Here is a 144,179-nt window from a genome sequence, read left to right on the forward strand (position 1 = left end):
AATTCATCAGGTGAGAACAAGACCTGTATTCATTCTTCTTGGCCCTTTTCTACCAGATGCAGGGCAGGACTTGGGTTCCTTAACTCAGAAAATCAGAGTGCAGGCAGTGGTGTCTCATTCAGGAGCAGCATCATTCCCACCCAGCAACATATGCACTCGGTGCTCTAATTCATACCCCCAGGACTGTCTGGCTGTGTTAATGCAATAAGTAGGTATTTCAGTTTCAGTTTCCGTGTTTCTATTATAGCAGGATTTGGGGGAGGGTTTGAATTGTAACCTAGGGAAATTGTATATAAAATTTGCTCTTGAGCCTCTGGGCTGCTTTCTCTTACAGAGGGAGCATACCTCAGCTAAACAGAATGCCCCCTCTTCCAGGTCTGAGCTAATTACACATCGGTATTATTCAGTATTTACAGGCTGCTACCTCTCTATGCAGTACCAACAGTCATACAAGAACCAAAAAATGTAACAGTTGTGAATGGACCCTGCCTCGGTGCATGCAGCCATGCACCACCACAACCACAGCAGTGTTACTGGGGACAGGTCCTGCCTCGTGCTATCTCGTGCCATTCTGCTTCTGCCTCCACCTTGTACCTTCTCACCCTATGGCTGAAGCAAATTCACTTGTAATCGCTCCAAGCCCTAGGAACAGGCTGCTGTCACCAGCTTCCCATGGCCTTTCAGCTCCTTTGTCCTCGAGGTTTAATTGTCAAAGCTGAGCTCTCCTTGGCATGTAGAAGAAGTGGCACAGCCTAGGTTACCACTTTCCCAGGAGAGTGGGGCAGGGGAGAGGACAGCAAAGCACAACTCTGTGCCCAGCTGCACTCTTGCACCAGGCAACAGAGAAGACCACCAGGAAAGAGAATGGCACCAGGCATGCCAGTCAGGCTGTGGCCTGGAGGAAGAGCAGGGGAAAGGCTCTTCTCATCCCATTTCTGTTTTGAGATGTGTTACACTCATTTGGCAAAATCTTGTTTCTCCTCAAACACCTGGGGCTACTCTGGGGTTGAAGAAGGAAGGGCCAAATGTTTTGATGATGCTCATAGGGCCTGGAGTAAACCAAAGTGAATCAAGAAATGCTACACCCAGGCACTGAGTGCACACGCACCCTATTACTTGGAGGCTGTGAGCCAAATGCCATTAACCTCCAAGGCAGATCATTATTAGACCCAACCTGTATCATTGTTTCATTAACACAGTTCTGGAAAGCCTCTAATAAAGTCAGGGAAACTGTTGCCTCAAAATTAGCAGAGATTACAAGATTTTCCATGCGGCCACTGAAGAGAAGAAAAGGAAATTTATTACAATAATTTTAAGGGCATTAGAGATAACTGTGATAATTTTGCTTCTGATCTAGAGCCCACCAAAGGCAGTAAACAGGCTCCTATCCTTTTCTTCTAAAACAGTGATTTTATTATTATAAATATGATTCTCCCCCACTCATTTCTTAAATTAAATTAGAGGTTGCCCAGCCCAGAAGAAACCTGTAATGCATATGCCAAAATATTTGCATGGCTGACAAGCTGTGTCTTTGAATCTTCATGAAAGGCATATAATTTTATTTAGTGCAATTTATTTGTCATTAAAGAAATAAGCTTTGATCCAAACATCTTTGCAACAGAGATCCAAAGAAACTAAGACTCCAGGTCTATTTTAAAGCAATGCACATTTAACATTCATTCCTTTCCTTATCTGATTAGGAAATTTATTCCCTAGTAGATTATAAAAATAAAACAACAACAAAAGGTTATACTTCTGTAAGTGTATTAATGCCTTATGCCTGGGCTAGTTTGCTGTTGGACTATTTATTGTTTTAAGAAGGGTAATTTTCATCCAGCTTACACAAAAAGTCTTCAGAACGAAGATTACTGATCATTCCACCCCTCCAGCAAGTTTTAGATAGCATCTGACCAAGTAGGTTTCCAGTGTTTCAATGGGTCTCCCAATGTCAGCTGACAGAAACCCCCAGAAATTTAACTGAGGAAAGAAAAACAATGAGAGTTTTTAAAAGCTTTAATTGAAAAACATTCATGAATTATTTTAATGACAGTGGGAGCCTGTCTGCATTTAAGCATCTCTGCAACATGTGCAGGGCCAATGTGGTCATGGTACTTCTGTCCACAGGAGAGGAACAAGCTACTGGCTGGAGGTTTTCTTTGTATGTTCCTTTTTATCCTTGTTTTTTGGTGTAATTCAGATATGAACAAAGTAAATGCTCCAGAATGTGATCAGTTCTTAAAAAAATAAAATAAAAGAGGACCCCTCTCTCAAAAAAAAAACCCAAACAAAAAAACCCAAAACCCAAACAAAACCAAACCCCCCCCCCCAAAAAAAAAAAAGAACAAAATAAATTGAAAAAATTAAGGGGTTTTTTTTTTTCCCTCTGCCAAATGCCTCCAGAAAGCTTTCTGTGGAAGTTAGAATATTCATCTCCTAGAACCTATTGAGAAACTGCAGTGTGCCAAGCCAAGAGGGGAATGGGTAAAAATAAATGTAAGCAAACTCTACAGTGATTATGAAATAATCCAGATCATCCAGTTTCCTTCTGTATCTGTGAAATATTTCTCTGAAAGGAGAAAAGTTACTTAGAAGTCATGATTGCCTAAAGACAAAGAGAACCTTTAAAGATTTGGCTTTCAAACTGATTCTTATCCACATGAAATTTAGTTATCGAAGCATTTAAAAATCATTGACATACACAGTAGATAGGCCACATCACTCTCTGCAACCTGGGTTAATCTGACACTGGCAAATACCAGATGATGAGGGGAAAAAAGCAAGACTAGTGCAAGCATGTGACAGCACCTCATCAGATTACTTTGCCAGGATCAGCACAATTCACCCATTAATCCCACACTCCTGAACCGATGTGAAGTTCTTGTACCTCTAGCCTCTGCACAACTGCTTAGATGACATCACAAACCACGTTCCCTTGCTTTAAATCCTAAACCCACTAAAATTTTTCACATTCCCTGGATCTCTGATTATAAGCAGCAGCAAGAAAATCCCTTTTCATCTTCTCCTTCCTTGTGGCACCAAAAGACTCTTGTCCATCCTTTCTTAGTAGCTTCTTTCCCAAGAAAGGAAGTCCCAAACCTATTTGCTGTACAGAAGGTGTTTGGTGCCTTTGACAATTACTGTTTCTGCAATCCGAATGTTCTCTAGCTCTAATCTACCTTTCCTGATGTGGATCAGATGCCCTTAGACGTTTTCTGTGCTGCTGGCTTTTGACTACTAATCCCATTTTGTGAAGCCTTAATGCAGTGGAAAACAGTGGAACCAAAGACCCTTCCAAAGATCAGTAGTGAGGCAAGCTGGGTTTTATACTCATCACTTCCTCAGGGTCTGGCAAACAAATAAATGCATTCTTAAAAACAAATTAATACCACAGTCCCAAATTCCCTCTGCATCTTAAAAAAAAAAATAAAAAAAATAAAAATCCAGGAATTCAAGGTTTCATTCCAAGTCATATAATTTTTTAGTGAGGCTGAGTCAGATTTTTTAACCAATTAATTTCTTTTTAAAAAAGATAAGACAATCCAACAACAGGCCCAATGATATAAACAGATTAGTTAAATCATATTTCTAATGGTACCATGCTAGTTTGAATTATTATTATTATGAAGATCCTTTTATTCCAACCAAACCAGCATAGAAATTGTCGTGCTGTAAAGACAAAGCTACTTTAGAGTGCCTGCACAGTAGAAAGCTCAGTCGCAGTGAAACTGTCCCTAGAATACACTTGTTAGTTTAACCCTACATCAAAAAAGGCCTAAAATATAATGTCAGGCTCCTGAGTGCAGATGATCCAGTCTGGAAAGTCCGTTTTTCCATTTTTTTTTAAGGAATAACCAGCACATACCTTTGAGCATCCCAGGAGGTAAACTTGGGTTTCTGTCCTCAAATGGAAGGACAGAATTATCTGCTTCTGCAGACATTTTCCACTCCATTCTCTAGGTTCACTGAGCTCTTCAATCATGTATGTAAGGAAGTGGAAACATCAGAGTATGAAATATATTCCCCCTTGTCCCACAGTGACCACTGGCTGGATCTTGCAGGAAGATCCACAGCCTTGTTACTGCTGTCAGGCCCAGCACTGGTTCAGGAAAAACTGGGCTTGTGGAGAAGTAGAGTCCAGGCTGGCAAATAAACACAGCTCCACTAGCAAAACATAGAGTCCCAGCTCCACAGGACCTGAATTATAACACAGGGATGGTTTCAAGTCCTTCAGGTCTCCCCCTCAAGCTAAGGAAACACTGAATAAACTAGGAAGCTTTCCTTATAACTGGAGAGTACAGGTTCAAGCCTTTGGCATGTTTTTTAGGGAATGGCTATAGCTGTGATGACATTTTAAAAAGCTGTGGAAGCCCAGACACAGAGGCAGAGATGAAGCATTCATGGCATGCATTCTAATAACTTTTGTTTACACAGCTTAGGAAAAAAAACTCAACTAAAACTAACTCCTTTTTGTGTGGGAATCTGCTCTGGTTTAACTCAAAGGTCATTTTTAAGTCTGTGTGCATTTACAGTGCTAGACAAATACTTGTCAAATATGCAGGCTACTGGTGTCATTTGAAAGATAAAGGTTATGGAGGAAGGAGAGGAAGGGAAAAAAACCAGCCAATGCAGAACATTGAACTGAATGAACCGTAAGGAAAAGCATCCATCTTCCAGCGAGAGACACATTCCTGCTAGCAGAGACTGCCACCTTTTGGGGAACAGCTTCAGAGGCCGAACAAAGAGGATGCTCCACCTTTCCCATAAATTTCCAAGCTTGGTTCTGCATTTGCATGTATATCAGAGTCAAATGGCTTTAATTTCTCAGCTTCCAGTAAAACTAAAAAATTAAAAAACCAAAGGAACATTTACAAGAGGATGTTTAAGCTCTGCTAGGTTTTCCTTTGTTTCTAAAAAAGTAATGTGTATTTTGTTCAGTCTGTTCATCTCTGGTGCTAGTATTTTCAAATCTCAAAATTACTAATCATTCATACAGTTTGAGCTAGCAGATCTCCATCAAATTTCACAGAAGGGGAAATACCTCAGATCCCAAAATCCCAGCTCGCTTTCCTGAGAAAATGAGGTACATTCAGATTCATGCCTCATTTAGGGAGGGCAAAGGAGGAACTTAGCTAGGATTCTTTTTGGCTGGAAGCAGCCAGTCCCCCTGGATGTGGCTCTCCAATAGCCACTGCAAGCACCCCAGGCTGACCCCAGACATGCAAATACAGGAATCATTACAGTAGGTAAGCAAGAAGCAAAATAGATCAGAGATTGGATTAAACCATCATTGACTCTGCTACTCTTTTGGTGATTGACTTGTTCATGCACAGGAACAGAGCCCACAGGGCTCTACTAAGTACTTTCCACTCTTCACATGTGTTTTTACGAGTGTTTTTGGAACATGTGTGAATCCTCATTGTTAAAGACACTGCCTTAGGATTTTTGGATATGTTTTCTCTGCAGTCTGACACAAAGAGACCACTGAGTTGGAAAAAAAGAAGAAAACTGTTAAGAAAAATAATCTTACTACATTTTTGAAATAGCAGCAGCTTGTTCAGTAATTTCTGATGCCCTTCTTACTTCTCCTGACAAAGAGGCTTTGGGGTTTATTTTCCCTTTTAAAATAAATATCTGCCCAATTCCAATCCCAATTTGACAGAGAACTCAGGGATATTAGGCTCTTGTAAGAGTCCTGACAATATGCAGGAAAAAGAAAGAGGCTGAGTACATCAGAGGGACAGACTGCAACCAGACTTAAGCCACACCATTAGACAGGGGCTGTACAGGAAACAAGGTGTCACATTTTACCTCACAGCACGATCTGTAGCTGTGCTCCACTCAAATCCTTCTCCTGACCTGCCCTTTTCATGTATTATAAAAAACAGTCTTTGCACTGACACTGCCTCTCCCTCACTTGCTGTCTCGAATAGGGAACCCTGCAGTCTCAAATCACAGCAGAAATCTTCTGTAGCGCCCCAGATGCCAAGACGTACATTTCACAAGAGTCTGTCCTCCAACTAAACTACCTTCCAACCCTGTAAAAGGCTCTTTTCTATCTCCATTCTCCATTAAGGAGAATGAAAGAGCATTGACTTTCAGAAGGCCAAAAGCACCTGTCTGTTGTCCTTGTACTACCAAAGGGAATTGTCATCTGCTGTGTCTCCCAGAGCAATCTTTCCCAGCTGCTATCCCTACTAGGCTGCTACCCTCCTGTCCTCTCCATCCTCCTCCTTGTCCCCAAACTGAAGAGGGCACTGAAGGAAAAAGAACTTTGGTGCAACTGTACCAGCCCCAGTACATCAGTGGAGTGGGAGCTAAAAGACACCCTGGTCTTCCTGTGTTGATGACTTTCCTCTCCAGCAAGAAAAGGGAGACAAGAGGAAAAGTTTAAATACTTGTCTCACATGAAATATGCTGAGAGCTCACTGGTTAAAAGCCACAAGCCCCAGATCTGGAAACATCAGAAGAACACAAGATATCTCTATATAAATCATTACAAGCTGTCCTAGTCTTCAAAAGGCAGTGAGATGTGTTAATTTCTACCAAAAACTGACTAACTACTTATTTCCATTTTCTATGCTGAAATACCATGCTGGCTACAAGCAACTGAAGCCCACATAAATTCAAAGCTCAAGCTAAATTTTCCAGCAGCTATTCTAGATTGTACTCAATCAGAACAGTGTTTGTTCCAATTTTGATATTAGCCAGGCTTCAGGAGAACAACTGAACTTAAAAGATTTGTTCCACCATAGCCAAAAGTTAAAAGTTCACCTTAGGGAACTATGTTCTTAAAGCTTCTGCTATTAGAGCAGCTACTTATTCAGCACCTCTGAATTAAGGTTTGAGGCCAAAATAATTTTCCACCCCCTACAGGCTCTGGAAGGAACATGCTCCCACCACCATGGGAGAATGTTCTCAGATATCCACTTGTGGGGGTAAAAGAAAAAAAAATAAATCAAGTATTTTCTGGTCTTAATAGACAGAGGAATTGCTAGTTGCACAGGAAAAAGACAGCAGATAACTTATTTCATCCTTGGAAAGTCAGTCTTCACAAAGACACATTCAGAATATTCTTTTTTAAGTTGGATATCTTTGAAGGCTGCTGCGATCTTGGTGAGCCAACAAATATTAATCAATTAATTTCCTTTTTCTACTTGAAAAAGAGAAAAAATTTTCTCCATTGGAATTGCTGTAGCAAAACCAACAGCACATACCAATCCAGTGAGCTGAAGAACACTGCTGGGAATATGCGACACCTAAAGGCTTGAGTGAACCTTTGTTCAGCAAAGACACTAGATATGAGGTAATCCTAGGTGTCCAGATTTTATTATGAAGTGCCCAACCAATAATGTGACCATTGAGAAACCAAAAACCTAATTTGGCCCCTTGAAGTCTTCAACCTGAAAGCAGGTAGTCTCACTCTGAGCAGATGCCCCTGAAAACAAGCGAAGTAAAACCAATTAGAGCTGTTGTGGCTTCCTTGAGCTACCTTCAGCCCTGTCTGGATTGCTTCCCTCCTACAAGTCTGACTACAAGCCTGTTGGATTACTCTCAATGTCAATGCTGATTTGGTCAGGAACATGGATCAGAATATCAAAAATTCCTCCTCTGGCCTTAGGATATCCCATGAAATTAGGTAAAAATCAGGCTTCAGGGGAGTATTGTAGTAAAGTAAAATGGATTTGCTCCTAGGCCAGCAGAAACATTAAAATTTGTCTTCTCCCTAAAACAAATAATAAGCAGCTCACCAAAATTTGTCAATTCGGGCTTTAACAGCAGGACAGCAGAGTGTTCTCAGCCACATCAAGTTTTTGTCATGCTAAATCACCTGAGAAAATTATTTTCTTAAAACCTTGACAGATGAATAAAATATATCTTTTTTGGTTTAGGTACCAGAATAAGGCTGGATAAACAGGTCTAGACCAATTTGTCAACCTAGCTTAACTTAAACAAATATTTCAGCATTATTTGAGCAAAAGAAAACTTTTAGTCCTTATATCTTCTTATTACCCTGGTTATATTACTAAAAAGATGTTACTTGAAATATTTAAGTAGAATGCAATTCAAAATCATCATATATGATCAGCTAGAACACTTGTTATATATGCAGTGCTTAGGACACTGCATAGTAACACAGAGCAAGTTTTCCTATGGAATTGACATCCTATGACATTGAAAGTTCAACAAAAAAAAGTTCAGCAAGTTCTCCCAAAATTCAGCAAGGTTTGGTCATCTACATCTCTTTGGCTCCTTGGAACTCTGCTCTTGCTAGATTCAAAACAAATGCTTCAAAAGGTTGATTTATTTCTAATCTTCCATCAATCTCCCTTGTTTCTAAAGGAAAAAAAATTAAAGAAAATACCCCAACACCTAGAAGACAGTTGTCTACCCCAGGGTGAACACAGCAGCAAGTATCTTGAATTATTTTGAAACTTTCTGGTGATTTCTCCAGAAGGAGAACCAAGCCCCCACTCCAGGGAAAAAAAATAAATAATAAATAAATAAATAAAGCAACTTATGGCCTCCAAGAGAGGGCAGTCTCAGTCTAGGGATGATTCACAGAAAGTGTTACAGTTAAACCTGTTTTCTGCCACATTCATTGTATGTATCTAAGAAGCATAATGTTTAAATACCACCATCCATCAAAAAATCTTAGGTATAAATCAAAATCCAAAACCTACAAGTTGACCTGCTGCAAGTTTCAAAGGAAGGGAGATATTTCCATTTTACAGATATAAGTCCAATAAACATGGCTTTTAAATACTGCTCATCTTTAAACACACCATCAATTTTATAGAAGCCAACTCACTTTGCTTACAAGTTCACCAGCAGCAAGGTCATGGTGAGGTACAATCACACAGATTCTGCAAGATCAAATATCAGCATAGCAAAAATGATTGTTTGAAAATTTGCAATTTATGTAACACATCTCCTCAAAGACAAAGATTCTCCAAGGCTTTTTTGTTTGGCTGGTTTTAAGTCACTAGGGGATAGCTAGGCTATGCCAGTCCATTTTTCCTTCTGAGCAGAGGCTTGACTACCTGAACAACTGGGGAGAGAAGACTACACCAGAGTAGAGCCTTTTCTGCTTTTCATCAAAGCCATGGTGTCAGCCCCCAAATACAGCCCAGTATCTTCTTTCTTGCCAGTGAACAGACTGGCTTCTAGAAAGATGCAAACCTTTCCACTAATTTCCACCACTTCACACACCTCCAAAGCTTTAGACCCATCCTTTTAATACTAATACTTCAGCCAAAGCACCAACTGATGGTGGTCTCCAGGCTCTGTGGAGACACCACATTTTGGGTGATTACATTCAGAAGACAAAAAATATTATTTCCTGGCTGGAAATAACCCAAGCTGTATAAGCCATTTACCTCAACTTAGAACAATGTTGAAGGCAGAGCCAACTGCTGGCACACAGGAAGCAGCACCCAGAGCTCTGGGTATCAGAGGCAGTGGTGCTTGTGTTGGAGCCATGCAGAGCAGCAGTGCACTGGAGAGAGACACAGGCTGTCCCTCAGGAGCACTGGCAAAGTGCTTACTGAACTAGGGATGGAGGAACAGCTCTGAGCATGGCACTACTTCAAATTATTTAAGTAACAAGACCCTGATTCATGTCCATGAACCTCCTGCTAGGACCTTTAGTCTGGTTGCACACCATCATATAACACCTGTGAGATTCATCTGCTCTTGCCCTGCAGGTGGTGAAGCCCACAGTCAGGTTCACCAGTCAGAGAAACTGGAGTCCAGTGAATTTTGTTCCTTCAAGCAGAATCGCCCTCAGCATCTCAGAGCTGTACCTCATACTTTTTCTCTACTTCTGTCCCTAAAGCATTCACATCTTTGTTCATGTTGGTGACCAATTTCATTAATTTCACTAAGATGGTGAAGAAAGTCACACGCCATGTTTTTTCTCCACTGAGAAAGAACCCATGACCCATGGGAACTCCCATCAGGAGTTTCAGACAGCAGTGATAGTTTCAGGGAAAGAATGCAAAAAAAATGAATGTAGGGGAGAAATATCTTAATGAAAATTGAATTTCTTTAGTGTAATTTCAAGGTTGCATAAGAAAACACACAAGGACCTACTTTCTTGCTTCCCTCACTGAGGGAACTAAAAATCCTCCAAACAAATACTCCTTTGCTGCAACAAACTCCACCTTTGCTGCAAGAGAACACCACCATGGAAAACACCAAACAACTTTTATCTAAGGTGGTGCTCAGTGTGCAGACCCAAAATGTTTTGTGTCTGAAATGACACAAAATTTTGCAGCTATAATATACCATTGGTCTCTACAGAGATAATTCTCTTGAGTGCTTTTACTAGCCAGAGCTAAGCCAGCTATCACTGAGTTTAACAGAATGATTTTCACTGGATTCAGTGAAAGCTGGCCTCAGTGCTACATGGTAAGGTCCTTGGACAAAGAGGAAGGATTTTAAAATTCTCTGTGCAGTAATAAAGTAACAACATATCTTAGGATCGCATGGCTTTTAAGAAGCCAAAGCCCCACTTCAAAACCACACATCCAAAGTTGGGTATTTCAAGTCACTTGAAAGGATTTGAGTCCATGAGGTGCTAAGCAATTTGAGTTCCCAAGCTTCAAACAAGTAGGGAATCCCAGAAATGCAGCTAATTACCCTAACCACAGCACTATTATTTTTAAGAGAAAAGCCAAGAACACAGGTGTTTACGCAGACAGGTGCATTTCTACTTTTTTAGAAAGGTAGTATCTTGCTTTTAAACATGCAGCACATGTCAAAGCCAGCCCTTATACAACCAAGCACAGACCTTTTCTTTATCCAAGAAAAGGATAATTCAAAAACCTTACAGTAAATTTAGGTTAAATGGATCTTGGGAAAGAAAATGGAAGATGACAGAGAGCACTGGGATTTAAGGTGTGAGGCTCTTTGAAGGAGCCTGAGTCCAGACCTGGTGATCAGTGTCCAGACCAGATCAGTGGCATCTCAGGTTAAAACACATACCTAGTCAGGCTTCAGTTCCCACTCAGTACCACTGATAGGAAGCAACTTGCATACGCAAATCCACACTTTTCACACCTTATTATTGTACTTTGGAGACTCATCCTAAGACCTGTAATGCAACTGTGAATCTATGTCATTCTGGAAGACCTACAAAGAAGTTTATAAAGCTGAAGGCAGCAGGCAGGATGCAAAATATTTTTTCCAGTAGCAGCCTATGTTAATCTAAAAAGTGGTCTCAGAAGAGCTGAGAGCCTCTTCTCCCCGCTCCCCCAAAACCCAGAGCACATACATTACACCTAGAAGCTGGCTATTTACAACTGTTAACAAGTACTGGCCTTTAGGCCAGTCCCAAATGGACTTGGAGCAAAAGCATCCAACTGAGACCAACAGCAACTCTATATTCAACTAGCAGAACTATGCCAAACTCTGCCACAGCCAAATTACTCCATAAAACCAGTGGGGCAGGAGTCCTACCACCTGACCGTTCTGACACCCTCTTTCCTCACCTGTTCCTGCCATGCTCAGGGTGACAAGGAGCACACCTGAGCATCCAGGCCCTGCTGAGCACCTGGGACACGGCTGCAGCTTGGCAGAAACATTTTTTCTCTTCCTATCTCACCTCATACCTCATAACGGCAACTTGCAAATAATTTTTGGCAAATTAGTACAGGTCTTCTATTTGAGCAACACTTCTGAGATCGCATTGATGAAAATAAGCAAAAATAACATTACACTCTTCCGAACATGAAAACGCACCGACAACATCCTCCTTCCTGTTACAGAAGAGTTGGAATCACTCACCCTTGTATGGTACTGAAGGTCTCCAAAGTTTCTTTGTGCCCCGCTGCCAGGGCCAGCCGGCGCTGTCCCCCCGACGGTCACTCCCGATGCTCCCAGCCCGCCCCTGGGCGGCACAGCCTGCCCTGCCCTGCCCTGCCCTCCCCGCCCCGCTCCGCTCCGCCGGGGCAGGGCGGGGCTCCTCGGCGCCTGTCCTGGGGCAGTCCCGGAGCCCCCGGTGCTCGCTGGCAAAGCCGGGGAGCTGCTGGATCGGTTGTGTCGCTGTGCTGTCCCGCCTTCCAAGAACGCCAGCAGTTCTGTGGCTGCGCTTTGCGGGCACGGCGGGAGCCAAAGCTCCGGCTGGAGCACCGGCCGGCCGAGCGCGGCCGCGCTGGGACTGAACACCGTGGGCGATCTTCTGGAACGATCTTCCTTTCAGATGCACTGCCCTTGTCCTCGTCCCCTTTCTCTAGCCTTCCACAGCAGAAATACAAAAAGGCAGGAAGGTTTTGATCAGGTTTGTAAAGCCTGTATAGAGGTAGGAGCTCATCCTGGGCTCCAAACGTCCATCCGAGAGCTGAAGTCACCAATTCACTAAGAGTCGTCTGTGAAAACTTGGCAAAAAACCCTACAGCCTTCTAAAGCCCCCTCCAGCTTTGAATTTAGAGAAATTTCTGGCTGGAGGGCCCCAGAACGAAGTTGCTAAATTCGAAACAAGTTAACTAGTGAGTCAGCGCCTTCCTCCTGCTTCCAGATTTGCCCTTTGATTTGCAGCAGCCTATGGGAGAATGCCAAATAAAATATGTGAAATGTAGCCTTGACTGAATTAACAACCTTTTTTTGTTTTGCCAAGGTCAGTAATACCCAAATTGGGTGCTAATAAATCAGAAATTAGTTGCCAAAAATGTGGGCATTATTATTATCAATCATGAATCTGGGGCTCTTCATGTGGCTTACAATATTTTAGCTTAAGGTACAGCCTTGAAGGTTAGAAAGCTTTTTTTTTTTACCTGCTGTGGTTCTCTTGAAATCAAACCAGCTTTAAAACACTGCCCACTTTTAGGCTTAAAAAAGCTGAAACCACCATTTCCTGTGGTTTTACATGAAACCATACACTTGGTGATGAGTGTGCCTACTGTTGTAAAATAAGGGCACAGGGCATGGCCAGGCAACTCAAAAGGGGTGTTTGTCAGCCCAGAGAAGGGCAAGAACTGATCACAGCTCAGAAGGGCCTGAAGCCTTTAGGGAGGATCTTGGATCTTTCTGTCCTTTGCTGTATTGCTACTTCTCATTATTTTATCAACAATTATTTTCAACAGCTTTTTGTGCTGCAGGTCCCAGAAGCTAAGCAGCTACACAGAAATTGCCACTTAAAAGAAAATAAAAGATCTCATCATTATGGGAATAACTTTGGAAGTATAGCATGGGTACCCACAGTATCTCAGAAAGAACCTGTTAGGGAAAGGCTAACCTATTTTGCTCCCTGATTTTATGATTTGGGGATATATTTAAGACTATTTAGTGTTACCTCCTGTGTGCAATAACTAAAATACAAGAGATTAATTCTTCCCATCCCCAAAAGTTAGAATTGAATGAGTGTTAAAAATAATGCTTTTGTGTAAACTCGATATTCTGAAACTTTCAGTGGTCTTACATCTGTGACTGTGAACTTGAATTAATATTAGATGCAAATGGATATCATCTCTCCTGCTGATGAAAATCCAGGGATTACCAACAATGAAAAGAAGTATTCAAAGTTGCTCATGGTATTATAAATCATATTTCTATACAGGTTATGTACAGGAAATGTTGTCAGATTCAGCAGAAAAACAAAGGACCGTCTTTGCCACCCAGTTGTCTGGGTGACATTCTTATGATTTCAGTGAGAGAAGAACACAGATTTGAAAGCAGCTTATTTACAGGTCTTACTCTTAAGTAAATTTAAAAAAAATAAAGTCAAATCACTGCCTCCCACAGAAAGACTAAAGCAGTGAGGGGCCCTAAAGTGATTTTCCTGTTTAAAACACAATGCACAGAGAATGCAGACTGAGACAAGATTTATTTAAATAAAAGACAGCAAGGGATGTACATGAGGATAGATGGATGAATTATGCTCTGATCCTAACAACACTGAAAGGTTGATAAGATTGTACCTACTTTACCCTGACATACCATATGATATGATATCTTTACCTTTTCTCAACTGGAAATATCCTCTATTGAATGACTAAAGTTGTATGAAAAGGGTCCAGTCATGTTCTCACTAGACAAAATACCTTTTATTTGGGCTGTATTTGATACCATTTGGGCTGTATTTGATACCTTTCCTTATCAGTTTGGAAATCTCACAATAGTTCAGCTATAAAGAATGTATGCGGTCCCCAGTATTTGCCATTACTGATGACAGATACCACGTGTAACTGCAGAGTGGAACAGCACAAATACTTCTGTCTCAGGGGCACAGATAGCCCTGAGGCAATGCAAGGTGCCTGCCCAGTGCAAGGGAGTGAACACATAGCAGAAAATTAAATTCTCCTTTCAAGCTAATAGACTCAGCTCTGAAATCTCTCCTGGATAATTTTTTTAAAAGTGAACCCAAGGTAAACTTAGATTAGTGTTAATCTTAAGTAGGTAAAATAGAACACATTCAAAAATAATTTCTTATTGTGCATAACTATTTGGATAGATGAATGTCCTTGCATGACGCCAAATATGTTGGTGATATGATGTCACTCAGACACAGTTTTCTTGAGGAAATCAGTTCATTTTCCATAATTAGACTACTGTATGTATAATAGCTGAAATCCTCTATGTATGATTAGTGTAGTGAGGAAAAAATAATTAAAAAGCAGAAAAAGAAGGGCAAAGAGAGTATAATAAGCTGCCTTTTTTAATAACATTTTTTTCTTATTTTTGTAATAATGCTAAAGCATCTTCAAGGATGCTCTGGAACAGAATGGGGATATCTATGTGCTGACAAAGATGTAAGTTAAGGAAATGAGTGATTGAGGATAATGTATACAACATACAAGGCATACTGGAGCCTATAGGAAAGTGGCTAGGAGCTTAACTCCTATTTATGGTTATCATGTTCCTTGCCTAGGTATGAATTAAAAAATTTATACTGAATATGGGTATGTAGGTAAATCTTCTAAAAATCTCACCTGTAGTCTTTTGAAGAGAGAATTTGTCAGCAATCCCTTATACAGTACTGCCTCTGGAGTTGGCTTAGGGGCCACCAGGAAGTAAGAATAAGTATTACACTTCTTTAAAATTTAACATAATCACTATCCTTTTGTAGCTCAAACAAGGAAATCTTTCATGGAAATCTACTTTAGATGGTGGGGCTCTTCCTGCCTCCAGTATAGTCAGATCATAAATTGTAGGGTATTGTCTAGTCATTAGCTAGAAGCCAGTTCTATCCTTTTAACTGACTAAACTAGGCTGATATTTCAGCATGTGAGCTGAAAGTCAAACCTCTTGTTTCCAGGTTTATAGTACTTGCTGCAATTTATAGAAGTGGGTAGAAGACATAGGTTTCATATCTTAGAAAAGATTTGGATAAATAAGTCAAATTGTTATTGTGTTTGAGGAAGAGGAGCAGAAGATGAAGAAAATAAAGCAAGTTATTATCATGGCTAACTAATGTCCAAGGACAGGGTAGGCAGCAGGCAACAGACTCTTCTTCACAGGTTTTCTATACAGAAAATGTGAAGCAAGCTGTCCCAGTTCAAGGGCCAGGACACAACCACCACAGAGATTCTGCCCTTGGCTGACTTCATGACTGGTGTGTTGCCACAACAAACTGATGCTTATTGTTGGCAAGGTTGCGTTCTGCCACATATCTATTTTGACCCCTGGAGCAGTATCCAGGCTCCTCGAGGGGGGCAGAGCTTACCACTTCTGTCGCACACCATCCTACTCAGTCACTGTTTTCTCCCATATAAATATATCTATATGTGGCCGTGAACCTTTCTGCCAGAATTTGTGTGGTCCCAGAATGTCCTTGTGCATGAGCAAATGAGCTTTTTTCTGGAAGGCAGGTTTATTGGATCAGATAAAGCAACATGAAAATGGCTATCCCATTTCACTGTTCCTGAATAGTTTCTCGTAAAGGTGTTGCATTGAATCTCACAGATATAATTAGCCCAGGAATCTCTGCACTGTTCTCTATTTTCTACTGTAGATATGCCAGCATTTCAATTTCCCAGCTGTAAACTGGAATTCCTTGCAGGGACTGGTCACAAATTCACAGTGATTTTGTGATACAGTAAAAGATGTCCCAGTAGTAAGGTGACATGAGGCCTTTATAACAATCTTACAAAAGACTTTCTTCTTTGTTCTTCAGGCATAGGAAGAAAAAGTTCTTTTACTGTTATTAGTCTATATAACCTTTCAGAAAAGGATCTATCAATTACAGTTTATAACATATAAACAAACACAGGACCTCAGTTGCTTTTTGCCCTGTTCCATCTATCATATACACCAGAGCAAAGTGAGTATATTTACTCAGTAGGTGATGTGCGGAGAGCTGAATGACAGATAGAGTGAAGAAAGACTAATAAAGTTACTGAGACCATTTCCTGTTGAATCATTTATCAAATGTTTTGTCAGTTTACAAGTTTTTCAAATCCCAAAGTACACTGAAGACAGAATGATACAGGGTTCTCCAGAATTCCATCATTAGTTCCAGCTGAGTATATTAGTTTTTAATTGCTTTTAGTGCCAATGATCCAATTACCTAGTTACACTATTATTCTAGTTCTTAAATAATGAGTAAAAGAGCAAGAAGAGATAGAGGGTACATTTGCATATTTACCTTATGCTTTCCATATGTGTATTTTCTAAGAAGACACTGAAATGGAGCTGTGGCAGTCTCTTTGCTTTTATTTGTTAGCTTCCCTGAATTCCTTATGGAGAATACAGATATCATAATGCCTTAAATGCTTTCTAATTATGTATTTGTTCAGTAAGTCTCAAGACATCCTCATTAATTTCTTTCCTCATAAATCTTTAAGAGCTGAAGAAAGGATTTTCCTCTATGTCCAGGGATCAAACCTTGCAGTTCAGTTAGGAAATCAATTTGGTTTTGCTGAATGACTTGATTTGAAAATAGGAGGCATAGGATACTGTTTGGCTGACATTACAGTTATCCTTCTACAGTAAATTGGTACAATTTTGGTACAAAATTGGTACAAAGGTCACAAAGTGATCTTACAAGATCACTCATTCTCCACATACTCAAGACCTTTCAGTTTTAAAAATGTTCTTGTCCTTGATACACTGTTTTAAAATATGTCTCCGTATTCAAACCAAAAGAGAAGCTAATGTCATTTCTTCTTTCACCCAAAGAGGAGGCTGCTACTTCCACTTTCAAATTATGGTCTCTTTTGCTTTGTTTCACTTTCCTTTTCTCTCTCCAAACTTCTTGTCACTTTGCCAGCAGAGTTGAAACTAACATGTAGCAGGACAGCATATTGTTGCCATCACTTGTGCTGCAGTTTTTGCCAATTTTAATTTAATTTCCTTTTTAATATAAATTTTCCATAGTTGCTAGGGCACAGTAGGATACATAACAGCCGTGGCAACTGCATATGTTTAGAGAGTTAGAGATGTTCATGCCTGAGTAGCGTCTCTTCACTATGTATTTCAATATCTGAAGATAATTTCTCTGTAAAGCCTGATGCATCTCTTATGAGCATCTGTGCTGAAGGCCAAATTTAGAGTAGGATGTCAGTAATAAGGGATTGTGAGTAGGTGAAAAGAATTCCAAAGGAACCAAAGTTGAATTTTTGGTAGTCAGGCACTGAAAAATACCTACAAAATATTTAATAAACGGGCAAGTCAGCAAATGCTGTTGTATATAGACACGAGCTGTTTCAGACCGCTCAGATTAGGCAACCTTCCCACATACTGTATCAGAGTGCTGTAACTTGGAAAAATGGGATAGGGCTGGCAAAATATTTCCTTATACTACAGCTTTTAGGCTGTTAAAGTATCCAGGTAGTCTTCCTTAGATATCTTTTACGAAATAAAGGACTGCAGGACACACACTCTTGCTATAGATTTTTATGCAGTTGGATTTATTTGTGGTTAAAAAATTAATAACATTAATTAATGGTATGATAAGAGGAGTTACCTCCTCTTTACATATGGGGAATTGAGTGACTGGCTAAAACAAATGACATATTGTCATAGGGTGACTTGACCTTTAAGATAGCTTTGGGAGCTAGGGAAGCTGAAGCTGCTGGAGGCGGATGGGAGTCTTTCCTCCTGACCAATTATTGGTCATTTCTGAGAATTGGCGGCAGTTTTAACCATTGAGAAGTGAGATCAACTTGTGAACACCACCTTAAGATGTAAAGCCAGGGCTCTCCTGATCTTTTTGGTTTCCGGCTTCTGAAGAGGTAACAGGCTCTGTCTCGGCCTCCTCCCCCCCTCCAGGCCGGACAAGGTCACAGAGGGCAGGGGGGGGCAGGGGGGGAGAAACGGCCTGGCTTGGTTTGCAGTTTCAGCTGCTGGACTGAAACCTGACACCATGAACATCTGCAGCTTTCCAAGACTTTAACTTTTTTACTACCTGGATGAGATGTACAGATTACTCCTTTTTCCCAGAGAGACAGAGAGAGAGAGAATCAACATGAAGAAGACATCATAAAATCATCAAAGGCAGTGAAGAAAAGAGTTAAGTTTTAGATGGGGAAGAGAGAATAAGGAGATGCTTTATAAGCTGAAATATTTTTCTGTTAAAGCTATGGAGATGGACAATAGTGTTCTGAAAAAAACTCCTTTAATTCATGACAGAGTATATTGGGAGGAATGGAGTGTTCAAAGTGTGGATTTTGAGCAAAAGGTGGAGTAATTGTGATACAGTGAGGTGCTGGAACAGAGGGGGAAGAAGTAATAGTTGAAGATTTGGGGCCATTGTAGAGGCAAAGAGAAAACTTCTGTTTCCAGGGAAGCTCACAGAGACAGATGAAAAGAACTTTTGCCTTTGAATAACTCATCCTTAAAAAATAACATCCCTAGACTCATTGACCCATACACACCTCAGGGTGATGTGAAATGGGAGGAGTGAACTGATGACAGATTTCCAGGCAGCTGGCATCAGGAAAATAGAAAGCTATAACAGAAATAGTTTTCTTGTGAGAAACTCCATAGATCAGCAGAAGAAGACTTCTGTTTCTCTACAAAGGCTGATGAAAAGACTCTAGCAAGAATTGGGACTGTTTTAAACACCAAAGTTCCAAAGTTTTTTGTCTCTATGTTGTCATGTGATCAAGGCAATGGTTGGATAGTGGGGGATAAAGGAGTTTTCTGAAGGTTTATTCTGGTTTTTTTATTCTTGTAGTTTTGTTAATAAACTTCCTTTATTCCTTTTAAGTTTTAAGCCTGTTTTGTTCTTGTTCTAATCCATATCTCACAGCAAGAAATAAGTAAGTTTTCTAGTAATTTTTTTAGTTACTGCTTTAAAACCATGACACATATCCAAGCCTAATCTTTAGTCTTACACCCTACATGAGCAACCATCCTTCCAACTACAGCAGCAGATAAAATAAAATTCCTCTTAGAAAGGGAAAAAGGATCAAAATTCTCATATGTGCACTGCTTTTAAAAAGCAGACAAAAAGTTCCTGATGCACAGAGATACCAGAAAGAGCTCTGTGCATAGGAAAATGCTGAGTAGATACAGTAATTGACACATGCACAATCATTCCCATGTTGGCATCACACTGCATGCACTGGACAGTCAATCTTTGTATACAGGCAACATCAATAGGACTTCCAGGATGCCAAACACTTAGAAATCCCAGACAATGGACAAGCTCTTCTTCTTTTGGATAGGCAAAAGTTAAATGCAAGAAAACAGTACATGTTTCAGTAAAACTGAAATACATATAACCCCCATCAAATATAAAGGCCAGAAAACTGTGATAACCAATACTGTCATACCCTTTAAAGGCTAAGGTGCCTCCTCTATTTAGTTTTTGATCAATCCCCATGAAATTTTTTAAAACTGTCCTAGCCAACTGTGCTTCGCTGTTCCTTTTAGTGAGTTTTGATGACCACTCAGAATATACATTTGAATTTCCTGAAACACAAATGTATCTATGAATACCCTGGCTGTACATACTAGATAACAAAGACAATACTACTTTAAGTGTATTGAGAGAAGGTAATCTAATTTTACCATGAAACACATTCTTTTGTTTTTTCTAGAGCTTATCTAGTGAACTCAGGATCTGTTCCTTTGCCCTGGGATACTTCACTTTCATGAGCTGATTTATCACGGTTTCTTTTCTTTGTGCACCAAGAAAAGAGCTCCTTAATTTTTTACAAATAGTGAGAAACTATTTACTTGTAATATCCAATTACCACATACAAACCTACTTACATATCTACATATATGAGTATTTTAAGGTGTTGGTATGTCATGAAGGACAGAATGGGAAATACATACAGTCCTGTGACCCATTAGGGCACATTAATTTTCTGAGTGATGGTTTGGTTGAATGATATTGATGTTTTAGTAATTTGTAAAGATATTAAAACCCTCCAGGGGTAAGATTATCATCTAGTCCAGTTTGGCAAACTTCATTTTCTTCCATGACATTTTGCTGTTTTTCATCATCTGAGAATTTCACCTAGAATATTTCACAACAATTCTGAGGCACTATAGATAAAGCAGTGTTCTTTTACCAAAAAAATAATGGCATACCCAAATACAAGTAACGTCTTATATTAGTGGTTTATGGAAGGACAGAATTGTTCCATTACAGCTATATTTTGGAGCTTCCTTAATTTCCCACTTTACTCTGTACTCATTAAAATTCTAACTACACTTCAGAAAAGCTAATTTCTTGGAGCCTGAGACTAACCTTACTCATCTTGGTGAAAAGGTGGGCTTCTCCCACTGCAGGTATTGAAACAATGCTGTCAAGCTGTCTAAGCCTGAAAGAGACTTGAAAGATGAGAGTAGAAGGCTGTGCATGTTGTGTCTGACTCCTCTGAGTAAGCAAAGAAAGCCAACATGTGTCAGCAGCCAGCTCAAAAGCCTCACCACCTTGTTTTTCCAGGTAATATTAGAAATTACCACTGAAAAAAACAAAATTATTTGCAAAACCTAGCTACATTTGCTGCATTTCACTGCAGTCAGTGTATCAATCACTGAAGCATTAATGAAATTTTTGCTTCCAAGTGTATTGCTCCATGTTCTAAGCCCCAAGTTTTGTTTAGGTTCTGGATCACTGATAGAGTCTGAGCCAAGAAAAGGCTGATCCTGAAGGATGAACACATCATTTCTCCTGTTGGCTGTGGGCCAACACTATAGAAATTATTTCTCCCATTGATTATGCCTACATGAGCTTCACATCTGCCTGCAGCTCTGTTGGATATAGGATCCCTATGGAGAATGGAAATTGACAGAATGTAATTTCTTCTGTGTAAATGTTGGTTGGGTGTTACATGTTTGAGGTACTTTCTACTTTTCTCTCTAGAAACAAAGTTTACTGCATTTGTAATAGGCATAGAAGCTGGATAATCTAATTTTTTTGAATATTCAGGATATGTGTGTTCAAATGAAGCATTTCACTAAGATTTGAGTATTTAGAAAACTTAGCATATACTGTGTAGCTACTTGAAAAGCCATCTCCAGCGTTCTGAGAACAGAGTGGTGCCACACACATGCTGTTAACAATTGGACCCTTGCTCAAGCCTGAGATACCATCACAGAGCTGACACCAGGATTTATTTGGATACCTGTTCTTATTATCCTCCTACTCTGGGAACTGGCTCATGATGACAGCTGTGCTTAGAAGTACCCCCACACAAATACTACTCACATTAAATGTCAGCCTAGTTACTCAGCCTGCTCCAGCTCATACTATGTGGTCAGAGCTGTCTCAGAATGACATTAACATTTGAGATGTGTTTCTCAGTTATCAGCAATCCTTCTCCAAAAAAGAGTTATTACTTTAAAGAGAAAAAAAAAATCACTCCTCAAGCTATCAAAACTAGAGCATCCCTTTATATTCGGATATGAAATACTGTGAACATTCTCAATTTCTTCTCTTTTTTCTAATATATATTTATATACACATTTAACATTTATATAAGCTTTTGGGGTGGTGCTTTCCTCTTTATGACTAATTTTACTGAACACTAATATATCTGTCTTGATGCACATATGTCCCTTCTCCCAGAATATTACCATATAAAGCAAGGTCAGATGATTCAGTTAAAAGTCAAATTGTTCCTGGCACAGCTCTACTTCTGTAAACAGAGCACATTACTTATTTATCTAGCTGATTTTTAATTTTTTTTTTAAACAAAGCAGAATTCCAATAAGAGCAATGGAAGCACAAAGTACTTCTCAGTCCACTGGGTGGAAGTTGATAATACAGGACACACATATAAATAGCAATTTGGGAGATGATGCTTGGCATTCTAGAGAAGCAAGGCAAAAAAAGAAGGCATGAAAATCCATGTAGGACAAAGATACACAAGAAGAAGCAAATCCAATACTTGGACTGAATAAAGAAAACAAGCTAACAAATAGCTTTAAATGTCACTTGCTCCCAAAAAACAAAGCAAATTAATATCACCTAGACTGAACTCCCTCATGGAGAAGCCCCAGAAACAAAGAACAATGGATGACTCAGAGAGGAGCAAAAGAGCAATGAAATATTACTGAGCATAGACACTCTTGATGTGAAAGGCAGTCTGTGTCTTCAGTCTGCATTTGTGTGTATTGCATGGAGAGGAAGCCAGCACTGCACTATCCCAGGGCACGCATCCCCTTGGCAGACTGTAAGCCTGCTAACATCATGTCTCACAGCTCCCTTTACAGTCTCCCAGTAAGTTAGACAAATCTTAGAGAACATCTGCCTTTTGGGGATTTTCATTTACTGAAAATTTTAATAAGCAACACAAGATTATCCACCCAGCCTTTCCAGATAGCTCTAGAACTTTCTACTTAATCCTGAGTATAATTCCTAACAGCACAACTCATGTTTATCATTGAGGCCATCAACCTCCTGTTTCCTTACATACTTTCTGTCAGCTAAAATCTCTAGAGAAACTTCCTTTTTCAAGAAGCAGATCACAGAGCTTCCCCTTCAATACTTCTCTGAGTCAACTAACAGATGTTCTTCCAATGTTAATTGGGACATCTCTAGCTGGTAAGCACCTGGCCCCATTCCTCAGCTTTTCTGCTGCAGCCATCTCTTTAAATGGCAATTGTAGGATAGTGCAGAGGGAAAGATTTTAACATAAACTACACAGCATAAGTCAAGGAATGGTGCTGGCCACCCAACACAGTCAAGCCTCCTTTACACCCAGTTTAAAAGATTATACTTAATAGCAATGAGAACTTATGTAATGAAGAAGAGTGCTTTATGACCCCAAAGTGACCTGCTGCAGTTGTCATTCCTGATGCCAGATAAACTATGTGGCAACATAATAACAGCAAAGAAAATGCATCAGTCTGTAAGGCTTGGCAAACCATTTTGGAGTGAGTCCAGGAGTGACAAATGGGTTTGCACTGCCAGATGTAGCAGCATGAACTGACTAGGCTGTATGAACAAAGACAAAACAAATTTCAGGGAAGTGTCCATCACCAATACAGTTTCAAATAGTTGTGGTGTTGGGAGAAGGAGCACACGTGCTGGATACTGTCATGATTTGTGTCTCCAGTTAAATAGCCACAAGGCAGCTTTGGAGTAGATATGGATATGTAACTGGACAGAGACAACCTATAGGATACTTTCCTCCATTACTGAGCTTGCTGCAAAAACACTCTACATTGAAAAGTACTGGTGCTCTGTGTGTGTGTGAATTTTATGCCTAATTATAGCCTATATTGACTAGATGGCCACATAACGTATCAGTATCCAGAAACAAACAATAACATCACTAACTTACTCTTGCACACAATTTATCCCACCTTGCCCCACCACCAGTGCTAAAGGAGCAGTATCTCATCTAAATCACGGAAAGGAAACCAAAAAATAAACAGTTGTGGTGAGAGAGCAGAGAACACCTGCTGCAGCCCTGCATGGCCACAAACTCTTGTTGCAACTTGTGTTTGCAGAGAAGGGGAACATGAGTCAGCAATATGTGTTAATGGGGGAGGAGGGTCAATGGTGTACTAGGCTGCACAAGTGAAAGTGTAGACAGCAGCTCAGTTGAAGTGCCTATTCTCTCTATTTAGAACTTTTGGGATGACATCCAGAGTACTGTACCCAGTTTGAGCTCCCCAGTGCACAAAAATGTCACCTGAAGGATGTCCAGTGGAGCTATCCTAAGTTGACTTGAGAACAGCAATACATGAATTAGAGAACAGTGTTTCTTCAGCCTACAGAAGAAACATTTGTGCAGGTATCTACCTGCTATATTAACTACCAAATGGGTGGTGGTAGAAAAAAGCCAAGCCAGATCCTTCTCAGAGATATACTGGGAAAGGCTGAGAGGCAAGGAGCACAAGTCACAGCTAGGGAAATTCTGGACAATTCTATAAAAATTTCACAATGAGAATGGTCCAGGATTGTGCTGGTGCCCAGAGAGGCCAAACAGCCCTTGTGATCATGGGCTCAGTGCTGCTTTTGGGAGGAAAAAGGGATTTCCACCTCCTTATGTGGGGAAGCATTGAGCTGATCTGAACATTAGCCATCACTGTATAAAGGGAGTTACCTTCAGCCTACCAACTAATAACAGCTTGTTGCTGTGTGTGCTAGTGGCTCCATGCTGACTGGCTGTTCCATTTTGCAGTGCTTGTGGAGGATCTCAGGCTATGCTGGGAGCTGCACTTCTGGCTCAGGATGTGGGAGGTTGTGGGTTGCTAGTGTGTGATGAGAGGGAGAGAAGTATGAAGTTTGACTTGGTGGTACAAGTCACATATTGCACTTTATAGTTTAAAGTTATTATATTATGTGTTTTGTCCACGTGTTTTTGACCATAAAAGCTGCCTTCCATTTTGACAATCCTAACATCTAATAACAGAGTGATTAGATTGCTCACTTGGAGAAATGTGGACATCTAAATTCATATCTCCACTCCAGATCAGATGAAGGATTCAAGTAAATCCAAATTCTACATTTCAGTTTTCTGAAGAATGTCACAGCTTGAAACCCACAGATCCAGCAAACATGAATCCTATGAAGAGAGCAAAAAACTGTCAATGAAGAAACAAAGTATTTTCCTGCACTTAGCATTTTCAGATAGTTATCTTGAAGGTCAGGATACTGATCAGTAACTTTTTAATTCGATTGAGCTATGGTTGAATGCTATAGTTCCTATGTTTCTTCATGATGAGTCACATTGCTGGTTGGTTATATTCACATTTCTATTCTATGCACATTGTGATGGTGCTCTTTGAAACAGCTTTGACATTAATTTTGTTATTCTTTTCAATGTTTAATTTCTTTTGGAGATCCATGAAGTTAGTCAACAATGAGTGCATCTGTCAAAGCCCAAGCTTTTATAGTTTTCCCTGTGGAAAACAAGAGGCGTCGAGTAGTTTGAGCACCCTCGTCAGTTCTTTCTATCATTTCTGTGTACTTAACAGCATAGAGTCATGCTTTTCTAGGATTTCTTTTTACCCAATGCCTATTACAAAAGAAAATTGTCTGACTGTCAAATATTTTCCTGTCTCAGTTCCTTTGAAGAACAGTTCTCATAATTATTCCTTTTTGTTCAGTTCATAAAGTCTGTTTCACTTCTTCACTTCTTCATATTGTACAAAAGAAGCACAGATCATCTTTTCTTCTTTTGATGTTCTTAGTCATCTTCATTAAAACTGTTCATAAGAAATGGAGAATCTAGGATGGGGTAGAATAACAAGATATTTCAAAAGTACATTTGTGCGTAGCTGTTCGGTTCACAGAGAGGAGAGAAATGGCATGAAGAAATAAATATGTTAGAAACACATTGTGCAACTCACTTAAAAAACATAGATAGATGGTGAATGTCTATCTAATGGTGACAACACTTCACGGTTTGCTGCAGCCTTGTTATTATAGTCTGACTAAGATTCAAGCCTCTTCCCATTTTTCCATCTCCTCATCAGGGATGATAGCATCATCTTCCTACTCACTAAGCATAAACAAGACACCATCCTTCCTCATCCCATCTCCCAGATTCCCTTATATCTTGGCTCTGTTTAAATCTTACTAGTCCTTTCTACACAGCTTTGCAAAGACCACCATGTTTTGCCTGAGAGACTGCCGTAGTGTCCATGGGCCTATAACCTTATTGCTTGACTATGGTCACCTTCACTTTTCCAGCTCTGTGTCCTCCTTTTTGCCACTTTGTCTATGCAAAACATTTTTGGTGCTTCCATACTTTTTACTTTGCCTTTTGCCTTCATAACCAGCTCCACCTTGCTTTCTTTTTGCCATCTTACTGCTTTAAACATAAGCCTTCTTAAGGCTTTAAAGAGTACTACAAGGTAACATCATAGATCTTCTTTGATACAAAAATGACAGTGCTAGTCTATGTTATTTTTCTAACAAACTCATCTGTAAATAACTTTACTGATCTGTTATGATTAATATGTGACATAATATGAAAATGCCTTTCAGAACACAAGAAAGCTTCACCAGCATATTCTTTAATGTAAATGTAATATATTGTAAAATGTAATGTAATGTAAAATGTAATGTAAAATTCTTTCATTCTTAATTTCCTTCTTAAGTCTTTTCTTCACAGATCTTTCAGTTAATCATAAATATTTTGGAGGGTGAACTAAGACCACTCTATAGCACACAGAATCACATAGATAAAACTGCATCTCCCACTACAGAAAACAGGATACAGGACAGAAAATAGGAAAGGTGGGTTAAAAATGACAGCTTTAAACCAGGTCTCAGGTAAACTGCATCCTGACCTGGCTTTACTCCAAGTTGCATATATATGAATAAACTCAACATTATCCAATTTTCCAAGCCAAAGAAACAAAGGACTCTGCAACCCTACAGGGATGATCCTGGTGCAGTGGGTAGGCAGTGAGGGCAGCACAGCTGCCCCATGCACCAGGCACTGAGCTTGGACACACACTGAGCTGACCTCAGACTGGCTTCCTGGAGTCCTCTGCAGGGAGAATGAGAGGCTTGAGAGACTGAGGCAACCATGCGAGCCCAGCATTAGTTTCTCTGATTTTGTATCTAACTGCTCAAAGGTAATAGAAATGCTGGCTAGTTTCATGTTTACTCTCTCTTTTTATGTAGACTTTGAACTGTGGCAGACTTTAACACCTGTAGCAGGAGAGTTTACCTCTTTTGTTTGATCTTTTCTTATGAATTTTTTTTGTCCAGGTTTCCTGCACCTGCTGAATAAAGAGATCTTCAGACAACATCCACCAGTTTACTTCAACTGACATCTTTTTGAAGGGGCACAGAATTATGCAAGCTTACACATGATGATGACAGTACCTAAAGTCCTTTCTTTAAAACTTTATATGCAGCTCTAACTAGAAACCTCCATTCTTGAAAACAGCAGGAAAAACTTTAAAGGTTTAGCTATGATGATACAGGGCCCAGAAGACAGAAGGGGATGCAAAGCAAAAGAGTCCATGTGATATAACAGGACTTAGAGGTGAGGTAAGCTTCAAAAAATGAGGTGAGACAGTAAACAGTCTGGTTTTCTATAGTTTTGGGTTTATTTTGCTTGTAAGCACAAGTGACCTTTGCTTTGAGAAAAGAAAGGCAAGGATGCCACAGTCATCCTGACGGATGTTTGCACCATCCCTTAGAACTCAATCCCACATTGCTGGTCTGGCATTTGACACAGATGACAGAGAAAGACATTTAAAGCAAGGGAAGGGACATGAGCCTTTTAAATTGATAAACAAGTTTGTGAAAATGACAGTCAATAAACTTGATTAACATTGTTAACATGATTATGTTATATTAAGTTAACATTAGCTTGATTAGCAGTTGACATTGACAAGCTTTAGAGGTGCTAAAATATTTTTAAAAGGCAATAAATGTCTATCTCATTCTCAGTTTCCTTTACTGGGTCCCCTCTGCCTTTTTTCATCTTGACATCAGCGACCTGGCTCTTCAGTCTCTGCTTGTCAGAAGAAAGCCAGGCTGAGGGGTAAGAGACTCCCTTTTTTCCTCTAGCCCAGCACAACTGGAAGAAGTTTCCTGTAACTCATCACTTCAGCTCTGAGATCTGACTAAAGGAAGCAAATCCATTTTTCCCTTCCTTGCCCCAAACAGTCACTCTTCACAGATGCCTGCTGTCTCATCAGTGTCGTCCAACAAGCAGCTTCTACTGTAATTCCCTTTTCAGCTAATTTGCTTTGTGGTACATTGAATATATTGTCACACCCTCTGCAAGGAGGAAAGGCCTACAGCCCATTCCCTCCTACACTCCCTCTGGAGCAATTTCATACAGCCACTTATCTTTCCAGAATTCCTTGCTCTAACTGCCTGCCTGAAGTGTACAGCCCCAAATCTCTTTGGTTAGAGGGGTATATAAGCAAGGCATGGCAAAGGTTGGAACTCACATTACAGAGGTCATATATTTTTCTGAGGCAAAGGAATACTCAGCTCAAAAATACTCTGAAGAAACTGAAGAGGAAATTAGAGGACCAAATCCCAGGCAAGAGAAAACAAGCAGTTTTGATGGTTAATAGACACAAGGACAGCTCATAGGAAAATAATAATGAGACATGGAGCATGATTTAACAGAAACAGGCCAGATGGCAGTACAGCTGTGGGGAAACTCAGCTAGCTCTGAAATGAGTCTTCAGTTATTCAGACTGCTGACTGCAGACCCGACCACTGACTGCAAAACAAGCTCTGGTTGTCTCAAGCAAAGTTCGTTAACAATTGTTAAAAATTACCCAATTGAAAGCAAAGTGGAGCAGGTGATAGTAAGAAATCTGCTATGGCACATCTGATGAAGAGCCATTCAGGAATGTCCATGGCCTCTCTTTCTTTCTATGACACAGATTTAGAGATACTTTAGAGAGTAGAAATATAACTTTCCCCATAAATAACTCAACAACTAATAACTTTACTTGGTACTGGATTATCCAGTTGACATCAGTTCCAGGAGATCTCCTGAAGTCATGCAATACCTGCGTGGATGATTCAGTGTGAAAACAGGAAAACAAATCCATAAATAGTTTGAAAAATATAGTAGTGTGGAATTTCTGTGATATCTGTGAATGCTTGTAGTCTATCAGTGACAAAAGCCACAAAGGCCAATTCTCATGTGAATCAGAATAATTCTTCAGAAACACCAGTGCTCTCAAATCACTAACTTTCATGCTAGAATTTAGCAGCTACGAGCTACCCAATATACAGCATGGGGGTGTTCTTACAGTAGCAAGAGTTAAATGGACCAGTGTTGCAATTTTAGAACAGTGTGTTGAATGTACATCCCAGAAGTCTCTTCTTGGAAAGTGGACTACAGAACCAAATGCCAGTCTCTAAAGGAGTGAAAAATTACACGTAGCAATGATGCAAGTTGCATACAAGTTCCTAGAAACTGTGAAAACTCTACAATTACCTGAAAGCAGGTTGTAGTGAAGTTGGGTCAGTCTCCTAAGTAATAAGTGATGGGACAAGAGAAAATTGCTTTGAGATGCCCCAGGGGAGGTTTAGACTGGATATTAGGAAAAGATTCTTCACCAAAAGGGTTGTCAAGAATTTGAACAGGCTGCCTAAAGAAAAGGTTGAGTCCCCATCAATGGAGGTGTTTAAAAGACATGTAGAAGAGACACTTGGGGACATGGTTTAGTGGTGAACTTGGCAGTGCTGGGTTAATGGTTGGAATGAATAATCTTAGAGATCTTTTCCAACCTAAATGATCCTATGATTCTATTATTTAAGTCATCCTCTGAGATTTAAAGAAAAAATCTGCAGCTGATATAAAAAATATACAGAATATTGCTGTTTCTGCCTCTGGTGCTGGAGAAGAACTTCTTGCACAAGAAAGGCAGAGTTCAGTGCCAGAATATTCAGAGACATTTAATATTCATCAACAAACACCAGCTGAATGGTTTCCCTAAATGTCATTAGTCTGCAATTCATTGACATTCTCCCATGCAGTTCAAATGGTTTTCAGTGGATCATGACAAGTGTCATTGACAAGTGCTTCCCCTTGAAATATTCATGGATGAATGTCATTCAGATGGGAGGTCAACTGTTCACCACTGTATGAGCAGTGATGAGGAATGCAGAAAGAATGCACTGGTTTTCCCCACCTGATTAAATCTTCCCACATGTATCATCTATTTTTGCTCTTTTTGCCTTGCAGCCTATTGAAACATCACAGGACATTTATATGTCCCAAAAGCAGATTGCTTTGTTATTTGCACTGCTTCATCATCACATTCCTTATCTACATAGAAAAGGAACTGTTGTTCTTTTTCATTGAGAAGCATCAGCTGTTTGTTATTGTATTGACTCTGTTGTATATCATTAAAAAGTATATGGAATTATTTACTTGCTATTTGTTCTTCCTCTCCAATATCATCCTTCACCAAAATTTTTGATTGTAATCCACAATGTTCAGATGTAAGGATGAACAACACTTTACGAGAAGGATTAACCATGTGATATAAGCTGTATGTGTTTTTTTCTGGTATTTTACTTCGGAAGAGCTCATTCCATCCTTCAGATGGCCTATAAGCCTTGTAAAATATGTCACCATTAATAAACTGTTCTTTTACAAAAACAAACAAACAAACAAAACACCAAAAAAACTGAGTATGGTATAAGAATGAATGAAGTGAATATCTACCACAACATTTTGTCAGCCTGTTGGGAGCATACAAACTGTGTTCTCTGATGCTATATGCAATACCATCTTAAATACCCCAAGCAAGAGCGATCTGACTTTACCATGAGAGGTTATTCTAGAGTATAAGCGCTACTCCCAGGAGCATCTGATATAGTGCATTTCTCTCTCCATAATTCCATGTTTTCTTTTCCAGGTATTACTCTTAAAAGAAGCCACCAACAAGGAAAAAGGGAACCATTACTTTTTAAAAGTAATGGCATGACCTTGCTTTATTGAAACAGCACTGACTAGTTAAATCAGTTACATTAGACAGATTTCTGTCAGACTGTTAAACAAGGGGGAAAAAATAACAAAATATTTAGGGAGAAAAGGATAGATTGGAAAGAAAATACTAGGAAAGATTTAAAAGAAGATTGAATTTCCCAGGTAAAGCCTTAACATACTGCTGGGATCACCAGAGCGTGGCATAGTTATTTGGAGAGCTGAACCAGTTCACCAAGACACTCTCCATTATTTTTATACTGATTGGAACCAACTGAAGGGTGTAAAAGGGATTACAAAGCATGGCTGCATACAATATCTGAGAATAAAACTGAGGAAGTCAGTTTTAGTACCCTCTTTGTAATTCAGCCTGAATTAGACAAAATCCCCGCTGTGAGCCTAGAAACCATTTAGAAAGAGAATATTCCTGTCTCTCTCTAGTCATAAATCATAGTGCTCATTTTCAAAAGTTCTCAATAAGCCTCAGCTTGGCATGGCTATAAACTATTTAGATTATTCAAGCTTAGACTTTGCCTGAAAATGAGCATGCAAAAAGAAGAAACATATATCAAAACCTCATTCCCTACTTCTAAACTCAATTTGGTAAATAGAACCAGCCATAAATCCTGCAAATGTTCTTGACTGGTTCTTTTTCATTACACTTTATTACCCATGCAAGTCTGGGTTATCAACTGACACACACAAATACTAATAAAAGGGAAGAACTTTTACAGCCACTAGAATGTGAATTAGGAATGTTATGTTTGATTTAGAGTTTGATGCAGAAGAAACAGGTTTTAAATCTGCATTACTGGTTCAATGCTGTTGCTTTGCAGCTAGGTTGGCATTTTTCACTTCAGGAAGAAAAAAGTTACTGCCATACTGCAGTTTCAGTCCCCTGATTTTCTATTGCAAGGGGGCACTTAGACACCCATTGTTCAATAGTATCACCCTCTTTCACCAAAAATCATCTCTCTTCCTCCCCTTGTGGGAGTCTTCGCGGCTAACAAGATCTCTACAATCTTTGTCTCTAACACCTCCATGAATTTCTGTTCTTTCCAACTGTTCATTGTTTACAAAATCCCATCTCCTGAGGATAAAGATAAATATTTCATAATCTACAGTTCTCTTAGAAAGCCAGAAGAAAAGGGAATACTAGGCATGGTTTCCTGGACAGACAGACTCTCATCTCCACACACACATCATCTTTTGATAAAATAAACAAAATCAAGCACAAACAGATTATTTACTTTATTGAGAGAATAACCTCAGTTTCAATATAAGGCCCTAAAGATGATTATTGATTGTGTTGAAAATCTGGGTCCTTCAGGATCTGAAATCCTGAAGAATTTCTGAACAGATGTAAGAAGTAACTCTAACTGATCCACAGGACCATGAAGGGCAGTGTGGAATTTTACTTTTAGTTAAAGAGTGAAGGGATACACTGCCAGTTTTAGCTATGGCGTGCAGTCTTATCTCCATCTTAGTCCCTTTTACGAATGTATTGTCACACAGGCTTCTCATGAAATAATTCCACTAATGAGGGTTTGTTTTATAATGTCACTGAAAAAATTGTGTTCTTACACAAAAACTGTCATCAGAGCTATCCCACTGAAAGCTTCATACCTGCACACGCTTCTCAGTGTACACAATAACCACACTATTATCTACTATTTAAAAGAGATACCTTCCAAATTACAGATGAAACACAATTTGTGGTGGAATAAAGGATAGGCATCTTGCGCCAAACAGCAAGCAGTAGCAAGAATTTTTAGCTATTTTCAAGACCAGAAAATTTTGAGGACACAATAAAGGACACTGACAAAAGCTTAAACATTTTGCTAACAGAAAGCCAAAGCTGTCTCTGGGCAAACACCTGCCTGTTACCAAACACCTTATCTATTAGAATAATTTCTTGTGTGGTGAGATGCATGAAGAATACTTCCTTTCCCTTTGCAGGGTGAAACCTTGAGAGGGCTGACCAGCCTTTAACCAACAGATTTCTCTAAGCATCTTGGCAGCTTCAGAGGAGAAGGTCAACTGTTTGGAAATAAAAGTTAGAACATGTGATATGATTGCCTCTGCAGAAAACCAGAAACTAACCAATTTAGTCTCTCCAAGCAGGTCTTCCTGGAGTGCATTTTTAACATACCCTAAAGTATTGATAAACTGTGACAGTTTTATACCTCTTTCCCAAACACAAAATATTGTCCAGCCATTCAGACTGAGCTCTGAGATAACTATTTGCAAAATATCCACCCACTCAACTCTAAATTTAGATTCCACAATACACAACAGGAACAGGACCATGGTTAGGCACAGGCCTTCCTATTTTCTCCAGATATAGGGGCAGAAAGGATCCGGTCTGGTCTCTGGCATGATTCAAAGTGACTTTCTGTCTTCTTACAATTAGAGCCTGCTTCACTGAGCCAGAAGCCTTTGTAGAATTATCTCTTGCCCTACTTCCTTACTCTAAGGGATGTCACCTTTGTGGGTGAATAAGGTTGATTATCTTCCCTCAACAGAGAACTATTTTTAAATTCTTTTTTTTTACGGAACCCTGTTAATTATCCATGCAGACTGACTGGCAGCTGAAGCAGACCCGAAAGTCAATTCCTACACACATTATTAAGGATTCCTTTCAGGACAGGAAACCAGCTTGTTACTCTTCCTTTGTTAATTCACTTTCCTGGGTGATGAAATGAGCTAAACAGCACGTGCTGGTATGTGTAGTGGAAGTATGCATAGGAACAGGAAAAGTGGATGAAAGCTGCTACACTAAAGAAGAAATTAAAAGAAGCAGCAGCACCATGAGGACAGGGAAGAATTCAGCAGAAGATTTAGGGTGACAGGCATGATGATGCTATAAGAAAAGAGGAAACAACATGCAGTTCAGCATACATAAGTTATGCATAACCATAAAATGAAAATTGAGACAGCCATTATTAGAAGGCCTATGAGGCGAAGCATTTCCTATGGGATCTAAGAGTAACAACGCAGGAAAAGTAAGTGGCAACCATTTTTAAATACTTTTCATTGTTTCAAGTCAAATGAAATTTTTTTTTATTTTCCAGATGCCACTTTTTGTTTGAGAGCTTACTTGGTATATGGGGTGACAGATTATCTGTGTATAAAGTCTATGTAACAGCGACTTACTAAATGTGTCTGATACAAAACCCATTTTGGAACCTGCTTTATATATGGAGACACAATCGAAATGTGTTTATTCTGCACAGAATGACTCCTTGAGCTCAGTGAAATACGGAGCCTTCTGGGTGAACAAACAGCTGCTCTGATTCTGTGGGTTTCTGTTTCCTTTTGGGAACAGTAAGGTAGGCTTTCGAGCCACGACTCCGCTTTCCCGGCGAAACGTGAAGATCAGTTTTCCCGCTCCCGGGGGTGCGGGAGGGAGGGAGACAGGTGTCGTCGGACGGAGCTGGGGGGCAGGACGGGTGGGGCACCTCACACGTGCACGGAGAGCCGCCGCCGAGGGCGGAAGGTGCCGGCGGCCGGAGCCAAAGAGAGGACAGTCGGCGCCACAAAGAGCCCGATTTAATCGCCCCGAGGCGCCGCCGGCCCGGCTCCGCCGACGTGACCGGCTCGGCGCGGTGGCGGCCCCGCTACGTGCGGCCCCGATCGCCGCTCCCCGGGGCCGCCGCGCCGCCCCCCCGCCTACGTGAGCGCCGGCAGAACCCGCGGGGGGACAGCCAGAGCCGGCCCACCCAGCCCCTCAGCGCGGCCCCGAGCACACAGCCCGGCCCCTCAGCGCGGCCCCGAGCACACAGCCCGGCCCCGCCGGCAGAACCACGGCACGGGAGGCGCGGCCTGTACGCCAGGAGGTGCGCGTCGCGCAGGGAGCAATGCTGGCCCGCGGAAGCTGAGGTCGTAGAACTGGGATGAGTTCCAAGTCTGTACATCTCAGGGATGAGGAATCACAGTTTATGCTAGAGACTGAGGATTCATGAATTTGGAAGTGACTGAGAAGGAGGGATTCGGACTATGAGCTGCCCTGTTTGAAGCCATGAGAAAAAGCATACTGTGTACAGCTCTGGATTCCTCAGAATAAGAGAGACATGGAGCTCCCAGAGAGGGTTCAGTGGAGGGCCACAAAGATGAGGAGTCATCATCTCTCCTATGAGGACAGACTGGAAGCTGGGCCTGTTTAGTCTAGAGACAAGAAGACTAAGAAGGGATCTTTTAAGTGCATATAAATATATCAAAGGCAGGTGCCAAAAGGATGGTGCCAGACTTTTTGGTGGTGCCCAGCAACATAATGAGGAGCAGAGGCCATAAAACAGAACACCAGAAGTTCCATCTCAACACAAAGAAGAATTTATTTACATTGAGGGTGTCAGAGCACTGGAACAGGCTGTCCAGGAAGATTGTGGAGTCAAAATCCACCTGGACACATTCCTGTGCAACCTGCTCTAGGTGACTTTAGCTAGCTGGAGCTCTATCAGTTCACAACAAGTTTTATATATATGTATATTTGCAGTAGGAGGAAAATTGGACTTGAGCAGGGTGTCATTTCCAGTCTTCTGATAGATGGGCGGGGGAGTGTCTAGATACCTCAATGATAGATCAGGCAAATAAGTAAATACACAAACTGTAATGGCATTCCTAATGTACTTATGCAGGAGCCTCCAACAGCTGTGCAAATGTGAATGCCACACACATATCTATCACTCAGCAAAAAGCTGAGCAGGAGTTATTGGCTTCATGATGAACTGGGAGCACTGATGTATGGAACTGGGAGTACTGAGTGTCTGGTATGAGTCTATTCCACAGGTTTTCTTGTCAGTAACCACAAAGCTTCATTGGGCTGAACTAGCAATGCGCAGAAGATCTGAAGTGCAAATACCCACGTAAAAAGTTTTCCTAGAGAAACAGGAAAGGGATCTATACCTGCCTGCTGTAAGAACCATGCACTGCTTAAGATGTGATGAAGGCCCTGTCAGTTTCTCGGGAGTGGCCCATGTTGTACTGTAATACTGTATTCTTTATATTCCAGGGATAATAGAAAATAATCAGAAGCTTCTCTGTCAATTAAAGCAGCCTTGAAGTGGCTCTGTATTTTGCTTGGGCACATCACAACAATGGAACAGTGTTCCCCCTGAGTGAAAGAACCATGTGACTGAAAAAAAAAAAAAGAAAAAGTAAGAGACAGAACTGAAAGAAATCACAGTAACCCTAAATTCTCTTTTTCCACAGTAAATGCAAGTCTTCATTTACATTCAACCAGCAACAAAAATTGCTTTGCATCAGTCATCCTTCACTGGCTCATAATTCCCAGATACTTGTCCATGCTCTCAGCACAAGCCTGTAACTATAGGCAATCTAATGAAAAAGTAGACACTTTCCTTTGGTAAACTTGGCCCATGAAGAAAGCACAAAACAAAACCAGCCAACTGGCAAAACTCAGCGACAGGCTTTTAAGAATTCATCCAAGAATGAAAGTTGGTCTACCTGTGTAGGCACTGACCTCATAACAAAGGCCAGCTCTCAAAATACACATCTGCAGTAGGGAAAAGGTAAAGTCTCTACCTGGTCTCACGCAGTCCTTCATATCCCACACTCCAACCCAGCGGTCTCAGGCAAAGTCAAAACACAAATCTTTTAATCTAGAAACCATAATTCTCCCATCATACTTGAATTCTGGGCTGAAAAAAAATTTGTGAAGAGCAAATAATGCATCAGTCTAAAATAGGTTCTCTGCTGTTTTCACTTTTCCCCCACAGGTGTGGTATTCCCGTTCCTTGAGTGACCAGCTTCTTCCCTGAAACATTTGGGGAGCCCAGCAAAGTCCCAGCACTTTGACTCTTTAGCACTTCTAATACCCACAGCACTTCACTTAATGGGAAACTGAACCTGACCTTACTCCATGATGCTGCGTAAACCTTGGGAGTCTGCCCCAATTCTTTCATTGGTTTGCTGCAGTTGGTACAAGTGAATTCCTTTTTGTCAGTTTTCTCCACTGGAAAAATAATGATTCATTTTAGTTTCATGATGTTTGTGTGTCTTCTGAGTCATGAAAGGCTGACAGTCAACCAGAGAGAAGACATTTCCCATGGAATGGCATCTGTTTACATAAGTTTTATTGCAGGTAAGTTATCGGACAGCTGCAGTTCATAATTTTTAATCCTATCTATTTATGTTTCTGCAAACAAATATCCACATTTCCTTTGCCTGGGAAATTAAATGAAATAATTTATTTTTTTTTTAATTGCTTTAAGCAACCCATTTCCTACAGAGACATCTTTTTTTCCTTTCTGTGGGGCATTCATCATGACACAGCACATATAGCAGAAAAAAATTCTGGGCTGGACTTTGTAGCATTGCTGTTGAGCCACACCATTGTTAGCAGCCACCAAGTGAAATGGTTGTGGAAACCTTTTCCTGGACCTGTATAAGTGATGCCAAATGCAAAGCACTGGAGCACTGTATTTTGTATTCTTTCTCACGTGATCTAGGTGTCGCATTTTGGCACTAACATATAATTTCCCCACATTTCTAGGCAGTAGTCATATTTGTATTTAGGCCTGCATCAAACAATTCTACAAACTCATGTGAGGCCAAAGCTTATCCTAAATAACTAAGAATGACAGGTAGGAAAAGCTATTTATTTCAAATTTATGAATGCTGGATAAAGCTATAAAATTGCTGTACCGTGGAAAGGTTAATATTGTAGTGAATCAGCAATCTTCTACCACAGCTGGTGTCATATAGCTCCCTGAAAAGGGAAGAATGTCTGAGTCACTGCCATTAATAGTCTTCCATTTTAAAAGGACTAAGAACTGTCTTAGAAGAAATGTATGACTGCCCTTGCACCCAGTGGTCTGTAAGAGTTGGAGATGTGTCATGGAAAAATCCCAGAAAAAAAAAAAAAAGAAAGAACAAAGAGCAGGAAATGGCTTTTGAAAAAAAGGATGTTAAGAGTTCAAGGAACTCAAACGAGCACACTTTGACCAAGGGAAGTCTTTTGACCATTGTACTACAAGAAGGAAAATGTACCAAGTTCCGAGAGAAGGAGATGGGGTTTGGAGTACACACAGACAGAAAGTGTCAGCCTCCCTCTTGGGAGGGAAGAAGCAGGAGAGAAAGATGTGAAGCTGAGCAGATTTTTTCACAAAAGCAGATTTGTCACAAAAGAAGTACATGTGTGAAAAACATGAGACATGGGAATATGGTGCTTATGGAGAGATGCAGGAACTCAGAACATCTGCAGTGTCTCCCTCATTGCTGGAACTGTGTTTTTTTACTCAAGAAATCTGAAAAGATGTGGATCTTTGGTTTGCTGTTGTATCAATTTCAAGAGCTTGCTTTCTTGTGTCTTCCAATTTCCTGCATATTCAATCTCATTGTATTAGGATAACTGTACTAATTTACCTGGTCCTGGCCAATAGTCCCAATTCCAAAGTACCCTCCAGGCAGAGTAGCATTAGGGCCAAGCTGCAACCATCACAATTTGTCTCTTCATAACCACCTTCTGAGGCTGCATCTCCCTAGAGAAAACAGAATAAGTTCTGGGCTATGACAGGAACCTAGAAAACAATGAAAGAAAGGTAAAATGGTAATAGGGAAAGGACCCTCTTCATGTTAACCTTAGAGTCTATGATTTTCAGTTGTGAGTTTGCACTGAAGCAGAACAGAGCACAATTTATGAATCTGTTTCTTCAGTATTGACATGGGGCTGAAATGACCACAGCTACACCCTTTAGCAGTAGAAAGTTCTGTTATCTCTTCCCCTTGTGAGGAAAAACTGAGCAAGCAGAGGAGGGAAATGGCCCTGCTTTGGCTCCCCTCTGCAACCCTCAAGCCCCAGTGAAGATTTGCCAAGCATCATGTCAGGTTTCTGGTGCTGATACACCAAGGACTGGCAGGCAGTTCAGTACCCTGTTCTCTAAGCAGTGGCAATGGGAAGGAAGAAGAGGCACTACTGGTTAGTTAATCACATTTTATGGACTGGTAGGGTTGTACCCTTTTTAGTGGTCAGAGTGATAAAAGCATCTCAAAGTTTTAGGTGAAAGATGTTATCAGAGAGTTATAGGTGGGGAACAACAAAGCAACAAAACAGTCGTGCAGCTGCCCTTGTTTTTTCATTATCTCCACATTGGCATTAGATGCAAAGAGAAACCATGAGAACTGAGCCATCAAATAAAAATGCTCGTTGATGTAAATTAAAGTACATTTATTCACAGGTGAAAATTGTGCTTTTTAACTGTCCAGAGAGTGATGTTACTGATGCCTAAGCACTTCTTGTATAAGAACAATAATGTCCCAATGTTTTTGCTTAAAGAATGAATGTTTGCCAATAAAAACAGACACAAAAACTGAAGGCAAAAGTTTTAAATGATCACACAATGTTTTCAGATATGAGGGCCATGTTAAACCGTGACTTAAAATCAGCAACAGCTATTTCTTAAGGACCCTGTCACTTGGTGACATTACTCATTAACTCAGTCTTTCGCTGTTGACTCATTCAGACTCTATCTAATCAGGAAGAAATTTACATACTTCTGTTTTCAGCTGTGAAATGTAAACATTTCTATGAAAGCAGAAATTGTGGTTAACATGCTAAATGCTTGAAAATATGTTAGAAATCTCATGACTTACCTGAAAGTAGCTGACAGGAAGCAGAAGAAAATGGGAGCTCCACCAAGGTATTAAACATCTATCTCCATACCAAACGTATACTTCTGTATACAAGTAATTCAGGCATGAGGTCTCAGAAGAAAAAGCTAAGTGATGCCCCTTCACAGCTCAGCAGAAAGCCTAATAGTAAGTAGTAATCTAGTAATAAGGACCTCACCTGAGAGATGAGGAAACAGCCTTATTTAGAGAAGGGACAAGTTGTGTCACCTTCCATCTCTTAGGTGAGTGTCCTAATCCATAGGCAATAGATGATTCTAGAATTGGAGCTTCTCCTTCTGTAGTAACTTCTGTTGTGAATCAGATGGTAAATATGGCATTGAGAAAGGCAGAAGGTATCTGGCCTTAGAACTAGCTGACAAGAGTGATCTTCTAGGAAGTGTGAGACTCATGACACTCTGGCCTTCTGGACTCAGGATGTAATCTTGCACAAAACTCTCTTTTAAGCCAAGTGAGTACTTTGGCTACCATGCCTAGACTTACCAGATCCACCTGAAACATATTTGTCCTATCCCATTAATATTGCAATATTGCAACAGGGGATTTGGTTCATCTGCATCAGCATCCTAATGGTCTGTTTTCCCTCTGACCTAGTTACTAGATTTAAAACTTTGATTGTCTAGGTCAAGCTCAGATGCATGCAAAACTGGAAAATCTAAGCATGCTATTAAAAAAAAAAAAAAAAAAAAAAGAAAAGAAAGAAGAAACCCTTGCTTTCTGGAAAGTTCATGGTTTCATTTGCTAAAAAATGAAGAAATACCTTCAAGACTTAACAAGTTTTAATAGCCTTTTAATGGAAAATGATTTCTTTACAGGTAGTGGACAACTGTTACAACTGTAACAGAAATGCTAAGAGCAGTATGAATGCAAATTGCAAATTGAGTGTGGAAATTCTGAAAGGGACTCAGCCACTGTCTTCCTAGGGCAAGTCAGAAGTCAGGAGCACTCCAGCACTCCTGACTTGTCCATCATTGCAGTGAATTAAGCCAACTAGTCCTACGACTCTGATCCAGGCATGTCTACATGCACCACTTTTTCAGTCATCTTGGGTACATTAATTTGCCTTAGGAAAACATTCTGGCCTACTTTGGCCAGAAAAAGTTGTTCATCCATTTTCTGTGCTGTCCCTCAGAGTTCCAAAACCAAAAGTTTAGGTGCTTGCCTGTAGTGAATCTAAAAGAAGACAACTCTAAGAATCCCATGGATGACTGAGGACTATCTTAATGCAAGTATTACATAAATGAATAAAGTCTTCAGTCCTAATTCTTTGTCATACACAACAACCAGTAGATGGAGCTTATTTACCAGTACTGGAAGAACCAGAGTCACAATTACAGCATTTTTTTTGGATGGCAAATAGCAGCAAGTCACACTGATGATAGATGTATTGTACTGTACCTTACAGTGCACATATTAATGCACAGCAGTGGCCTTGGTTGTGTCATTTTGCCAGTCCTTGAGTTTAGGAGATAACCCTTTGTGTCATGGATCTCAAGGTCCCCAATACAACTGAAAAAAGAATTACTAGATTAATGTACCTTAAAATGTCTTTATTTACACACTCAACAAAAAAATGTGTAAGAAATCATTCCTTCTTTTTCCACCTTAAAACTTGCTGACTACATAGCAGAACCTTAAGACTTAGGAATTAGGCAGCACAAATTATTACTATTATTATTTACAAGATTATTACTACTATTACTTAGGGTTTACAGATATAAATCTTTTCCATCTGGAATAGTCTCACAATATAGTTTTTATGACGGTGGCTCACCCTTTCCGGAGTGCTGTTTCCCTTGAATTGCTAGACGGTGCTCTGGAGTGAGAACAAATCCAAGCCCTGTGGCCAGGGGGAGTAAGGAAGCCTCCATCCAGGGAACATGTGTGCTGATTCCGCAGGGCAGGGTACCACCTTCCCCGGAGGAATACTCTTACAGTCTACTTCAAAAGTTTGGGGGCTAACCTGTGCCTTAGATACTCCTGCCTTGCATCCCTGCTCTTAAACCAGACCAAAATGACTCAGCACCTCCTGTTGCTCTAGAATAGCATCCCCAAACCTTGTGTGGTGTATTTTTCTGCAGTTGCCTCACAGCAGCAGCCAATGGCAAAGACTGAAGAAAACTCAGACTGAAAGAAGCCTAAGAAAACTAACAGGCAGGCCCCTTCACTCTTAGAGTACATGGCCTCCTTATAGGAACCTTTATCAGGTCATTTACATGCAGCATCCACATAGGTTTATTTCTAAAACAGAAGCTGACTCATAGCTCATTTGTCTCAAAATACAAAGTATTTTACATACTGTAAGATAACAGTATGGTTTTTGGATCACCACTCTTTTTTTAACAAAATGTTAAATCACATTAACTAGACTTTGTGTATGTGTATGTGTGAAATGTGTATATGGACTAAGACATCTGAGCACTTAGGAGCAAAATTTTTAAAAGGTATTTTTTAAATGAAGTGGTTTTTTTCCCTCTTATCATAATTTTCTGGCTTTCAGGAAACCTTTTCTTTCTAAATTTTCTAATTCCAGTTCAAAAAGGAACTTATATAAGAAAATATGGTAAAAAAAGAAAGTGCAAAACAATTAACACATTTCAACCATCTCTAACAATCTCATCTAAGAACACTTCAGATTTTACTTGGGCATTTCCTGCCTTGAAATCTGTTTTGGCATTATCACACAGAGGTGAGTAATCTGCTGAGAGTACTTCCTGCTCCCATAGCCTCTGGGCTATGAAGAACTGGTTTAGGACTGCCACATTGGCTTTTCTCCCATTTCCAGCATCCAGGGAAGATCAGAAGCCCAGCCAGTAGTCGCTAAGCTCTGGGTAGTCTCTGCTTCACAGCACGTTAAGAGGGGCAACACAAATGACCCCAGCCCTGGGGAGGCTCCACTAAGGGTTGTTGTGTCTCCTGAAGGAGCCCAAAGTTTGTGTGGTCCCAAAAGGTAACCAGACAATTTTGGTCCCGTGCCTGCAATCATTCACCTCCTGCCTGCAGTGCACAAACTAAGTAAAAGTGTAAAATCCTTTAGGTTTCCCTTTAGTACTAGTCTACAGAACCCAATTTTATTCCTTTTTTCTTCACTGTGAAAATTTGGTATACAAATCAAAACCAGTACTGCTGGTTCTTAAAGATTCTATTGTAAGTCACAGCCACCAGTCAAGCAATTACACAGTAAACACTTTCGAGTTTCCAGCTCTTATAGTTATGAAAACTCCAGACCGAGAAGCCCAGAAGCCAGGTGACAACTTAAAATGCTCTAATCTCATGAGTTTTAAGCCAATTATGATGCTAGAATCTGACTCATGATTTTCAAATATTTAGCACAAATGAGGAAATCACTGGTTTTGTAGCACTAAAAATGTGGTGGTTAGATCAGTCCTGAATAAGAGTGGGGCACAAGCAGTCTTATAGGAGCATCCAGGACAGCGAAGAGCACTACAGACAGCAGAGGTTCCAAGACTTTGTAAATTTTGCAGCCCCTGTGACAGGTTAGGCACTAACCTACAGAGGGTTTTGGGAGTGGCAATGTCACCTCCACCTTATAGCAACAGCACATCCATGGAGAACTTTGTCTTTGTTCCTTTAAAGTTCCTTGGCTGGCTCCTTGGTATCCAAGCAAAATTTGCTTGATGTATCAAAAAGTGTACTGCTTCCTTGATTGATGGATCAACTACAAGCTCTTTTAATGACTTTCAAACATGGTGCCTTATTTTCTAAAGTAAAGCAGTTTCTGAAGTTTTGGTTAGAAAGTTTAAAACTTGTAACTTATGAATATCATACCAGAAATTCCTGAGGATTAGCCGTGTAGTCTTAGAGATCAGTCACCTTCTACCTTACATAGAGGTACTCACTGGACATATCATCAATTAGTATATCCCAAAGCACACTCTTGAAATTGACACAGTAACAGACTGTCTTTGATTTTCATGGGTTTGTTATCTGAGGGGTTTTTTTTTCCCCTCGCATATAGCTTTCAAATGTAAAGTTACCTGTTACCTACTACAATTTTACCAAGGAAAGAAATTTGGTTGCTTTGAGTGTCCCAATAGCTACCAGTCACTAAAGTAAGAATTAGATAAGAATAAACATCTATCAGAAAAAGCCTCTCTCAGAAGAAAGGCATTTTCTCTAAACATGATGTGTTTTGAATCCTTTTAAAGATCTTTATTATTCCAAAACAAAAAAAAAAATAAATCCTTGAATTTCAAACAAAACAAATGAAAATTGTCAAAAGACCCTTTGGAAGAAAACGCGCATCTCTCTTTTCATGTGATTATGTGAGTGCTCACTGTCAAGGATCAGGAGCTCCTCAGCTAGGCAGTGCTCAAAGTAATCAGATTCTTTTAGGCATCACTGTAGGCTTTAGCAGGTGAATTGTTTAGTCACTGGAAAAGAAATACTAACTATGTGGGAGATGGTATTGTATGGAAAATCATGCTGTGAAGGGCCAATGTCCACAAAGGAGATAGAGGAGCCCTGAAAGAATCAACTTTATTTGAATAAAGGGAGAGAGGCCATTAGGCCATACCCCCATGGGGCTTTTCCTGAGTTTTTGGAGGATGTAGCCTCCTTTTATCCTAAATTTCCAACTGCATGTTGCTCACCTCCTTTTCCCATTGGCTGAGGTACTAGGAAGATACAGCTGCCCACTACATATTCCCCCTTTAATATGTATCCCACTCATCATGTGCTGTAAGACCATTAAAATTTGGTTAAAGCCAACCCTGGCAGAGAAGTAAATATTCATAAATCTCTAAGTCGGTACATTTTTCCCCCAAAGTTTAGAAGTTCAGCCTCTGCTCGGTTCTGCAACAAACTTGTGCAGTTTGATTTTCATAAAGACCCTGACATCCATTCTTCCACAACCCAAAAGGTTCTCTTGGTTCAAGTCACTTGTGAAGATATGAACACCCATTTCTCCTCTCAGTGTTCTAACGACTCTCTACTCCATGCTTTGTCACAAGAGGAAGATGATTCTGGCATTTCAAAAGCTGTTGCAATTTTTCTTTGATTATCTTATTTGATATCTTTGTGGTGTAGATACTTCCTTGGAAAAGTAGTATCTTTGGAAAATTGTGACAAAAGGACCTGGCACTCTCTTCCATCTTTATTAATGGCCATATATAAATTACAGATTGTGTTTCTGTAGTTTGCCTTTGGAGACACTTTTCACTGTGGCTGATAGTAGTTGCTGAAGTTTAGATGGGAAAAAAGATAGTGGTATTGATGTGATTTTAGTTTGATGTGGTATCTCTGTATCAAGTTTTAAAATTTGTGGCTGAGGTTCTTAAGTAATCTGAAGAGGATGAGAGATTTCAGAAACAGATGCTTTGTCCTCTTGGTTAGCATGAGTTAGTGAGAAGCCTCATTGCAGGGAGTGCTTTGAAGTTGGAATCATTACTCTGTGCATTAAAATCCGTTGAGAACTTTCCTCTGCTGGCAGAGGTCATGCCAATATATCCTTGCATGTGGAAATCTTCTTTGCTGTTCATTTGTTAATTTTCTAGCATCATAGGTAATGCTGGTATCCATCTACAAAAAAAACGTAGTTTGACTTAATTTCCTTCACTATCAGCCACTTCCTGCCAAGGATTTTTACATTTACTTAGAGGACAGGTTTCGCATCTGCCATGTGAGGTGAACTCTGGCTGCCTCTGACTGCCCATATCTGTGAGGTTGCTGATGTTCAGTAGTTGCTCTTTTTAGTGTCTAAAAATGCCTATGAAATCAAGGCCATTCCTCACAGTCAGGTAACCCTTGCCCCAAAGACCTTATGAAGCAGAAACCTTAGAGAGAGAAGAAAGAAGTTTTTTCCCCGGTTCTTGCTGACTGTCAGACTTGGGCTGACATGATACCCTGCTGTGATACAGGCAGAGGGGAGCAAGAAGCATAAAGCAAAAAAGTGTGGCTCTAGCACATGTAAATTCATTATTGTGGGCAACCCCAAGAGTGACTCTGCCCTTCAGCACTGAGTGTGGCAGGACATTAACTCTTAACCACTTACCTGCCTATCAACAGATGCAGGTGAGAAACAGAAGATGGAAAGGAAGGCATGAATACAAAGACAAGGCAAAGAACAAACTGCTGCAGAGCAGCAGCATCTTAGGAAGTACCTCTGAACTTTCAAAGACACAAGGAGATACAAGCTGGTGGCCTATTTGTGTTATATAATGTGCATAGTACATCTAGGAAGTTGACATTGTTGAAGTTACCACTACAGGAGCACTGTAGTTACCACTACTTTACCATCACATATATAATCATAAAACCCAGAAATATGGATGCCTTATAATTTACTAATATTTCTTTTTGGTCAAGTTCGACAGCTGTGTTAGGATGAGGGCCTGGAAATTCTGATGTTCCTGTAAGGGAGAAAATCTGCTCACATACAAAAGAAGCCAACTGCCTTTTGTGAAATTTTAGCGCAAAATCCAGTTTGTAAATTGTGTAGTTGAATTTACACAAGATGCCAACACATCCTGGATATGCTGCTCTGTGGCATTTACCTTGTTCATCACATTTTTTCAAGTCACAATGGGGAACAGTGAGAACATTGCATCAAAATGAAATAATGTCAGGAAAACTGCCTGGTTTTTTGAAGGAACTCCGTGCAATATTGGGAAAACACTGGCAATATAATGACTTTTCTGTCCTTTGGTGTGATTAAGCACATAAATGCTCTGGATATAAGGGCACATTGGTAACTCAGATGTTCTGGTGTTTGAAGCTGTAGGATATATGTCAGTTTAAATCCTGATAGCCAGGGATTAGTATCAAGGCTTATTTTAATACAGAAACCACACTGGATTAAAGGAACTGCTTGCTTTTCTTCTCATACAGAGAGGGTGAAAATAACTCCTGAAGAGCTCAAGATTTATGCATCATTTAAGTCCTGTTCTGATGCTGCTAAGTAGAGCATTGTGACGTATCTCTGCATAAAGGTGACCTTAGGACAGCAGGAGTACCCCAAGGTGTTTATCTGGCCTCTGCCAGGACATATGAGAGAACTGAAATTCTTCTTAAAGGCAGATTTATAGCACCAGCAAAAACCTAATTAAACCAAGAATTCTCCAAGGGTTTTCTGGCAAAACCCTCAACATAAGTATTTTATTTAAATATTTATTGAATTCTGTACTCTGCCTCATAAAAGGTATTTTTATTATTTAAATGTCTTCCACATGACTACTTTTGAATCCTGTTTCTAATCTAACCCTTTTAATCAAGTTCTCTTTATTTTAAATTAAACCTCTACATTGGGATTATACAGTTTATTGCTGATTTATATCCTAAATCATTGGTTTTCTACAGTTTTCCAAAATAAGGCCCAGGCTGCCAGAGACTGGAATGATGGAGTTTCTGTTGGAGCCTGCCTGCCAGCAGATGTACAGCAGTCTTCTGTGGACACATGAGATTAAACTCCCTTTAAGGTCAATATCACTGTTTCCCTGTGCTACTGAAACAAAATCTCAGTTCCAGAGACTTCAAATTTTTATGTATCAATTATGATGCTCTAGTCTGACTTCTTTCAGATGACTGATCAAAGTAACCCAAGAATTCATGTTTAAAGTCCAGAGCTCTCCTCTGAAAGGCAGTTAGGCTCCTAGGAAGATATCTTTTCTTGTCACAGAGACTATGAACAACAGAGAATTTAGTACACCCAACTATCCTTCACTGTTAAAAACATGAAGATACATGCATGAATTGTAGTAGGAGTTTCAGATATTCACAACACACTAGGTCGTTCACTTCTAATTTTTTTAAGTCATCCTTCCCACCTTCCCATGGAGTTTATTGCCAATCTTTGCATCACAAAGGCAAGCTCCTCTTATTATTTTTTTTTTTAACTCCTTATGGAAATTGTATTTTGACCAGCAATCATGACATCAAATAAAGGCAAGGAATCTAGAAGCTCTGGGTTCCTGGGACTCTGTGGAGTAGAAAAAGCATACTCATGGCTATGAATGAAAATGTGGGACATTCAAACTACCCTTCCAGTTACTGCTGCCTGCTACTTCTATGGGTCCAGAAAACCTAGAGTCAGTGAGGAAGCAAGCAGGAAGGAAAACACTACACATGTTAAATCCCCAGCCTTTTCTATCAGCATAGAAAACAGTCACAGACTAGCTCCTGACACAAGAATGCAGGATCAATGCATTGCTGTCAATCTAAGAGACAGATAAATGCCACACCTAAATATTGGTGGAAGAGTTGTAATTATTTAGCTAAAAATATTGCATCACACTTCTTTAATTCAACCAGTGCAGCAGAATGTGTATGTACATACTCTGTACCAGACTGAGGAAAACTTCACCAGGATCATCAAGCTTTAAAGGGAACACACAGTTAAACTAGTTCAATATCATCCCTATAATTAAACAGATACATTCCCTCTGTGTAATGAACTGGTTTTCAGACTCCACTGCCTTGTCTGCACCATTATTTATACTAATAAGAAAAGGGTACCTTATCAAATCATTTAGGGGGATACTTCTTATCAGATCAAAAATTCTCAAGGCAAAACAAAGGCTAATCTAATAATGACTTAATGCCTTTACTGTTAGGTTTTTTATTTATAAAGCAATCCAGGAAATGGCAGGGACTATAGGTCAGTATGACTGATCTCCATAAGCCTATGAGTACGGGGGTAATTGCTTATTTGATGTGTGTGTGTCCATCAGGTTTCTTACCTAAGCAAATTTCTCTGTGTAAATAATCTTGTCAAATGGTCCAGGGACAAATTCTGTCCAGCCTTTATATGCAAGCTGCTAGCAATTCTAGGACTCTCTATCTGTAGATCCCAGTGAAATGAAACCTTGTTCAAGAGTCCACATGACTACAACCATCTTACTAAGTACAGTGACGGTCCTTACTAAGTACAGTGACAGCTGCATCCTCCTATATAACAGTACTGGAGCAACTCTGGGATGTTGCAGCATCATGATGACCTGATTACTGGAATAGCCGACTCCTACCCAACTCAGCAAGCTACAGTCCTTAGACGCTGCCAGCCTGAAGAGCCAGAGAGCACTCAGAGGATGCAGTATTTCAGATTCACACCCTGGAACATGGCAGGGATCAATTAATTATGTGTGTGAGACACACATGCATAATGTGCTGGCTCTGCAATTGCTGTGCAGTTCACTGTTAGGATGTTAAATGTGAAAAACAAGAGGCAGGAGGAGGCAAAAATTAATTGAAAGTCCATTTTACTTATTTTGCTAGATGGCCTACGAAACATACAATGCCAGAAAAGTCTAGTTCCTGGCCTTTGCTCCTTCAAGACCTCCCATCTGGGTTGCATGGAGGAGTATATGGTACACAGATAGACAGCTAGCTGTGAATAAGCAGAGATCTTACTTGTATAAGAACTCCCCTTCCTGAGTAGCTCCAGTGGCCTGTGGGCTTTGGAGTTCAAATTCTTGCCCTGCAGTCTCTCTTTAGCCACAGGAACAGGGTGCCCGATGCATCTGCAAGTTTTGAGGTAATAAGAGGCCACAATGCCATGCACAGACACATGAGAGGAGCTGGGATCTGTCACAATCAATTGAGTCGTCAGCTCTGTTCTGATACCTACAAGAAACATTATCCCTTGCTTTGTAGGAATAAGCTTATTTACTCAAGATTTGTATTTGAGGCATAAGTCTAACGCTATCTGTCTTAGTTATTCAGCAGGAAATCTGCAGTCTCTCACTGAAATTATAGCAAGTCCCATATTTGCTCTGTATATGTTATGTAAGAGTTACTATTCTGGGCTACACTGAATTTAAAAGAGAAATCTATCAGGGACTCCCACCAGCAACTTGGGCATTGAAATGTTCAGGAGAATCTCCTTCTTTGATTAGGCAGATTGTGAGCAGCAAAGAAGAGTTTGAAGCTTAATTTACATCCCAGTTCAAGTCAAAAGAAAAAATTGTAAAGCCCTAGACAAATTGTCAATGATACTGTCATTTAATTTACCCCCAGAATAAAATTTCAGTTACAGTGACACACAGGATTTATAAGGGGGCATGTCCTAAGACCCCTCACCAATAGATTAAATTCCTTTTCTAGACTGGTTAGGGAGGGTCTGGTGTAGAAGTGATACAAACTATGGATGGGCTATGCTCAAGCCATGTAGGTTTATTAGAACTTGTGAAAATAAGCTCTTGTCACTCCTGAATGTTCATGGCTTAGGTGGGGCTCACACACAGTCCTTGTACTGCTTTACCTCCTGGAAGTGTTTTTTAACTATTTTTAAGTGGTTAAAATGTCAAGTGGATGCCATAGAATATCTGATAGATTGCTTGTTGCTTTCACCCTACCCCCATTTTACTAAATAGCAACAATAATTGGATAACTGCTTAATTTACCAGCACTAAGAAAATTAGGGGGGGAAAAAAAAGAGATAAACACTAAAAGCTACATGTTCAAATGTTTACTGGCACCTAAATGTATGGCATAAACCTGTAGAAACCTAGATGTTTTGATCAATGTTTTAACATAATGAATATACACTGTATCTGGAAACTTTTCATTCAATGACATAGGACAGCAGATTGTAAAAAGGCTTGAATAACTCTTTTTGGAAAGCTTTAGCAAGAAGGCAGATAAAATGTGACTCCCCAGAGGATGATGTTGTGACAAACAGGGTCAATACCTAAAACCATGACTGATCCCATTCGGCTCTCTAACCTACTCCAGGCAATCTCATTCAGTTCAAATCCAGCTCCAAAGGCTAGGTAAGGCCTCGAAGGATGCATGAGCTGTCTGTCCAGCATTTCCTGAGATGCTCTGTGCATGCCAGAGGGGGAAGCCCATTCCAACTTGGGGTAAGTCAGTTTTCTCCACCAGCATCAGGGTGATACTCACAGCTGCCACCAGCATTTGAGGAATGATGGAACTGGTCAACAGATTATTTTCAAATACTTGCTTCCAATTCAATGTTTTACCATTAAACCTTATCATGGGCCAGGCTAGGTGAAAGAAAGGCACCTGAGGTTTTTAAGTCTCGGTGAAACCCCAAGAGCTGTATTTTCAGCTCTCATTTAGTAGGATGGATGCAGGCTCACTGTGAACAGGAAAGGTGCATATTTATCACCGTGGTTTTTCACGTTTGGCAACCAGTGTGCTGTAGGATGAGCAGCAGTTCTTTGCTGCTGATGTGGTTTCCAGTGGGAAGGTGCCTTCCAATACCCTGGGAAGGAGCTGGAGCTCATTGAGACACCTGAAAATCCCCATCTCCACCCAGCACAGGGAGGCATCACAGGTGGGCTACTGCAACTGTTGCTGTTCACTCGCTGTGCCAAGAATCAGGCAGCCCTACAACACTTTGAAACGCTTGTATTTCCCCCCATAACGAGAAGCACAAAGGCCTCCTCAGTGGGTGGCGTTCCAGGGCGGCAATGTCGCGTCCCTCCGGCCCGGCTCCTGCCAGAAGCCCTTGGGAAGCACAAGACAGAGCCGTGTGCAGCTCCCAGCACAGCGCTGCACTGTCACCGGCACTGCTTGTTTTCCTCAGGGAAAACATGGAGCCTTGGGCGCTGCAGCCCTGCCCTTGGCATCAAGTGCTACAGAGAACACACACTGCGCTCGCTGGGGATGAAGGCTCAACCACCCAAGCACATTCCAAAGGACTAGAAGACCCTTGCGTATGGTCAAGTAGCAGTACTTGACACACATGTAGCACACACGCACACCTCATCTTCTCCCCAGGTTTTCAGGTTTTCATTTTCTTTCGTTTAAGAAACTAAGTAATTATACAAAGGTCTTCAGCAAAGTCTTGTAACGAGTCAGTGGCAAAGCAGGGCACTGAGCTGCTGGTCCTTCTGGGAATCCTCATGCTTCAGTTGGGATAATCCAAATAACCACTGCTCTATACAGCCAGAACTTTTCAAGCAAAGACCTTCATGGAGCTGAAACCCAAACTCCTGTGTATCAAAAGCAGAGAAATCCCACCCAGTTCTGGTGTGCTGTCAACATTAATGAGGTTAAGTGGACTATTACGGCCGCAAAGAATTACCACTGGTCTTATAGATGAGAATAATCATATCACATTTCAATCCAACACCAGGCTAAAGAAAAGAAGGCTTAGAGGCAAGTAGTTGTACAGAAAATTCTTACTTTTTATCTTTTGACAAACTGTGAAGCTATATGGAAAAGTTTCAGGTCTGTAGTCCATAAATATGGACTGCAAAATGCAACCACATTAGTGAGAAAACTCTAAAATACACAAAAATCTCTGTACTTTCAGAACACTTCCCATTACTGTAACTTGTAATGGGGATCAGTACCAAAGCTGGGATTTTAATTCAGGACTTTTAACTCTCAGCCAGTCTGTTTCCCTGTGTAACAATGCTGTGATAGAAAATTATCCCCATGGAGCCGATTGCACCTTTGGAAATTTGGAAAAGGTGGGGAGTGGATACTAAATGCAAGCAGCAAGCAGGAAGCCCAGTGTCTGTGGAAAAGCAAGTCACGTAACTTTCTCAGACTAGCCTGAGAAAGTAGCCTGGGAAATCATAAAGAGGAATCAAAACAATCCTCAGAGATAGAAGATAGCCTTGTAGGTGTTTGTCAGTTTCTCGTTTTCTTGCAAAAGAAGGTCGAGGGGTGGTGTACCCCACTGACCAATGATGGTGATGTGTTTACTAACCAATAAGAGTTTTACCTTTCTTGACCTTCACGTACTTGTCTATAAAAGAAGATCTGAGGTCATAAACCTTGCTCTCCTGTTCAACTCACAAGAGAGTCTGTGTCGTTACTACCTTGCTGTTCCCAATATAGTGTGACAGTGGGGTTCCTCTTCCCGCTGAAGTGGTGTTTAGCTGTTGAGAGAGCATTGTACTGTCTTCCTCCCAGGACACTTCTAGGAATTGCATAATCCAAAATCTATGCCAAAAGGAGTGGATGGACTCAGTATCCCTGAAAAATCTCCATGAAGTTATATATTCTTCCCGGATGTTCAATCCTCCTGTGAAATCACTCTGCCAGAGCATCCAGAGTGGCTTCTGGGACAGCATCAGGGTAGAGATGGCCTCCTCGTGGCTGCAGCATTTCTCGTAGATCCCTAGAGGATATCAGATCTGGCAGCAGCTCCACTGTCTGCAGGGTAAACCTGTGAGAAGTTGTGGAGGCAATTCTTCCCTCTACTGTGCCTCCTGTATATTTTTCCTTGGGAAGGGATGATCTAAGCCCATGTGATTTGGGATTCGCTGTTTTTACCCTAACAACTGTAGTGCACTTCCCAAGTGGAGGTAAAGAGTTTTGCTTCTCTGCCACTGTTGAGCAGCTGTTAACAATCCATACAAAGCATACCTCTGTGCCAAAATTCAGGCTTCTCCTTTAAGTAACTTACAAACTAGCCTTCTGGAAATGTCTTCTGCTTATTTAAGTGCCAGCACTGCTCTCATCACTGGGGGAGGAGGGGAGAGAGCCGAAATATGAAGTCATGCTCTGGTCATATGACTGCTGCAGCATCTGTCAACTGTGATACAAATACTAAGCCATAACTGTGCATTTATGACATTCAAACCTGGTCAGCAAAGTCTCTATTCCTCTCTGGTGCCTTTGCCCTTTCTCTACCTAGGGATCATCTTAAAAGTTGCCTAAGCAAACCTGCACTACAAATCACAAAGCACACATTTTGGTAGTCCTGTTGTACTGAATATTGCATTGTACCACAAAAATCATATTCTAATTAAATCCTTTCCCTGCAAAAAGCTTCAGGGCAGTCTCTTGGGTGGGACTGTCTGGAGTGGGAAATTTAACCACTGTGTTTCAGGAGAGCTCTGAGCCTGTTAGGCTAAGCAGGAGTGAATGCAGTCTCCTGCCTGGAGAAGCTGGGGTTTGAGACCTTTTTACAAACTACCTGCAAGATTTTCATCTCAGCTGCTGCAGTGTGGCTGTGGAGGTTATGCAATCACTGGATAAAGTAGTTTGGGATTTGTTGTCTTTTTTTTCAGTGACTGTTTTATTACTACAGGGATAGCCAGATCCATTGTGGGTTACGTCAGGAGGTGCAGCAGCACACCAGTGTTTTCTCTCTCTCTCTCTGCAGCCTGCCTTCTGTATTGCAGACTCAGAAGCATTGCCAGCACAGTGTGAACACATTCCCATTGTTTACAAGTTTCCACTTTTATTTGGTCAGCCATGGCAGAGAAGAATGAATACAGACTGTGTACTGGGTAATCCCTGAATTATTAGAGCCACAGATATACTTAATTGCATGAGATCGAGCAATATCCAACAGCATTTGTTGTGAGTAGTAAATTCATCAGAACTGTACAAAGCCTTATAGATTAGCCCTTGTATGACACAGATGACTCACTACATTAGCCAAATGTAGATTTAAAGAAAAACAGAAGAACATTATGCCTTACCAGAATTCAGCTAGCTCAGCAACTTAACATCAACAGAGGCCAAGGTCACTGCTTAAGGAACATTTCTCTCAGAAGACTTTTTTTCTCTCAGAACATTGTAGCACTTTTTGGCAAAGTTGAACAAAGTTTCCTGAGTCAGAGGTGGCATGTGGATCATCATATTTAATAGCCAAGGGTGAAATCATCCTTCACAAATCTTTCCAATCTTTTTAAAGGACTCTTACCCATTTTTGCTGCTACAACTGGTGGTTATGAGTCACAACAGCATCAAGCACCATGTTAAAGCAATTGTTTTCTGATTGTTTAAAACCAGTTGCCTGGCAATTTCCTTATTTTTCAGTTCACATCAATTCACATTAATCTAATCTGTTAAGCACCATAAAACCACTGGACATATTTGATGAGTTACAAGGTGATTCCTTATTCTCTCCACACTCAGTAGAGAATCAGAGAGAAAAGTAAGCAAGGTATTGAAGCAGTGGGATGAAGGACTGCAGTCCTTGCTGGCAGCATTTGGGCTGTCTCTGACAGCTGGTGGTGATGTGGGAGAAGAGTTGTACTCTGTAGCTACCCTACAAAACCCACTACATACCCCTGAAAAAATCCAGTAAAGGGGGAATGCAGAACCTCTAAAGCTCTTGCAGCTGTTCATTAGAAAAGGCAAATGAAGGAGAAAAAAAGTTCACCAACAATTCCCTTAAAGCCTTGAATCCCTTCTGCTGCTGCAGAAAGAAACTACATACTCAGCTCTATGCTCCTGCCCATATTCCCTCAGTTGAAGAAGATGCTTACCCAGGTGACAGTGAGAGTGGGGTTAAGGCAGGCCTAAGATCACAACTAGATGAACATACTAAAGCATTCTGAGGATGTGTTGGTCAATAATGCTTCAGAATGAGAATTTGTGGGACACTTGTGATCCATGAACAACTTTTACAAAAGTTGGCAGAGGCTAATGCTGGCAAGGGAGAGGTTGAATGGACCCTGAATGCAATTTGCTGGCAAAATCCTGAGTGACTAACCCAGCTCTGACACAAGTATCAATAACAGCAAGAGTGAGACCATCCTTTAGACATACCCAAATTTGAATCAGCCTCATCCCATGCTTTAGTGTTATAATTAACAGCTATGCTATGAGTGTGATGTTTTCAAACAACTAGGGACAAGACTTGTACCACGTCCCTTGGCAGAAAATGGAATTGTATGTCTGTAGGTACTTGGCATATGAGAAAATTCAAGGAAAAAGACCAGTAGAAGATAAAGGCAGCCTTCATATTCTCTCCTAGGTATTTAATGAGTTAAGAAGTGCTATCAGGCCCAGCTTCTCACTTTGGACAGCTAGGTGCAGTACAAGCCAAAGGCTGAGAGTTCTGTGTCAGCTGTAGCAGTTTGGTGTGCACACTGTCCTCTGCTTGTCTGCTGGTAGCTTCTGACTCTTCCCTTGCATTCTGCATACCTGCAGGAGGCTTTTCTCCGACTGAAATCCCTTGAAGACAGCAATATGTTACTGTAGGCCATACTATGACAGAGCCCCTAACCGCAGCAGGAGATGTGATACTATGAATGCCTTCATTGTATACATCATATTTTGCATTTGAAAAATAAGCTCTGCAATGGGAGAGATGCAAGAAATTCTCTGAGAGCTTCCTTAATAGAAAAAGCATTTGATGCTTGAAAGAGCATAGTAACAAGTTGGCACTGCCTCTAAGCCTTGTATAACAGTTTAATTCACACCCTCTGTCTAAATGTAAATTAATCCAGATTGGGAAATGTTGGAAATCTGCAGCAATGTATGTAATTTGGTACTAGGACAGGGGTGGGGAAGGAAGAATAAAAGAAAACATCTTGCTCAAATCCTTGTATGAGCATTAAGCCAATGTTTTTAAGCCTTCGGGTCCTGAGGCTAGTAGCACTGCTGACTCCAACAATCAGAAACTGGGCATATGGCCCCAAACTTCCATCTCTGGACCTGCTAAAAAAAATTTCTAGTATTTAAAATTTTACAGTTCAGCCTTCCACCTCTTTTTCAAAATTAGGAGGGAAAAATTTTTAATTAAACCAAACTAATTTATGACTTTGGAAATTCTGGCTTCAAAGCATGGATTTTGAGGGGAAAAGACCCCTCTCAATAAAAACAATATGGCAGAAAAATATTATTCTTGCATGAAAGTTCTTGCTGTGCATGTGTAGGAAATACACACAGACACAGACTGAATCATGTTTGGAAATGCTTTTGCCTGGTTGCTATTCTGTAACATGGCTCCATTTTTTTAAAACAAGATTTTCCCCTCTAGTTATTAATTTTTAAAAACCAGGCCATTTCCCATTAAAATGTTCCTAGGCATGCCCTAGCAGAGCAAAGGTTGGCATCCTGCAGTCAGTCAGACAGGTGGCAGGGCTCTTGCACAAAAGCCACCATTAGCATAAGCACCCCTAGCTGACTCTGCTTTTAGCACTTAACCCTTATCCATGCTCTTTGGAAAGAATGGGTGTATCAAGTCCTGAACCTGGGAGCTGTCTGGGGGATAAGTTCGTGTTTGCGTAAATGATGCAAAGGAGATGGAAGGTGTTTTGGTTACTGCAGATTACCGTGTGAGAAAGGCATGACCTAGTGAACAGGGCTCATTTGCTGCAAGAGAAGTAAATGAATGGAGATAGCAGTCCCTGTGTTAATGCAGCACCTTTGCATGCAAACACACAAAGCTGACTTCCACACTGCTATGCTACATCTAGCTCTACTGCCAGGAAAGGACCTGAGGTGTTGATGTTTTCTCTGATTTCAGATCATTCAAAATTAAGGGTGTTCATAAACACAGTAGTGTTACTATCTTAGGGGGAAGGTGGTCTATATTACTTTCCTCTGATGACTTTATAATGTGCAGTTATTTTTGCAAATGCTTATGTCCCTATGTCGTCTGTCTCTTTGGATTTCTTATGGTCAGTAAGATTCTAGAGACCCACACACAGGAAGAGGCAGCATCTTTATCTTTTCAAGCTAGAGGATAACTCAAAGAGTACAGTTCCATGTCTGAAAACATAAAGGAGAATTTTCTACTGGCTTTTAGGATAACATGAAGCTGGATGGGGAGCAAGGGAACTGGGATTTTTCTGATGCCAACAGACAATTCTAGAACAACTCAATCAACTTGAAATTAAAAATCTTTACAATGATCACTCCCAGTATATTGGCAGCCATTCTAGTGAAGAGATGATGATATTTCTGGGAAAGGAAGGGAACATGTGAGAAGGTGGCCAGTTTCATTTAGGAATTTGTGAATTCAAAAGCAAGCCTGTTTTGACCTGGAAAAAACAGCTCTCTGAAAATATTTTGCATGGCTTCAATCACATGTAATCACTGGTTGCCACAGAAATCTTCCTCAGGGAGACTGTTGGAGTTTTCTGTGCTTGATCATCTTCCTTTCCTCTCTTGCACTACTCAATTGCACAGAGGCTAGGTGACCTTTATTTCTAAAGCAAGATTTGCTTTGTTTGGATTCATCCACTGACCAAATTCAGGTATCACAGGAGCTGATGCAATTGGGCTGACTTATGCCACTGCTGAATTATTCTTAAAATCTATTACTATAAGCTGAAGTCTACATCAGTGTTATCTCCTTGAGCTCTTGATATTACCCAGCATCAACCACTACTTTCTGATGATGGTTTAATGGGTGGAAGGAGCAGTGAGTTTGGTGGTATGTGTGCTCCTGTATATTCCTGAATATTCATTAACACCTCCTGAGATGCTTTGCCATTCTTAAGCTGGCACAATAATGCCAGTTTTCCAATGGAAAACATTTTTTTCATGCTATTCTTTGAAAAATTCAAATGCTTGAATTGACTTTAAGACATTTTTTCTTTGCCCTTGCCACTACAGCATTTTCCAGACATCCTGGAAGGAGAGTTTTCAGGTTGTTGAAATGGCCAAGGAGGTTTCAGTTACCCTTGAGAGACAGCTGTTGTATACAAGTTTACATCAGAAGATGGAGGGGGTGAGAGGTGTGCATCCCCTGTTTCCATTGGCAGCACTAGTCCTTCCTCTCTACTCTTCTGTCAGCAGACTCTTTTGCCACAGCATTTGCATCCTTTTACAGAGCTCTAGAACTGAAAAATTCAGGAATGAGTTTGTGGCTGAGTTTTGACAGAACTTGAACTAAAGGATTAGATTATCTGGAGTCCTAGGTCAAGACTTCTGCTTCACTGTATCTATACACAGCTTGGATCAGTTTTAAAGAATGTTCATGTACCTCACAAAGAGCTCATTCATATACTTCTGGAAAGCCAGCTGTAAAATATGCCTGTGAGATTCACCAAGTATTTTGTGATAAATCTCCTTTTTCTTTTTCTTTTTTTTTTCACCGAAGAGATAGAAGCTGAGCTCAGTTGAAAACTTGGTGCAGTGTTATAGGCTTCAAACAGTTACATGTACATTTGTAAATGCTTTCTCTGTATACACCTGCTAAAGAAGATGGCTCATCCTTAGCTCAGTGCTTTCTGACTCTCATTTAAAACAGAACCCATGAGAGCAGTAAATAAAATAGCAAAATGATGGTGAACACCATTCACCTGATATATAAGAGTCAGTCAGCTGAAAAGTGTTCAAACCAAACTACCATTCCCCACACAGAAAAAAACCCAACCCAGTCTACCAATGCTGCTAGTCCTCACTAGAAACTTCAGGACTCTTCAGATTTTTTTTTCTCATCCTGAATCACAGACTGACACATTGCAAAGATGCTCTCTCAAATATATTTTAAGAATCAAGGAAATAGTGAATATCATGTCTTTAAAACATCTTTCCTTTTTACTGAATGACAAAGCCCCTTAATTAATGCAGAGTTAGGATTTCCTGGCAGTAGCTAGAGCTCTTATAAAATATCAGCTTCAGCAAAATTCAGACTTTTGGAAGCCAGGAAATACAGAGTTTAGGTCAACATTCAAGAAACCTTTCTTTTTCCCTCCTGGGAGATGGCAATGGGAGCAGGAAACTGGCAGTATTTGCTAAGTTGATTATTGCTGTGTCAAATGGTAGAAAACTATGTAAATCATGATAGTAGGGAAAATGGGAGGCCGTACCTTCAGATGGGACCTCACCCACAGTGCTCATCAACTCCTGTGGGTGGGATCAAAAGTAAAGTAGAAAAACATATCCTGTGGGCTTAATAATACGTGTGTGACTAAATGGTGAGTCAGGGGAGAAGATAACATTTAACTGTTGTGGAACTTTTCTCTAGGAAATGAGGTCAGAGCATACATGCAAAAGAAGTGTCATTTTTAATATAGTCAACTTTTCCAAAGACAAGGGGTCCCTGAGCAACAGTAGTTATATACTAACTTCTCTGAAAACCACTCACTGAAAACGTGAATTATTTCCATTACAGGTATATAAAGGTTGAATTGAATGTTGCTTTATTATCCTCTGCATTTCCTGGTTTCTCAGAAGTTCAAATTATGCTGATATTGACTTTATTGTAGCAAGTGAGGAGCCTTAACCATATGTCAGCAAAGTTTCCCAGCAAAGTAATGTTTTTAATAAGGACTTTTTTTAGATCTTAGAAGTTCTTTAGCTATTTGTAGTTACTATTGCAGCAGCCATACTAATGAAATTAAACAAACATGTGACTCTGAAGCCCTGTTCTCTCTATTGTTATGTTGAAGGAAGTTGTCACCTCTCACTGAAATCTTTGGCATGTGAAGTTATCAACACTGAGTGAATCCTCAGAAATTACAGTTCCACTTTTATTCCACTAAATACCTAGGAATAACATTATGGGTCTCCTCCCTCCCCTCCATTTCCCATCAGGATACACAAAACCCTGCCTGAGAAAATTTCCAGCATGTTCTTTTCTTCCAGCCCTATTAAACCATTAGCTTTCTAGAAACTATTAGCACCTAAGGAGTTTCTAATTCTTCACAGTGAGCTGCTTACAGCCTATGCTCCTCTGCATATGCTAGATTCCCCAAGCCTGCATTTCTGTCCTCAGACCTGTTTTTAATGCCTTCCAGCATTCTCCATATGCCAGATTACATGACAAGTTGTTGAAGAGGACAGCCAAAGGACCTATCTTTCCCTACCAATGCAAGGTACACTTGGGTCCTAAAGCAGGAATGGTACTGTGAGGTTGTCTGCCTTCCCACTCACTTCTCTTGTTCTCCACCCCCATTTCCCAGTATCCCATCCACTACCATTCCTTACCTCCACATGATGCTAGACTTTATTTCACAAGGAAACAGATAACTGTTGTGGGTTAAAATGTAGCTACATTTTTATGAGTGAACATCCTTAAATCAAGAAAGATGTTTGTATCACCATTTGGCTTTACAATTGAATCTTACAGGTGTACAGAAGATTAACTAACTTAGGGGCTTGCTTCTGTCTGTCAATCAGATCTAAAATCAAATTCAGAGAACCTGCAGAGAGAAGTCCAAGCTTCATAAAAATTAAACTTGAATCCAGACTACATGAAAGTTTGGGGGAAATCCAGATGCCAGTTTTAGGGTCAGATTCATTTATAACAAGTAGAATTTAAAAGGTGTTTTTTCATGTATATATCTAGAGCTGGAAGACTTGTTGTTTGGTTGGTTAGGTTTTGTACAAAGGGGAGTATTACCAGTTTTAACAGAATTAATAAGTAATAATTACTGGTAAGAATCAAGGGAAATAATTTGCATTGGATTATTGCAGCTCAGTAAAAATGAAATTTGGAACACATAGGCCTTGCAATGATGGCATCTATCCTAGTAAATTAAATGAAGTCAGAGTATATTATCAAATGCTCAACTGTCAGCACTGTGACATCCCTAGAACATTTTTTGGGGTAGTTTTGAATGGAGAAACACCACAGTTCTCCCAGGGAACTCACCAATGCCATGTAGGAATAAATTTTAACTTTCCAGAAGCAGATATTTTGGGGATAGGTTTTGTTTCAAAATACAGGAAGGAGCCCGTATTCCTTTCTTAAATCCTGTCCCATCCATGTAATGGTAGCTCTTCTGGTCTCTGGCAGTGAGCTGAGGACTAAGATTTTATTTCATTCTCCTTTTGGTACACCATGGTACATAACAGCCATGCTGGACCATACAGTCTTGAGTGCTGGGATGAATCAGGGATGAATCGGAGGTGGGTATTTCTTAGCACCCATGAAAGGGATTCACTGATGCTGCAGGGATGTATGGAGCCATAGAGGTGGCATCAGCTGAGGAAGTTAAATGTGAAGGGTGGTGAGCTGACTGGTGATATGGCCACTCTCCCCTGCAGGGGAAGCCTTTAGGATCCAGTTTGCCACCCTCTGCCTGGGTGAGAAACCCTGGTTAGTAGACCTTCCAGTTGTGGTGGGCAAAAGAAGTCACCTCACAGCATGCTTGCAGCCCATGTAGATTCCAGGTATCTCATTGATTCCTCCCCTTTGTCCTGCCCCCAGCCCTCAGGGATAAAAACCTCTGTTTTCTCTGAATCCCTAGCTATTCGTTTCTTGGAACAAAGAGCTGGCTAAAAATCTCCTGAGAGATCTATTACAAAAGCTCCGTATCCTTCTTCTGCATCACCTTGGAGAGCTGTAATTTCACTCAAAAGTCTTCTAAGGGCTCGAAGCTGGAATTGCAGACTCGGCTGCAGAGGTTTCTGCACTTCCAGGACATCCTGCTCTCAGGACACATCCCTCGGATAGTCACAGCACCTGACTGCTACACACAGCCACGTCAATTGGGTGTTTAGTTCTCTCTTCCATGCCTGGGAGTGGTGGTGACTATAGCTGCACAAAAAGCCTCACCATGATGCAGATTTTATTTCCAATAAAATGTCTGGTGAACTGCAAGGCATTGTTATCAGGTTGGCCTGAGAAAAAGAATTGCTGCTTCTTGACACTTGGCCCAGTGCTAAGTAGCTGAGTAGAAATGTAATTCTGCTCAGGTTCCTTCACTGAATATGAAATAGTACCAAAAGAGGTCTGGCATAATTTATTTTATATTTTTATACTCTATATTGAAATGCAAGATTTGTCAAGAAACCTGTGGGAGGCAGGTGCTCTAATCTCATCAAGTTTCCAACAGATTTATTCTCTCTGGTGCTTTGAATCCTTGCGTAGAAAACTGAATTTTATGTCAGCCTGAATAAAACACAAGATTAACTTTAGGCATGGGCCTGGATCTGTGGACTTCTCATATTTGAAATTTAGTACCGTCTCAGAAGTTATCTGAAGCAGACATGTTTCTTTTTTTGGTTGGCTGTTTCTTTTTTATTTTTCTTAATATCACTTTAACTCCTGCCAAGAGTATGACAAAGATATAAGCAGTTCAGAGGATAAAATTTCATTTTTATGAATATTTTTGAAATTTGTCTTTGTTCTAATTAGCAATGCAATCTGTAAATTTTGCAGTCCTTAAAAAAACCCCAGAACTTCTGCAAGAAAAATGAAGCTGATGGAAATGTTTAATGATGGCACCTTTTCATTTATGTTACACCATATGCTAACACTATGCTAACTTAAATTGCAACCATAGTGATTTAGAAATTAAAATGTTTTACTCTGCAAAAAATAAAAATGGAATGCTTTGAAGCTGTCAGAATATTTGTATAGCTTTCTTAAAACATTTTCATGGAACTGACATGATTTCAAAAGGTATTTTTCTCAAAGGATCTGATTTTTCAGAGAAAATGTTTCCACTAATGCATTTTCTTTGACCACTTTTAAAACTCCAGTGCTAGAGTTATTAAGGAAAAAAGCAGAGTAGTGGTTGTGACACTTTGCAGCGGCAAGGACAAATTTAATTTTGAAACATTGTTTCTCATTCTCAGACAGGCATCCTAGTTTTGGTCCTGGTGCTACTATTCCCATTTGCTATTTTTGCTACTATGTTGCTTTAGTGAGTACTCCCATCTCAGTTACATCCATGCAAAAAGAAAGGAAATATTAATGTAGATCACAAGCTGTAACAACATAACAGATACACAACATAACAGAATGAGATGATTCCTGTGCAGGAGCTTTCCAGGAAGGGAACCACCTTAGGTTGCTCACTGAAGATAGTAAGAGATGCTTCCCCTGTTTGCAGCATTCATCCCCATTCAGAGAAGGGGGCCACTACAGGTGCAGTAAAGAGCCAGTGCTCGACCAGATGATTGTCACAGATGACCTAAAATGTGTCATCCTGTCATTCTGATTTAATGTAGTGCTTGTCCTTGCTTGGAGATACCACCATATTCTTGAAAGACACAAGGAAGGCAAACTTGCAGCTGTGACCCCTTAAATTGAGAAAATACTAGAGTGGAAACTGACATTTAGGTAGGAATTCGATCTGCAGCTATCAAATTGCCTGTGCTTTTTTGGCACATTAGAAATATGTGATTTGTTTCCTCTATACTAGCTGAGATACAGACACTCAGTGTTACCTAATCTTGGACAAAAAAGCAAAACTGTAATGACCAGATTCATAATCTGTAAAAGTGGTGTTCTCACCACTTATGAAAACAGTAAATTATTCTGACTAAAAACCAGGCTTCTGTTACAGGCTTCACTCAGGTGTAACCTTCTGGTTAGGGACATCTCTGCTTGAGGATGAGAGATTGATTAGTCTGAAAGACAATATAGTACAAACAGGGCATTCAGATGGCAACACCCTTTTCACTGACTTTCCTAAAGAATTAATTCCTTGTAAGTTTTTTTTGAGAACCATAAACCATCAATGCAATCTTCCACAGACAGGGATGCCTAAAAAGAAATTAATCCTCTGATGGATTCCGTGGGATGAATTCAGGTGTTTTTCATACATCACTTTGAGCTTTGATTGGGACTTGGCATTTTTAGGGGTGTTTCCTCAAATATTGGCAATTTCCAATGAAGTAATTTCACCCAGCATGGGAAAATGTCCATTTCTGCAGTGAGATGTGTGGCCACATGCTAGTGGTGCACAACAACCCAGTGACAAAGCAAGGCGTTGCAGTTTATCTGGCAGCTGAACAGGAGAATTGGGACAGAGACTTGCTGGAGTGTACTCACAACACAGAGAGGCAGCACATAACAATATTGTATAAATTTCTATGTTAAATTCACAGACATATTAATGATGGACATGAACATGGACAGATCTATCTTTTCAAAATGTGTTGATTACATGATTAATACTTATTCCCTGGTTCTACAGACCAAACAGGTTTTTGCTGTTTATACTAAGGCCTGGCTCCATTCCTTTCTGTTCTATTTTCCCTGCTGCTGTTTATAAAGATGAAGGATTTTTCTGCTCCTACTTCATTGTCCCATGTTCCCACTTGCAAAGTCTGTATAACCCAGAAATTGCTCCCAAGAAATGTTCAGCTGCACAATCATTATGGAGTTCCACTAGACTTGTGTCCTCATAGGCTTCCCATCATTTTTTAGACCTTCTCCTCTACACACTTTCTTCCATTACTTACCTGAGTTATTTGGAGCAGGCCTTCTTTCTAAGGACAATCTAGTTACATTTCTTCTTCCCAGTGAGTGCTCAGCTCATATGCATGTAGAAATCTTACAGAAATCCTACAAAGCAAAATTTTAATTCCTTGGATGAAAAGATGGGCTGTTTAGTACTTACATGTGATACTAAAGTAACCATTCGGTGCATAACCTAGAAGTAGTCAGAAACTGTCCCCTTTGTGAAAAATTAGATGGAACTGTTTTCTCATTTCCTTTCAATTTTATATTGAGCAATGAGGAATAAAAATACATTTTATATATCACTAAGGTGATACAAGTTTCTTTTTAACATTTCATACTGGTTTACTTTACAAACTGATGAAAGAAGTTAGGGGAAAATGGCTAGATTGTCTTTAATAAAGATATTTAAAATAATATTTCTAATAGATAATTATTTTAATACTCCTTGTATCTGTACTGCTGAAAAATGGAAGCATATTACACAGACTCAATTGTTAATCTATGTGAAAGAAAGATGTGATAAGGTATCTGTTGTGCCAACACAGCTGAACTGAAAACCTCCACTGAGCCAGCTGGTTGACACTGAGGAGATGCTAACACATTCTTCAGGACCTGCTGAAAGCTAGAGAAGTTTAAGACAATAAACAAATTCCCAAGAACTTTCAAAATGTATATTCTCCTCACAGTTGCACCCTCCTTATCGCACTGCTGTAGGCGCTGGCTGGAAAATGACATCTGCAAAGGATGAAAAACAAAGTAAGTAATTACTCTGTGGATGAAACCAACACCCCTACAGGTGACTCCATAGAGCCATATCACTCTCAGACTCTTGTTCGGTTTTACGAGGTCCCAGTCCTGCAGCTATATGATTCCCTGGCTGTACAACCAGCCAAACTGGTGAGGAGAGAGCCGAGGTGAGTCCTTCAGTTTGCCAGTTCTGTATCTTCATTTTCTCTAAATATTTAGTGCAGACTAATTGGCTATCCATTGTCTAAGTAAGATGGAGGACTGGATGAGAATCATTTGGCTGAGATTGTGCAAGCTCAAAATGATGATTACAGGATTTGGGAAGCAACACTAGCAATTAAGCAAGCAGCAGAGTGGAGGAAGTATACTTCCCATCAATTGTGCAGATGGCAGCCTGGGCTGCTGTTGCTCAAGAATGTAAGTGTTGGGTACTCCTAAATATATACATTAGCAAACAAAAGGGAAGTGGATGTCACCTGGGCCACTGAGTCTGCATGATTTCAAGTCCCTCATGGATACCCAGAAACCTCTGAAGCAGTTTTCCTGGACGTGGTGCTATAACCCATCCTGAAAAAGCTGCTCATGCAGGACATATCTGCTCACTAGGAAAAACTGTTGTCTGAGAGACCTGTGTTCTGAGTCCTGCACTGGCTACCAGTTGACTGACTTCTCAATAAATCCAGTTTTCTTTTAGAGCTGGCATTTTTCAAGGGCTGAGGAAATACCTCCTGGGGTAGCTTCTGTCTGTTCATGGGTTTGATGTTCTCTAGATGAATTGTGATGAGACTGCACCAGAGCAGACTTGGATGTCCTGCTTACACCCTCTGCGGTCTGAAAGCATGAAAGCTTGACTGACTAAGCTGAAAAACTTGCAAAGTAATAACTTTTTAGGTATTTTGTCCTGGTTTGAAAATGTGTTCTATTGAATATTCAGATAAGCTTTGTGCAACATGGGATTTGCATTTATTTTCTCCCTGACGCATGTCAGATCAAATAGAAACACAAACTATACAACACAGAGGTCTCCTTGTGGCTTGCACTGTTGTGAGCTGTTTATGTTGTAATTGGATGGGGCTTATAGCATAAAACTGGAAAAAATTGAACTAAAGAAGGCAGTTGTTTCTGTATGACTGTAGTCATATTTTACACCATTTGAAAATGCAAAGTTGGAAACAGCTTGCTAAGGTGACGGCATAGTGCTGCTGAACTGTGGGACTTTTGCCACTGACACTAGTCGGAGCATGATTTCACTAATTTTTCATGCAGTATCTACTCTGTGTAGATCTTGTCCTCTGGTCCTTTAGCCTTGCAAACTGGTACTCAAGTCTGTTCAAATGACACACGTTGGTGTTCTCAAATCTGTTCCCACAACTGAATTCAGACCGAAAGACAATTAACTCAGTACAGAGCAAAATCCTTTCACATCCCATTGATTATTCTCATACTTACCGGCACAGTTGGAGGCTAATACCAGAGGATGCTAGCGGAGTTTCCTTTGTACGCACAGGGGGATCACCACAGAATAGAGGCGGCCCCGCTGCTTGCGCGGGGCAGGGGGTGCCCGCAGCGCCCAAGTAACTTGCGGGGCGGGGAAGCGCCGGATGCTGCCGTGCATGCGTGTGCGGGCAGCGGGGCCGGGGCTAGGGCCGCTCTCGCACAGCCGCCCCGGCCCTGCAGCCCCTCCGCCCTCCCGCCCGCCCCCTCACGGGGCGCCCCTCCCGCCTTGGCCGGCCCCGCGCCCAGGAGGGCGCTCCCTGCGCGACGCGGCGCGGCCGGGGGAAGGCGGCTCCCGCCGGGCCCAGCGCCGCGGCGGATGGCGGGGGGGCCGCGCTCGGCGGGGGCCGGCGGGGGCGCCCGCTGAGCGGCGGCGGCGGCGGTGCCGAGGGGCCCGGCTCGGCGGGGCGCGCCCGCGGGGCCATGAGGGCGGGCTCCGGCCATGGCCCATGGCAGCGCGGCGGTCGTGCTGAAGTGCGTGGTGGTGGGGGACGGCGCCGTGGGCAAGACATGCCTGCTGATGAGCTACGCCAACGACGCCTTCCCCGAGGAGTACGTGCCCACCGTCTTCGACCACTACGCAGGTGAGCGAGCGAGCGGGGGGGCCGCTACCGCCGGCGGCGGCAGCCGCTATCTCACCTCCCTCCTCCCTCCATCCCCTGGCCTTGCCCTGCTGGGGTGGCCGGCAGAGGGGTCGGCCGGGCTTGCCCCCCCCTCACCCACTGTGTTTCTCCCCCCTCGCAGTCAGCGTTACCGTCGGGGGCAAGCAGTACCTGCTGGGGCTGTACGACACCGCCGGCCAGGTGAGTGCCGAGCACTGCCCGCGGACCCGCGGCCCCGTCCCCCCGCCCGGCGGCGATCCCGGCGCTGAAGTTATTCGCTGTGCTGCGGGCTGGGCGGTTGAGAGGCGGGTTGGCGGGGGAAGGGGGTGTCTGATAAAATCCGGCTTTAGAAGAAAACCATAGATCCAACCTCGATTCCCGAGGACGGGCAGGCGGAGACAGGCTTTATTTTTAGCGATGCTGGGGCCGAGGAGCCATGGCATTGCCCGACCGACGTTGGGGTGGGGGGATGCTCGGCGGCTGCGGGTCAGTGCTCTGGGCCGGGCATCGCCACTGGCCAGAACCCCTTCCCCGGGGTGCCGGCCCTCCCTCCGGCCTTCAGGTAGGGAAATGGCCCCCTTTCAGCACAGAGGGCACACGCTGCCTCAGCCGCCTCGGGTCGGATAGAGAGACAGACTGCCGCAGCTTGCCTTGGTTGTGGTTTACAGTACTCAAATAGCTACAAAGAGTTGTTCAAACTAAAGGTGGAAAATAATAGCATGTAATTCTCAGCCACAGTCTTTGTGATAACCTGGGTTTCTTTTGCTGTCCCAAACAACTCAAGTTGTCATTTGGTTAAGATTAGTACAGCCAGTTGTGAAAGATGCTGTGATGTAAGCATGGCTCTTAAGTAACTTCAGTGATGGATAAAATACTGGATGTTTGGAGGGGTCACTGGTCTAGTGGTTTAAAGAGCTCCATGATTCAAGTCATCTCTTCCTTAGCTTAACTTGCACTGCACCAGCCACCGGTCAAGCACAGTCTCTGGAGTTAGAGTACTTTCTGGGGATCCCTTATTTGAAAGAGTTTGTGAAGGGCCTGACCCCAGGAGGTACAGGCATCTCCCAAGGAGGTGCTGAGCATATACAGAAATGCAAATGAGTTTCTGTAAAGTAGTATATTCCCCATATTAAAACTTCTTCTTGCAGCACGAGCATGTGCTTTGGTCTCACATGACCTCAGACATGCTTCCTTGTTGTAAAGAGCAACCAGTAAGACAATCTCACTGAACTTGCCTATGCAAGAAACTGAAGCTGTAATTTTTAACCATGTTGTTCCTATACTTAATTGAACAACTGCTGCCTGAATTAGTTTACCTTTTTAGATTTGCATATAGCCTTGAGTTAGGGGATCAGCATTTAACCAGTCTTATATCTTTGTTAGACCTGAAATCAGTTAAAAAATTAATTCAATGAGAACTGTAGGAAACAGAGCCATTTCCAGAAAGCTGATACCCTGAAGGGTGAGACTCTTCTCACAAAGACTGACTTGATGCTTGTCATCTCACTGATGTAAATACAAACTAGTCAAATTTATGCCAGCTAAGTGCATTTCTTATTATTATCATAATCCTGGTTTTGAAAAGTAATTGATTCGGAACACGGGTTTAAGATGTTGTTTAGGTAGGTTGCAAAGTACGGATCCAGTGCTCAGACAAAACATTTAGCTAGTGTGCAACTAATTATTTTTTTTTTTTATAATGAGCATTGGAAAGTGTGAAAGCAAGCCTAGCACTTCTGTACATATACACAGTTTTATTTGCGGATGCCGTCTCAAACTGCTTGTGCTGGGCTTGTTGCTATTAATGTGTATGTGTTGTTAGCTCTGTGTAACCTTAACTAGGGTGGCTTTGTGGTACCCTACTCTGCCTGAATATGCTGAGTGCAAACACAGGTGACCTTTGGTCTCCTCAAAAGTCATTAGGGTAAACTGGCCAGTTTACAACAAACAGCAAATCAAGGTGTTCCTGTTATACTAAGAAAAACTTTTCAGTGTGAGGCTGTATAGAGAAAGTTGAGGTAAGTTTTTTTTTTTTCTTTTTTTTTTTTTTCAGTTTCTGAAAAGCTGAAATCTTAATTTTGAATTTCAGGGCAGTTTTTCAGGCTCCTAGAAATAGATCTTGCTGGCCTGATTCAGAGGACCCTCAGTTCACATAGGGTGTTTTAATGAGGCTACCTTCACAGCTATATCTGGTCTTGGCAAAGCTCCCCTATTAATCTGACCTGTGGTACTAATAAAATCTTTAACTCTATCCCCATCCCACTTCAGCATGTTTGGGGAACTGGTGGACATCAGAGACTGCCCACAGGAGGCCCATCCCAACATCCAGTACAACTAAAAAACGGAGTCTGTATCAAGATGCCAATCCAGCAACTTCATTCAGTTAAAAGCTGCTTTGTCAGAGCAGCTGACAAGCCTGTCTTCCCAAAGCTATGCAATAGAAAGCTTACATTAAAGCTTAAATATATATTGTAAAAAGCAGAAAAGACATGAGTTGATGATGTCTTCTCTTTGTTGAGGAACCAGCATGCTGTACCCGGTATGTGCCTGCTGCTTCTACAGACTTCCATATGGATCAGGTACATTGCTGCCCAAAGCTGAGATTTATATGCCAGCATACATCAGTGCTTTTGTCTCTGGCACCCCCAAATAATTTTACTATAAAATATTGGCCTGATAGTACAGTTTTATAAAACTTGGCTGTGTGTGATCACACATCTAAGCAGTTCACAGTCATCAGCATGTTTATACTTCCAGCTCTGGACAAATTAAATAGGTACAATCTACAGATCTCAATTCAGGAGAAAGAGGAGTGAAGGGGGTTAATGAAAATTCAGATAGTGACTTACTCCAAATCCATGGAAAAAGCCCATAGCAGAAGAAAGATTAAAGACAAGATTTTGATTCGTAGCTTGTGCACAGCAGGCTCATCACCCTGAAATACTGGCTTATCAGTGTGTGTGTCTCTTTAACTTGTGTGGTTATGTATTTAACAACTTGTGACAGATTTTGATTTGGCAGAGAAGCTGCAAGCTTTTGAGTTCATCCAGTGCTCATTTCTAGCTTGCTTCCTCACAACAACATGGGGTCAGATGTAGTAACTACAACGATGACATAAGGCCTCATATCTTCATGAGTTTGAAGTAGGTTGAAAATAAATCTATGAAAATCCCATTTTTTGCCTGGTAATATATATAGCGAGGAAAAATGCCACTAGTGGTTCATGAAGTTCAGTTTATACACAGGCCTTTGGTGTGCGTGAGTTCAAGAAGGCTTTTCTCTGGCTGAAAATACTGAGGCTCTGGTTCAGCAGAAAATAGCCAGTACAGCTGCTGGGCTGTGGAGGCTCTAAGAGCCCATTTGGGTTTGCAGCTGTGGAGACAGCCTCCCGTGAGACAGGCAGGAATTTGGTGCCATTCCTCCAGCAATTCCTCCCAGAAGTGGAGCTAGCAGCTCCTTTTATCCTTGCTGCATGCACTGGGTATGTTTAGGGCAGGTCTTGGTTTCACCAAAAGATGAGAACTGTGGAACCTGTGTTGAACACGCGTCAACACACTGAAGTTTAAACATGAGGTGCTTGTGATTCTGATGCTTGGATGCCTCTGGCTTTGCAGCAGCCTCTTCTGTGAGACTCTGTGTCAATACTGCTCTTCACTGAACAGGGCTACACGGCAAAATCAGCTTGGGAGGAGAACCATGGCTTCATCAGGGGTCTGTTAAGATCACCATGTTGGAGTGATCTGTAACTACTGGCAAGTGATTATCATATTGCTCTTCTATGATATCAGAAGAAATACTACCAACTCTCAAGATGTTAACATTTTTGGAGGAATGTCTGCAATCACTAACAAAGAGGTGCCAGATGTTCCCTTGCCATGCCCAAGTGGTTGGAATAAGCACAGGGGTTGCCTTTTGGGGATTTTTCTCTATATTGAAGGTTGTTGTTTAAAATGGCAGTTGGAGTCCATCCTTCTGCCAGTTCCTTTTGCTGCAGGATTTTAATTCATAGTGTCCCTTTCTTCCAGTGTGTGCTGACCACATACAAGGGGAAATCTTGCTCTGCTCCTCTGTCTTTGCTGTAAAGGATGGTTGGGACCCAGAGGAAGGATGGGGGAAGCTGCAGTAGCAGAGCCTGTACTGCTTGTGTTGCTCTGAGAAGAGAGAGGCTGAGGTGAGGCACAGCATGTCTGTTAGGTGCAGATTTGACACCAAGCCGGCATCTGGGCAGTGCAGAGCGGGCTATGGTGAACCTTACTATGGTGCAGTGCCTCACAATAACGTTTATATCTGTCAGCATCACTTACTGTTAATACTAGGGGGGCCTGGTCGGACAAAGCCGAGGTGAACTGTGTTCCTTGGCTTTCTGCTTCTATATCTTTGCCTTCAACACCCTAACATGTGCTCTGATACAAAGAAGCTTTTGGTGCCTTCTCACCTGTCACCAGAACAGTACCGCAAAACATGGTATTCAAAAGCACAGAACAAGCCACTTCTTTGCACGTCTCAGCTCAGATGGTCACACTGGTTGCAGCCACAGCCATCTTAATTCAGATACACTGATTTTTTGGTTGTAACAGAAGCTCTGATGCTAAGGCAATTTTATGATAAAGTTGGTCAGGCTGCTGAAGTGTGTGTATAAAGCTAACTCAGTTATTGGTGAGATGAGTGTCTGCATTGAGAGGTGTAAAAACAAATGGTTATAAATGTGAAAGTGTCTGTGCATGAGGTGTGGTTATTAAAATGGATGGTCCCTGAACCTGCAATGGTTGCTATAAATAAATAGCAGTAATCTTTATACTCCTTGCTGGCTTTTTGTCTTGGCTTTGGTAGGTAGCCCTGCTCTAGCCCTAGGTACCACTCCAGTATCTTACTGAGAAGAGAGGCAGCTGCTGGTCTGTTGTGAGAAAGAAATGTCCCTCCTCAGAGTACACTGCTCCTTCTGAGTTGCCCCTACCAGGCAGCCATAGCTCCAAATGTCAGCTGGAGTGAAGCAGTCTCACACAATGCAAAGCCTGCCACACTTTACTGTAGAGGTGTAAACACTGAGACTTCCAACATGATTTTGGCAGAACTAAACATGAAATGTTAGGCACTAACATCCTGTCCCCTATCTGCCCCCCTGTGCCTCCCTCCTCCCACGTGCATTTTCCCTCGCTCCTTTTACATGTCCCAGCCGAGCTGGCAGCTGGCACTGGGAGGCTGTGAGCTCATGAGCTCACTCCCAGCCCAGTGTGCTGGCCTATGAATAGCTCAGCCTCTGCTGAAGCTGCTCTGTGCCTCAGGATGTTGCCGGCCACGTAGATTTAACAACTGGATGTATGCAGATAGAATAAAAACATGCCTAGATTCTTCCTTTGGAATTTAAGTTTTTCATCATAAGAGGAGGTAAAGTGACTGAGCTAACAATCTCTGCTTTTAGAGCTCTCTAGATAAGGGTTTAAGCAAAGACAGGATATTTCCTTAAAAGGAAAAGGACTTATACCTTCAGATTGGTTATTAAAAATGACCTTGCAACAATAATACTCTCAGTGCAAAGCCTGCATCTAAACATCTCCTTGTGAGCTGTGACTCATGCTTTGAAAGCATGGTAGCTTTCTTAGAAGGATAGGTAAGTACTGTTACCACCAGATGGGGAGTTGCAGACTGGGAGATGGTGTTCTGAGTTCCCAGAAGCATTCACTAGATGGATGTTGGAAACTCAAGACAGTTACATTTAATTTTCAGAGTGCTGAAAGCCCCACAGTACTTCTGAATAGTGACACTGAGTTATGTTAAAATCAAATCTTAGGGATGCATTTGAAAATGTAGATCCAGAATATCTTTGCCACATTAACAGCAAGTTAATGGCAGACCAAAATAAAGAACACAAAGCAAACCAAGTTTGACAGGTTCTCTGAAACTTCAATTTTTGATAAGCACATTTTTATGAAGACTACTGACCTAGGATGGACCCTTGCTAAACATTGATTACATGGCCAAGCAAAAAGTCCTTTTTTCCTGGGTTAAGAGTCAGTAGGTATCCTTTAGTTTGTGATAGAATGCTGCCTGAATTTTACTATTTTTTAATTTCTTTGTGACACAGTGGCATCATTCAATGCTATTCAAACATGACCAGCTAAAAAGGCAACACTGAATACAAATAGTTACTGCTCTTCCAGCACAATGTTATTGTGTATTCTCTTTACTTCCAGAGTTCATTTTAAGATGGTGTGTCCACCTGCACTCAGCTGAGTATCATATAATCTACAGCTGCAGGAGGCAGGAGTGATGGAATGGGACAACTGGGTAAGGTAGCATGACTCGTGGAGTTTTTCTGATAGAGAACATCAGGAACTTTTCATCAGCTCCATACTCAGACTTCTTCATTGAAATCTGTTTCCTCTGCAAAGAGCTCTCCGTATTTTGGTAAATAGAAGTATAAAAAAATGCAGTTTTCAATTATACCCAACTCCTAATTCAGCCTCCAAACGACGTCTTAAAAGAAAGTAAACAAAATTTACATGAGAGCATGGTCTCCATAGCACAGACCTGCAATGTAAAAGGGCTTACAGTGTGTTGGGGTCTAACCCAAAACTCTGTGTTAGCTGGCACCCTACTGCTGATTACAGTAAACCTCGTTCTAGTTCCTTTGTTAAGAACACATGGACAAAGTGGATGTAAAACCTACTTCAGCAATATTTCAGCAAGGTTTTGTCAGTCCTGGGTATTCAAAATGATGAGCCAGCTCTGCTTATCCACATACACCACTACCTAAAAAACCTAGGAAATTAAAATGGTTTTGCCCTTTGTTGCATGTGGATTTTCTTTAAATCTTTGGCCTTCATCTGTCTTCATGTATCAACCTTTCTCTGTATCTGTAGGGCACTATAAATTAATATTTATTTCAAGGTGAAAAGGATGTGTGCTTTTTCTTTATAGAGACTCCAGGAACCTGGTAATTAAGAAATAATATAATGCACACTGATTCCAAATCCTGCAGTTTGAATTATAAACTTCAACATCTCAAAAATGCATGTTTAGGGGCAGAACTTCAGGACTTTTTTTTTTAAGGCTCCAAATTAGCAGTTGCATTTCTAACAAAACTGCTCCTCCTCTAATGAGAAAAAATGTGAAATAAGGACACAGAGGAGAAGAACTATGTCTTTTCACTGCTCTGTTCTGTGATTTTCTAAGCAGTCTGTTTGAATTAGTGATTGGGTGAGTTGTGTCAAGAAAAATGTCTGAATGCTATGTGACACTTTCAGCAGTTCTGAAGAGGTTGTGTCATTTGACACTTTACAGTTATTGTCCCAGTCTGTTTTAATCCTGCTCCATGCTGCATCTGTGCTGTGGCATGTGTGCAATAATTCTAGTGCTATGCCAGGCACTTGCTGGTGTGCACATAAAAATGCAGGTGGCAGCATTATTCTCCAGAGTAAAGCAACATCTGTCAGCATCCTAGGCGAGTATATTGCTTCACATGAATAAAACATAGATTCAGAGTACCTCAGGCAGCTTGTGCTCTAAATTAGATATAGTCACAAATGCTTAAAGATCATCATTAGGACTTAATGATAGCTCCTTGTTGGCCTGATTTCCAGTTGGGATTCAGTGCTGGAGTCAAATGATGGATGCCAGGTGTGACCTGGTATGCATCTTTAGTTATGACCAACAGACCAGCCACAGGCAGTGACATGGCTTACAAATTCCTCACTTGAGAAAAACTGCCTACTGTTTTTCTTTCAATTGCCTTAACATCTGCTGAGTGTTTTACCACATTCTCCAATGGAAGCTGTTAACCCAAACAAATGGGACTTGATATAAAACAAGGTGCAGAAGACTCTGAGAAATCCCTTTAATTCCAGAAACTCTTTCACTGTCATGTGTTTATTCAAGGTGCACATGATGGCCCTGGCACACTCCTGAGAAGTTGTGTGATGGGAACTAATCTTGAGGAGGCAGTAAAGCTGTAATCTTATATGTGTTCCTTAACACTGGACTGAAGAATATGCTTTTGGGGTTTATTTGTAAAAGGTGATAGGGAATGGGACACCTAACTGACCAGTCTTGTTTGTCTGAGCAGTGTCTGATATGATATGGATAACTGTATTAAACCAACTCTATTCTGTAGGCTGTTTTGCCTGTGAGAACAGGTCATATTCTTCTGTGAAAATAAAGTCAGAGAACCCATCTTTCCAAAGAGCAGGTTCTGCAGAGGATCTGTCCAGATCTCCCATGTTGGGGCACATTTTATTTTTTAACTTTGATTTGCTGTATCTAAAAGAATGGAAAATCCTGCTTGTTCTTGGCTGCAGGCACAACAACTGGAGTGAATTCCTTTCTTGGGGAAAATGGAAATCTGGCGTGGAAAGAATGCTGTTCATAAAGTCACTGACAGTGAGAACTGCACTACAGGACTGAGATTTCTCATGAGCAGGGAGTGAAAGGGTTTGTCCTCGGCAGCTACTCTGCCATTTCTTAAGAGCTCCATGGTGGGTAGACAAGAAGTTTAAGTGAAGGTGTTTGGGTGAAATTGTGCTTGCAGTCAGCTGAATACCTGTTCTGTTGATACAGATGCTAAAATAGTAAGACCTATAGAGAAAATTCAGGGACTTTCACTTTTAGAAAACCAAGAAGAAACCAGCAAGTTGAAGTTCTCACAGTGATGGAGACAAGGGAGTGTCCTATTGAGACCATCTAGGAAAGTAGTTTAGCATCACTACATAGCAAGATGTAGCATTTGGACAGTACTGAATCCCATATTAAGGCTAAGATCAAATCTGATCACTTAAAGGCAATTTTGTATAAAATAAAATATTCTGTCCTTCCTGTCTCTAATGCTCTAAAATCCATCTTACGAGGCTCCATCTTCCAGCTAGTTATTTCTATCCAAGAAAGCTTTTCAGATGTGTAAGCAGCTGCACAGTCCTCAAATATGCCAGGAGGAGTTTTGTTATAAAAAAAAAAAAGGTAATTCACAAACCCTGGGCTTTTTCAATGTATAATTCATATGTCCTTTGAACAGTCCTCCACACAGGAATTCAGAAATGGATTTAGATCAGTTTACTTCATTTTTAGAATACGATGGAAGAGCACTTACTCTGCATACTTGCAGTGTTTTCTATAAATTAAAAATAGATGCTGAGCCCAAACCAGCAGGTTTTTGCACTTTCTGGGAAACCTGTGTGAACAAACCATAACAGGACAATTCTGCTTTCTTTATGCAAGCTGTATCCTCAGAAGAGACAGAGGGTCTATAGTGCAGTCTTCCCCTGCAGCCAGGGAATAATAATTACATCTTTCTTGTTTTGCATGTCCAAAAGCTAGGGGCTACAGATGTAGGCAACAGAAAAATCAAATGCAGTCATCAGTGTAGCAAAGCTTGGGTCACGGAATGGGATAAGCAGATGTTTTATGGCAAAACACTGTCAGTCCAAATTGCAGCTTTATGCCAAATGGTCCTGCATTAGTGGTGCCTTGTGAGTGGAAGTGCCAGGAAATCAGCATCCTGGGGGACACTCCACCCGCCTTCCTCGCAAAGGGTTACAGTGTTACACAGCCCAGACTGAAAAATATGAACAGTGTTTTTTATCCAGGGAAGCAATTTGTGCTTGGCATGGGGCAGTAGGGGCCACTTCCCTCTCTCTCCTCCCCCACCAAGTGACTCGTAGAATCAGAAACTACAGGGTGATTCAGCGGAGTGAAGTCTGTTTCCTGGCCTGCTTTTGGAGTAAGCAGCTGCTTCCAAAACCTTCAGACAGGCTTTGTCTGGTGCCTATGGCAAAGCTGCAGATCAGCCTTTAATTTCAAACAATTTGGGGAGATTGTGAGATGTGTCCAGAGGTACCTGTGAGCTGTTAAGTCCAGGTTATGTACATCAGTCATTATAGTTCACTTGTTATGTTCTCTAAAATATTATAGGGAGTCTTCTGAAACAGAAACTTATTTTCAGGGATGAAAACTGAAAAATGCGGCTTTGAAATGCATTTCAAAAATTGCAATATGGTAATTCATAATGAGAGAGGATTTCTGTCTCTTGTTACTATGAAGTGGTTAAAACTTAAAGACTTTTACCTGGGATTTTACTCTGCCTCACTGAGCCCCTCTGAGCAGTAGTGATTACCCTTTGCTGCATGAAGGTTGGATTCCTTTAGCAACTCTGCCTGATGTCTATTTTTGGCTTCTCCTCTAAAAACAGATGGTTGGGAGTGAGAACCTCTTCTTACGATTGCTGTTGTAAGCTGTGAAAGCAACAGATGGTTGCTAACACAGAGATCACAAATGCAGAGGTTTTGAGTTCCAGTTTTTCTTCCAGTGGTGCAAGCTTTATTTTGTTTCCACCCATTCACTTTATACTTTTTGGAATAGAAATAGGTTTATCAAGGATACGTCAGTATAACAATTGAAGATGCATTGTTAAAATTTCATTCCTAAGCTGTAAAATACATAAAATAATTAATTACTTTGGTTCTGTCAGAACAAGACAGCGTGGATTAAAACATGACACATCTTAGGTCCCTGCATCAATGTTAATGACATACCAGAATATGGTTTCTCTTATTTTCTTAAAAACACTAGCAAGGAAACAAACCAGACAGATCTAGGTTAATATTATCTTCACAACTTGAAGTGGCAGATCTGAGAGGCGTGTACTTCCTCAAAAGTCTTGGTCAAGGTATGGGAAGGTATTGTCTGCAAAGGACTAATTGCCTTCCATCTCCCCAAAGTGGACAGAGAGACCTTAATACCATTCCAGATGAGCAGGAGGCCTGTGGTCTCACATTACTGACAGAGGGGCGAGGACTTCTGTCTCTGTGTCCATCACTTCAACTTGAGCCAGGGGGAGCGTGGTACCATAAACTGGGGGAACTACAAGGTCTCTAGTACAACAAAATTTCTGTATGTCTGCACCTCACACTTCAGTGTTCTAATAAATACAAGGAAATAGTGCTTCTTCTGGGTCAAGAAGGTTGTCCAGAAATTGTTATACTCCACTTTGTCTATTTTTTTAAATATCCCACCACACATAAGCAGTGTACATCAAAGGCTTTTGAAGTGCTTTGCAAAGACTAATGCATTATTAAGCTAGCAAACCCCTACAGATGGGAAGATGCAAACAGAGAGAGGATAATGATTTACTCAGGACTACATACTGTGTCAGTGACAGAATTTGGAATACAGTTTGTGTGGTTATAACTATGTCTCAACTGATATCCATAGAACTGGGAAAAAGTAATAGTTCAAAATCAAATGCATGACTTGAAATGGGACACTGTGTTCTGATTTTGGTCTGAGCAAACTCATGAAATGAAGTATATTATAATGCTGTGGAACTGCAAACCATTCTTCAGTCTGCATACAAAAGGTTTTTCAAAACTTCTGTTTCTGAACAGGTAAATGTTGCAAATAGCCAGATTTGGACATGTTAAGAGTAAGTCCACTTCACCATCCAAAATACAGTATTCAAGTACCAGGCAGCAGAAAATCTCAGGCAGTTTATTAGGCACTTGAACATCGAAAAGGAGACCTAAAGGCTAGATTTTAAGGAACCAAGATATAGGCAATGCTAGACATACCTTCAAACTACCATAAGACACAGTAATTTAAAAGTCTGAATTTCCATTCTCCACTCTAAAAACATTCCCCCCCCCCCCCCCATTTGTAGCTGAGAAGCCAAGTCCTTAGCTCCCTCATATCATCTCCTTTTTCATGTCTGTTGTGTACTGGCAACTGTCCTAGTTTTCCACAGGGATACTAGGGAAATTATGAATAGCCCTGCTGCAGTGTCATGTCTTTTAGAGGGATCACAGCTCCATAGAACATTAATTAAGTCAACATTCTTGTGTCCAATTTTGTCTGAAGTTATTACAGCCCTTGTATTTTCTGTATTCACCTGCTTCAGCAAACATTTTCTTTTTTTAAACTCTAGAGTATGTTGGAGAATGAGTGGTTTCACTATTATAACCTGGAGTTTTTGAGACTTATACTATTTCAGTCCTTAGAGGCTTTCCTGACCATCTTATTCACTTTCTTAAAATATTCCCACTAATATCCTTAAATATTTTTAAAGCCTAAATATATATGCAGTGCCTCTCCCAATCAGATTGTCTAATTAGTCTAATTGCTGTATAGTGTGGTGTGTACATGCCCTCAAATTGGAATTTATGTTGACTGGCTAGTATAATCAATTTTTCCATCGCATTTAATTTTAGAATAAACCATATTTATTTCCCTTATATTAGATTCAGGAAATAAATTATAGTTGTAGCAATAAGATTTTTCCAGGCTTCTCTAATATTAAGTCTAAATTAATTTGGTATTTCAAATTATTCTACCAATTGTAGGAGTTATGTTGGCCCAATACATCAGAGAAAGTTTGCAGGCTTTATTGCCGTTTCTGAGGGGCTATTGGGAGGCAGAAGGAGTCTTTAAGCATAGATGGTCTACTAGATGCTGGCAAAATTTAAGCAGGTTTTCTCACAGGAGGACTCAGGACTGGTCCAGTTATGTCACCACATAGAGATGCCATGAGAGGCTTTGTTAGAACTACAGCCACTATTAGAATCAATGCAAACCTGATGTTCAGAGCACAGACAAGATTTAAAGGAGAGCCTGATACCACTGACATGTTTCAAGCAGCAGGACTGGTGGGTATAGTCAAATTCTCAGATAATTTAAGGAAGCTTTAATGCAGTGAAGCCACTGTAGCAAATACGACAAACATCTTTGGTTGGGGTAGATGATGTATCCAATCACATTGTACTTGCCTTCCATTTAACTTCTTAATTACACTGGATGGACCCGCAGCTTGCCCAGTGCAAGTATGACAGGGTATAAATCAAAAGGCACATAAACAAATGCAGGAGCAGGAAAGGAGTTCACACCTAAGACTGGCTTAAAGAAAATGATTAATATTTGGTATTAATAAAAGGTCTATCTGTAATTTGAAATGGATTAACTAAAGAGCTATTTTAAGGTTAATAGACTAACAGTAATTTCTGGTGACCGTGAAATGCTTTCTTCATTTCAGCATTTAGTGCAGGCAGTATTCTAGTTATCCTAATCCAGATATGAGATTTTTAGAAAATGTAGAGTATAAGGATGGCAGCTCTTTTGTGGTAGGAACAAATTACAGCTTTTAACTAGATTTTTTTAAAACAACAACTTATTCACTAATACTCCATATATTATTTAGAGCTGAATTTGAGAGCAACTGATGGATCCACTGTGTGTTCTTTCATGCAGATTTTGTACTCCAGGGAACAGAGTAATTGGTAGCTGGGAAGCTTCTTTTAGGATTTTAATCTCCACCCACAGAAAACAGAGTGCAACCCTGAACAGGATCTAGCTATATTCAGTAGTAGAAGTGAAACAAAAAAGTATATGTCTAAAAAAAGCAATTGAATGTTAAAGAGTTTCAACTTCCTGTGTTGATGTTTTGAAGTTACTTCTGCTTTCTATTGATGAATGTCCAAAGCTTTGGAAAAGACAGGTCTACTGCTTTTTTCTTCTAAGTCAGAGCAAGAGCCTGACACTGGCAGGGAAAAAGCCTGTCAAATATCATAGTTTCAAAGTAGTTTCAGTTACTGTGGTTGTGAAATTTGGAACCCATGCCAACAATTAAGCATGCTCTAGCTAATTGACAAGCCTGTGTACAAAACTAGAGTGGATACTCAAAATGGCACAAGAGTATGACAAATAATGACAAGTAATCACCTCCTTGCTACTGCAGAATTTCTGCCTGTGCTTGTTTTTCTTAAAGTTCCTGAGAATAACAGCTCTCTTCCCACAGCTGCTGACTTCCAAATGGAAAGATAAGCCAAGCAGAAACTGTTCTGAGGAAGTCCTCACAGTTTTTCTGAAATTCTAGTGACAATGTTTAAAACCTAGCAAATCACTGAAGGGTGTTTTCGAGGGTGTGACTAGGGGTTAATAATCTGGTAATGTGGCTGTTGCCAAGGAAACAAAAATTTAATTTTCTGGCTCATTTCAAACATGGAGTTGGAATTACATTTCTGTCTCTATGTTTAATAAACAAATCATTGCAATATTTGTGAGATTCAATTAAGATGGGGAGTTTACATGGGGAAGATGGAAACTGCTGCAGGAGCCCTAATAAACTGGTGCTTACTGTGGAAGGTATAAATCCAGCATTTATCTGTGTCTCTGCAATGCCTGGGCTCAGTCTTAGTTATCTATGTTGCAAAACCCACCAAAATTCTATGGTAGGAATGGTAAGGCATTAGTTCACTGAGAAGGACCAAAGGAAGCCTTGCAGAGAGAAGCTGGGGCATCTTACCTCCAGCTGTTAGCTAAAACATAGGACAAAAATCCACTTTCTCTGTTGCTAGAAAGAACTCTGACTTAAAACAAGGGCAATGCTCCTAGGTACTTGTCTTGCCTCAATATTGTAAGCCCTGGCAGTAGGACTGCTGGCTTTAAATGCTGAGACTCTAAATATCCTAAATAATCTTTTCACACTAACTCCTCTCCCACACTCCCAACAAACAGACAAAGGCATTAATATTCCACTGATAGTGTTCTTGATCCTGAATTTCTATTCCATCTGATCCTTTGCTGGGTTTGCTAATAGGAAGCACAGTCTAACAAAAGAGGTCCCTTCTGATCCTACTGCCCTGAACACTAAGAACAGGACTGTAAAGTTTCTAAGAGACAAGCAAAATTCTAAGGAGGGTTTTAAATATCACCTCTGTGTATGATCCAAAATAGAACATTTGAGTGCATCAAATAGCCTTAATCAAAAAGCCTAGCTTTGTATGGATGATTCTACAGCAGTCACACCTGCTCATTTCTCTAAAAATACTAATCTTTGATCTGCAAGTATGTTTGAATCATAAGCCTTTTGGTTTTTTCCTTAAATGAACACTTTTTGAACGGTAATCTTTTGTATATTCTCATAGAGAAACTAGTTTCTATCAGTATTAACACATTTTTCAAAATATTTATATTCACATATAGATATCTTCATATGCAGATTTTGCTCTAACAGTGACACTAACTAACCTGGAATAGTGTTAAACATTCAGAAAGTTTGCCTCAACAATCTTCATGAAATACAAATACAGTTTCTGAATATAACTTAAAATACAGGCAACAATTTAATATTTCAGATAACAGAATTTTTCTTCCTTAGGAAGACTATGATCGTCTGAGACCTTTATCTTACCCTATGACCGATGTCTTCCTTATCTGCTTCTCAGTGGTAAACCCTGCTTCATTTCAAAATGTGAAGGAAGAGTGGGTACCGGAGTTGAAGGAATATGCACCTAATGTTCCCTTTTTACTAGTAGGAACACAGGTATATTTGGTTCTGTTCTACTTTATTTACACAATTAGGATCATTATATGGTGCCTTTTTTTCTGGGCTGGAAGTTCAGGCCCAACAGCACCTCCTTCTGCCTTTGGAGGAATAAGCCTTACAGGTGGCAGAAACACATAGATATGTGTTGATCTCAAATGAGCATCTATGTTTTGCTAAAAAAACTTATGTCCATTGTAAATAGGGTGTCAAGATGGACTGCATGTTTCCCATGTGACTATCTAAAAAGTCATGGGACTTACGGAACAAAATTGTCTGCTCATGACCACGTTACTGGAATTACTTGGGTCTACAGCTATTAGTCACATGCAATATTTGCTGAAGCAAAGGAAAAGGGGAGAAGTGAGAAAATTTCCTCTTGCTTCTTGTGGGTAGTGGACTGCGCTTCATTTATGGAGTGACCCACATGTTGGTGTTACCTTTGGGTTAATCTTTCTGCCACTGCTTTTGGTATTCTAAGATGATCACATCTAACTGAAGCGCTGAATTACAGAATAAATGTTTCTTCCTTCTGGATTAAAGATTCACATCTTAAATTTAGGGCTTTTGAATCAGGAAGGGTCCACAATCTGAATCATGACACAACCCCATTTTTACAGAGATAATATTCCATTGAATAATTCTCCTTTAAAAAGAGGGTATCATATTGCCTGCAGACTTTTGTTTAGAGAAAGTATTCCAGCATGACTTCAATTTTTCTTGCTAGATTGATCTCCGTGATGACCCAAAAACTCTGGCAAGACTGAATGATATGAAAGAGAAGCCCGTATCTGTGGAGCAAGGACAGAAGTTAGCAAAAGAGGTAAACTGGATACTCATAAATGAAACCAAGCAACAAAGAACAACAACAACAGAACACTCCTATTTCTACTTGACTTTGTCTTCCTTTAGAACTTTTATGTGTATCTTTTAGCAGTCCACATGTGAAATCTTGTGACTGCTTACCAGTTATTTACACTTATTTACATTAATGAATATAGGTAACAAGCAGACCTATGTAATTACACTTTCTTGTCAGTAACAGTTCTAATTTTCAGTGTAGACACTTGTAAGAGCTATACAAGCTATATAAATATTAGTCAAAGATAATTAAAATCCACAGACTGGTTGAGGTTGGAATCAAGATGTTGGAAGCATCTTTTAGACATTATTTGAGAATGTTATACTACCATTGTAACTACTGTGTAGATAATGCGTATCAGGACACTTACAGAGCCTTTATTTTTGAAACACAAATGGGTCATGTAATTCTTTTTTGCTCTTCAATTATCAACCATATCTTAGGCCTCCACTGCCAATCTAAAGAACTTATTTGTTTCCCACAGAAACCAACAAACTTAAACACCTTCCAGATCTTTGGACAAAAGACAAATCTTATTTTCTCCTACAAGGGGGTGCACATGGAGATAACTTTTTTAGATTGCAGCCAAACATTGTAATGTTGCATTGGCGGGGGGGGCGGGGGGAGCAGAAGTGCCCAGATGGAATTGAACAGCTGAGGTATACTGCTATTGAATTAACTTATTTTCTTGACAGATAGGAGCCTACTGCTATGTGGAGTGTTCAGCTTTAACACAGAAAGGACTGAAGACTGTTTTTGATGAAGCTATTATAGCCATTCTAACTCCAAAGAAACACACAGTGAAGAAGAGAATAGGTTCAAGATGCATAAACTGCTGTTTGATCACGTGAGAGACATTTGACAATGGCCAGGCTTACTGTGAAATTCTACTGATTTTAAGTACAATGCATTAAGTACATAGTGAATTTGTTCCAGGTTTGAAAGTCAAACCTATGATTCTGCCTTCTACAACCAGTGAAATCCAGAGGAATAAAATCAAACTCAACGAACTTGTAATAAGAAGCCACCACATCTGTTACAAATATTTTATTCAGACTGGAAGGTACAATCTCTCAGGGTTACACAGTCTAGAGGAAGCAAAAACTGCACCACGCTGAAATGGCATCTGTGTGATTTTATTGAGTGGAGATGCTTGGCCTGAAATACTCTAACTGAATTTGGACAGCCTTCTGCTTTGACTATATATATATATCTATATATATATCTTTAAAAACCCCAACTTTTGCACAGTCTGTATGGAATCTGCACAAAGAAATACCTTGTCTCTTTTTGCTCGTTATCTGCTTTTGTATGTGAGCTGCTTCCGGTTCCAGTGTATCCACAGAGGTGCAATAATCAGACCAGCCATATAGCCAAAGGTAGCTCCGAGGGAACAGGAAATGGGCCATACCTGAGGGGAGAATGCAAGGTAAAAGCAGACAATGAGGAAAATCTGTGGGTTTTTGTACTTCATGAGCACAAAGTCTAGGTACTGCAAGACAGTAGTCATATTCTACTTTAAAGCTTGATGTGCTTTCCTAAAAATGCCAAAGGCATAACAATCATCTTCATAAACACTAAATACCATTGTACAATTTTTAATTAATATGCATTAAAATGTAAGCAGGCTTCTGGCTATTGCAGACTTTAGTTTGATAGTCCAAAAACTCTATGGAAAAAAACCCTTAGAGGTATTTATAGCCCCTAAAGCATTCAGCTGACCTAACTTCCTACTGTGCTGCACACATTTGGACACCTACAGATTTCTCAGCAATTTCTCCTTTCAATCTCTCATGGTGTTTTGAAACTTTTAGGTGTGTATAGATGAATTAGTAGTATTCAAATAAGGCCAGAGACTGTGATGGATAGAGGTTTGTTGGCTTTTTTCCTTGAAAAGTATGTAAGAGGATTAATTTTCCCTCTGGCTAGCAGTAGGGAGGGAACACAAATTTGGAAGCTGACTGAACATCTTACACCCAGATCATCAAACTTTCAGTAAGCTAGTAATGTCAAAGAGAGCTTTAATTATATGCTCTATTTTACAGTATAAGAAAAGGAAGCCAACTCAATAGAGCTGACTCACTTTAACAAACCATCTTGTACTGAGCCAGAGTAATAATAGAATTCTCCCCTGCACCCCCCCCCCTTTTTTTTTTTAATTGGTATTGATTTGCAGGGAGGAGTGACCAAATGAAGACTTAACCAGTTTGTCATCAGATGCAGCTTATAGTACCAGTCCACTACATATTGCAGTTGATGACTCTCAACTAAGATGGTAATTCATTTATTTATTTTAGAAGAAACAGAATTCCCAGGCCTCTTCAAAATTCTCCTTTGCACTGGTTTTTTCCAGGACAGTTTTGTAGTTCCTGCTGTGTAGTGCATATTCCTAAAGCAAGTACAGACTGGCCTCTCCTTTTATTTTTTAAGTTAAGGGGGTATTTACCCCTCTATAGTAGTTGAGACTGAGAAATGCGCTTAGACCATAGAAGAAATAGCCCAGTCTCCAGCCTTCTTTTCTACTTCATTTTGACTTGCAATTCATGAATATCATGAATATCAAATGAACTTAAAACAGTAATGGTACTGGCTCCTCCTTTCATTCATTTTCCTAGCTCTGATTCTTCTCTTTACTTCATTATCACATAAAAGAATATATTTCTTCACATCCTTTGATCATGGGAATTTTAACTATGAATAAGAGTAATGTATTTTGTCCTCTTTCATCTTCAACCTCCTCAGTTGTTTCATCTTCACATTCCTTAGCATTTACAGCTTTATATGTTATCTGGAGGTCTTAAGGAGTGTAGCAAAGTTGACTATTAAACAAGGTGCCTTAGGTACTCTTTATTGACCTTGTTTCATTCTTTCACTTTCATACATTCTGTCTCTGCTGCTTGTTTTTGTTGCTGAGTATTTCAGCAGTTGCCTCTCAAGCCAAAGATTTGCTTGTTTTTATTCATTTACTGTGTATTGCAGATCATCTATAAAAAGCCTTGAGAGGCTTTGGCATGGTAAGGTACAAAATATATTTCAAACTCACACAAGTTTGGGGCTTTGGCTAAACTTACACTTCAGGCGGATCTTTTCAACTTCTAAATGAAATGAAATTATTCCTAGCATTTTGCATATTAACACATATCTAAAGGACAAAACAATAAAAAAAGTCCCTGAAACCCTTTCGCCCACAGTAACATTTAGATGGAACACAAGTAATTTTTTTATCCACTGATGAAGTCAAATACCACTCTAATATCCACAAAACTACGGACAAAGGTTTCTTAACTTGGTGGTGCTTTTACATCAAATGTGCTGAGTGATCAATGATCAATCCTTCATTAAATTTTTACCTACATTAGGTGAATTTGTAGTCGCCTATTTGCTTTACAGAACTATAGGTACATAGATGATGGACTCTGAATTGATCATATTCCCTTAACTAGAGAGAAAATATCTCTGATGACCCAATGACCCTGTATACTGTGCTATTTTGTGTATCATGGGTGATTATTGATATGATTAAAAAGATTTCTGATGACTGTTGTAGCCTCTTGCACCAGACTGAACTGCAACTCGGGATGTGTTTTTTCAATAGCTATGTAACTTTTAATATTAATTATGCCTCTGTCTGTCTTCTAAAACATTCAATTTTTGCTTTGGTTTTTAAAAGTCAGTGTTACCTTACATAAGTTTCAGGCTATCGTAACAGTTGAATCTCTGACCTCTGAACACTCACAAATGGCAGGTGGCAAAGATACGGAGCAAAGGGAAGAAAACATAAAACATGCCATCTCCCATATATGAATAAGACAGAAAGAGACACCACCTCATCCCTTTTAGTGGCATGGAACAGAAGGGTATTAGCAGGTATTTATTCTTACTGTGCTGCTTGGACACCCCAAAGTAGCTCTGAGGGCATTTTGGCCTTTTGAAAACTCCCTAAGCACAGCAGTTAAAAGCCTGGACTTAAGAGCATTGCTGTCCTTATGCTATTTTGTGTAACCCTCATCACAGGGCAAAACCCCCTAACAAACATGAAATAATACCAGTTTTACACCTTATATTCTTGACTGATGGCTTTTAGGCTACACATAGCCTGAGGCATCCATGGGTATATCTAAAGCAGCAAGTTATCAAAGACAGATTAAGGCTATGGCTCTTAAGCACATCAGCTGCACTGAAATAACACCACTTTCACATGCTTTTGACTGTCTATGAAAATGGGTTACTGCTTTCTATGGAAGTGGGTTGCTTTATTTTGTATTAGATGCTGGCCTCATTTTTATGAGATCAAATCACTTTCTTTTGGACCTTTTAAAATTACTTGACTTACCCAATTGGCCTGCTTTTGCCCTCTCTTTCATAAAATCTCAAACTTGGTTTAAAGTCCTTGACTTGGTATGAACTGCTGGTAAGTGATAAAAATGTAAGCAGCAAATATCTGTCTGTCTGTTTCAAGAAATTCCATTCTGCTAGCTCAAAATATGCAACTTGTAATACACCCCTGTCATCCCCTGAGAACTTTTCAGCTCAGTTCCTCCTATATCATGCTCCCTTCTGCCTTGAGGAAGCTCACATATCCTGCCCCGTTACTGATGTCATGTCTGGGCTGGGTCAGCAGCAGGGGAACAAGATGTTAGGCCACATGGCCTGGCTGCACTTTTGTTGAGGGGAAAAAAGGCTGATATGCGAGAAAAGTGAGGGGAGCGCAGGAGATAGAACAGAACATTTTTCATTAAGCTGTCATGAAATGTCTTATCTGTCTCAGCATCTGGGAAGCAGAAGCTACCATTTTCACAGCCTAACAAAGAAGAATCAGTTTACATATCAAATGCATGATGAAAAGGGCAATTTTAACAACCTGTAGATGATTACTAGGAACCTGAACAGCAGCTTAGCAAAAATAAATCTTAACAAGAATAAAAAATGCATTTTAATGGACAGAACATGAGCAAGTGTTTAATGCAAAATGATTCTGACTTCTGCTATTCATTTAAATTTTCTTTTTGTCTTTTCATCTGGCAGCAGTGTTAGGACTTCATAGGAATTTCTTTAGACTAGATAAATAGACACAGCAGAACTGCAAGGTTTTTAGTATATATTAGAGCTCATTTTAAGAATTATGACTCAAAATAGGAATTGCCAACCTTTCAGGACAAAATGAGCTGGTTTTCCACAATGCTCTTTAGAACACCTAAGATTCTATGATGTGAGAATGCTTAGCATATTGCATGGAAAGCAGAGCATGTTGCAGGATCCCAGCAAAGCATCTTAGCTCTGCTGGACTGTGCATGTAGCTAGCTAAACCAGAATTCGGACTGCATGACAGCTTTGTCATCTATTAAAAAGTCTTGCATCCCATGCAAAGGAATTACATAGACACTGATAAAGACATAAAGGCCAGATTCTTATAGACCAGAGGAACAACATCAAGTTTTTAAAGATGTTATGAAGTAAGCAGCTGCCTGCTGGAACTTTCATTATACAAATGCAAATACAGTGAGGCAAACTACTGTACTTACTTATCTTTTTAGTAAACTTAAGAGTGTTTTTCTCATATTCCTAAACATTATTTTTTGTATGCTTACTGTTTCAAAAGGCTAATTTCTGACTGTCAATTAGAAGGCTATGTAATAATTTTTGTTTCATTTTAAAACTGAATAAATGAGCACAATTATTTTCCCTCCCTGTTTCTAACATGCCTTAAATTCCTGATTGTTTAGTCTGTACTGTTTTAAAAACTTCAGTACATGCCTTTAATCTGTTTGGTTGCATGCACACATTAGCTACAAGTGTCTTATCACATTGTACAGAATGTGTGTGTTGACAAGCACACACCAAGAAGCAAGTGTGAGGTTTTTTTCAGGCTGGTATTTGTAACTAGAAGTTGGTTTCATGGATTTGTGTTCTAAAGTTATAGCAAGCATAACTGCCTTTGATCTCACCATTAATATTTACATTGATAAAACACATTATTAAATAAACAATGATAACCACACTAAAGTGGAACAAGCTTCTACCTCTGTTTAGAACAACTCCAACTGCGTATTATCCCTCCTCACATTAAGCAGCTACTCTTATAACAAAACTTTCACAGCAGGTAGTAGATCCAAAAAAGAATACAAGAAGGAAACTCTCTGAGCTGTGTTAAGAAGAACTAAAGTAGAGTGAAAGCTCATAGTCCTCTTTCAGCTTACTTGAGTAAGGATCAAGAACTGTACCCAAGATTCTCCAGATAATTTTTCAGGCTATGAATGTCTGAGAGGTATCTAAGGCTAATATTTACAGTCATAGCGGCTACATTACATAGAAGTCAGACAACTCAGGTGAGCTATATCAGCCCTACCTATTATGTTTGCAGTATCCACTATGAAGTAGGAATATAGCAATTTTACTTCTACATAATGATAACACTGTAGAATATTGTTTCCAAGTCACTTTTTACCACTAGCAACAGGTACTACAGATCAAAATTATGCTACAAACATCCCCCAGATGTATGGGAGGGCATGCACATAACAAACGCAGAGATATGATTTAGAAGTCTGTCATCAAAACATGCAATAAACCCAGGAACTCTTCAGTAAGCTAAATCCATTTGTCGTCAGTGGCAAATGCTATGTCTGGAATAATAGTTCCACCACATATAGTGTGCTGATAAAGTTGTGGTCTTTAACTATTCTGTGTTGTTCTGCAACTAATTTCCTCAGGCTGAGTTGAGCAAGGATGTACCTAGTAAGTCCTACATCATCCCGTTCTGTTTCAGTGGTGGTGTTTTAAAGTTCCACTTCTCAGTGACTTGTGAAACCAGGATCCTGATCACATGTGGTTATTAAAAGTACACCATCAACTTGAAAAAGGCTATCTGGAAAAACTAAGCAACTGTAACAAAAGAATTTGTTTTCTATTTCTTTGTAGAACTGTCCTAGCTAACTGTAACCCTTACATACCCACTGTGCTTCAGAGGCCTAGAGGCAACAGGAGATGGATGTACAAGTCTAAATTGCCTAGAACAGCCTTATTTAAATCATCACAATTAAGTGCTGCAAACTGTTTTAAAAATTGCTGAAAAATAAGATAACCATCTCAAAACACTGGCAAGATTAGTCTCCCAGTTTAATTGAAACATGCCTGTCAGAACAAAGAGTTTGGGGTTTTTTTTGTTTTTAATATAGAAATGTAACTATTGACCTAACCTGCATTCCTGTAAGGCAATTATCTTTACCTTTGTCTGAGATAGGCAGAATTCTACAGACCTACAATCAGAAATAACAATAGACTAGGCATCCCTGACCAACTGTTTTGTATAGTTACAAAATTTTTCTTAAAGCTAGAAGAGGAGTAACGTACATGTCATGCTTAAAACTTGCTTTAAGAAGAACAACATCAGAATAATGAAAAAAAATGAATCATAGGACACAAACTGACTTTCAGCACTGTATTTTATACTTCTAACAGAAATGCTTTATATATTTTTCATTTTAATCCTCAAACATTATTTAGATAATTAACGTTAGTTTATTTCTGAAACAATATTCTGTTCCTGTTAATTAAGTAATATTTAGTTAGTACAAAAGTTGTTGTTTGCTTAAAAAGTGCAATTATTTTTAAGAGTAGAGAGGCACACTAATCTGAATATACCCTGTATGAAATATTTTTCAAACATAAACATGAAAAATAAAGTGAAGATTTTCTGAGACATCTGTATTTATCTCAGTTTTGTTGTGTGTCACAAGATGTATGTATAAGGAAGCAATATGTTTCCTTCGGTTTGTAAATAAGTCAGGATGAAGCAGAATTTGCACGTTAGTCATTAGCACATGAATTGGAACTCTTGTTATGAAATTCATCATCAGATTTACTCCACAGAACCCTAAGGAACTTTTAAGTTAAAACAAATTCTAGTGAAAGATACATAGGATGCTGACATCTGATTTTCTGACCAGGTAAGATCCAGGTAATAGTACAAAAGACTTCTCAGCTTCTACTGATACATCTCATACCAGGTAATTTTTCAGTTCTTCTATTAAGTTTGCAGGAAAATATGTTAGACCCAAAACAGACTGCCAAGGGCAGGGAAACAGATTAACAGAAATGAAACCAACGTTTTTTCTTTGAAGGACACAAAGCAGAAAAGTGATAGCAGAAGAGCTGTCACATGTATGAGTGTGGAAATTCTGACAAATATCTTACAGAATAGTTCAGACAGCTTTATTTAATACTGTCCTGGGATTCTCAGTACTCTCTCCAACCTCTTGTTTGCTTTAGGTAAGTGACTACAGACCATTTTCATTTGAAGCCATTTCTATGAGCAAACCAGACTCCACAGAAGGAGCTTTACATTCTCCCTTTCTGAATGATTTGTCAATTTAAAAATTGACTGTAGACACTCTTACACTGTACGCAGTTTAAAGTGTAGACACCAGATTTGATTAAGTGCTAAATCCCAATTAAGTGGAAAAATATGCCAGTTCAAGACACAGTGACTTTTTCTGTAAACCTTGTCCCATATTATATTGTTCTAACAAAGCTAAATCAATAGCAATAGCATTTCTCATCCCAAACTCACAACACATTTCTGTACCAGCTGGATATTTTGCAGTTTTGTCAATTTTTGACATTCCTGGGCTACCAACAGAGCCCAAGGGAAGAAGCAACAATCCTTTGGTTTGCTTTATCACATGGTATTTCTCAACTATTGCTGATCCATCCAGTTCTTGTAGTACCAATTTTACCTTGTCTGTGACAGTCTGCCAATAATGAATTGTCTGAAGTTACAGGTGGCAATGCAGCTGTGTTTACATTGCATGTTGTTATACCACAAATACAAGCTGTAATCAATACAAACATCAGAACCAGATTTTGCAACAAACAAGCTTACAGGCCTTAACACTGCTCCCTAAAATAATAATAACACTTTAGTCTTCCCCAAGTAGTAACACTTAAATCACATTTTCTGCTTTAAAGCAGAACCATTTCCACTACAGATGAAAAAAAAAAATTGTTTACAGCACAAAGGCTAAAATACAAAAAGGAAAACAATCACTAATGAAACCTCTTTTTATCTCAAAAGCTGGTCTTGAGGTTCAAAGACTAAGCTGTTCCATTTGAATACATTTTTGGATAGGAAAAGGGTAAATCCAAAATTGTAATCCTCAAGCTCTCTGCTTTTAGGCTAATACGAGAAACAGCTGATGTCAGAAGGACAACAGCTTAATACTTTACTCATGCAGATGTCTAGAAGTAATTTAGTTTTGACTGGGTTCTGATTACTTTTAAGTCTACATTAAGATCTACATGATTTCTTTTTGACCTTGCTTGAGACTTAAATCTGCAGGCATTCCCTTAAACATGCCAGCTGGAGTTTGTATACAGAGTTCTATGCAAACTTCAGTTCTATGCAAAACACTCCTAGTCCTTGTATTTGGAGAAGATTAAAAATATCATTAATCCTGCAGCTGTATTATGCACAGGTATTTTTATGTTCAGTAAGTCAGTGGTTCGGTCACTCAAGCACAATTGGCACTGAAGCTCTTCTACCCAAACTAAACAGATCTCTAACAACAGCAGACTCTTATGAGGATCATTCTTCTTTCCCCTGGCTGAGGTTGAAGACAACACAGAAAGCACCTCTTCTCTTTTATTGTTACAGTGAAAGAATTTACTATGAGTTTCTGTAATCACCTGACATCAGGTAGCAAAAGGAATACTCTTGGGAAAAGGAGCTTTGTGCCAATGACCAGTGAACTTCTGAAGAACAGAAACGTTCTCAAAACATCTGAGACAGCCATGCAGCTACTACATGCAATACCTGGGTTGCTAAATCCATACTGTTCAGTAGGAAGACAAAAGACATCAGCTGTTGTATGAGGTTTGGTTTGCCCAGAACCTGATTCACAGTTTATCTCAGCTTGGCTGAGCTGGGCAAGCTGGTAAACAGTGTTTCCTGGGCAAATACTGAAAATACATGGCCAGGACACTGCCACCACTTCTATGATTTGGTGACCAATATTTAAGAGATCACCTTCACAAAAATATTAGGTTATTAATAGGTGATTGAAAACTTCTGAGAGTTGTGAGCAGGATCCTTGACAAGCTATTTTAAAGAGGTTGATTTCTGCCTTGAAGATCTGTTACAATTTTGGGGCTTCACTGTGTTGCTTTGCTGAAACAACTGGACTTGTAAAAACTACATTACATTTTAACAAAGACTTCTTTCATCTCCCCTAATACAGCAGATCTTAAATTAGCATTTAAAACTGCAGTTTTCAAAGATTGTTGGAGTGGCAGCCTGAGAACTGATAAGCAAACTTCTCTATGGCTGCTCTTGAACTACCCACATCATTAATGATCTAACAGGTCAGACTCAAAATGGAACAGAAAATTTCTTCCCCCACCCCACTATTTAAAACTCTACAAGGTGTAAGATGGAGATGTGAGGATGGGAAAAATGAGCAGAAGGGAAAGAACAGCAGCAAATGCTCTAGAACTAATCAAAAGAAAATTGCTTTGATGTAGAACTTGAGAGTCATAAACTCTCTCCTGCTAACCTTGGTATAGGAGTATGTCAGAAATGAGGGTGGAGATGGTGAAGGAAAAGGGAAATTGCAGACACACAGGGAGCACTGGAAAGCATTCACACCCAGAAACAGTAAGTGACAAGTTTGGGTATCTGAAGTTTCTGCAGATGCTTTGCTGTTCTGAGGAGTCAGATAATATAGTTTTAGATGCTTAAGTGTAGATTATAGAGTTAAATTTGCAGTCATGTTTGGCTTTTATTAACTTGGAAGAGTTTTCAAACAGAGAAAGTTTTCAGATCATTATCAAACTTGTGTCTCTTGCTATTGGAAGATGTGGGAACGGACAAAAAGCTAAAAATTTACCTAAGTATCCATCTTCAGCTACTAGTGTCTTCGTTTTGTTAATCAGAGCCCCCTGACCTAAGTTTTCCTCATATCATTGGTGCATAAAAGGTGGAGGTTTTATACACAGCATATTAGCAAAGTCTGAGATTTTGGGAATAAAACAAACCTGCCAGATGAGACATGCTGCTTCAAAATCCATTTAAGTGCAGCTATAAGCCACAGCACATCTATAATATCACAGAGGAAACTGTGCTGCCTGTTACACTGATTTCTGGAAGAAATCTCCAAAACAATCTGCTTAAGAACAGGCCTGATAGACACTACTCAGTTAAAAGTGTATTAAGTTTGGTAACCAGATGAAAGAAAACCTCTACTGAGCACATGTAGGAAAACATCACTAGCGCCATAATTTTTTGGCAATTGCAGACTTCAGTTACATTTAATTTAAGCATTTCTCCATGCCAAAAAACACAGTAAGAAAATGGCATAAGCATTTGAATTTATAAAGATAGAATCTGCAATGCCAGCTTTATGTTTTCTCTTGTTCAACTAAAAAGCTAATGTTTGCCTTCCTTTGAAATCAGAAGTATTTAGTACAGTGCTTCGGCTACACCATTTCACAAACCGATCTAAATCCATTTAAAATACCTTCTGTTAAGTGCTTTTATGGAAGACAGAGGGGAGCTAAAACATCAGGAAAGCATCTTTCTTTCCCTATCTGTGAACAATAAAAGCTACTAGACTGAAGGCGAACTTGAAGCCATCTTCATCATTTCACATTTCTCCTCCAGCTTGTCTAGTTTCTTACCCAAATCATTAGAGCTCTATTTCATTATAAAATTTGCATGCAACAGATACTCACAAGTATGTAACAAAGAACCTATCTGCAAGTAAAAATAATGCATTTTACTTCCTTACACCCTATACACAGATGTTTCCAATGAGTTTTTATAAGTTTGGTGTAACTCTGTAGGAACAGCATATGATCAAGTGCAATACACCTGAACAGCTTCAGAGCAATTTTGTGTAGTGTGCATCTCCAGAAAATTAATATTTTATACATTTATGGTAAGGGTGTATATACTAACCTGCCAAGGTCGATCCCAGTCAAGAGGAATAGGAAATGCTCCAAACCAAGCTCCAAGTAGACTGCACACGGAAGTAATCCGTAGACTGCTTTCCCAGATAGACATAGCTCTGTAAAAAGTATGTTACAAGTTTTTAACAACAGCAGAAGTTACCATGGAAGAGAGTTGGATCAGATTCCTCCCAAAAGTTTTGAGGCTATGAACATCTATAAAATTTCACATATATTTGATAATAGCATGCAGGTTTCTCCTAAAACATACAAACCAGAAGTAAAATCTAAGTTGCATATTTTAGCTATAATTACAATCCTTTTATACCACACTTTCAGGATTTTTTTTTTTTGAGATGTTTACTGCAAAAGCTAATTTATGTTACCTGGAAATAGTCCTATTGAGCTTGAAACACTGCTAGACTGAGCAAATAAATCTATCTTGATAACTGTGTGCATTGGAGAGAGAGGCAGACATGAAAGAGTATTGTGGGACTATACAGAAAAGCGCAAACACAGTCACAAAGGACTCTGTGGTGTAGACATATTTGATGACTACAACAACTCAAAATTTAACACAGAAGTCCACTATGAGAATATTTCAAAACAAGTTTCCATCAACTGGAAAGAAACACTGCAAGTAAATGTAACTGCACATTGGAGCCCTTTGATAGCAATGCATCCAACTTCAAGTATGCTGGCTGCAGGATAAATTTTTTGCACACTAAGAACTCTCACACTAGCAGTCATGGCACACATTGTAAGAGATGTTAAATTAATTCAGTTCTGTTTATAGCCTTCTGCCACTACTGATTTCAAAAAGTTTTTGTAAATTTGGATTTCTGTTTAACAGATGAGTGCTTACTATCATCAGCGTACCAACTGACTGCTCTGCTTTGCTCAGGCCATGAGCATTTGGGTACTTGGTACCAATTAAGAAATGAGCAACAGAAGTTCAGAACACAGTAGGGCACAGTTGAAAGACAGGAGAAGCAGGCTAGAATCACTGCTTCAATCAGTACAGCAGGAGATCTGAGTTTTGAGTTTGCTACATCTCACACTATAAATGTACACCTAGCTTCAGCTAACAGAGGAAAATATACAGGCATTTTTATGGCTTGAAAACTAGACGCACAGTAAACTCCGAACTTTGCATGTGGTGCTTAGGTTGCATGACATGAACACTTGGTTTTGGAATTAATAAAATTTCTTTACTTCTGAGTACACACTGCTGCACTTGCTATTGACCAAACACCTCACAAATTTAGAGCAAAAATTTTTCAATGTTTGCAGAAATAGAAGTAAAAGAAAAAAGTAATGACAGTGCAAGGTTGACATTTTGAGTAGAACTGTTTCTTCTACAATACCATGATTCCTTTAATTAAAAACACTCCAGTTAACAATTCTACTGGTGTGAGATTCTTTTCTTGAAGAGAAAAGTCCTGATTCAACTGTAAAACTGTTTAGGAGCCTCCACTCAGAAAATTCTTGTGAATTATTTTCAGAAGCTGAATAACTGAGCAGAGAGCTCTTAGGCAGAACAAGGAAGAGAATATTCACTACAGCCTTAAAGCAGCTGAAGAGACAACAGAATACACCAAGGACTGACTGAGGTACAGTTATACCTCACAAGATATATTGTGTGTGTGACAGATGCACCAGAGACTGCTGTACCATATGGAGATACCAGACTGAGCCCAAATGCAAAACAACAGAATTAACAAGGCACGGTGTGCCCAAATGAAAAACAGACATTGGCAGTTTGACAACTATTTCAGCTGCTAATTGAATCCCTCTGCAGCATGGACTGGCTACTCATAGACAACCTGACTTGTCCTCCAGCATTATCCTGAAGGAGCAATGTTCCCATTGCTCACTTTTCTTTTTTAAACCACCACATAAACTCCTCATTTGCATGAGACTAACGACTGCAGCAATGTTTATGAGCTTTGCATTTTCCAGGTTTCTTTCATTTTAAACTAAGATAATCCTGCAGAGAAAACTAGCAATGTTTAAGATAATAAATGAACACTAGTGGCAGAAAGGTCTTTAGAAGCCTAAAGCAATTATTTAAATTTAAATAATTTATTAATACAATACATTCAGTTCAGCCTTAAATAATGTTTGAATTAAGAAGTTAGCTGACATAAAATAATCTACTGAGGCAGTTTCCTCATAGACAACATTTAGAATTCTTGGCTGCAGCAGGACTAAATACTAAGCAGTCCTTGGTATGTGATGATGTCTACACTTACAAGGGACAATTCAAGTCTGTAACAGAGTAAGCAGTTCACAAACAAAGTGATAAAATAGACATAATGAAAACAGGAAGGAGCCCTAACATCATGGTTTTTTACTATTTTTTGGCAATATCCAAATAGAATCTCTTTTCTACCCTGGTAACACGTTATATTTGCTATTATACCAGAAATTTCAACACCATTTCTCAGAGCAGTGACTTGAAATAAACAGTCTCCAAAAGGAGAGTGGGAAAAAAAAAAAAAAAGGCAACTGAAAACTGGTTTCTTAAAGACTTTTATTCAGGAGGCTGTTTCAGCTAGGTCACTGAAACACTATTTAAATAACAGCCACATGCTGCCATTAATGCTGATAACCCTTTCTGCAGCGTTTACTTCTCTCTAACTGCACACAGCAGCACATGACAGCTTATGATCAGTGTCATGACACTGACATCATTCACAAGTCTAGATGTCAGAATAAGGAGCTCAGAGATGCTGGTGTGGGCCCACCCCTTTTCAAATGCAGAATTAGCGAAAAGGGCCCTATTTATAGCCAGCTAAGAATGGAAGGGTTTGTGATGTAGAATACACATACATTCTCACACATTCTATGTGCACATAAAGTCTAAATTGAACTCAGATACTTTTTTAAAACTAATTCTTTTTTCTTATTAAGCTATACACTTAATCAGACTTTCAAACTTACTGTTTAGTGCAATTCAATTCCCTAAACTCTGCTTCCAAGGAAAGCAGCTCTGTTAATTTTACCTAACCATCCATTTCTTCCATTTAACCAGTTCCACCTCATTCCACATGGTTAAGTTAGAGACAACCTTTTAATATATTATGTATCATGTATAACATATCACTCATCTCATGCCCAGACCTCAGATGTTCCAATTTCATGAGGTCAAATGAAAAATAAGAGGATTATTTTCAAATGAGCAGCTTTCTACAATCCATAAAGAAACCTGCTACAATATTTCTTTTTAGTCTATATTCACTCAAAGCGCAAACAAACATCGTTAATAATAAGCATTTTACTCAGATAATGTCACATGGTTCACTAATAAGAACTACTAACAAGTTCTCAGAGCAAAAGTTTAAAAACAAGAAAACTGTTTCCTATGCAATGATTCCACTGAAATTGCATTAAGATCTAGATTACAAAAGAAAGAAGTCAACAGGCATTTAAAATCTACCTGGCACAAACTGGCTGATATTGTCAAACATGTTACTCCAATTCAGCTGTTATTTCCAGCAGCAAAACCTCCAGAGATGACCAAGTGAATCAGCAATGATTTATTTTGGCTAAATAACTCCTTGCTTTTATTACAGTATATTTACACTTCCACTGAAAAAGAACAAGTGTAAGCTACTTGAATAAGGACTCAAGATATTTTTCAGTAATTTGAGAACTGAGATAAACCAAAATTTAATACCTGAAATTAGTATTAAAGTGTAGCTTTTTCCTTCCCTATAGGAGTACAAACCAAGAATAATTCAATAGGTCAGTAGTGTAATACAACTTTTCACTTTCTTCTGAGATGAGACTTCACCATTACGAACTATTAGAAGAGAATGAATACTAAAATCTCATTGAATCTCAAGCATATATAAAGCCTCTTTATGCTTCACTGTCCCAGCCTTTCAACATGCTATTACTGATGGAATGAAAAAAGCCAGAAGAAATGGAAATCTTCTAAAAAATACATTATCTTTGATACATGCTAATGCTATGGCTGCCATAAAAATGGCAGGTGAAAATAGTGGTTAGAAGGCTTGTTTTACTTTAAACATAATCCTGAAATATTAATGCTTCAAAACTTTGACACTCAGAACAGCTTTCTTTGAAATTGACAAAAGAGTGTAGGTTAAGATTACATACTTAAGACCACAGTAAGTCATGTGTTATTTTCAACATTATATTAAAGTTTAGAACGGTGCTTGTTTTGACTTCCTATTCCTATTTTAAAAGTTGTATTTACAAAGGTACTACTGGATCACGTGTGAGATTCTCCATGTACAGCTCAGTGTCAGGTCTCCCCTTTATTTGACAACCATTATACAGGATTGCACAATGTTTTATTCCAGTAGAATATGTGCTGGAAACTTTACTTCCTTCAAATGCATGTAAAGTGAGATTTAGCATCTGAACACCAAAAAGAAAAACCTGTTTTTCTCAATCAGTGTCTTCAAATAAATCTTTCTTTGTCAGAAAAGCTTTCATATGTCTGTAATCACAAATACAAAAATCACCCGATGTCGTTCCGATTGGGAACGGCTGAAAAGAACGACACAGACTCTCAGGGAGTCAGAACAAGAGGATCCTTTAGTTTATTGCTTGCAGGCCTGCTTTATAGACAGATACGTGGAAAGTACAGAAAGGAAACTCTTATTGGTTAGTAAACTACTACATTACCATCATTGGTCAGTGGGGTACACCACCCCCCTGACTTTCTCCTGCAAGGAAAACAAGGAACACAAAACAACACCTGCAAGGTTGTTTTGTGTTCCTGAGGATTGTTTTAATTCTTTCTCATGTCTTTCCCAGACTACTTTCTCAGGGCCAGCCTGAGAAGCTCTTGCAGCCTGTAATCTGTACAGGCAGTGTCAGAATTTAGCATCCACAACCCATCATTCAGGAAGTTTTCCTTACAAAAAATTCCATTATATATTGCTTACATCAATTCTGACCATTTCTATTCACAGAAATATCAGAAACTTTAGATTAGAACTTACCCGTTTTTACTAAATACCCGTATCCATGCCTGTATGTTTGGTCCCAGCAAACATAAGCACTGTAAAGTAGTAAATGTAGACAGAAGAACTGCAAACAAAAATGTCTCAGTCACTGACCTACAAAAAGAAAAAGAACATTACTAAATTAAGTGAGGTGGTTGCTAATGTTCTAAAAGTTCCAAGATTTAAAGCTCCTCTAACTCAACTTGTGGAAGCATGTGTATTTTCTTAAACTTCATATAGAAGAATATAATATTTTCTTTTTATTTCTTCTTCTTTCTTCTCTACTATTCTCTGTAGAATAGTAAAGGAAGCTGGAAGAAGTTCTGCTGTTATCTTGGGTGAGATGTAGTAATTTTTTGAAATGCCTGATACCTGCAACATTTCTGAAAAACCGCAGGTGTACCTCAGATAGATCACTAGTTCTAAATTGAAATATACTTGGATATTTACTTCCATTTTTCCATTTATTTTTCCCGTTTGATGTTGCGACAGCAACAAAGAAACCAAACTACATGATACTATTGTTAGTCAGCAATTTAATGCATCTCTCAAAACCCAGGTTGCTTCATACTTCTTTCTTTAAACTTTGATAAACACTAATAGCAAAAGGATGAAAGATATGCAAGATATGTGGCTTAGAATCTTATAGGGAAAATGACTAAATGAAACTCCAAAAAATGTTTGAGCTATATGTTTAACATAAAAAACAAACCAGAACAACAACCCAAAACCAAAAGAAAGCTAAAACAGCCACCATTCTTCCCCCAGCTAGGAGCTTATCCCTTAACTTACAGTGCACCAGATAATGCACAAGTGCTTATACCAACATCTGCAAGGAGAGCTGCCCCTTAGAATGTTTAGAGAAAGAGAGGGTTTTCTGACTTACTCTATGAGAGGTGCTCCATAAAGAACAATAATCGCATGAAATAGTATGCAAGACATGAAAAAGTATATACAGCATTTTAGAAATCTGGATATCTAAAAAAAAGCAATGAAATATCAGAATAGTGCTTCAAAATGAAACATAAGTAACAAAGTCTGTATCTTATCAACAGCATTGTACTCTACTTCTTTAATTTCAGCTGCAGCTATAATAGCATGGCATATTTCAAAAAGTTTTCCATCAATTGATACTTTAAATAATTAACTTAAAAACACTACACTCTACCTACAATTTTTTTCATGCATCCCATTAAACAGGGCAAACATACAAAAAATATAATCAGAAGTAATTTTATTGGATATTTTTGCACTTCTGTTTTACAGTCATATTCATTCATCAAAAGGCAACTCTCACAAAAAAAAAAATTCAAAGCACGAAAACATACCATGTAAAAAAGTCTGCTACATAGAGAATAAAAATTACATTAACTAAAACTACAATTTGAACTTTACATCTTAAATTCTGAATGTATTTGAGAAACATCCATAACTTTCTATAGCCTGGAAAACACATAATTTTCTATGAACTTAAACAAGTTTCTGGGTACTCACTATATCATGTAGAAGCCAAAACACTTGATAAACAGTTCTGGTTAGGTCTGTTCTGATCAGGTCACCAATGCAAAATCCGTAACTTTCCTTGAACCCTTATTTTTCTTTATTTATTCCTTTCTATATTTATTTCCTGGGATGAAATCTCACCTAGAATATGAAGTGTGCTTCATTTCTAAATCACGGATGGTTAAAATACTTGCTTTCCATCATGGTTTTGTGCATTTCACATCCTACTCAGTCAGCAAAACTAGACAGAAGCTTTGCATACAAAGATACGCTCAAAGGGACAATGACTTAAATGTTTAAGAACCACCTCAGAGCACTACATACTGCCTGGCTCAGCAAGTCAGGAGTACAAGACTATCCACCTGACTTCAAAACTCTGGGGCAAGTCGTGTGCTGCTCCAAAATCACTCTGCTCAAAAGGGATTCATACCTTTAATGCTCCCCATTGCAAACTCTAACTACAAAAAGTTTCTCACAACTTTAGATTCTTCTGTATGCAAATTTCATCATAGAAGGAAATGCAGGCATTTTAATACTTTTCCATATGATTTTTTAAGTTGTTCAAATGTAGCACAGTATCTTTCTTATGTATCAGATTCTGTAATTCTTTTCTTCTCTTATTACAAACTTACAACTACACACGAGAAACGTGTGATTAACATTTCTTCTTGGTATATCCACTTAACAGAATGAGCCAGGCCTGGACTACAAAATGAGTTCTGTGCCATTTAATTTTGCCAGGTTTTAGCACCATGCAAATTCTTGGGACTACAAAAAACATTACATTGACAAGAAACAGGAAAGCATAGAATCACTCACCTGAACAGGTTATTTACAGGTAGAGAAAGTTTAACGTTATGAAAATACTTTAAAAATCTGTTTCAAAAGCTGCTACACTCAACTCACTAGTGGAAAATAAGAATTCACCATCAAAAATTGTCTTCTTTCTCATTTGATTATTTCAGAGAATTTGCTTCCCCTCGGTATTGTCTGGTAGCAACTTATGAATTAAAAAAAAAAAATTCTTACCTTGTGAGCAAAGAAACGTCTCTTAGGAGACTGATTTGGTTTAAGGACTAAATGCAAGATTATATTAAGGGTAGCAACACAAACAGAACAAACACACAGCCACGTGAGGTGCGTTCCCAGGACACTGAATCCGTCCAGGAAGAAAGCCGGGACAACCGCGGCCAGGACGACGGACAGAGCGCAAAGGAGGTTGGCAGCCAGAAGCCTCCTGATTTCCGCCTCCCTCATGGTGCCCGGGCAGCGGCACCTGCAAGACACCGAGTCCCGGCCCGTCACCGACACACGGCAGCAACGCCGCCGGGCAGCATCTTCCCCAGCCGCAACGCGCAGAGCAAGGCTCTGGGGCCAGGCTGGGGACGAAGATGAGGATTTTGGGGCAGGAAATGGCGTTTGTTCAAAAAAACCAAATCCCGCGCGGGTCGCAGGCACCACCCGCGCCCCTTACCGCGGAACGCGCGGCGCCACCCGGCAGCGGAAAACAGCGGGGGCCGGCCGGCGGCACTTCCGGGGCGGTGCCGGAAGCGGCGGTGGCTGTGGAGGGGCCGCCATGGTGTGCGACAAGTGTGAGTACGTGGGTACGGTGGTGGTGGTGGGGGGAGGATCCTGCCGACCCGCCGGGCCCTGCCCGACCCTGCCCGCGGGTATCCCCGGCTGCCCTGGGTGGAGCAGCAGCCTGGGGTCCTGGGCTACTCAAGGCGGGCCGCGGGTGGCGGTTCCTTTCAGGGCCCTGTGTGAGCTGTCGTTCTCCCCTGTGTGAGCTGTCATTCTCCGCCTGTGGAGCGTATTAATACGCATGGTTTAAATGCTTCTGTCCTGTATCAGCAATAGCGTGAGCAGCAGGACCTGGGAAGGGACTGTTCCGCTGTACTCGGCACTGGTGAGGCCGCATCTCGAGTGCTGCGTTCAGTTCCGGGTCCCTCACTACAAAAAAGTCACTGAGGTGGTGAAGCGGTTCAAATAAGGGCAACAAAGCTGGTGGAGGGTCTGGAGCACAAGGTTCTGATGAGGAGCGGCCGAGGGTGGTGGGTTGTTTAGTCTGGAGAGGAGGAGGCTCAGGGATGGCCTTATGCCCTCCCTGTTCAGCTCCCTGACAGGAGGCTGTAGCCAGGTAGGGATCAGCCTCTTCTCCCGGACAGCAAGCAACAGGACAAGAGGACATAGTCTTACACTGGGCCAGGGGACATTTAGTTTGGATGTGGAAGAATTTCTTCCAAGTCATGGAGATTAGACATTGGAATGGGCTGCCCAGGATGGCAGTGGAGTCACCATCCCTGGAAGTGTGTAAGGAAAGACTAGTCGTGGCTCTCAGTGCCATGGGCTAGTTACATAGTGTTGATCAATCACAGGTTAGACACAATCAACTCAGAGGGCTTTTCCAACCTAAGTGACTCTGTGCTTCTGAGTTTTTTCCCTTTGTAATGTTTCCCTATGTAGGTGAGAAGAAACTTGGAACGGTGATCACTCCTGATACATGGAAAGATGGTGCAAGAAACACTACAGGTAACCTCGGCAAGGTTTAGCAACTTGGTTTTGAGGTATTGTAAAGCCAGCTGGGCACCTGAGCTGTGTTACCATCTTAAGATCAAAACTTTATATTACTAATCAGGTTAAATATTAAGCCATGTACTTTCCCTCCCATGTGGATTTAATGCAGTGGGAATTTATTTGTCCAGGATTCTTCAGTATTGAATTTATCTGTTTTTGTTTTCCGGTTTTCAGCTTCTTGCATGGGAGGACAATACATAGAGTATTTAAACAGAGTATAAAGTGTTATGCTACCCTGTCCCCTAGTGCTGTGCTGAATATTTTATCTCTCTTTGTGACTTTATTTGTGTATCTGTAAAAGCTGTAAATTAAGGTTTATAAAGTATACTTGGAACGGAGAAATTTATTAGTTATTGATTTATTTTTTTTTGTAGAAAGCGGTGGTCGCAAATTAAATGAAAACAAGGCATTGACCTCAAAGAAGGCAAGGTTAGTACTTAACACTGATTTTGGCTAAGAACATCAGTTAGAAAACTAACTGAGGCCTGTTTCCTGTATACCTGGGCAACTATTCCAAACTTGTCCAAAATACACCTAATAAATTAAAATTGCAGGGATTATGGTATTTGATTAATTGGTAAAAATACGTCCACGCATATTTCATGAGTGCTTTCTGCTCAGTCATAGAGTGTGGGCAAGTACTTTACTGCAGTTCCCACTGGAATTGCTAGGATTGGGTGCTTTTGTAGGAGAGAACCCAAGAATACTTATTTTCTGTGCTAATATTGCCAGGATAATCTCTTGAGCATTTCCTTCATGTCTGCAGGAATTTCTGTTTGCAAGGGGGCAAGGTGCTGCTGGAAGGTGTTTAAGTTCAAAGTCATGTAGTATCTTCATAAAAATAAACATTTTTAGTTCTACATTTGCAAAGTTGTTGTCTGTGATGGAAGAAATGTCTCTTCATGGAGAGAGCGGGAGCTTTTCTGCATACTTTGCATAGCCTATTTGAAATAATTCTTATATGTCCATTTTCTAAATTACAGTTTTTGCTGGAGTTTCCTACTGCACCCTCTGGCTTAGACTTTTTAGGATAAGGCAGAAAAATTACTTCATTTCAAGGTGTATAAATAAAATAGTTTTTCTTTTTCCCAGGTTTGACCCTTATGGAAAGAACAAATTTGCAATATGTCGGATTTGTAAGAGTTCTGTCCATCAGCCAGGGTCCCACTATTGTCAAGGATGTGCCTATAAAAAAGGTGAGTTTCACTTTGTGCCAAAATGCCCCAGTTTGGTTTGGAACAAGAGAGGAGGTACAACACTTGAATTTGTATTTTTGAAGAGAGAGCTAAAATGAGATTTAATTGCCATCTTCAACTACTGATAGGCAGGCAGAGGGGACATGGAGTCAGTCTCTTAGGTACATAGTAATAGAATAAGAAATTGGAGTACACAGGTTACAATGTGGAAGATTCTAATTACATACAAGGAAAGCAATTTTTCAGTCTGGGAGTGATGAAATATTCTAGTAACGAGTACCATCAGAGGTTGTGGAATCTTTACAGGAGGTATTCAGAGCATGACTTGAACAGTCCTGAGTCAGCCTTATCCAAGTTGGCTGTTTTGAGTGGGGCAGGACTAGAGACTGAAGGAGATTCTTTTAAATCTTTGTCATTCTGTATTTCTGCTGCTTTTAGAATGTTTCCAGTATCTGAAGCAGTACATTTGTAAAAATAACTCTAAGCTTAATCTTGACATAGAGAACTATCATCTAATATGTTTGATTTTCCTTCATTTAAAAAAACCCAGGTGTTGTAAAACTCAATTGCTTGTTGCAGTCCCTTTAATGGTCCCTTCTCCTCCCATTTTTATAAATAGCTACATCTAAAATTCCTGGATGGAAAAAAAACCATCATGAAGTCAGTTACATGATTTAATGCCAAGGAATTCTTATAGCACATTAAATGAACTGATTTTTAGATGGAGAGCTGCAGCTAACCAGTAGTAAGCTTTGTTTATGGAATTAATTGTTCAGTAATACGTGCTGTGTCACCAAGTCAGTGGTGTAGGTATGTTGCCTGCTAGGTCCTCCCCAGATGGCTGCCTGAACCCCACATGGTAGAACCTTGTACTCTTAAATTTATGTCTGGTTTGGGTTGGGCTTCAGCTTTGCATGCTCTGATGTTTCTCCTGCATGGGCAGAGGCAGACCGTCCCATAAAAGGTGTCTATGGAGACATGCACATACTTCAATCTGCTGAATTCAGGAACATGAGTAACATCGGTCTGCCATGCCTCACAGCTTTCCAGCCCTTGGGGATTCACCCTGGATCCCAATGATGGCATGGCTGTTTTCTGACAATTAGAACACACAGCCACAATTGCCCGGGCCTGATCCTGCCTCAGATGGAATTGGAGGATCAGCCTGGGTACATTCTGATGGTATTTTTGGTGGCTCAGCTTTGCCTGGTGGAAGAGATCAGGAAGCTTTGCCATCTCAGCGGGTACGACGAGGGAATTCGCTCTTCAATTTCCTTTGGCTATTGGGCCAGGCAAACCAGTATGTGATCTCACATACATTATGAAAAAGAGTTGCTCTCGGTGGGAGACAACATAGATTAAGTTTGAAAGCAACTCAAGGAGATGCTGATTTGAGACCTCCTTCAATAAAGCATTTTCTGCTCTAGCTACCACCCCTGCAACGTACGCCGAATCCGTGACCAAATTAAATAATTTGGGAAACCTCTCAAAGGCCCTAACAACAGCAGTCAACTCAGCTATTTGAGGAGAACCCTCGACATATTCAACATCTGTCTCCCACTCCTGAGTTTGAGGATCTTTCTAAGTCATCACTGACTTTTGGGATCCTCCAGATGCATCTGTGAAAACAGGGCATTGAGTGGTCTCCTGCTCCTTTTCTCTTTAGGAATTAAACAGAATTGGAATTAAACAATTTGTAAGCAGGGACGTGGACTGAAACCTCTCCCATGTAACTGTGTAGAGCAATCTGGAGTGTCTCATTCTCCCTTAACAACTGCTCAAACAATTCTTTTGTCAGCCTCTCTGGAAATGTTTAATCTTCAGAGAGGTTGCTCAGTAAGTGAAAGTGTGAGAAATCACATCTGGCCAGTTCCTGAAGCCTTGCCCTAGCTTTCCTGACCAGCTGAGCAACCAATTCCTGTGGCTTTGTAATACTTCTGGAGCGCTGGTGACTGAGGAAGACCCATTCTGTGATTAAGAGAGGGTCCCTCTGGTCCTGGTCCCATTGAAACAACAGCCCATGGAGGTGTAGCAACTTCCCCAACACAATGAATTTGAATGGTAGATCTGGTTTACACTGATGTGCTTGTCTCTCAGATAGTGGTTTTCCCATAGTTTCTGAGGCGTTCCTTGCCTCTGGGGTCAGTGACCTTGGGGAACTAAGCCCCTCTCCCCCCTTCAATAGATAGAAGATCGGGGCTAGGTCTTCAGTGGTAATGCCTAGCCAAGGTCTGACCGAGTTCAAAATCCCACACAGGGAATGGAGATCACTTGGGAGGACCATTGTTCCTCTAAAATTAGTCTTTAACAGTGATCCCAAAACTTTGGTCGATCTCCATTCCCATCATTGGGATCCTGGGTGAATCCCCAAGGGCTGGAAAGCTGTGAGGCGTGGCAGACCAATGTTACTCATGTTCCCAAATTCGGTAGATTAAAGTATTTGCATGTCTCCATAGACACCTTTTCTGGAGCAGTCTATGCCATGTTGGGCACCAGCTGATGCAGTGCTGGAGTGCCAGGATAGCTCACCACCACCAAGGCACCACGCCAAGTGTGGGGAACAGCTCCTGAATTAAGCAGCAGGAGCTGAACCTTAGAGCTGCTGCTCTACAGCACGTTAAGCTGTCAGCACATAGAAGAGGCAAAGGATGAGGAGGAGGCTCTCTGTATGGATTCCAGTAATGGGTCTATTTTCTGAAGGGGTCAGGGACAAAGACCTCTGTGCTCAGGATTAAATACAGGGAGGTTTCAGGGGCTGGGTATAAATTTTTAACCAATCAGGGACAAACAGGCAAGGAGCACAAGGTGGGGTTTACAATACAGGAGCCAATAAGGATAAGGGAGAGGAGAGGACAGGTCACATGGGCCAATGGGGCCTCCAGGATTTGGGGATTTCCAGAGGGGTGATACAATCAGGGATTGGCCCAACTAGGGATTGACAGGGAAGAGTCTGGAAGAAGGGGCAGGGTTGCAGTGATAGGCAGGGAAGGTTCAGGAATAAGGGGTTGGGTTGCAATGTTAGGCAGCATAGGGGAGGATACAACTTGGGTGCAAACCAACTATGGGGGAACATAGGAACAAGCCATTAACTGTACAACCATAAATTAACAAACTATTAAACACACACCACAACACTTCAGGATTTGATCTTTGTCTGTTTGTGTATCCTTCCAGGCTGAACATGTATAAAATTAAGTTCATAACATTAAGAACTTTCTAAGTACTTTAGGTGTTCTCTCTGACCATCAAATATATCATTAAGGTGTACTTCTTGAAGCAGATACAGTCATACAGCTCAGTGCTTCAGCTGTTGCATATCTCTGAAATTGAGAAGCACTCTCAAGTTAATTAATCCTCAGTTTAGACCTGAAGTCAGTATTTACTGGGCTGAATTTTGGTCTCCAGAGTAAATGATGTGGCATGTTCCTTGCTGTTCTCTTCCCTAATGGACTTTTAGATACGTGTCCAGTCATAATGTCAATATATGAAAGCACACAATTTGAAGAAAGCATGAGTAGATGCATGTTTTTGTCTATTGGTGAATGTTTGTGTAAATTGAGTTGTGGTCCTACCAGATAAAAGACTTAGCACCTTTCTGCTTTGAAAGGAGAGAAAACGATTGAGACAACCTCTGCCAAACTTGTATATATTTTGGTGCTCTGGTCTTTTGACTTGACACTCTTAGAGTTTAGGACAAAGTCCTGTGGGACATCAGTGTTCATCATTCAGCTCTTAAGTATTCCTGGTGTTCGTTGTTTTTCAATCCTGCTCTATAAATACCTTAATTCTATGAAAATGTATTCTAAACTTTCTCAGTAATACCCCATTTAGCAGTCAGTTTGTTGGTGTCTGTATTTTCTTAGCGCTGCTACTGTCTGTCCGTCTCAGGCTTGTTTGGCTACAGGACTTATAACAATTAACAATACACCAGTTTTACCTTTTTGTCAGAAGAGAGCCTTTTCTGGCTTTCTTCAGGCATTCCAGCCATTTACAGAGGCTTTCTTGCAGTATTGTGAATGATAATGCTCTCAAAATAGAGCTTATTTTCTGTAGTGGAAGGATTGCACACACACTGCACATATTAATTTGTATTAGTATTACTTCTAAATTTGTAGTATCTGTTGAGAACATGTCTGAGAACAGATAGATTGCCAATAAGGGCTCATTTGAACAATTTTTTAAAAAAGATCTTGTGTTTTTGAGGAAAGATTTTAATGATTTTAAAATAATTACACACTTTGTGTGCTTATAGGCATCTGCTCAATGTGTGGCAAGAAGGTCTTGGATACGAAGAACTACAAGCAAACATCTGTCTAATTGTACTGACTAGTCTTTTTATGAACTTTGGCTTCTGTGTCTTTGTACAGTAACTTTTCTCTGAAATAATTTGTGAATATTACTTTCTGGAAGATAGTACATTTACTTGGAATAAGAAGTAAAGACAGTCTGATTGCTTAAAATGTACATAATATTTCATTATTGTTGTTTTAGCACTAATATTAACTGGTATTTGAAGGTAATGGCTTTCAGCCATTGAAACTGAAATCGTTCAAAAGGAAGGAGAGGATCTGAGGGGATAGGTTGAAACTGTTACCCTCAGAACACGGATCTTGGAGATGAATACTTTTCTTTTCCCCTATCACAAGTCTTCTGGTTATCTTGTGGTAATGTTTTGTAGATGTGTAAAATCTGAACTTGCATCACCTTATTAAAGTATCTTCATTTATTTGTGTGCCTTTATTTATTTATAACTATTCTCATCTCAAACTATTAGAACCTTGTTCTTCAGATTTTAATGCAATTGTCCTATTGTATTTTGTTTCTGCCTATGGTATAGTTGGTTAAATCACAAATTCTTAAGCTAGTAAAATCTGGTGTGTTGCCCTGCCAGTTCTTTCTTTGTTATTGTTGTAGTTTAGCCCCAGCCAGCAACCAAGCCCCATGAAGCTGCTCCTTCACTCCCCCACCATCAGGATTGGGGAGGGAATTGTAAGGGTAGAAGCTTGACAACTTGTGGGATAAAGACAGTTTAATAGGAAAAACAAACCAAAGAATTAATTCACTACTTCCCATGGGCAGGCAGGTGTTCAGCCATCAACAGGAGGGCAGGACCCCATCACCTGTTATGGTTTCTTGGGAAGACAAATTCATCACTCAGAATGTCGCCCCTTCTTACTTCTTCCTCCCACTTTATGCACTGAGGATCATATAGTCTGTACTATCCCTTTGGTTAGTTGGGGTCACCTGTCCTGGCTGTGTCTCCTCTCAAATTCCCAGATAGCCCCAACTTCCCTGTCATTGTGGCAGGAGAGGCAGAAGAGACCTTGGCTCTGTGTAAGCCCTGCTCTGCAATGACAAACACATCTCTGTATTATCAACTCTGTGTTCAGCACAAATCCAGAACAAAGCCTTAATAAGCCACTAACAGTGAAAAAAACTAATTCCACCCCACCCAAAACCAGCACAGATGTTAGGACAGATCAGCTATTCCCTTGTTAGCCTCCAAGGAGACTTTACATATGGTGTCTATCAGGTGGCCCAAGGCAATAAAATAATGAGCATCAGTTTCTAAATATCTCAGTCTCATTATTTTCTAAGTTAGTCTGTCTTTTAAATACTTGCTTTGAATTCTATGATGTAATTGCTTATATGTGTGCCAAATTTAAGACAGTCAAAGCAGGCTGCCTGCCTTTCAGCTCTGGTTTGATACAGGTAGTCTCTGGGCATGAGAGACATGAGAGCCTGACTGTGGATCTGCAGTTCTTTTGTCCTTTGCTTAGTTTCTGTATATTAAAGCAGTTTCTGTTATGGAGCATAATGATTACTGCTTTTGCATGTATTTTAAGAAAAAATAACTTTTCTTTCTTAATGGTTAATTTTTAATTAATTCTTTGTCATAAACCTCCTATGCCCTGCCCCAGAGTACACCAAGCTAGCTCTGAGTCCACTGGGACAGGAAGAAGATCTGACAAGGATAAGGTAAAAGACAAAGAAGGCTCTTTTCTCTGGGACGCAGTCCACAGTTTATTCTCGGAACAAACTCCAGGGAAAAAAGAGGTCTTACAATCGGGATTTTTAAACGGGGGGAAAGGGGAGGGGGAGAACAGAAGGGCAACCAATGGGAGACAACTGAAGGGGAGGGGTGAGGGGAAGGAACCAATACACCATAAACCCAGGGGAGAGCAACAGGGAGAAGCCACTCAATGCAAATATAATAATCATCTTAGTGTAACACGACAATTCTTAATTTAGCGCAAAGAATTATTCATTCTTAATTCATTGTGAAGTTTTTACTAGACCTATTTAAGTGTTTACTTCTCCCTGCAACCTCCTCTTGACAATTTTATGCTTCTGCAATTGTCTTTCAACTGTAACAGAAAAACAATCAATGTTCCCTATGAACAGATACTCTGTTTTGGGTTTCCTTTTGTTCACATATTATTATAGAGGAAACTGCATGACTAATGGAAACTGAAAAAATTGCTGTTCTTTCTGTGGGGCACAGTGAAGAACACAGAGCATACAGTTATCTTCCTTGCTGTTGCCTTCCTGACACACTGTAGCTGTACTGCAAGTAGCCCTCTAAAGGGCATTGTCTGATGCTTCCTGACATCCTCAGCTATCCATTGTTGACCATTTATCACCAAAGTTTCTTATTCATATGCGTTGGCATCCTGCAGTTCCTAAAGAGGTCATTATTTTTGGCATTTTATATTTGCTGAGAAGCTCTGTCAGGATAGAGGAAGGAGCTGGGCCTCCCAAAAGAAGAGAGGAATGCTGCTGCTTTTTATTGTAAAAGCTTCTCCTCCTGTAACAACTGCATAGAGGTACATGGATTATCTAGCTGGTGATAGCTTGGTTTCCAAACACATAAAGGAATTCCCATATTAATGTATATTTCTATGACACATTCTTTATATGGGTAAGAAGAAAATTGCTTCAAGTTTGGCAGCAAATCTTGTCAGCCGTGTGTGTGACAATTTCAGGTGGCAGGTTCTCCGATAATCCCTGAACTCCTCACCCCTTTTGGATATGTGCTATAAGATTGATTGATTTTTGCTATTCTGTGAGTAAAACTTACTTTCCTAAAATTGGCCAGTATCTCTATTTCATAAGCATGACATCATAATTCTTGAATGAATTGGCATGAATGTTTATTGCATTCTGTAAATATTGGCACTGATTGAATACCTCCTTTTGAAGGAGGTATTGAAGATTGAGGAACAGCAGGAATTTAAATAATGTGATGATTGGTTCATAATTATTTTGTGACTTGAGTTTTTTTACATTTGTGACAGCTGCTTTTGTGTCTGTTTTTGTTGTAAAAGGACAGGTTTTGATTTGGTGGTTTTTTTAATGGTGGATACAAACTCTTTTGTTTTTCTAGTGGTTTTTACATGCTCAGGATCTTTCATCTGTAGCTCTCAAAACTCCTCAGCTTCATGAGAGTATCAGTTCCAGAGTTCTGTAAAATTTGCTGATATAACACTCAATTTTCAGAAGAACTCATTTTCCAAGCATTATTTTGAAGTCTCACTGCTTTAAATTTAGATCACAGGCCATCCATCTCCTGAACCTTAGAGATGTACCACAGTTCATGGCAGCATTGACAGAGAAGCACTTAAGGGTAACTATTAAACTTAAATACACCTTCAGTATAGTTGAATTATCATATAAAAGTATATTGTTGATGCTAAAAATGTTTTGTAAGTATGGGGTGTTTTTCCTGAGACATTATGCAGTGAAAAACAAAAGAAAATTTGTAATGAAAAATTGCCAATTTTGTTTAATGTACTGAGAAGAACACAGAAACATTCCCAGATGATCTGCCTGTCCTCTAAATCACAGGTTACATAAGAGATTTGTGCTGCCAAATTTAGTTGGATTAGAATTTTCCTCAGTACTGCTGAATTCTTATACTGTCCTTGCTGTTCCTTTGTGTGTTCATTGGTGAGAACTATTACCGAGCTAAGTGTAAGCAACATTTTGGTGCAGAGTATTAAGAGAACATATTAGCTGCATAATGTCAGGGTTGTGTTGTGTCAGGGTGTTCTCCCATTCTTTCCCATGTTGTTTTATTTTTTTAATCCTGCTCTTCCTGCTTCAGAATCTGGGGAAAGGACCATCCAAGAATCATCATTTGGCAATACTGTTCCAAAGCAGTAAAACTGTTTTAATTGTTTAGTTTTAGAAATGTGGTGGTGTTTTTTTTCCCTCTTTGGTTCATTCTGTTCCTTCATCAGAAGAATAATAACCTAGAAGACTTCATCTTCTGTACAAGAATGTCACTGACCACTTTGCATTCAGTTTTTCTTGAAAATGGCCCAGACTTGTACCAAAAATGTTCTTTTTTTTATTTTTTATTTTTTTTGACAAAATAAGAGATGTACAGGTTTCAAATGGTTAATCTGTTCTGGCATCACTCCTGTCATCAACCCATCTCTCTTCAGTGCCTCAGATTGTAAAAGTCTTCCAGTTCTGCTCCACCTGGAGGCGCTTAGGTCATGACCCTCTGCCAATCTCCTCTCAGTTCAGGGCAACAATGGCTGGTGCTTTTGTATTATCAGTGGTCATTAATGCCATATGAAAGTTGAAACACGGCTGTTCAGAGTAATGCAATGAACCACGTTGCTTTATTTCCTAATACAAAGCTGTAAGTTTTCTAGATACACAAGGTTCCCCAGCATGAAAGATGATAGCCAAGAGCACAAGCTCCTTACATCTATAAAGACAAAATTTAGTTTATGATAGGGCCTCTGTGCTGTGAATAAAATTCTGGAGCTACCAGAGTCTTTAGAAATCCCCTTGACAAATCATTGCTTTTCCTGGATTGGAACTGAGCTTCCTGATTTTGTGTAAGTATATACAGCCTAAAGATGGGCCTTTTTCTGTCATTTGCTTTGGATGTTGGAGAACATCCAACAAAACCAAAAGTGTTTTTTGGCATGTTGCTCCTCAGGCACTGACCTACCAGTTCCTTAATAGAACAGTCTATTCAGTGAGCACTGGCTCAGCATGGGATCATGAACACATCTTCTTTGCTTAAGACTTTCTCACTAGATGACTGGTTTAGAAAATAAACATGGCTAGGTCCAAAAGGGAACAGTGGTGACAGGAAAACTCTCCCTGAATATCATGAGAGAATTCATTCAACATTGCTGCATCACATCTGGGGTTGGCTGTTAAGCAAAAGTATTTTTGCTTTCCCAATCAGCAGAACTGGTTGGACAGTATGAGAAAGCCTGATGGCAGCCCTTGCAAATAACAGACCCAAGTTTTTCTTTTTATGGGGGTTATAGTTGTGCCTCATATGAAGACCAGTTGGTTTTGAACTGGTCTTCCCCCTAGATGTGTGCTTCTATGGATGAAGTTGTCATCTGAAATTAATCAGGAATTTTTTTTTTTCAACTTCTACAGGAGGGCCATAGTTCACTTTGCAGAGTGTGTGTTGATCATGTCTGGCTAATGCAGAAAATGCAAATGCCCTGTTGACAGGGAATGCTTACTTCTTGCCCTTAAGGGCAACAGAAAAAACTGTGTTCAAGGAACCTGGAAGAATCTGAAATCTTGCCAAGCAACTGAAGAAAGAGATGGATGAAGTATTCGCCATGTGGGTATTGCTAGTAAGGGGCTACTTTATTACATGGTTCAGGAAGACACTGATGTTTGATTTTTTGCCTTGATACCTTTCATTTGTGATAAACAGCAAGCAGATTTTTCAGATACTGGTGACTCGATGACCAAACAACTACCTAATTAGGCAGCCATTTTCAGACTGGCTTTCTAGTAGAAAACTTCTCAAAACTACTCCTTCCTTTCTGTCTCTCTCTTTGCACTAAAAGATGCAAACTGAACTTAGCAATGATAGTGACTCATTAGGCATCGGCACTTCCAGCAAATGCACTTGTTGTGTGCTCATCTGCTCAGTGCCATTGGGAAAATAAATGTTGAGGAGAGTTTGTTTTCTGTGTCATCACGGTGCTGATGATTCAGTATCAGTATTGTTAACTGTTTCAGGTCACATGCAAACACACAGAACTCCCATTTGCCATTTTCTACTGGCTAATGGGTCCCATCACATGCATGTTAAATATATCATAATCAGCCTTTTCTCCAGGAAATCATTACTTGCTGTTGATTATTGGTTGCTCCTTTGCTGCCATAGAAGGTAAAGATTTTAAGTTGATACAGATCCCAGATTTTGTCATGGATATTTACTGATCTGATATGTTTACTACTGTTAAGAAACACAGCAGTGCAAAGAAATATGTGTGACAAAAGGCGTGGCTTAAGGGAGCTGGCTTCTAGCCCAGTCCAATTGTCATCTTCTATTGATTAAAATACTTAAATGCTAATTGAATTAAGCAAAGACTTTACTCTGACATCTTACATTGTCTTTCTTTCTGTGGGAGGCTTTTGAAAAAGTGATGACATTACATTTCAGTGATGAATAGCTTTCATTTTATGGCTTTCAAAAGCATTGTTTCCTAAAGGATGGGAAGTAAAAAAAAAACTGATACAAGGGAACAGTTATTGTACTGATTTTCAGATTGCTTTGCTTTGGTTTGTTTGTTATTAGAGTTCCAAAGAAATCTTTGAAAGATCAGGCATATTTCATTTATGCAGCAATGTCAGCCTGAATTTGAAGTGAGCCTGAAGCTGTGACTGAGTCACTCTACCTTTAAAATAGATCCTTATTTGGATAATGAGAGATTAGTAACACTAATTGCTACCTTACCATCAGAATATGTGAAATACTAATTCAGAGACTCGCCAAAGTGGCACATTTCCCAGCCTATCTTAGAAATAGTGGAGAGGTGAGTAGATCAGTATGGATTTACATAATTTGGTAGGGCTGCCATGGAGACAAAGAAGTGGGTGTCATGTATGCAGTCCATGTGGCATCTTGCAATGGTGTTGTGGAGGCACTGGGCAGAGAAACTCCTGGTGGTAGCTAAAAAAAAAGTGTCTCCTAGTGAGGGCAGCAGAATTCAGGTTCTAAAATCAAACTATTCAAATTTAATTTCTGTGGCAATTTCTAAAACATTACAAACAGTGAACTGTCTGAATGAATCTTTGAAGCTTTGGAAAACTTTGTATAGAACAGCAAATGCAATTTATTTCTCAAGCTTTTGCTGCTAATATTCACAACTTACCCCCCCCCCCCCCCTTTCTGGGAGGTCCAGATTTCCTGGGTAACATACAACTGTTTGTTACTGGTGAACTTTGAGTAAGTGCATTACTGATAGTTGCATTGAGGAAAAAATAGATGACCAGATATTATGACACATGAATTAAAAGGAAAATAAAGTTTCTAAAGACTGTCACATTCATTATAAAAGAGAAAACTTTTAAAATTATTTATCTTAGCTGAATTAAAACCAAATGATCATACAAATATTAAGGTTATAAACCAGCCTGCAATCTCCATGTTTTTTTTATTCTATGAAATATTTCTGAAGATTGTGTTGTGGTTTGGTTTGGTTTTTCTCAGAAACACCTGGGGGCCAGGGACTTTTTTTTAAAATTTAAGTTTACTTAAGCGAATAATTAAAAGATTAAAAACCTTTCTAGTATGAGACAACATGTGGCAAGGTCAGGCATATTCTTTAGAGGTGAATATATAGGTTAGCCAGGTTTTGACAAGTGTGCTTGTCACATGCTAGCTGTGAAATGCAATTCTATAAACACTGCTCATCCATAAAGTGCCAAATGCTCTGGCTTTATTGCTGCCTTTATATTTGTAATGAAAACGTTGCCATTTGGACTGAGGGAGAAAATGGTAGGACTAAAAACAGTAGGAGTGTATGGAGCACAAGCGTTCACTTCTGTCACTGAGCACTTCGTAAACATTCATTTTCCCTTACAGTCCCACAAAAGGTGGATAAATAAGAACCACTCAGCTGATTTGTCCAAGGCTGATGAGGAAGTTGGTGTCAGGTTGGGATGGAACTCACTGTGAGGAGCTGTGGCATGTGTAGATTGCTGGGAGATGTCTTGTCTCTGTGTGCCTTTTCTGCATGCAGTCTTTTGATACCTGTATGACCAGGGCACACTAAGACAGGAGTTTGATACAGGAAGTGTTTTAGTGAAGGAATTAATTAGTTTGAAAAACAAATAAAGCAGAGTTTTTGTTGCACTATATTGGGAATGGCAAAAGTAACGACACGGAATCTCTTGTGGGTTGTACAGGAGAGCAATCTTCTTTTATAGACAAGTACAAGAGGGTCCGAGAGGTAAAACTCTCATTGGTCATTAAACCATCACTATTGTTGAACAATTAGGAACTACACCCCTTGACTGTTTCTTGCAAGTAAACAACAAGGATCCAAACAACACCTGCAAAGGTTGGTGTCTTTCTCCAAGGACTGTTTGGATTCCTCCTTACGCTTTCTCAGGCTAGAGTGAGAACATTGTATGACTTAGTTTCACACAGGCTCTGTGCTCCCTGCCTGCTTTCAGCATCCATAAGTTTTCATATGGGATTTTTTCCCCTCAAGGTCCATTCAAACAGTTTTCCATAACATTTTATGTGTGTGTGTAAGTTTCATACCAGTACTTAATGCTTTGGGCTATGCAGCTGTTTTCTTTGTGTAAACGTTTCCTCTGTATAATTGGCCAGCTTTCAGCATTGATTAAAGTTAGATAGGAATTTTGACATTTATGAACATTTCATACATAAAACTATCAGTTCAACTTGTTTGTACTTGAACATGTATGAGCTATGATATATTATCCCAGTTCTGCCAAAGATTAAGGCATATCCAGCTTGTTATAGGGCATTTTGTCAAGAAGATGGGTCAACAGGATTATAGTGCTTTGAAGAACAATTGTATCTGAAAGTATATTTGCATTTGAAAAATGCTGTATTCATAAAGCTGGTAAAACTAGGAATGCTGAATAAATCAATTTCCTGATAGGAAAAAGACACCAAAATCTATAAAGATAAAATTTTGATTCAAATTCAAATTAACAGTCAGATTTTGTCATATTTCTTGATTCAGTATAGTATCTCTTTCTCCCAAGTATTGCTCCTCATTTGGTTTGGAGGTAAAAATATCTTAAGTGTAGTTAGGGACCTAATTCCCATTAAATTTATTTCATTGAGAATGGGTGCTCACATCAAGCTGTAGAGTAAGGTACTGCACAGTATATGTGAGGTATAAAATGTGGCATATCAGAACAAGTGGTATACCATTGCCATCTGATTTACTGTTACTACAGGTTTCTTTCCAGTAAAATTTTAATAAAAATTCAGTTTGCCATTGGTGCATATACAGTGATACAATAGAAGCTGATTTTTTTGTATTACCTTGTTGGTTCTGTAGTCTCTTCAAAAAGTGGGAAACTGCTTCTGAGCTGGAATTTCTAGCTAGTGGTAAATAAATTTTCTTCACTGGAGGAACAAGAGAGCTTGTTAAACTTAAGACTGAACATTTTTGATACATCAGAACAGGGTGAAAGTGCAGTACCAATATCCATTGCATGGTATAGTGTGTCATTCAACCCTTCTCCAAGTTGTTTTAGAGAATTGCTTTAGGTTAAGGAAAAGATTAAAAATGGTTTTTGAGGGCTAAACAAAGACAGGTTTGTCCTTTTCTTTGGATTCTGCAGGAGGCCCCATAACATTTCTATATAGTAGCGGGTCCTTATTTCAGGATATAGAAGCATTTCTGTGGAGGAAAGGGGCAGTTCTGGAGAATAATGGCTCTCCACAACCACATATCCGTATTTCATTTTAGTCCACCTAACCAAATTCCAGCTAGTGACTTTCAGCTATGGACACATAACTGCTTTGCTGTTTTTCTGGTGGGCCATGAATTCCAAAGGGCAGCTTAATGGGCAGCTGTTTCTGAAGCATTGTGGCATGTTTGTCTAACCATATCTGCTGGGAATTTTAGCTTGCACCTAATTCTGCCATTCAGATAGGATTGAGGACAGTGGAGAAGCAGATTACATCAATCTTGTATTTTCTGGCTGTTCATAGGCTGTCTGGGGAGACCTTTTTTAATCAAGGCATCCTTGTTAGAAAACAATCCATAGAACACTTTGAAGTGGGGCTAAATCTCAAGAGAGGACTTAGTGGTCTGAGTAGTCAAGGATGTTTGGTCATGCAGTATTGGTGACTGACAGATGGGGACATGCAAGTCGAGATCAGAAGCCAATTTTACTGAGTATACAAGGCGTTTATACAGGGTTTTACTCATACAGCGCTTATATAGGCTTCTATATTTGTTAACAATTTCCCATTGGTCACACATTCTTCATGACATCAGTTACCAGGTATTCATTTCAAAGTTTCGCAACATCACTCTTGGTTACTTCTACCCCAGGGAGTAGTTATCCATGTCTGTCTCTGCCATGTTTCTGTTTGATTAGGCCTAAGCCATTAGGCTCCTTTATCAGTTCCATTGTGCTCTCTGATTTATTCCCCATAATCAAGCTCTCTTTGACATCTCATTAGTGCCTGTGTGTCATTGGGAATATGTAGTTAAGTTTTCTTCTGTAGGCTTTGTTAGTATGTGGGATGAGTTGGTTTGTTTTTGATTTCTTGTGTGGGAATGAGTGGGTGATTTTAGATTCTGAATGTTACAGTGGCATTATGCTGTGAACAGTGAGAGAACATCTCATCTGTTTTTTGTTGGGTAGCTATGAATTAAATACTTTTTATCTCTAGCAAGAATTTTAGGAGACTGTGCTAACAGAATGTGAGAACAAAACTGTGAAGTAGCTGTTTCTCTGACAGAGTTTCTTCAAACATAACAAAAACAGCACATATGGTAGCTCTAGTGTCTGGCAATTGTTTTTACTGTTGGTGCTGTCAAACTGTTGGAGTCTGTTTCCATTTAATTCTTGATCAGCATGAGAAATTTCTTCCTTGGATTTTAAATCTTCTTGTAAGACTGCAAAATAATCAGAACAATTAAGGGTGGAAAAATCCTCAAGGTCTTCAAGTCCAAGCTTTGACCAAATACCACCATCCCCATTAAATCATATAACAGAGCACTAGGTCTTCTTGGTTTTTGAACACTTTCAGGGAGTATGACTCCACAACTTCCTTGAGCAGGCTGTTCCAATGCTTGAAAATGTTTTCAGTGAAGACATTTTTCCTAACACCCAGCCTGAACCTCCCTTGGCACAATTTCAGGCCATTTTCCCTTAATGATGTTGGTGACTGTTCTGCTGTTTGTCAACACTGGGCAATACAACACATATGCATCCATAAAATGATTTGTTAAATCTTCAATCTGAGTTTAATATTCTAGAATATTATGTGGACAAAGGTTCACAGCAGGATCATTCTTTTGAGAACAGCTCTGAAATGCACTTTTGTGCAGATAAGCAGCAGTGCCCATCTCAAGGCTAAATATCCCATTGCATGTGAATTAGCTTAAAATGAAACACTAGAGCATCTCTGTCTCCTCTGTTGAGCTAGCTGCACCAAGGTCATGGGGATGTGGGTCCAAACTCAACTTTGGCAGCTTGTCCTGGTGAAGTAGCATGGAGATGGTCCTTCTGTGCTCCAGGCACATGCTGTCACATTTGAGCACCAAGTAATGAAGTGAGCTGTTGTACTAACTGCATTTGTTTAATGTTTTGAAAAGACAGTGTAGTGCTGATGAGGAGTACTGGGCTGGGAATACAAATGATTGTACACCACCATATCTAATCTGACAAAAAAGGCATTCAGGCCTATTCATAATATCCTATGTAATAGTTACCATTGCTATATTTTTGTAGAATTATCTCTCAAGATATTTTTATTTAAAAAATACTCAGCTGCTGTTATAGTTTAGATTATGCGACTGCTGTGGCAGTTAAGGAGTGCATTCAAAGAAGGCATTAGGGACTCCCAGTACCATTTGTATAAGCTAGTGAAATACATGCCTCACTTTCTGCAGCTCAGCTGTGGCTGAACCCATTTGCTCCTCTTCTCTGCCCAAGCCTATGAGGTCAGAGTTAAACCAGCACCCACTTATTTTAATACATATTTTAAACATTAATAAATTTTACAATCTTCTAAGGTCAACAGATGAAAACCTTTATTTTTTTCTGTAAGGTATCTGTCAGCCATGACAAAGAGATCTTATTTTACCAGTATGATCTATTTCCAATGCATCATCAGCTTTGCTATCACGGTCTCCAATAGAACAGTCCCTTTGTTGCAGTTACAGGGTCACTGGCAAGTGCTATTTTTGGCTTTTGGGTATATGGACCATTTTTTCAAGTGTAGGGAGTATGCTCATTATTTGATAGCATCAGCCCTTTCAACAGAAAGGAGAGCTCCTCTATTGTGAGAAATCTTTTTTGCCACCCAGAAAGAGGCATCAGTCTGGAAGTAACAGGTATCCTTGGTTTGCTTGCAAAAGTAATCTGGCAAACCTAGCAGATGCCGAGCAGGGCCAGTAAAATATGTACCTATGGTGGTTAGATCTTAACTAAGAAGACCAAAGAACTTACCCTTCATACAGGCCTCAGCTTCCTGCCAAGTCCCTGCCCACTGAGAAGTCTGGGCAATAGGAAAATATTTGCTGCATGCCCTTGAAGCTATTTCAGTTCAGGGTGAGATGCCAGCTCCTCAATTAAGTGCCTCTCACACAGAACACCCTCCTGCCAATCTTTCTGCTTGTAGATGACAGCAAGTGTTTTGTGTGCAAGCTTTCAAGAAGTCTGATTGAGAAATGATGTCACAAAAGATAGCATTTCTGTGGCATGAAACAGCCCTGCCAATAAAAAGCTGCAATTAACCATATAAATGATAATATAATCATATTATGTAAACTGTAATTTCCTACAAAAAATAATTCTGAGATAATCTTTGTTACTGGTCTAAACAAATCACAGTCTATCATTGGCACTGTTCCTGTTGTCTGTGAAAGACCCTTGCCTGCTATGAAAAGGGGAAAGTATTCTCAGAACTTGAGGTGGAGATGGAGTTTCACCTGCGTACCTTGCAGCTGCTCCCTGAAGGTCATCTTTCTTTGTCAGGTTGGGAGGCAATGCAGAACTTTTTATCTGCCATTTTTGTCATGACTCAAAGGAGGCAAAATAAAAGGTCTAAGTGCTGAATAACTACTAGGAGTGCTCCTAGGAGGAAAGGTGAAGTTTAAACAAAGTAATGAGCAAAGAGGATTTCTGTGCCAACTAAGTCTGCGGGATGTCCTCTGATCACAGCAGTATAGGTACAAATCAAAAACTGCAAACACTGAGCTCCAAAACTGTGGTCTTGAAGCTTGCATGTCTTCCGGCAATACTGATAGGAGATTTACTACTGCATCTGAAACAGAGCCTAGAAGCTGTAAACAGGGCACATATAGAGGTATTTTACAGCTGAGATGCTAAGGAGCTGAGAAACTTAATTCCCTCCAGTTTTAGAATAACATTACCTTCATAACATTTTGAAGGATGGAATTCCCAGGAACAATCATCCAGCTCACAAAGACAAGGTGACATTTTACATAAAAATTTTATTTTGAAAAACCTTTTTATTCCTATAGCTGGATATTCAAGCTGATTTTATTCAACTAGTAAAGCTCTACTTTAATATTCTGAATATTTTTAATATACTTGAATTCCAATTTGTGTGTAAGCATAGCTTAACACTAATCAAGAATCCAAAATAAATTGGCTCTTAATAGTAGTTGCTTTTTTCTAGCATAAAATATAGACATTAGACTTAACGTACCATGTTAAGTGATTGTGTATGAAGAGGCTGTGTCTTACTGATTAGCAAAAAGAAGCCCCAATGTAATATAAAGGTTGTGTTCTGCTGCAAATGTACACTGCATTACTAATCAATGAGAATCCAACTCCTTATGTGAGGTAAAAAAACCACAGAAATGGAAAACCATTAATTATCACAGTCAGGAATTTCCATTTGCTGTATTAAATCATAAATTAAAACAGTAATCCAAATTACTGATCAGTCTATTTTGAGGCACAGTTTAAGTGAGTTTTGATTAGAAGTAGGATTTTTGCTAAGGCAGATGGGTATATTTTTGCATACTCCAAGTATTCAAGCTACTAAAGATTCATATGGAGTAAGTACTGGGGCCATGCTGTAGCTAAGGGGTGTGAACATAGAAAAAGTATATAGCTGAAGGTGAAAATAAAGAAGTTCTACTGCTTAGAAAAAAATAAATAGTTTAAATGGCATTCTAGTAAATAAATGTAGCAGAAGTTTCAATTGTGGAAGGACCTGAAGATCTAGCCAGTGAATGTAAAATTTGGATTGAGCTTTTCTGGCTTTGGGTAGAGATACTTCTTGATGTAGTTTTCATAGTGTTTGCATGAGCAATATATGTCCTCTTGTCATTAGTTTCAGTGGGGGTTATGAATGCTTGAAGGAGAGCAGCAGCTTTACTCCTTCCTAGGCCATCAGCTTTCAGCTATTTAGCTACAGAAATAAATGTAACTCTTTCTTGGTGGACATCTACACTGACTAGCCCTGGGCTGCTTTATGCCACAGATACAGCAAATTTCACATTTCATGCTCCCCAAACTATCTTCTTAAGAAGCTACAGTTTTAACATATCCCTTTAAGGATGAGTGTTTCCATTTCTGGTTTACCTCCCTGGGCAGTAAGATCTCACAGCGATTTTTGCTTCCTTTATTATCTTTACTATAATATTTACTACTATCCTTTTATTCAACACAGCATCAAAAGACTCAGAAAAACAGATTTTTCCATAAGGATCTGGACAGTAAGTAACGAAGGGTAGTAAGTGGTACTTGTATAGGGACAGCCTTTAAGTATCCTTAATCATCATCATCTCATCAAGACCTTTATCAAGACAGCATCACTAAATGTTCAGGTAAACACAGATGAGCTTTTACAGGAAAGAAAATATCTGACTTCAGAGCAGAAAACTCTGCTCTAAAGGGGTTTATGGCTGTAATGCAACAAATGACCCATACAGCCCAAACAGCCAAAGACAAATTTGCCAAATGGGAAATATAGGTGTCCATCCCAGCCCTTGAAAATAGCTCTAATGAAGAAACCTGCAGTTAACGTGTGGAGTTACACTGAGGACACAATTGTGCTAAGAGGAAGTGAGGGTTTGTATCCAGACCTGCTCTTTCCTTTTTCCCTCCCTTCAAGAAAGTGAGAATTCTCCTTTGGGTGCAAATCTGTGATTCAGGTACATTTACAGTCTTCAACTTTTCACCTGGAGCTGAATATAGCTGAGGGTTCACAAAATTTGAGTTCTAGCCAATTTCTGTCCCAGTCACAATGTGATAAATTTCAAGGGTTTAACTTTATTTAACTGTTTTACTGATTGCAAATCAAGGCACAGTGAGAGGCCCTTCAAAATGTGATTAGACTTAGAATATTAAACTTAGAATATTTCAAAATACAGAAAAATTACATGGATTTATTATACTGAAAAAAATCAAACTGAAAAATCAAACTAGAACCCCAAGTTTACAAGTAGTGATTGTGCTGAGGGGATGAGAAAATAGGTCTCCCATGCACTGCAGCAATAGAGGAACCTCTTTGCAAACATTTGAACTACAATGAGAGCAAAATCAAGTTGACACATGGAAGCTGTGATCCCCAAATGAAATGTGAGTTACAGAAAAAGCACTGGATAAATCATTCTTTCCTTTCACAAATAAAAGGGTTCAGCCAGAAAGCAGTGATAAAAAAGAAGGAAATTTTCCAGTATTAGAGAAAGTGAGAAGATGCAGTTTATTGAAGGAGATTTTTTTGAGTAAAAGCATTTTCTCACGCTTTACATAAAATACCTTCTTTTGTGCACACTTCTTTCCTGCACTTCCATTTTCTTCATTCAAGTCCTTAAGTCATTGCTGCAGTACTCCCTAAAAATGCTTTTACCAATTAATTATTAATGAAGTTACAGTATTATTATAGCCTTAAACTGGCCAAAGAACTGAGCAGCTTGCCAGGGCAAAACTAGAGGTGAATCCCAGAAGGCTTTAGCAAAAGAAAGGGAAAGCACAGTCAGACTAAGTACAAAGGATGAGCTCTGCAAATTCTCATAACACTCTAAATGTTCATTTCTTTTAAACTGCTGCTAGATATTTCTTTGGTCTTAAGATCCCTGCCTGTGAGTTCCCTCTGACCTGCTGTATGACATGTTTTGGTGAACACCTGGGGACCACCACCACTGTATTCATGTTAGGCCAGGCAAATTCCATGTGAACAGAGACAATACCTATGTGTGAACACTTTCAAGATCTGCCCTTTGGTTATGGTATCAAATTGTTATATGTAATTGAAAGGGAAGTGTCTTAAAAGGGGGCTCTGGAACAGATTCTCAGATGATAAACAAAATTTGGTATATTGTTGTTTGTTCTTAATTTCATGTCATTCATGACAGTGTGTTTGTAACTATTTTCTCATTTTTCTCTTTAGAAGATAACTTCTAAAGGGGATAGCTTTTTAAATTGGTTTTTAAATACTGACTCATAAAGGTCCCTATTAAAAGGCTTATCCTTGACATACTTTCAACAAAAGAAATAATAGAAGAATTTTCTAACTGACTGCTATGTGAATATTTAGAATTAAAAATACCCAGCAGTGGCAGTGATAGAAGTAATGTGTACAATGAGTTTCCGAAGAAAAACTGAGATTTTAAACCTAATAAATGTAATCTGTGGGATTAAAGTTTAGATTATTTATTATCCATGTTATTAAAAATGTAGAAAATAAAATAAAGGCTTGAAGATTCATAAAATTATAAAACCCCTATGACTTTTGGAATCAGGGCCTTTTAAAAAGAAACATTTTTTCCATTAAAAAGATTTTTTATACATTTGATGTGTCAGACCCATGAGGTTTAATAGGCCATTTCAGCAAGAGGATATCTATTTAAGTAAAAATGATTTCTCAAGAAGTGGTAATACAGTGTTTAAAGAGAAGGGGAAAGCAGCCAGCCACTGGCTGCATCCTTTGTATTAGGAATGTCTGATTTTCCTAGCTTTAGTAGGGGCATGTAAAAATCTTCCAGCTCAGGTCTGTAGGGCATATTTCTCATACTGCAATGCAGAGACAAGGTCCTGAAGATGTTCACAGCTGAGAAAACAATAAGCATTTTCCTTATGAACAGCAGACTAGCATAAGATAACAAGGTGTGCAGAGCTGATAAAAGACATTGCATGAGCACTATGTGATATAGTTGCTCTTCCGGTAGTTTCTGTGTTGAAATCTGGGTACAGCAGATGAGCAGCAGACCACATACAGAATTAGGGTTGTCAGTAACCACTTGTGTATCAGTAATAGTCTTGGAATTCCAAACAGCATCCGTTTGCCAGAGATATATGGTATTCTGTATATGACACAGGCTTCCCTCCAGAAAAAAGTGTGATCTGGTGCATTCTTACATAGTTCTGCAGAAGGTCTTCTAACCTCTCTACCACTTTGACTTTATTCAAGGAACAAGGCAGACTATAGTGTTGTAGCTTTATCTCCATATTTAATACATTGGTATATGAGTTCATGATAAAACTAATTTTGATTACATGCTTGCATGACTTTTCCCTTTTGAAAATTGACTTCTTGGACATCCTCTGGCATTATTGGAATGCTGATTCTGTTGAGAGAAATGTCATAGCCCAGAGAATAATTATCCAGCATAGTGAGACAGTGGCATTAATGACACTAAACCTTTCAAAGAGAATCAGTCCTCCAAACTATGAAGCTTATTTAAAAATAACATTTTACCACAGATCATTCTGTGAGGAGGGACTTGGCCTTCTTATTTTTGAGCTTGTAGGATTTGTGGTTTTCCACCTTTCTCTGTAGTTTTAAATGCAGCTAGGTTAGTTTTTTCCTTTTGTTCTTTTTTTAATATATATATATATATATTATTATTATTTTTATTTTTAAAAGATGAAAGCGAAGAGTTTCACAGAACTCTGGAAATTTAAATCCACAGATTTCATTTAATGAAATTCATTCAGTTGTGGCCAGCACTGGGATTCTACCTTCTCTCTAACTCAATAAAGACCCAGAAAGGGAAAAACCATCTGGTTTTTGTATTAGGTTTTCACTTTCTGGAATAAATCATGGAATAAATATCATTCTGATCTTCAGCTCTAGCTCAGCCTCCCTGCAGTAAATGAAACAGCTCCTGCTGATTTCAGTGAGAGCTGGGGCAGGCTTTCACAAGCAGTGTCCTTTAGTCACTTCTCTGCATTCAGAAAACAGTTCAGTGCTTTGTAACAGTTCCAAACCCATTTTAAATATGGGGAACATATTTAAAGAAGAACTTCAATGTCAAATCAAACCAGGCACACAAAAGTGCCTCAAACAACTTCCTTTTAGGTCAATAAGAACTTTCCACTGACTTCACTGGGCATTGAATCAAGACAGAAAATCAAAGCCATAAATTTAAAATCTGAATATAATTAAATAAAATGGATAGCCTTAAAAAGAGGTTCTAGTTAATAAGCTTCATACATTACCAAGCCAAAATTCAGAGGCCACATTAATAAAAAAAAAAACTGGGCAGAGTGCATCTAAGTGTGTGTGAGTTGCTTTCATGCTGATAGCATAAGTGAGTAGATTCAACTATAGCAGCAAATCAAATTATCCAATGTATTTTTAAGCTATATAATGTCTAAAACATACTAGATCCATCTTTTCTCCAGTTGTTGCTGCAAGCAATATTTTTCCAAAAGTCCTCTGGAAGTAGCTTTGGATGCAGTCTGTATCACCACATTCAGTCAAAAATTCCTCAAAGCATGTGATTTCAGTAATAGGTGTATCAAATTAGGGCCTACAAAAACTCTACACAAATGATATTTATTAAAACTGGATTCTGTTAATGACAGTGCTTAAGACTGTATTTGGCAAGCAGTTCAGTCGTTGTGCAGTGGAAGTTTGTCTTTTTTTCCTGTCACTAAGATATGCCCACAGCTTTTCCCATCTCAGTCCTGACATGCTTTTGTGTTTCTGGTGTCCTTCCTTTTGAACAGTCCCTGGTGATGATAAAAGCAATACCCTATGGTACCAGAGGAGGTCGAGTGACCCTAGTCTACAACCAAAAGAGAAAACAGGAACTGCTGCCACAACAATCTGAGACTACTGTGTGTCGTGATAGGTGCCAGCATTGCTACTATCATTTTGCCAAAGTACTTGTCCTAGTACCAATAAAACGTCTGCATGTGCCCAGAGAAGATGAATATGCCATCAATAATTCTGGGGGATTCTTTATGGAAGCAATGAATAATACTTCAATTTTGAGTCTCTGGCTTTTCTCACATTTCACTTTCTTCAAAGCTTTGCATTGGACCAGGCTGTGTCTGCTAAACCTTTGTTTTTCTGAGGGAGAGCTGTGAGTTTCAGTTAGTATTGCAAATGTTTGTTTGAGTCTGAAACTGTTAAAGTTTTGCAATGACTCAAGAAAACTCTGAATCACCTAAAAGGTGATTCATCAAACTTGCACTGAAAATTCTTTCCAGAGGCAGGTGTCCCAGACTGAGAATGCATTGTATGCTCTCACACACTGTATTTGAGATGTGATTAATTCTCTCAGCAGAATTCTGGAGTCTTTTAACTTGAATGACTTTCAAAGTGATAATATGCAACTGAACTTTTAATCTTACAGTTGTTATTCATGCATTGATATACATAATATTATCCAGTATATTGTATATATGTATTATATATAATACTCAGTGTATTCTTAGTTATTTCTTTCTGAAATTCATCCTCCAGATTACTATTCCCCTTTCCTTCTTGCCTAGCCATGTCTTACATTCAGAATATCATGTTTTTCATGATATTCTGGCATTAGGATGCCATAGAATATGCCACTTCAAAATTCCAGTCATCCTAATAGAGGGAAGCAGACAATATTTCCCTCCTATTAATTGTTCAGATAATCTTCTGAACTTTCAAATAAATCTAACTGTTCTAGCTATCTTCTAGCTGAGCACCTCATCGCACTGTGCAGTTTCATGGATTAGACCTTGTGACTTCACTGTGAAGCATGGAAATATTAAGATTTTTGGTTTTTTTCAATTGAAAAATTCAGATACAGATAAGGTATAAAGCTTTTTAATGGCTATGAACTGGTAAATGGACAGTGATCTGGTTAAGTATTTCTTTATTCCTTAGCTTCTTAGCCTGATCTTAACTCTTACTTGATGCATAAACAGCATTTCTTAGGTGAATATGTGTGTAAAACTCACACTTGTGTAAGTGAAAATTCTGGCATGGTATCACATAACCAGTTTTTAAGTTGGGAAGAGAAGTTAGGAAACACAGTCCTGACACCCAGGGCCATTCTAACGATCTATAATAGTACTGTATTGTAGGCTAGGAACACTGATGTGCTATGTATCACAAACCGACTTTATTTCTCTAAGCTGCTTGCCAGCTCTAGACAATGAACATTCTTTTCACAGCTTGCTCATAGATGTACTCACCAGTTCATCCCTCTTGAGCCTAAACATCAATCTGAGAGCAGTAGCTGTTTATCTCAGTCGTTCCTGATAGCTTTTGATTGTCAGGAAAATTAATCCACAAACACCAGAGGTTTATGTCCAAAAAGGAGACAGAGGAGTCCTTTTACTTTATTTGAATAAAGGGAGATGCCATAGGGCATTCCTCTGCAGCCTCCTTTTTATCCTAATTTCCTGGCCACATGGCCCTCTCTCTTTCCCCATTGGCTGAGGTACTTGAGAAGTACAGGCTTCCTGGAACACCTGATACCTGTACCTGATACATACCCCTCTAATGTATAACCCTCCTTCTTAATTCTCAATTCTTAGGAATTTATGGTGTTTCCCCATTGTATCTTTCATCTTTCAATATCCAATTTCATTTATCAGCAAACATACAGTTTGTTTGTAAAGGCAGATACCTTTTTTTTCCATTCATCAATCAGTGAAATCTTTCTCATTGTTTCTTTTATCTCTCATTGCTAGTTTTATTTATCAGCAGACTCACAGCTTATTTGGAAAGACAAATCTGCCATTCCTCTCATGATGAAGTGTTATGATGGATCTATTTCTAATCTCATACTGGGAGTGATGTAGTTGACCTGTGAATTATGTACTATTCAGGTATATCTAGCGGATCTGTTCTATTTCTTCTTTTCTCTCACCTCCCATTAAAAAGGATAAATAAAACCCATTTATTTGCTGTTTTGCTTTCTACTGGGAAAGTTTTTCTTATTGAGCATCACAGCTCATTTATATGCAGTATCATTTAGTTTGAAGACTTCTGGCTTTGGGCTTGAGTTGATTCTGTGTAGATGGTTTTGCAAGGACACCTAGAAACTGAAGTTAGCCTTTCAAAGCTATTCACTTGTCTCTGTTTAGAAGACAGGTGTCTTGTAGGGAGGGCAGGAGCCCCCCTTGGAACGAAAATATAGAGCCCCTCCCTCCAAATTATTATAATTTTGAAATCAAGGGGCTCTCAGGCAGAGATCAGGGGATAGGAATAACAGTTCTTCACTAGTATTTATAACCAGGCAAACAACAATAACTACAGCATTAACAACAGAACAGAACCAGGGACCCTGTGACAGCTTTCTCAGCTGAGACGGGAAGGGATGGAGGAGAGGTTTTGCTTCACAAACCCCCTGCGGCAGTCAGTCCCGGTGCTCCTGCAGGGCTCCGAGGAACACTCAGCTGGAACAGCAGGGATGAGCTGAGATCCTGGGCCGGTGGTTGAGGTGTATCAGCAGCTCTGCGGCGGTGGCTGGCACTGCCACACGTCCCGGCAGGGCAGGGGGTGCGAGGCCACCAACGAAGAAGGAAGAAGAAGAAGAAGCAGCTCCATCTGGGTGATGGCAATTTCCCTTCTCCAAGCTGCAACAAATCTCAGAGAGTGTTCTGCTCTGAAGCTGAAGAAGCCAGCCCACACCCAGCTGCCCCCCTCTCCCTTTTTCCTGCCTCCCTCCCACCCTGGGCCCAACCAAACTCTTTGTGTTTCTCAAGCACTCACTAAGTTCCAGCAGTCAGATTTTCTCGACACTTATGGATAAAAATTCCATAGGTGAGACGGAACAAAAGGAAGGAGACCTAATCCCCAACATCACTCTTTGACAGATGATCTATAATGACAATGTCAGGAAACAAGACTCTGGCACTGAAGGAGTGCTTAAGCACAGGACTGCTCAACGTCTGAGCAACAAGGCTGCATTTGGCCCACAAATGCATTGCTATGTTCCAGCTTGTGCTCATCCCCCAATCATGTGAATTGTAGTTCTCTGTCAGTAGGGTTCGCCTGTCTACTCAGGACTTCCCTGGATTTTGGGGAATGGTGTTGCAGTAATCAGTTGCACAGACAGGCATGATATGATACTTGGGGTAGCTGGTTCTCAGAACTGGGTTTTTAAAAAAAGTCCTTATTTCTTAGATTAGATCCCTAATGAATGAGTAACAGATTCATCTGTCATTGGGCCTCTCTTTTGAAAAAAAATATTGAACTAAACTTTGAAAAATGCAACTGATTCAAAATGAGATTGAAATGATCACACCCTAACTAGCTGATCTATACTCACACATGAAGTGACACTGCACCCAGTGGGCATGTGAAGTGAACTAGTCTGTGGAGAAACTGCACAGGGGTCATAGACTTATGTTAAGTTTCATAATGAAAGCAAACCAAATTCCTGAAATATTTATGTTCAATTTCCTGGTAAATTTTAAAAGGTTTAATAAAAAAGACAATAGGAGACAAAGAGAATAAAGGAAAGGGTTAAAATGGCCAAGTGCTTGGCACTCTGCCAAAAGCACACCTGGTATTTTAGAAACACCCTTTATATACCATTTCTAGTGCATCAACTTGATGCATATTCATAGACTTTATGCATATTCAAACTTTTCTATTAACTAGTTTACATTTTCCAGGAACTGTTTAGCATGGCCACTCCTTGGTCCACCTTTTTAGAGCATGCATGTTTCTTGGCTTGTGGTTTTAATTTTCTTCTTATAACCATTTAACTGGGGCCTTGGCCCTTTCTTTCCACAGATGGTGAATGTTGATAATCAACAGGGTCCCCATCATCTGTTCATTGAATGTTATCCTAACTAAGCAGACAGTTCAAACATACATGTATCGACTGTAACAGCAAAGCCATTTTAACATTATACATATAGCATTCATCTTAATACTTGTGAAAAGCCAGTATTATACTATGTTTCTATAACAACTGCAAACTGCTTTCCAATTTTTAATGGCAACTGCGGGTCTACTTTAAACCTTCTTAGTGCCTCCACGCTGAAATTAGTGAAGATCAATCACACAAATGTCAAATAGGCCCCTTCACTTTTGATTTACAAGTATATTTATGGATTGCATTAGTGCTCTTGGCTGCAGAATCTCAGCAGACAATACACCTTACTCATTTCCAAATCCTTTCCAGTGTCATGTTTTCACATGAGAGCTCTCCTAGCCTTCCCCAGTTGTCTGAATATGTGAGTTAGGCATTCATTCTAGATGTAAAACTTTATGTTTGATTATGTCTTCTATGTCCAGTTGACTGTGCCACCCAGATCATTCTGTATTATTGATCTGTCTTCATTCTTCACAACTCCTTAGACTTTGTAATATCGCCAAACATCATCATCATCCATTAGGCAGATACACTGTTGTTTCCCTTGTCCCCACCACATCTTCTGTACAGAAAGTCTAGTTTCTTGTGGCAGCATAGTTCTGGTAAATGCAGGATGTACAAATAACAGAGACAAGGTGCCTTCTGTTTGCTCAGCCTGCTTTGTGCTGTACTGCAGCACATTGCTCCTGTGTCCTGGTGACTGGGTCAGCCTACCGGTGAGAGGCACCTGTGGTCCTGTGGGCTGGTCATCCAGGAGGAACTTCCATTCTTTATGTACACAGTACTACCAAAACACAAAGACAGCACTGTGGAGGCATCACAGCCTGGTTTCCAGGGAACAATTTTACATCAAGCATGGATCCAAGGATCCTTACTAAAGACTTGGATCTGAAGGCTTTAAGCACTGAGAAGATAGACTCTGTCCGGTTACATTGGTATCTATGAGAGGTTCCTTAGGAGAATCCTTCTGAATGTAGGATTGGTATCTAACACCTGTACTGACAGATAACTGCATGAACTGGGCACTTTCCTCAAGACTCAGATAATTCCACACTTCTTGCATATCCTTGGCAGACAGACATTCCTCTTCCCCAAAACTCTGACTGAGTACAAAGAGGAAAATCTGGACTGGGAATATTGAACAGTGTCAGTAACTTGAAACAATAGAATATTAGAATAGAAATGCTAGGTATGAAATATTTCTTCTCTTTTTGACTTTTCTTGCTATTAATTTAACAACAGTCTTCCTGCAAACTATCAGTATCATAGTCTCACAGGTAACAGCTTCATACAAACTGCCTCAAGAAAGTATGATACTGGCTTGAAAAATGGTTGCATATTTTTCCCCAAATATTGCTGTAAAGCAGTATGCAGGGGATATTATGCATTTCTGATTTAAATTTGGGGTAATTTGTTTCTTATTCCCGAGAATTTGGTTGTATAATGAGACCAGTAAGAGTATTGAATGAGCAAATATATAATTTTTTATCCAAAAAAACACTAGGTCCATGCTGATAACATCCCTGTATTGAAACTTCATGTCTGAATTGCTGTTAAACTCTGGAGACTCCAACAATAATTTAGCTGTGACTTGGGTTAGTATCCTCTTGTTCAGAATTTTTTTGACTGTCACTTCCTTGGTAATGAGATATTCTATGAATAGATTTTGAGTTAATTCACAGAACTACAGAACGACCAAACGACACCAGTATTGCCAGTAAATGGAATATTTTCATTGCTTTTCTTTATGTATGAACCCTTGGCACCATCTAGTGTTTAAAAATGAAGACCAATGCTCAACCACTAAGTACAGAACATCACTACAAAGAGCTTTCAGCCAAAATAAAAGCTAACGGTGCTCTGAACTATCACCTAATTAATTTCATACAACTGTGTTTTTCCAGTTACTGAACACAGATACAGAAAAGACTTTCTGTGCTTGTGATTTCCAGTCCCTTGTCTCTCCCATGAAATTACACTGGAACTAGTAGCTCAAGTCAGTGTAAGGGCTTCTGTGTGCCCACTAGTGGCAAATGCACAGTACTCTTCATGGAGTGTGAGAAGTATGATGTTAGATAAATCTTCAAGCACAGCTTGGATGGAGAAAATTATCTTCTGCTTCTGCTCTAGATTAGAGCTGTTCTGCAGCTTCTGATGCAGCCATAACAGCAGCCCTTTGCATTCCACTTTTAGCTGCTAATTATCCCTCTTGCTAGGGATTGATGTTTACCTTCCAGTTTTTGCATGAAGTTTGGCAGAAACAGAACCAAAGATACATATAAATGTATGTATTAGTACATGTGCTACTCTGCAAATCTGCCAGCAAAACCTTTCTGTCAACAGTTTGCATTTCCATGAGTTTGGTACCAAAGTATTTGTTTTAGTAAGATGAGCAAAGTGCGTATTGTTTTAGTGTAGAATTCTATGACTGCTAACAAAGCTGAGAAATCACAGTCTCTGATTTGTGGTACCTTGGGACCATTACTTGCAGCAGCTGAGTGGAAAGATCTGTGTGAAATGTACAGTGTGGCTAGCCAAGTGTGAAAGGGAGAAATCACTGTGACAGCAAATTGCACTTCCTTCTGAAACAGAGAAATTAAGAATTAGGAATCAAGCATCAAGAAATGCTTTGACTAAAAGGGGAGGAGGGGCTGACAAAACCGTGTGAAATGCTTATTGCACTCACAAAAGCAGGAAGAGAGCAAGACTACAAGATAAGATAAAGAGCTAGAATGCGCAAACAGGATGCAAGGACAGAGGCACCACAGGATAAGGGGATTCTTTGGATCCCCAAGCTGGGAGAAATGGTATCAAAGTCTGAAAGATGGTCAAAGGATTAAAAGGAGCATGCGCAAGGAGACAAGGTGAAAAGTTCAACTGAGAGGAAGATCACTTACTTCATCCCAAAGACACCCAGTCGATTAGGCGTATTGTGTAAGCCTGGTTTGTAGAGAATAAAAAGAGAGGGGCAAGTCTCCAGGGTGTGCATGTGTTTGGAGGAGATATCTCCCATGCACCTCAATGCTGAATAAATACATACCTACTCTTATAACTTACTCTGGGTTCTAGAGTCTTATTTCTGCTTATCACTTCTACGTGCTGTGAGAAATATGGGCAGGCAAAAAAAAAAATTATATCCCTTTGTCAGTTTATGCCAGGCCAATGAAAGCTGGGAAGAGGAGATACAATTTTTAACTGATAGCTTTGTCCTGTTCTTGTGACTCCATAAACGTGACCCAGCTGCTGGTTATTGAGGTGTTGCCAAGAATGGCTGGGAAAAGACAATCTTCTACAGATAACTAGAGCTAGAGGCAGAGGATGTATGGGAGACAGAAAACAGAGAAGATATTCAGTATTTAAGCTAAATTTTATGGATTCTCATACATATAGTGAATTTTGTTATGCATGGAACAGATGAGTGCTTTTCTGGAGAAGTAATCAGGTTGACTAGAAAGTCTGGCCCATCATTAAGGAAATAATTGTGATTGCCTTTCCATGGCTGTCAAATAATTTGACAGCTGGCCTAAGGCTGATCTAGTCACTCCCTCACTTATCAATGGAGAGAGGCAGCACATTCAAGAGTTGATTCATACCTTGTCTCTAAGACATTTATTTTGGAATGGGGTAAATCTAGGGCTTGAAAGGTAATTATTTTTTTTTCCAGACTACAGGAGAAGCAAAAAGGGGCTTACACATGACACCAGTTTTAGTTGTTAGGTGGGATGAATCTACTAATTTGGAGGTGGAAGCAAGGCAAGAAGAAGCCCCCTGAAGAAAAGCACACCATTAATGGTGCGAGTGCCCGCCTCTGGTCTTTCTTCAGCACACTGAGGGTGAAAGGAATAGACGTGACAGTCTGGAGACCCATGACCTATAAGTATGTCAGCTCACCTGCATGTGCTTGACATCTCTGTTGCCCACTGCCCTCTACCCATGGACTCAATTTACTTTAGCTTCAGTTCATTTTTATTGTATTCAGTGATCTGATGAATGCAAGGATCTACTCATAAAACCAGGGGCAGGAACAAGCCTTTGTCTGGGACTGATTTCCCCCAGGTCCCTGTGCAAACTATTTGACAGCATTATACTTGAGCTGTGTCTAGCTGGGTTGTGGCTGGTGGATACAGGCCCTGAGGCTCTCTTCCCTCACAGCTGTCACAACATGACATGATGTACCCTGTGATCCACCCTCATCTATCCCTTAGAGTCCCCTCAAGACCCTTAGGCAGGGCTTGCCACAGCTCTCTCTGCAATGAAGCATCCTGGGTTACGTGGGTCACAACTGAACACGAGTCACTGACATGGCAGGATTGCAAAATCTACAATGTTCTGGGAAGTTTAAATAACAGAACCACACATAAGCCAAAGAAGATAATTTTTGGGGTCTGTTTGCTTTTTTCTTCTACATCTGGAATAGTGAGTCCCATTTTGGGCACTGTGTTTTTAAAAGAGTGAAAAACTAGAGAGAGCTGAGAGAAAAGATGGCAGGCAGTTCAGAAACCCTGAGCTATGAGAAAGGATAGAAGGAATTTAGGCTGAAAAAAGAGGAAACTGAGAAAAGGGAAATTATAGGACTATGCTGAGTATGTTTTTAGTTTTCATAAAACTGATTCAACTGGCTTTGTACTACTGCAGGTACAAAGTTAAGAAATAATTACCTTAGTTTGTAATCAGATTTGTATTAGCAATTAGAAAAAATGTCAGGTTAGAAGGGCAGTGAAGTAGCAGGAGGGAATGCTGCTTATAATTACTGCAGAATCATCTTAACTGGCAGCTATTAGTAAAAAATCATCTGTCAGCAATAGTGTGATAGACATTATTACATGCTGATGCTGGAGAACAGAGTAAATTATACCAGGAAATCCCTTCCAGCTATAGATCTCTAGTTTTGTTAATGCTGTCAAACTTCAGGAAAACCTGTATTTACTTTTCTCGGATGGAGTGACAGCTATGCATGACCTTTCCCAGCAATTTAAAAATATGCATACCCATTTTTTTCCTCCGTAGAGCTGGTATGCCTTGGTTGCATCTGGATGTGCAAATTACAGTGGTGGCAGAAAGTCCCTTGTGCCTGACTGTTGCCGCTGAAGATGAATAGATCACACGGACACAGGTCGAGTTGTGGTGCAAGAAAGAGCAGAGTTTATTTTTCCTCCCAGGATTTATAGGCTTCTGACCACGGCCAGGGATTGGATGGTCAGGACAATACTTTCTCACTGCACTGGCCATGAGAGATGCCCATCACAAGACGTGTAACAGAAAGAATGTACTCATATCTATGTTTACAGTTACTGTCCTGGGAAAGTCTTTAGAAAACTACGTTAGCAAGCTCAGAAGCTGAGTTTTCAGGGCGACACCTGACTATGAACCTGTGAGTACCAGTCTTGGTCAATGACTGTGCTTTATGACTTTGTTTATCCATTTCTCACTTCCGTCCCGGATCACTGCACTCATTCTCATCAGAACAAAGGTAATCTGAGCTAAATCAGAAGTGTGCACTTGTACTCTGTTTTGTCATACACGGATCATGGCATGGGGTTTAATCACTGTATTGCTTTGTCTCAGTAAAGAGACAGTAAGAACCAAATGCAGTTAACCTATTTAAATATTTGTATCACATGTATTTTTAAAGTACAGACCAATATAGAATGTAAAGTTCTGTGAAAGGTACATTCCTCACTGAACTGCGTGCCATTAGGAAGCATGGGGGCAGGAGTTTATTGTAAAGTGCTTAAGAAATTCACTGTCTGCCCAGAAATCTGAAAGACAAAAATTAGCTTTTTCTGTCTGATGCAGAAACAGAACAGGGGGTGGAGTTAATAATGTTGAGTATCCTTTAGCAGGAGGAAGATGCAGTAGAGCCTTAAGAATGGAACATTTCATATGTTCCAATTTATTTGCTTAACACAGCTCTTTGCTGGAGACACCATGCCTCAAACACAGAATGCATATATCAGAATTCAGTATTAAAAGGGATCTCATACCTCACCTCCTGAGATGTTTATAATTGTCAATCATTCTGTATATTTTACAGTTGGTAGGAAAAAGAGAACAGTTTATTGCCCTATTTATTGTGTCTTGAAGGTTTTATTTGCCTACACTCATTAAACAATGACCTTGTCCTATAGGAGCTGAACAAAGGAGGATAACATAGCAGTTCTAGTAGTCTTGCTGTATGGTATTTTAAACGGTAAGCTGAAATATTTAATAAATCAAATAAAAAGACTTCCAAGAGGCAGGAGAGGTAAGTAATGGAATAACTAGAAGTACATCTGGTAGGATAGTTTCTTCTCTTTCTGTCATCTGTAAGGAATGTTCCCAAGACAATAAATTCAGGATTCAACTGGAAAAATGGTAGGTTTTTTTCCACTCCTATCATCAGGAAACTGGAGACTGAGCAAAGTCCTTTTATCACAACCTTTTCACCCCATTGGCTGTAGCCTGCTTTCCCCCTCACCTTTCCCCCAGTTTAAAAGTCCCCACGATTCCTCTCTCAGTCTCTTTTTCCCTGGAGTGGTCCCAAGAATAAACTGTGGGATTGTGGTCCTGGAAAAAAGAGCCTCCTTCGTCTTTTACCTTTGTCCATTGTTGGACCCTCCTCCCTGCCGGTGGACTGAAGCTAGCTGGGTGATTCCCGGGGCTGGGAGTAGAGAATTACGACACAGAATTATTACATATGGTTGACTGTAGCTGCATGTTACATTGTATGCCCTTTATTTCAAGTTGCCAACAAAATTATAGCTGGCAAAAAACTAGGATTGAGAGGGATGTATTCAAAATTCCGGAGTAACTTTCCAGTTATAATTGTTCAGATTCTGGTAAATTCCCTCAAATATTTAAAGGAAAGAGAGACTCCTTCCTGAAGCACACACTGTGGAAATACTGAGGTTCAGTTACCTAATCACAAGCATCTGTTGTCTTCTTACACACTAAGCAGACTCCATCTGCTGCTGCAAAAGGGCTTAGAACACCTGTAAGTAATTTCAGAATTATCTTTTTTTTTCAATTGAATTTAATTTCATTCTATTTCTTTTCCTGTCTTTTCATTTCACTTCATTCCTTGATTTCTGGTTTCATGAAGAATTTTTGTTTTATGAAAGGACATGAAATTTCAAGATTTCCATGAGTATCCTTTCACTAAGTTTTGGTTTATTTAATTCCATTCCAATAATATAACTTCTAAGAATTTTCTTTTTTTTTTTTCCAGTTTCATTTAATTTCATTCCATTTCCTTTCCTGTATTTTCATTCCACTTCAATCCTTGATTTCTCCTTTCATTTCCTTTCATGAAATTAAATCTCAATATTTTCATGAGTACCATTTCATTAAGGTTAGGGTCATTACACTGCACTTCATTCCATTCCATTTTAAAATATAACTTGTAAGAATATTATTTTTTTTCTATTTCATTTAATTTCATTTCCTATCTTTTCACTTCATTCCTTTTTTTCTCATCTCATCTCCTTTCATGAAATGAAGAATTTTCATGAAAAAAGATACAAAGTTTTGAGATTTTAATGAGTATCATTTCATAGAAGTTTAGGTTGTTTCACTAAACTTCCATTCATTCCATTGTGTATAATTGTTTTAATTTCAGAATTTTCTTTTTTTTCAGTTTTGTTTTGCTTCACTCTATTTCCTCTCCTCTCTTTTTATTTAATTTCATTTATTGATTTCTCATTTCATTTTCTTTTATGAAAATTCTTTAATTGTATGAAAGGAAATGGTATCTCAAGACTTCCATGAGTATCATTTAATTTAGCTTCTGTTCATTTCACTGCACTTCAGTTAATTCCTTCCATTTAATTGTTTTCACTTCATTCCAGAACTTTCTTTTTTTCACACTAACCTTTATACAAGGCTGGGGCTGCAGCTGAGATGCCCAGCCCCATGCATGGCCCTTATCTGAAATGCGTGGAGGCAGCATTGTTATTAAAAAAAGGCAAATCTCTAAGGAGAGACAAGGTAAATAGTTATCTTAACAACAAGCTTTATTTCAAAAAAATACAGTGGTCTGAGAAACAATTCCATATGATGTCATTCTAAATCCCAAAACCACATTCCAACATGGTAAAGCTGACTGGCATTTATTTAACTGCAAATGGATCTGTAACACTAAGACAAATTTGTCTGAAGAAATAGAAGTGCCAGGACAATTAATGTAGTTACAATGGTCTCTACTCTCTTGCTAAGCCTCATAGTCCTCCCCGCTGACTTTTTCTCCAAAATAAATGTTAGCAATAATAGAGGCTAATATCACCTTACAAAGCTGTAAGATCATATGTGATTAGAAATGGGAATTCTTGTCCAATGAAAATAGAGAAAGATTTTCACATTCTCAAATGTATTAGCTTTTGGCATGTGGAGTAAAACCAACTCTTTTTGAAAAATAAAGCATTATTTTATGGAAAATTTATGCTGCTTCAGAGCCTAGGAGCTATAAAAAGATACTTTCTTTAAATCATTGCTACTTTTCTAAAAATAATAATGTATCTCCTATATTTTCTAAACAAAATTTAATTAGTTTTTCTAAGTAATTCAACTAAAGGAATAAGTCTTTCTAGCAAGCAAACATATGTTTGGAGACCCCGCAACTTTTCTTCAGTATCTCTCCACTGTAGGTGAGATCAGTCAATAAGAATTGAAAAACATTCCAGAGGTAGAAAAATGTGTTGAGACAGAATGAATGGCACTTGGGAATCCTGCAGCTACAGTATCAGTGCTGTTACAGTGCTGTGCCAGTACTGCTCTGTCAGGAGTGGAAGGTAATTACTACAAAAAATGATAAAAGGTGCCAGATGTGTTCAAATTATACATGAATTCTATGAAAAACCTTTACTTTAAAAAAATAGAAAGCAAAGTTAGCAGACCTTGGGAATAATTTGAAGCCTCTCTAAGTCTGCTTTTCATGCATATGAACATATTTACTGTTTCTCCTGTGCAAGAGGACTTCTCAAGAACATAGGCTTTTTCTCTATGTCTCTTAATCACTTCATTTATTCATAAGCCCTGCAGCCAGAAAGTCATTGCAGATCATGTTGTCTTATTCTGGCACAGTAGAGGCAAGTGGATTTCACTAATCAAGCCCACCACTTTTAGTAGAAAGGTACCCAGCCTGGCTTTTGAAATGGCAAATGCCAAGTGATCCAAAGGCCAGCCTTCTCCAGTTTCCCTGAAACCCTCAAGGTAAATGCAAGGGCTTTGGCCCCATAAAAGAGAATTTACCTATGTGGAGTGGGTGGGAAGTATTCTCTCAGGGAAGGCTCCATTTATTGGGACAGGATTTTTTAACTTACATGCAGAAGCCTAGAATGTAATCTACAGAGCTGGATAAAAGTAGACTATTGAAAATTCAAAGAGAATGAAAACTCCTTTTCAAACTTTTCAAATTTAACAGTATTTACTGCAGATCACAGAAGTCATGGCAGCAAACCAAGTATTTTTTTTTCTGTCAGATAATTTAAAATCACACAGCAGTGCTAAGTGAATAGAAAATAAGAACAATTTCTGTGTCCTTTACTTGGCTCACTTCATTGTAAAACACATTTCAGCCATATTACAGAAGGCCCCCTGAGCAGATTATGAATCTGCCAAATTTTAGGCCTGAGGAAGGGGAAAATGGTTAAGAGACATCTACAGCTAATCTCTCAGAGAGTTTGATTGCCACACCAGTAGGTATCAACTTTTTTTAGTAGCACCCTAATTCTATACTGTGGGAAAGGGTGGCCAAGACAGTCAAAGAGATTTCAAATGCATTCAAATTTGAAGGGAAAATTTTAAAAAAATCAGTTGTCTTTATTTTATGGTGTAATGGATTTCTGCAGTACTTTGTGAAATTTATGTTAATTTAGCAATGTAAATTCAGATCACACTTACAAAAGATCTAATAACTTTGTAATCATTCTGAAAGCAAAGTTTAAGTACTAATAGAAATTAACATCCTCCTGACAATAAGAGAACCGTGCTGCTGCTTTATATTAAAGCAGAAATTTTGTTCACATATGAACCACATAAGGCACCACAACTCCAGAGCAGTCAGCAGAGATCTCTGGATCTACTGTGAATAAGAGGACAGAGCCTGGCCCTAAATCAGTTCATTGCTTTCTGCTCTGCATGTGCAGAAATTATAAAGAGGAGCCTTTAGCTGATTTTAATTGAATACTTGATAAAGAGGCAAGTCTGTTCTGAGATACCATTTACATTTGTAAGGGAAAAGAATAATAGAAAGAAAGCAATCTAATGGAAAGGTAAGTGAAGTTATATAGAAATACGTATTATCACTATTAAATAAAAATAATATTTTTATTTATTGAGACATGAAACTGCATAAATACTGGAGTGGGGTGAAAGGCATTCCACTACTACAAAGGAGTCACAGAGATTTCAGAAAACAACTGCACAGTTGTGCAAGTTCATATCTAAACTCACTATCTTTATACTATCCACTACAAATATACATCAGGTATTGGGAGGGCAAAAAAGAATCCATTACAAGCATTATTCCAGTTTTTGAAAAAATTATCTCTGCTATGACATAATTGTTAACTTTTAGCATTTGGTACCTTTAAATCATAATCAGAAGCTAATGCAATCCACCAAGAAATTCAGCTAATAACCTTCCAGGAACTCATTACCAAAAATGACCAAAAAAAAAAAAAAAAAACCACCAAAAAACCCCCAGAGTTAAACTGAAACACTGACAGAACTGAGTTCTCAGTAATAAAAAAAGAGAGCCAAAGTGATATTCCAGATGGAGATTATTTGAATTTACAGCAGTGAACTGTGTAAAACTAAAAAATGGTAATAAAGAATGAAAATCAATCTGACTGTTAAACAGAAGGGATAAGAAACAGTGCAACTGGGAGACAGGTATATTAGTCAGCAGTGTGAAATGGGATATCTTTGCAATAGATTGGCTCCAGAGCTGACAATCCTGCAACATGTCAATTCTTTTGAAATCAAAACCAGCAACTCCTATTAAATACCAGATAATCTGTAGTGAGTTATGGAAACGATTTTCCCATGCACTATTACTTTACAACAGGGAACAGAGAAGGGGTGAAATAACTCTCTCCATCCCTCCTTTGCTCCATAGGCTGGCTTTGCAGTACTGTCTCTAGAAGTCTCCTGCTCTAGCAGCAGAGGCTGATAGAGGAGCCCATGCCTCAGCGAGATGGATGCTGCAGCACCTTTGCACCTGAGCCCTAAGCCCTGAAGCTCAGTGACAAAATCCAGTGTGCATTCACCAATTTCTTCTTCACTCTTAAAGGTGCTGAATTAAGGAATAAAGAAGATATCTGGGATGAGACAGTTTAAAATGGGCTCCCTGCTGCCATCACAACTACAAGTCAGGGTCTCAGTGCAGACCTCCCCCCTGCTGGGAGAACAGCAGCAGCTGGGAAGAGGATCCCATGACTGACCTGCCATACACAAGGGCATCAAAGTATCTGAACCTTTCTTAAGGCTGGAAGAGTGTATTACAAATGTATTTTATTTCAGTGTGATGTTAGGCTACAGATGACATTGACACTTACAGGCTTCTGCACAGCTCAGTTTCCAGTTTGCTCTCACTTTTATCTGGTATTTTTATCAGAGACCACCTCCACCCCTCACAGCTTCAGCTTAATTCTCTACTGCACTCACAGACAGCCCTTGGCCATATTAAATGTTTAACCTGGGGTGTGGCAGAACCTTTTCCCTGCTAAGGACTGAAAGCCTTCTGATCTCTTTTGACAGG

The 144,179-nt window shown here is 39.7% G+C and overlaps 3 protein-coding genes and 2 long non-coding RNA genes across 11 annotated transcripts; 3 read left to right on the top strand and 2 right to left on the bottom strand.

Moving 5' to 3' along the window:
• Positions 1-35,095: 35,095 nt before the first annotated feature.
• LOC107201663 lies at positions 35,096-66,625 on the bottom strand. Of its 4 annotated transcripts, none has more exons than XR_004496804.1 (5): positions 66,397-66,625; positions 64,200-64,302; positions 40,827-40,937; positions 38,166-38,281; positions 35,096-36,753 (listed from the first exon to the last, which is right to left on the bottom strand). It is a non-coding gene; the product is annotated as an uncharacterized LOC107201663 (long non-coding RNA). The 4 variants fall into 4 exon arrangements; XR_004496803.1 differs by having other exon boundaries at positions 35,096-35,913; positions 36,324-38,281; XR_004496801.1 differs by having other exon boundaries at positions 35,096-38,281.
• Positions 66,626-66,714: 89 nt separating this feature from the next.
• Positions 66,715-89,206, top strand: RHOQ (ras homolog family member Q). 3 transcript variants are annotated; one of them, XM_015621285.2, is made up of 5 exons: positions 66,715-67,025; positions 67,186-67,244; positions 82,177-82,341; positions 83,069-83,164; positions 83,899-89,206. In XM_015621285.2, the coding sequence occupies exons 1-5, from the start codon at positions 66,884-66,886 to the stop codon at positions 84,052-84,054; spliced, it is 618 nt and encodes a 205-aa protein (XP_015476771.1). In that variant the 5' UTR covers positions 66,715-66,883; the 3' UTR covers positions 84,055-89,206. The 3 variants fall into 3 exon arrangements, with proteins under 3 accessions (XP_015476771.1, XP_015476773.1, XP_015476772.1); XM_015621287.3 differs by having other exon boundaries at positions 83,903-84,039; XM_015621286.3 differs by having other exon boundaries at positions 66,833-67,025; positions 82,244-82,341; positions 83,899-84,402.
• PIGF (phosphatidylinositol glycan anchor biosynthesis class F) lies at positions 78,503-102,905 on the bottom strand. Its single transcript, XM_033513333.1, has 6 exons — positions 102,664-102,905; positions 101,018-101,109; positions 100,129-100,245; positions 95,157-95,265; positions 84,483-84,614; positions 78,503-83,132 (listed from the first exon to the last, which is right to left on the bottom strand). Exons 1-5 carry the CDS (start codon positions 102,889-102,891, stop codon positions 84,501-84,503), a joined length of 660 nt encoding a protein of 219 aa, XP_033369224.1. The 5' UTR covers positions 102,892-102,905; the 3' UTR covers positions 78,503-83,132; positions 84,483-84,500.
• On the top strand, positions 102,872-110,130 carry CRIPT (CXXC repeat containing interactor of PDZ3 domain). Of its 2 annotated transcripts, XM_015621289.2 has the most exons (5): positions 102,872-103,226; positions 104,098-104,163; positions 104,583-104,637; positions 105,301-105,404; positions 109,657-110,130. In XM_015621289.2, the coding sequence occupies exons 1-5, from the start codon at positions 102,890-102,892 to the stop codon at positions 109,719-109,721; spliced, it is 627 nt and encodes a 208-aa protein (XP_015476775.2). In that variant the 5' UTR covers positions 102,872-102,889; the 3' UTR covers positions 109,722-110,130. The 2 variants fall into 2 exon arrangements, with proteins under 2 accessions (XP_015476775.2, XP_015476774.2); XM_015621288.2 differs by lacking the exon at positions 109,657-110,130 and having other exon boundaries at positions 105,301-107,144.
• Positions 110,131-111,323: 1,193 nt separating this feature from the next.
• LOC117244194 lies at positions 111,324-116,524 on the top strand. The gene is made up of 3 exons (XR_004496805.1): positions 111,324-111,383; positions 112,956-113,031; positions 114,822-116,524. It is a non-coding gene; the product is annotated as an uncharacterized LOC117244194 (long non-coding RNA).
• Positions 116,525-144,179: the final 27,655 nt, after the last annotated feature.

This window comes from Parus major, chromosome 3 (assembly GCF_001522545.3).
Source record: "Parus major isolate Abel chromosome 3, Parus_major1.1, whole genome shotgun sequence".
Classification (NCBI taxonomy): Eukaryota; Metazoa; Chordata; class Aves; order Passeriformes; family Paridae; genus Parus; species Parus major.

What these genes read in the sequence shown, in the direction of transcription:
- RHOQ (XM_015621285.2), top strand. Translation starts at nt 66,884, where the DNA reads ATGGCCCATGGCAGCGCGGCGGTCGTGCTGAAGTGCGTGGTGGTGGGG. An exon ending in CGTCTTCGACCACTACGCAG is followed by an intron (nt 67,026 to 67,185) that starts GTGAGCGAGCGA and finishes CCCCCCTCGCAG; the next exon opens with TCAGCGTTACCGTCGGGGGC. An exon ending in GACAGAAGTTAGCAAAAGAG is followed by an intron (nt 83,165 to 83,898) that starts GTAAACTGGATA and finishes TTTTCTTGACAG; the next exon opens with ATAGGAGCCTACTGCTATGT.
- CRIPT (XM_015621288.2), top strand. Translation starts at nt 102,890, where the DNA reads ATGGTGCCCGGGCAGCGGCACCTGCAAGACACCGAGTCCCGGCCCGTC. An exon ending in CGCCATGGTGTGCGACAAGT is followed by an intron (nt 103,227 to 104,097) that starts GTGAGTACGTGG and finishes TTCCCTATGTAG; the next exon opens with GTGAGAAGAAACTTGGAACG. An exon ending in TTGACCTCAAAGAAGGCAAG is followed by an intron (nt 104,638 to 105,300) that starts GTTAGTACTTAA and finishes TCTTTTTCCCAG; the next exon opens with GTTTGACCCTTATGGAAAGA.
- PIGF (XM_033513333.1), bottom strand. Translation starts at nt 102,891, where the DNA reads ATGAGGGAGGCGGAAATCAGGAGGCTTCTGGCTGCCAACCTCCTTTGC. An exon ending in GACGTTTCTTTGCTCACAAG is followed by an intron (nt 101,110 to 102,663) that starts GTAAGAATTTTT and finishes GCTTTTTTTTAG; the next exon opens with ATATCCAGATTTCTAAAATG. An exon ending in TATGGAGCACCTCTCATAGA is followed by an intron (nt 100,246 to 101,017) that starts GTAAGTCAGAAA and finishes TTCTTTTTGTAG; the next exon opens with GTCAGTGACTGAGACATTTT.